This window comes from Schistocerca americana, chromosome 2 (assembly GCF_021461395.2).
Source record: "Schistocerca americana isolate TAMUIC-IGC-003095 chromosome 2, iqSchAmer2.1, whole genome shotgun sequence".
NCBI classification, from domain to species: domain Eukaryota; kingdom Metazoa; phylum Arthropoda; class Insecta; order Orthoptera; family Acrididae; genus Schistocerca; species Schistocerca americana.
The window spans coordinates 801437478-801559373 of record NC_060120.1 but is presented as its reverse complement, the minus strand read 5'-3'; the positions used below and the strand labels follow the sequence as shown (position 1 = coordinate 801559373).

Below are 121896 nucleotides of genomic sequence, written 5' to 3'. Positions count from 1 at the left end.
TGAGGTTTTGTCCGAATTTTCATAGCCAAACAAAGAGAGTTAAATAGGCAAACGTGGTATCAAAGTGACCAGCGTGAGATCTAGTTGTGCATTAAAATATTTAACCGCCTGAAAGTCATCAGGGTAAAAAATTCGGTGGAATGGTAAGGTTAGGAATGAAGAGATTCTCCACGGAATCGGCGAGGAAATGAATACATGGAAAACACTGACAAGATTATGGAACAGAATGGTAGGTCATCCGTTAACACATCAGGGAATGACTTCCACGGTACTATAACTAGAGAGATTTGTAGGGGGTAAAAACTGCAGAGGAGGACAGAGACAGGAATACATCCAGTAAATAACTGCGGACGTAAGCTGTAAATGCAACTTTGGAACGAGAAGTTGGCAAAGGAGAGAAATTCTCGGCAGGCCACATCAAACCTGTCAGAAGACTGGTGCCAAAAAAAAATCATCAGTGTAATATGTTCGACTACCTTTTGAACGCAGCGGCGCAGAGATCTTAGCTACAGGTCGAGAAAATGTAGCAAGGATAATTTTATTGATGCCAAGTGGTCTCGTCAATACACATTGCCTGACAGTAACGGCCGGCCGGGGTGGCCGAGCAGTTCTAGGAGCTACAGTCTGGAACTGCGCGACCGCTACTGTCGCAGGTTCGAATTCTGCCTTGGGCATGGATGTATGTGATGTCCTTAGGTTAGTTAGGTTTAAGTAGTTCTAAGTTCTAGGGGACTGATGACCTCAGATGTTAAGTCCCGTAGTGCTCAGAGCCATGTGAACCATTTGACAGTAACGAAGACTGTTGTCGTTAGCACAGTAAGTCAACAACCTCGGAAAAATATAATGTTAGAGCTTAAGAAAGTACCCTGGACGTTTGTTGGAGGCCATTAGAAGTAGCACAAATGGTTTAGGATGGGGGAAGCTATTTGCCGTTGATTTGAGAAAGAATGGATTCCTGTGCTTACGTTAGACACCAAAATGCTTGATCAAGATGGTCAGATTGAGATTCGAACCATGTTTCTTTATGACATTGTTTCACTGACAGGGACTGCTGCACACGCTGAGCTAAGTTTCTTGGAATCCTCGTCATCATCATCATTTAAGACTGATTATGCCTTTCAACGTTCAAGATAGATAAATTCAGCGGTGGGGAAAATGTATGATAAAGGATAACAAAGGCTATCAACACAAAAAAAAAAAAAATCAGTTGCTCAATAGAAACTTCTTTTCAGATGTACGACGAAAAAGGCTTACTTCTTTAGTTCTTCATTTGTGAACATGAGCTGTAGACAGTGGTAAGGGACAGTCGAAAGGAAACAGATTTACTGCATACAAAACATTGTACGTGATGTGTTTTGTTCTTATTAGCTGACAGTTCCACGCAAAACCGAGAAATGGCAGCTCTGTCTCTAATTTCAGATACTCGCTAATGATAATTTGGTCAGTATTTGTGCATGTAAACAATAGTAAGAGTGAAAAACATGGCTGCAAGTAGTAGTAATATGTGCTGTGTTCATGCCAGAGAAATGATTTTCAGGGACGATTTGTACATCCGAGGATGATGTGGGTAACTACGACTCAGATAAAGTTGCTGAACATATTTCTGAACGCAAATACGCTTCGAAAATTGTCGCAAATCACGTAAAAGTTAACAGTTGTGTTTAAGCAAGTAAACAATGTTCAACTTGCGACCCTAACCAATGTTTACGTGATGGCAGCAAAATTAAGGGATAAAATTAAGGGACACCCTTAGTTTCGTTTATTACTTTGAGGTTGTTATAGTCAATTATTTCAAAACTTTGTAATTCAAATATTACTATCATAAACTGAATAAATGTGGACCTCTAAAATCTGTATTTTTGAATGGTATCACAGTACACTTCGTTAATTCACCCAGCAAGTAAACAATGGTAAGTTAGTGGTAACGCATGTTAAGTGCACTCAGTTTGGAACGATACAATGGTAAACACACACTGTCCCATTTTTAAGAATAACACTTTACCGCAGAACTTAAGGTTTAATAAAATATTCGCTACTCTAGAGTTATTTGAAACAATGTTTTAGCTGATAAAAATCACAATGAATGTAACTAAAATATCTTATTTGTGAGATTTTACTGAAACTTTAGACTGCAGTTTCTCAAAACAACCAATTTGCCCCTTATCTTTGTCCACAGCCGAGGCCTTCAGTTTATGTTTACACTTATGTAACTATGATAATAAATCGATTGCTTGAAAAAAAATTAAACAAAATGAGCGGCTGCGACAGTTTGTCAGAAATTCCAAGAAATCTTTGGGAATGTCTGCCAAGTTCATTGTTTAAATGTCTTCGTAATTTGTATCAATCAGAGAAAATATGATAATATAAAGAGAAACAAATAGCGAAAAACAATGAGGAGAGGATATCTGTAGTTTTAGAGGAATGGAATGAGGAAATCACGTAGTTTACTAAATGAATATTTCAATGTTTCGTGTCTCTCGTTATTTAGTTGTCAGCACTTTTATCAGGATGGTAAACGATTGAATAAAAGTTTGTAAGAACTTCATTCATTTTTCTGTGTATCTCGAAAGTGAATGTCAAGTATCTTTAAAATTTTGTACCTACTAATCACAAAACAAATGTTTAGACGACAAACTAAACTGAAGCCATTAAAATGGAAGGACAAGTAGAAGAAATTACCTGCTGTCTTTCCTTGCGTAATCCAGAGACAAGCACCGATATACACTGTCTTATCAGAAGTGTCCAAACACTCACATGTAATGCGCAACTGACCGCTAGATGATGTGAGAGGCGAACTGGTCAGCATAAAAAAAGGTGAGGATGTTGCTTTGCCTGTAAAGAAGCAATAATAGCAGCGTAGGACGGTCAGAAGAGAAAAGTGACTTCGAACGTGGACTAGCCATCGAATATCACATAAGTAATAAATCCGTCAGGACATTCCAGATGTCCAAGATGTTTGTTAGTGTTGCGGTTGTTAAGTGGGAACGCGAAGCAGCACCCACAGTTAAACCAAGACCAGACAGATCTCATGTACTGACGTACAGGAAACGTAGAGCACTGCGGAGGGAGGTTGTAAAAAACTGCATGAGGTTAGCGGAAGGAATCATTCCTCAGTTGCAAAGTGCTACCAGCAGTCCGGCTAGAGCAATGGCTGCCCTAAAGGAGGCAAAATATGAGGTAGACTGGTCGAACAGTTCACCAGAAGCCACACATTTAAGGATGCTTGAGGTGGCGTAAAGAGCGATCCCAATGGGCAGTGGATGGCGGAAAACGAATAATTTGGTCGAATTCCTTCGTTCCTTGTGGTGATCCGAAGGAAGGATTCCGATGTGGCGAGTACCTGGAGGACGTTCCTTGCCACCACTTGTAGTGCCATTAGTGAAGGGGATAGGAAGTTGTGTTAAGGTATGAGTGTGTTGTGGTTAGGGTGTGATCCCCAATTTGCGCTTAAGGAAACGCTAAATGCAGCACGATACGGACACATAATCAGCATCCATGAGGGAAAGGTTTGTGAGCAATACCATTGCTGAAATGAAGTGGTCTGCCCAAAGTTTAGATCTGAACCCAATGAAACACATTTGGTGAGTGTCGACTTGGGTCCATACCCTAGCGCCCAACATCACTACCTTCTCTGGTTTAGGATTTTGAGGAATAATGAGTTGCCTTTACTGCGCAAAAATTCAAACACCTCACTGAAAATGTTCTCAGCAGACGTCAAGCCGTCATAAGGCGGAAGGATGGACACACCCTACTTTAATATCCACTGATAGGAATATCGGACCTTTTACCAGGTAATTAATGTATCTTAAGCTTTCCGCATGTGTAATGGCTTAAAGTACTATATCTTATGCTGTTTTTAACGCTTTAAGGGGAAAATTCTTGAGGGAGCAGCAGTAAAGTGGCAGTTTTAATTACAAAGTATGACTTCGGAGAAACCAGCTCGTCCCCATTCCCTCATAATACTGACAAGGAAGGATGTAAAATGGAACTTTACTATCACCTCATGTAGATCATAGAGAAATCGTGGTACCGCATTTCAATTCTCTGATCTATATCAGCAATGAAAGGTTTCGTATAATGCGATCTGTAGAACCCACAATAAGAAGAATCCACTGACAGTACTATTTTCGAATTCGGGAGGACGACGGTTCAATCCCGAGTCCGGCCATCCTGATTTCGGTTTTCCGTGATTTCCCTAAATCGCTCCAGGCAAATGCTGGGATGGTTCCTCTGAAAGGGCACGGCCGACTTCCTTCCCCGTCCTTCCCTAATCCGATGAGACCGATTACCTCGCTGTTTGGTCTCTTCCCCCAAACAATCCAATCCAATCCAGTACTATTTTAGTATTTTGTATTGGCTCTTTCCAAATCTCAGTCAGTGCCAACATAATGTACTGTTTCAAACAATAAGACATCAAAGAACGCATTCCAGTGAACTACGTTTTATGTAGTAGACTTAAGAAATACCAGGGAAGCAGCCTCATTTGTTGCCTCTGTCGGGTATTATATTAGGTCTGACACGATCCTTTTCTTAACTGCCTTCAGCCGATCCTTTGAGAAATAATTTCCATCCATCATTGTCGGAATAAAAATCATTCTACACTATGTGATCAAAAGTATCCGGACACCCCAAAAACATACGTTTTCCTATTAGGTATATTGTGCTGCCACCTACTGCCAGGTACTCCATATCAGCGACCTCAACAGTCATACATCGTGAGAGAGCAGAAACGGGCGGTCCGCGGAACTCACGGACTTCAAACGTGGTTAGGTGATTGGGTGTCAGTTGTCATACGTCTGTAGGCGAGATTTCCAGACTGCTAAACATCCCTAGGTCCACTGTTTCCGGTGTGATAGTGAAGTGGAAACCTGAAGGGACATGCAAAGCAAAATAGCGTACAGGCCGACCTCGTCTGTTGGCTGACAGAGACCGCTGACAGTTGAAGAGGGTCGTAATCACACAGGAATTCCAAACTCCATCAGGATTCACTGCAACAGCACTGATGGACGACTTTGAGTAAGGCGAATTGTTAATTCCGCTGCTCAGATGAATAGAAAACAGTACGAAAGTCCTCAATCTTATTTTAAAAACCACATGGTGTCGTGTCAATGCTTTTCGAAGAATGATGCATTTCCATTTGAGGAATTGGAAGCATACAGCGGACTGTCGGCAAACGGCTGGCTTATTTAATTTGCTTTTTTTGCATATTGTGGGCTTCTTTATCACGGTATCTACAGCCTTGGAGAACTTCAAACCTATCTCTTCTTTCCTGAGTGCCGGCCGTGGTGGCCAAGCGGTTAAAGGCGCTACAGTCTGGAACCGCGCGGCCGCTACGGTCGCAGGTTCGAATCCTGCCTCGGGCATGGATGTGTGTGATGTCCTTAGGTTAGTTAGGTTTAAGTAGTTCTAAGTTCTAGGGGACTGATGACCTTAGAAGTTAAGTCCCATAGTGCTCAGAGCCATTTGAACCTTTCCTGAGTGCCTCAGTATCCAAATTATTTCCATATCCATTCTTCTAACTGGTTTGATGCGGCCCGGCTTGAATTTGCTTCCTATGGAAAGCTTTTCATCTCAGAGTAGCTCTTTGACGCTATCTCAATGATGATGATGAAAAGGTTTAGTGGGCGCACGACAGCAAGATCTTTAACACCCACTCGAAAATGTAATGAGACGAGTAGGGAAGAAGACCTCAAAATTACTAAATGGCGAGCTGCTCGACCCACTATCCTGAATTATTTGTGAATATATGCAGTGTTTACACTCTACAGTTTCCACTAGTAGCACGGAAGCTGTTCTCTGACAATGCATGTCCCACCATTCTGTCCCGTCTTCTTTTTGGCGTTTCCATATGTTCCTTTATACGCTGATTCAGCGGAGAAAACCCTCATCTCCTATCAGTCCACTTAATTTTCAGAGTTTTTCTGTAGTACTGGATCCCAACCTCTTCGACCCTCTCTTTTTTTATTTTCTCACAATCCATTATCGACTGTCATACAACATTGCGCTCCAAACGTATATTTTTGGAAATAGCTTCCTCAGATTAAGGCCTATGTTAGATGCTAGTAGAATTTTTTGACGAAGAATGCCTTCTTCATCAGTGTTAGTCTGCTTTTTACGCTCCTCTTGCTTTGGCACTTGTTACTTTGCTTCTGAGATTGCAGAACCTCTTCACTTCGTCCCTAATTTTTGATGTTCAGTTTATCGCTGATATCATTTTTCTATTCCTAATTACTTTCGTTTCCTTACGGCTTGATCACAATCCATATTCTTCACTAATTAGGATGTGAAGACCATTCAGTACGACAACTAACTCTGAGTTAAAATATATGAGGATCACTCCAAAAGAAAAGCACACTACTATTGTCAAAATGCTGTTTTCATTGTGCATGTGTGAAAGTTTTACAGTGTGTAGATAAATCCTTCCCGCTTGTTTTCAAACTTAGTTCAACCTGTTCCCGTGACTGGCGCCGTCACAGAATGTCTTCAAGATGGCTGCTACTCTTGACGTTCGTCAGAAGCAATTTGCTGTCATAGAATTCCTGTGCTGTGAAAACGAGACAGTGGAAAACATCCACAAGAGGTTGAAAAAGGTGTATGGAGATGCTACTGTCGATCGCAGTACAGTTAGTCGGTGGGCAAGCAGGTTACGTGATGAAAGCGGAAACGGCAATATTGAGGCAGGCCTCGTACTGCTCACACTCCAGACAATGTGCAGAGAGTTAACGAATTGGTGACTGCTGACAGACGCATCACAGCGAACGAATTGTCACGCTACGTCGGGATAGGGGAAGAAAGTGTTTGCAGAATACTGAAAATTTTGGCGTTAAAAAAGGTTTGTGCCAGGTGGGTTCCCAGGATGTTGACAGTGGCTCACAAAGAAACAAGAAAAACGGTATGCAGCGAACTTTTGGAACAGTATGAGAATGGTGGAGATGAATTTCTTGGAAGAATTGTGACAGATTATGAAACGTGGCTCCATCATTTTTCACCAGAGACGAAGAGGCAATCAATGGAATGGCATCATGCAAATTCACCGAAGAAAAAAATTCAAAACCGCACATTCTGCTGTAAAAGTTATGGCTACGGTGTTTTTCGATTCCGAAGGACTCTTGCTTGTGGACATCATGCCAAGTGGAACCACCATGAATTCTGATGCATATGTGACGCCAATGAATAAACTTCAAGCTCGACTGAGTCGTGTTCGACCATATCGGCAAAAGGAGGATGTTTTGCTGTAGCACGACAATGCACGGCCACATGTCAGTCAAAAAATCATGAAAGCGATCACAGAACTCGGATGGACAACACTGAAACACCCGCCTTACAGTCCTGACCTGGCTCTATGTGACTATCATCTCTTTGGAAAACTGAAAGACTCTCTTCGTGGAACAATGTTTGAAGATGATGACTCCCTTGTGCACGCTGCCAAACAGTTGCTCCAACAGATTAGTCCAGAATTTTACTGTGCGGGTATAGAGGTGCTGGTTCCAAGATGGCGTAAGGCAGTTCAGAGGGATGGAAATTATGTGGAGAAATGAAAATATTGCTCCTAAAGGACGTGTCTACACACTGTAAAACTTTCAAACATGTAGGATAAAAGATGTATTTAAAAAAATATTGTGCATTTCTTTTGGTGTGACCCTCATACTATTGTTGTGAGTTACTTAAAGCTGAATTTTTCTAGTGAGTTGTATCACTTGTTGGAAATTGTTTGTTGTGATTCTACTGTGAATAAATTGTGTTTTCTGATAAGAAAGGTGTACAAACCTTCAACCCCCAGTCACTTATCCTCTTCCTATATTGTTGGTAACCCTGTCGTACCAGTAGTGACGAAGACAAATATGTTCATGTCATATAAAATTTAAGCCTTTTCACTATTTAGTATTCTGTAATTAAGAAGCATGAAACCACATACACAAGTCATGCGTGTTTTGTCTGTGACCTGAGTCGTTCTACTACTTTTCGACAGAAATCTTGTAAATGACCTAACGGTGTAACTTTCTTTGCGTCCAGTTTTATCTACTATTTGCTGTTACTACACTGATCATTAGTTTTGTATTCCAATTAATAGATAATTTCACTAGCAACCAACACTACTGGATAAATTTCGTTCACGTAGTGAATACCGAGTTTTTAGTACTTTCAGGTTATCTTTTTCCCTTCATAATGTCGTATTGTGGTAAGTATACAGTTATCAATTTGCCGACTTTATATTTGAATCTTGCATGTAATCATTATACATGTTATAGGATAGCCTGTCATATTTAATTTTTTGTTTAGGGATGCGTCTAGTAACTATGTTCTTTTTGAGCATGCATAGTGGATCAGCGTCCATTCTTATGTTTTAATGCAATGAGTGGACAAAGCATACTGATTACGGAGAAACGAAGATATTCGGTAGTTGCGAAAAATTATGACAAATGACCATAAAAATTGTAGTTAAACTTTCTTCCGCTAAATTAATTGTACACTTACACTGTAGCACCTCAGTACAAAACAAATATAGCACTTTCTGTTGTAATCCTACGATTAAGAAACGTCTTTCTGCCGAAACATTACTCTAAAATGAATACAAAAAAGAATTTAATCTAGGATGACCTTTCTGCAATACTTATACTGCATTACCAACACAGACTGTTTCAATGAGAAGGAACTACACTGAATAGCAAAATGTCTTCATTCACATTACCTCAAGTATTTGCAAAATACCGGCGCATATCGCGCCGCATATATTGGTTCGGAGAACATGTTCTTAAGAAATGAAAACATATGGATCTATTTGAATATTTATTACAAATATTAATCTAAAAGTAATTCATACACAGTTTGTTTCATTTTCTTTGTCCTTGTTTTTGTTTCTTCTGTTCTTCCATTAAGGCAACCACAGAATCACTATATATTTTCTTCAATTCTGCATACCTAGGGAATGAATTTTCAACACGGCGAAGCCATCGTGAAATGTTTCCATACTTAGACAGATCAAGTTTAAGATGTGGAATATACTGAAAAAGATGCGAATATTTGTTATTATTATAAAATTATGCTAAAGTATAAAAATTTATTATCACTTAGTTCTTTTTCGATTTCAAAATTGACAAATATTGCTATACCAACACACATAACGAATACACTAGTCATTAAAAATTCGAGCGAGTAATTTAATTTGGACTAGCATGGTTTAGAGTAGCTACTATGGACTTTAATGTTATTAGTGATCAAAACTAAATGACAGCTGTCAGATCAGATTCAAAGAATTGGCGATAGAAAAGCAAAAAAATATTCAGTTAGTTGGACGTCCCATCTACGTTTTTCCCAACATTATACTGGAGTGAACAGTATAGGATAACATTTCACTACCTCCAATGCTGCCATGGTCGCAGCTGTGGCGTAGTCTGCAAGCGAGATGTGGTCCAGTGCGAGCCATTCTTTGCCCTCTAGCATCCTGTTTAGTATTTCTAGTCCAAGGATCAACCTGTCCATATCGTGCTTAGGTACAAATCCGGCAAAAAAGTCTCCAGCCTGTAGGCAACATACGAAACATTATAATCAGTACGTTAGGTGCAATGAGTATGTGGCGGGTTGCAATTATTATTAAACATAGCAAAAGCTAGAATGTTCATAAACTGAACTTGGTGAAGCAAAATACACTCCTGGAAATGGAAAAAAGAACACATTGACACCGGTGTGTCAGACCCACCATACTTGCTCCGGACACTGCGAGAGGGCTGTACAAGCAATGATCACACGCACGGCACAGCGGACACACCAGGAACCGCGGTGTTGGCCGTCGGATGGCGCTAGCTGCGCAGCATTTGTGCACCGCCGCCGTCAGTGTCAGCCAGTTTGCCGTGGCATACGGAGCTCCATCGCAGTCTTTAACACTGGTAGCATGCCGCGACAGCGTGGACGTGAACCGTATGTGCAGTTGACGGACTTTGAGCGAGGGCGTATAGTGGGCATGCGGGAGGCCGGGTGGACGTACCGCCGAATTGCTCAACACGTGGGGCGTGAGGTCTCCACAGTACATCGATGTTGTCGCCAGTGATCGGCGGAAGGTGCACGTGCCCGTCGACCTGGGACCGGACCGCAGCGACGCACGGATGCATGCCAAGACCGTAGGATCCTACGCAGTGCCGTAGGGGACCGCACCGCCACTTCCCAGCAAATTAGGGACACTGTTGCTCCTGGGGTATCGGCGAGGACCATTCGCAACCGTCTCCATGAAGCTGGGCTACGGTCCCGCACACCGTTAGGCCGTCTTCCGCTCACGCCCCAACATCGTGCAGCCCACCTCCAGTGGTGTCGTGACAGGCGTGAATGGAGGGACGAATGGAGACGTGTCGTCTTCAGCGATGAGAGTCGCTTCCGCCTTGGTACCAATGATGGTCGTATGCGTGTTTGGCGCCGTGCAGGTGAGCGCCACAATCAGGACTGCATACGACCGAGGCACACAGGGCCAACACCCGGCATCATGGTGTGGGGAGCGATCTCCTACACTGACCGTACACCACTGGTGATCGTCGAGGGGACACTGAATAGTGCACGGTACATCCAAACCGTCATCGAACCCATCGTTCTACCATTCCTAGACCGGCAAGGGAACTTGCTGTTCCAACAGAACAATGCACGTCCGCATGTATCCCGTGCCACCCAACGTGCTCTAGAAGGCGTAAGTCAACTACCCTGGCCAGCAAGATCTCCGGATCTGTCCCCCATTGAGCATGTTTGGGACTGGATGAAGCGTCGTCTCACGCGGTCTGCACGTCCAGCACGAACGCTGGTCCAACTGAGGCGCCAGGTGGAAATGGCATGGCAAGCCGTTCCACAGGACTACATCCAGCATCTCTACGATCGTCTCCATGGGAGAATAGCAGCCTGCATTGCTGCGAAAGGTGGATATACACTGTACTAGTGCCGACATTGTGCATGCTCTGTTGCCTGTGTCTATGTGCCTGTGGTTCTGTCAGTGTGATCATGTGATGTATCTGACCCCAGTAATGTGTCAATAAAGTGTCCCCCTCCTGGGACAATGAATTCACGGTGTTCGTATTTCAATTTCCAGGAGTGTATATAAATTATAGCTGATATCTTAAATGGGTGCACGATACACCCTATATTGCAGCGTTTCGAAAACTGTCCCACCGAATCCTAGTTTCTGTGGAGATAAATCAAGCGTTCCGTGGAATTAGGTGCCTTTTTACATAACATTCCAGAAGGTAAAAATGATAAAAATTAACGTCTCTGGGAAATTGTTCAAATTGCTCTGAGCACTACGGGACTTAACATCTGAGGTCATCAGTCCCCTAGACCTTAGAACTACTTAAACCTAACTAACCTAAGGACATCACACACATCCATGTCCGAGGCAGGATTCGAACTTGCAGCCGTAGCGGTCGCGTGGTTCCAGACTGTAGTGCCTAGAACCGCTCGGCCACTCCGGCCGGCTTGTCAGGTTGCAGTAATATACTGACTGAGCTTTTTCAAACCACTGGTTTGTCTTGTTCACAGTTCTGTTTTTAAGGCTAGACTATGATCAGTCTTCCATCGCAATGGCAACGGCATTGGCATATAAATCTAGTTTAAATTACGTCAACTGTATATTGTTTTGGTAAAAGAAGCCAAATTTTAATTGACAACAAGAGAAATGAAAGTGTTATGCAGAATTCACCACTGATGACGTTACTCGGAAAGAAAGAAAAAGTTCAAAAATTCGGACGAAAACCAATTACCACGTCTTTTGCAATTTTGGTGGTGTACAGTAACCTAGTGTGTTTTAATGAAGTGAAACCAGAACGGAAACTCAGCAGAGGATCTTCTCTCTAACCGTCAAAGATTTAAGAAAAAAAAATCATATGAAACAGTCACTGCAAATAACATACCGTCCCACTTCTGCTATCCTCATTCACAGTGTAAGACTTCATTTATCAGAGACCGGACAGCATAACTTTGTACACTTCAAAAAAAGATAGGAAGGCCATTGTCTACATAACATTTCGAAAACCCTCTATCCCCACCACTGCTTTTGTCCTTTTAAGAAAATTGTATAAAAATGATTGAGTTTTACTGTCCGCTGTTAATAATATTATCAAAATAAGCTACCTACCACTGTATTTCTTGTCTTCAAATAGTTTTCGATATTTTTTTCACAAGATGGGAAGGTGGATTAAAAAAAGACACTCTAAAGCGCTCTTCTGCCAAACGTGTCTCCTTCTGTTTCGGACTCAATTACTAGTTATTTTGCTAAAGATAATTGTGGTAGTAATAAGACTGATACCAATAAAATCACCTCAAAAGAATAGGTGTTAGTGATCCTACAAGTAACCAATCCGGAGCAGTTACTAAAAAATTTAGAAACTACGATGGAAGCTTTTTTTGCCTTTGATTCACGAACAATAATGATATATGCAGCACAGTTATCGTAAGTAGCTCTACAGCTCGAGATTATATGGATTGCCATCTAGAGTCTGCTAATGGAGAACCTAGAGACAAAAAAATTAATGCTGCAGTCGAAGGCATGACGAACTTCAGAAATTAGAAACTTACCTGATTCAAACCACAAAAACAGCTAATAAAAAATCAGATAAGGCTACTGAGACAGCTATCAAATAATTGAACTTTGTGAAGCCTGCTCCACTGCGGAAAATCTTATTGAACCTTAAGCTACGGAGATGTTAAAATGTATGTTCGGTGGAAACAGCGAAAGTAATAGTGAAGATCCCACTATCAAACAACTCGGTAGCTCAGTGCATCAGAGATTTATGAACGAATATAAAGAAAGAAATTAAATTCGTCTCGAGTCATGCAAATTCTCTTTTTACAGGTGGATGGATTATACGATACAGCTGTAACAACTGTAGCAGTATTAATTGTACAGTTAGGTGTCAGCATGAAAACACATTAGTAGGACTTCTCTCTTAGTCCAACAGGTACCACTGGAGTTGTAATATTTTGTCATATAAATTCTTTCCCTGAAAGGAATAAAATACCATGTGACACCTCCTTTGGTGTCTATACCGATAGGGAAAAATCATCATTAATAGGAATGTAAAGCTTATTAAAAATATCGATAAATACTGTTCCAGAAACCATTACATGATCCACAAGTAGGCACCTCCTGAAAAAAATTATTCCCCAGTTGTAAGAATGCTCCGGATGAAGTCATCAGTCTTCTGCAGCTGAGATGCAACAACATTTGTAATGACCAAGAAATAGATCGGTGCGTTGCCTGCCTGCCTTTGTCGCTGACAGACCCAAAAGTGGCTGACAGCTAAAACACATCGCACTGCCTTGCCAGCATACAGTCAGACTCCATGCAGCGATGTGAATTTGTTTCTGTGGAAGACGAGCAATCCTGTATGACCAACTACATGGGTAACTTTCCCCATAAGGATTACATACCAATGTCTACTGCTCGTCTGAGCAAGTTTGACGCCACACAGGCAGCAGCTGTCTTCAGCCAGTGCATAATAGGTTTTGCATCTCCCATCACACTCGAAGTAGTAGTCACGCACTGAGGAAATTGTCTTTTTCGAATAAAGACGTCAGGATCACATATTACATTTTAATTCTTTACACTGTTTCGGCTGCTGATCAAAACTTAGAAATCGTAACACAAAGTCTTTCGAGCATGCTAAACGAGCTAGGCGGCATTATACACAAAAATCCGCAATGATCGCGGCCTCATTTAGAGAATTTATTTCCTGCGTAAATGACTGAGGAAATTTACCTGAGCGAGTTGTGATATGGGGTGTGTGCACACTAGCAAATTGACATTTTCAACAAGAGCACTCGCTATTTCATTATCATTTCTTTTACTTTTCTACCTCTTTTTCTTTCCAATGGAAATAGGTTGAATTGGCACATTAACAATTATTTAATAAACAAAGAATGATCAAAAAACAATCCATGAATAAATATTTTATCATAAAGGCAAACCAAAGGAATTAAAAAAATCATTACCAGAAGACATTTTGTAAGACAGAACACATTGCAGATCTAAGTTGAAAACGTGAAAATAAGAACTTTCCGAACTCAGCACAAAGAGACTCACTGAAACGCCATTGTTAACTAAAGAAGCCGTTATTAACTAAAATATACATCATTTGTACAAAAAAAAAATGGCTCTGAGCACTATGGGACTCAACTGCTGAGGTCATTAGTCCCCTAGAACTTAGAACTAGTTAAACCTAACTAACCTAAGGACATCACAAACATCCATGCCCGAGGCAGGATTCGAACCTGCGACCGTAGCGGTCTTGCGGTTCCAGACTGCAGCGCCTTTAACCGCACGGCCACTTCGGCCGGCTGTATTTGTACAGTTGCAGGCTTTTCAATAGGAACAGTACAAAGATTAATGCAAAGTTACTGAAAGGAAACTAAAGAAAACTGCCTGACGTACAGTTCAGAGATCAATGACAATTACAATTTCAAGTTTGGAACATTCTTTAGTATAACGAGAAAAAGGAATGTTTTATGCTTACCCAAACAACTTCAAATGATTTGTACAGTTCAGTATCAAAATACAGCCTCTGGTCAACAAGCACGCGTTTCGACGCGTCCTTTGGGTACAAAGAGTCGTTTTTCCCGTACTTCGATATGAGGTAGGATGCGATGGCTCGACTGAAAAAAAAAGTAAATTATCAGAGATGCCTTATGAAACTGTATAAAATAATAAATATGAACTATTAGGTAATGAAAAACATTACATGCCAAATCATTGTAGCAGGTGGGTAACCGTCTCTACCCTGGTAGAGTGTGATGCTTGCTGTGATATTGCTGTGTCATCTGAATGAAAAAAAGCGCTTCCGGTCGTATATTCAAATAAGCATTCTTTTTCATTTAGTACCGTATGAAGTTTGTACTTCTGGTACAAGTTCACCTTAAGCAGGAGGCAGAAGAATATTTCTGCACAATACTCATGTCTTGTATAGCAGTCATATTTTATTTCTTTTTATTTTCTAATCGTAAATCTGTAACAACAATATTTTTACTACACGAAATCTCTACGGTACCGCCACCTACGCTTCCTCAAATATCGTAATACCCCTGCGCAGTCGACCACCAAATATGACTAAAGAGGAACCTGTCAGTATACATAGATGTGAGGAGTATTGTGGTATCACTTGGGAGGCCATACTGCTGTTGCTTTTCCGTGGTTTCCTTAAAATGTTCCAGGCAAATGGTTGCTCATTAGGCCAAGGCCGACTACCTGTCACATTCTTCTCGTCGTAGACCTTTAAGTCTGTAACTGTCTCTATATGTGTATTAATTTCTTATTGTTGTTGTGGCCTTCAGTCCAGAGACTGGTTTCATGCAGCTCTCCATGCTACTCTGTCCTCTTCGTCTGTGAACAACTACCGCAACCTAGATCCTCCTGAATCTGCTTAGCGTATTCATCTCTTGAACTCCTACGATTTTTACTCTGTACGCTTCTGTCCAGTACTGAATTGGTGATCCCTTAATGCCTCACAACGAGTTCTAATAACTGATCCCTTCATCTAGTCAAGTTGTGCCACAAATTATTCTTCTCCCCAATTCTGTTCAGTACCTCCTCGTTAGTTACGTGATCTACCCATATAATCTTCAGCATTCGTCTGTAGCACCCCATTTCAAAAGCTTCAATTTATTTCTTGTCTAAACTATTTATTGACCATGTTTCACTTCCGTACATGGCTACACTTCAAACAAATACTTTCAGGAAAGATTCTTACACTTAAATCTATGTTCAATGTTAACAAATGTCTCTTCTCCAGAAACGCTTTTCTTGCTATTGGCAGTCTACATTTAATATCCTCTCTACTCCGACAATCATCAGTTATGCTATTTTGTATAAAACTGACATGGTGAGACCGTGGCTGTGCACAATTAATGTAGGTTGATTCTTACAAAGAAGAAGACAGCAACCAGCCACTATTAATACTGCTATTTACTTAGTAAATAGCGCCGTAACCGGTTTTCGAACTGACAAGTTCATCATCAGACGGCTGTTCACACGATTTGCAAGATACACTTTATACTCTGGCGCCGTTGTATTTGTAAAACTGCAATCTTTGTGTCAACTTCACATGTGGCAGATACCTTTTGGCGCGTGTGTGCGTGGTGCTTTGCACAATATGGTGATGTGCTAATCATAAGTGCTGCATATATTTTGGAATGTTTGAAAAATACAATCCTGCAAATTCGCAACAAAATCGAGCGGAATTTTCGATGGCACCAACATGCCAAAAATATTTCCCCTCAGTCGTTGTTGTTGTGGTCTTCAGTCCTGAGACTGGTTTGATGCAGCTCTCCATGCTACTCTATCCTGTGCAAGCTTCTTCATCTCCCAGTACTTACTGCAACCTACATCCTTCTGAATCTGCTTAGTGTATTCATCTCTTGGTCTCCCTCTACGATTTTTACCCTCCACGCTGCCCTCCAATGCTAAATTTGTGATCCCTTGATGCCTCAGAACATGCCCTACCAACCGGTCCCTTCTTCTTGTCAAGTTGTGCCACAAACTTCTCTTCTCCCCAATTCTATTCAATACCTCCACATTAGTTATGTGAACTACCTATCTAATTTTCAGTATTCTTCTGTAGCACCACATTTCGAAAGCTTCTATTCTCTTCTTGTCTAAACTATTTATCGTCCATGTTTCACTTCCATACATGGCTACACTCCGTGCAAATGCTTTCAGAAACGACTTCCTGACACTTAAATCTATACTCGATGTTAACAAATTTCTCTTCTTCAGAAACGCTTTCCATGCCATTGCTAGTATACATTTTATATCCTCTCTACTTCGACCATCATCAGTTATTTTGCTCCCCAAATAGCAAAACTCCTTTACTACTTGAAGTGTCTCATTTCCTAATCTAATTTCCGCAGCATCACCCGACTTCATTCGACTACATTCCATGATCCTCGTTTTGCTTTTGTTGATGTTCATCTTATATCCTCCTTTCAAGTCACTGTCCATTACGTCCAACTGCTCTTCCAAGTCCTTTGCTCTCTCTGACAGAATTACAATGTCACGGCGAACCTCAAAGTTTTTACTTCTTCTCCATGGATTTTAATACCTACTCCGAATTTTTCTTTCGTTTCCTTTACTGCTTGCTCAATATACAGATTAAATAACATCGGGGAGAGGCTACAATCCTGTCTCACTCCCTTCCCAACCACTCCTTCCCTTTCATGTCCCTCGACTCTTATAACTGCTATCTGGTTTCTGTACAAATTGTAAATAGCCTTTCGCTCCCTGTATTTTACCCCAGCCACCTTCAGAATTTGAAACAGAGTATTCCAGTCAACATTGTCAAAAGCTTTCTCTAAGTCTACAAATGCTAGAAACGTAGGTTTGCCTTTCCTTAACTTTCTTCTAAGGTAAGGTGTAAAGGCAATATTGCCTCACGTGTTCCAATATTTCTACGGAATCCAAACTGAACTTCCCCGAGGTCGGCTTCTATCAGTTTTTCCATTCGTGCGTAAAGAATTCGCGTTAGTATTTTGCAGCTGTGACTTATTAAACTGATAGTTCGGTAATTTTCACATCTGTCAACACCTGCTTTCTTGAGGGTATTTCGACTGTCTCATACATCTTGCTCACCAGATGGTAGAGTTTTGTCATGACTGGCTCTCCCAAGGCTGTCAGTAGTTCTAATCGAATGTTGGCTACTCCCGGAGCTTTGTTGCGACTCAGGTCTTTCAATGCTCTGTCAAACTCTTCACGCAGTATTGTATCTCCCATTTCATCTTCATCTACATCCTCTTCCATTTCCATAATATGTCCTCAAGTACATCGCCCTTGTATAGACACTCTATATACTCCTTCCACCTTTCTGCTTTCCTTTCTTTGCTTAGAACTGGGTTTCCATTCGAGCTCTTGATATTCATAGAAGTGGTTCTCTCTTCTCCAAAGGTCTCTTTAATTTTCCTGTAGGCAATATCTATCTTACCCCTAGTGAGATCAGCCTCTACATCTTTACATTTGTCCTCTAGCCATCCCTGCTTAGCCATTTTGCACTTCCTGTCGATCTCATTTTTGAGACGTTTGTATTCCTTTTTGCCTGCTTCATTTACTGTATTTTTATATTTTCTCCTTTCATCAATTAAATTCAATATTTCTTCTGTTACCCAAGGATTTCTACCAGCCCTCGTCTTTTTACCTACTCGATCCTCTGCTGCCTTCACTACCTCATCCCTCAGAGCTACCCATTCTTCTTCTATTGTATTTCTTTCCTCCATTCCTGTCAATTGTTCCCTTATGCTCTCCCTGAAACTCTCTACAACCTCTGGTTTAGTCAGTTTACTCAGGTCCCATCTTCTCAAATTCCCACCTTTTTGCAGTTTCTTCAGTTTTAATCTACAGTTCATAACGAATAGATTGTGGTCAGAGTCCACATCTGCCCTGGAAATGTCTTACAATTTAAAATCTCTTTCCCAAATCTCTGTCTTACCATTGTATAATCTATATGGCACCTTTTAGTATCTCCATGGTTCTTCCATGTATACAACCTTCTTCCATGATTCTTGAACCAAGTGTTAGCTGTGATTAACTTATGCTCTGTGCAAAATTCTACCAGACGTCTTCCTCTTTGATTTCTTACCCCCAGTCCATATTCACCTACTACGTTTCCTTCTCTCCCTTTTCCTACTCTAGAATTCCAGTCACCCATGACTATTAAATGTTCGTCTCCCTTCACTATCTGAATAATTTCTTTTATTTCATCATACATTTCATCAATTTCTTCATCATCTGCAAAGCTAGTTGGCATATAAACTTGTACTACTATAGTAGGCGTGGGCTTCGTGCCTATCTTGGCCACAATAAGGCGTTCACTATGCTGTTTGTAGTAGTTTACCCGCACTCCTATTTTTTTATTCATTATTAAACCGACTCCTGCATTAACCCTTTTTATTTTATATTTATAACCCTGTATTCATCTGACCAAAACTCTTGTTCCTCCTGCCACCGAACTTCACTAATTCCCACTATATCTAACTTTAACCTATCCATTTCCCTTTTTAAATTTTCTAATCTACCTGCCCGATTAAGGGATCTGACATTCCACGCTCCGATCCGTAGGACGCCAGTTTTCTTTCTCCTGATAACGCCTCAGTGGAAGAATAAAAATCGGAAACTGACGATTATGTAAAGCGTATCTTGCAGATCTTGTGAACAGCCGTCTGATGATGGACTTATCAGTTCGAAACCGGTTACTGTGCTATTTACTGAAATAAATAGCAGTGTTAATAGTGGCTCGTTGCTGTCTTCTCTGTAAGAATCAGCCTACAATAATCATCAGTTATTTCGCTCCCCAAATAGCGAAACTCATTTTCTACTTAAAGTATCCTATTTCCTAATCTAAAAGTTTCTTGTTATTGCTCTTATATTGTAACAGTAAGACATGTCCTGTGTTCTTGCAAAAGAGATCTAGGAATAAATGAAACTACTACTACTACTACTACTACTACTACTACAATATTAGGTCAGGAGACCTCAGTGACTTTTAAGTAATTGCTGGATTTTAACTACGTAAAAAATCATTCAGTGACTCTTCAAACCTTTGAAAGCTGTCCGAGTGCTGTACCTGTGAAGCGGAAACGCGAAAAACCGCAACTAAACCAAGACCAGGCAGACCCCCTGTACTGATGGACAGCAACCGTTAAGCGGTTTTGAAAATTCATACACAATCAGCGAAGGACTCATTCGTGAGTTTAAAAGTCGTACCAGTACTACAATGACTGTGGTTAGACAGTTAAGAACATTTCTGTAGCCAGTGCTACGCGACGCTCGAGTTAGTGTAAAAAGTGAGGTCACTGAACGATGAGTGATTAGAAACGAGTGACCTGTAGTGATGCGTTTCGTTATAACCGGCGATAATCCGACGGAAAGGTTTGTCTTTGGCAAATGCCTGGAGAACGCTACCTCTCATCAAGTGTAAGTCAGTGCCAACAGTGAAGTACGTAAAAGGTGGTATGCATGCGGGTGTTCTTAGTGGTTAGGGTGGGGAACTCTTATTGCGCTAAATGCCGAATAATATGAAAGCAGTTTACAACATTGTGCATTGCGCACATTAGATGAACAGTTCGGAGACAATGATCGTTTGCGTCAACATGACAACGCTCTCTGTCTTACAGAAGTATCTGTGAGGCAATTGTTTGTGGTCCATAACATTCACGAATTGGACTGGCCCTCAAACTTTCGGCCTGAACGCAAACGAACAACTTTGAGTAGAGTGAGAATGTCAACTTCGCTACAGACCCCCTGTGTCCTACGTCACTACTTTCTCTGTTCTGGCGTAACCACATGCGCCGGAACGTAGAGGAAGAACGCGAGACCAGAGAAGGCGGTGAGGTAACGTCAGCCAATAGCCAGCTGACAAGGACAGCGCCTCGCCAGGAGCGACCTCTGCAAGAAGCCTCGCACGGACGTTAGTGGAGAATATTCGCTTAGTATTAAAACGGCTTAGCAGAGAGTGCTACGATATGAGATTGCAGTGATCCGTATCCATTTGTTGTTTGAACATTATGTATAGCCAGGACTCGGATTTATGTAGCCCATCGTTTCCGACACCTTTGATCATTAAAGTTAAGTATTATCAATCTGCTTTATAAATATAAAACTACTAATGTCATTTGCTTGAAGCCCTCACCTGCTTGTCTCTCCCATTCTTTCCCACCCCCATCCGCTGCCGCGCCTGTACGCCTGAATCCCACCTGCTCCCCATCTTACCACACTCCATGCCCTTGCCCCAGGTGGCTTCCGCCAACTTCCCCTCCCGGATGATGCCCTCGTCCCCTCCATCTACCCCTGCTACCAGATTTAATCCACCCCTTCTTCCTCCTGTGTTTTTCCTCCAGACCACCCTCTTTCCCTTCTCTCCGTCCTCACTTACTCCCTCCTCCCTCCCTCTCCTCCCCCCTCCCTGGGCTTCCACACCCCCATACCCTCTCCCTTCCATCTTCTCTACACCTGGCATCCTTCCCCCCCTCCCCTCTACCCTCCCATATTTACCTGTGGCAGCACCCCCTTTTTTTCGTGCAACAGTGTGTTTATAGTGCGCCGAAGATCGCCATCACTGTGTTAGTGTTTCTCTTCGTCTTAGTACAACGGTGTTTCTTCGTCAGTGCTCCTACGTTCATGTGTTCAACCGTCAGTCTACGTTTGTGCACTGAGCTGACTTCCCTGTGCAACCAGTGCCTTCCGTGAACGACTTCATTTATTTTTCATTTGTCTGTCTCCTGTTTTTATCCTACATGTACATCTGTTTTTATGTCTTCATGTTCCTTGTATGTTTTTTTCTGTGCCCGAAGAGCGGCGTGGATAGGTAGATACTGGCCTACCTTTTTGAAAAGGTTTCAAAAAACAATAAAAAATTGCTTGAATTGGCCTGCCGCTGCGGCCGAGTGGTTTTAGGCACTTAGTCCGGAACCGCGCTGCTGTTATGGTCGCAGGTTCGAATCCTGCCTCGGCCATGGATGTGTTCAAAAATGGCTCTGAGCACTATGGGACTTAACATCTATGGTCATCAGTCCCCTAAAACTTAGAACTACTTAATCCTAACTAACCTAAGGACATCACACAACACCCAGTCATCACGAGGCAGAGAAAATCCCTGACCCCGCTGGGAATCGAACCGGGGAACCCGGGCGCGGGAAGCGAGAACGCTACCGCACGACCACGAGCTGCGCACTCATGGAAGTGTGTGATGTCCTTAGGTTAGTTAGGTTTAAGTAGTTCTAAGTTCTAGGGGACTGATGACCTCAGACGTTGAGTCCCATAGTGGTCAGAGCCATTTTTGAACCGAGAACGCAGCTTCCCTTATTCACCCTTTACGAGACGATTGGGGAAGACCCAACATCAGCTTTCGGCTGTGCAGGAAGAATGGGGTACCATTCCTCCATAGACATTAAAACGCGTCACTGGAAGTCTCCAGCGGTCATAAAGGGCAAAGTGTGGACAGAACCCATATTAATGTCCATAAGTGTCCGGCTATTGGTTTTCACGTGGCGAATGCAGTTGAGTTTAATATAAACCTGCATTCACAGCAAAGATTCAGTTAAGTGCGTGATGTCTTTCAGCCATTGGCTATCATGAAACGCACAACTTTAAATATTGCCTCTTAAGTTTGAACCATTTAGAGTACCCACGAAAGTATTTCTTTTACGATTCGAAGAGACAGCTGCAAGAATTACATAGTGCCTTTTATCCGAGTGGATTCTTAACTTCCAAGCCGAGCGAGGTGGCGCAGTGGTTAGATACTGGACTCGCATTCGGGAGGACGACGATTCAATCCCGCGTCCGGCCATCCTGATTTAGGTCTTCCGTGATTTCCCTAAATCGCTCCAGGCAAATGCCGGGATGGTTCCTTTCAAAGGGGACGGCCGATTTCCTTTCCCATCCTTCCCTACTCCGATGAGACCGATGACCTCGCTTCTGGCCGGCCGCGGTGGTCTCGCGGTTCTAGGCGCGCAGTCCGGAACCGTGCGACTGCTGCGGTCGCAGGTTCGAATCCTGCCTCGGGCATGGATGTGTGTGATGTCTTTAGGTTAGTTAGGTTTAAGTAGTTCTAAGTTCTAGGGGACTGATGACCACAGCAGTTGAGTCCCATAGTGCTCAGAGCCATTTGAACCTCGCTTCTGGTCTCCTTCCCCAAAAACAACCAACCAACCGTCTTAACTTCCAAACAGTGCAAATCAAGGATACGATGACACAATTAAACATGTTGAATTTTGGTGGGGTAGAGTCGTTTATCATGATAATCTAACAGTTCGTTGACATGTACAAGCAATGACACACTTATACAACGTCAAAATCATGTTTTTAGGATGCTTGAAGACAGGTGGAAGTTCCGCTGCAGCACAGGTAACGAGTTAATATTGCAAGCAGAGCGCACAGACAGCTCAAACGGGCTAGTGGGCGGACGGGTTCGCGGTCTGATAGAACGTTCCTGTCTGTTGCACTCAGCCTGCCAGCCCGGGGGACGGGACGTCTAGTTAGAGGCGCTGCTGGCGGGTCAGCACTGTGTAAGCACGGCCTTGGCTGTTACGCCCGCACCGTGCTTAACCCTAACCAGGATCACTGCCTTGCCTTGGCAATCTAACGATGGCAATAAGCAGACCACTGTGGGTCCACATATCCTTTTGCCTAACTTCGGCTTCGAGAAGTTTATGCTCCGCGTGGAATCATACTACTTTACTACCAGTTCAATCCAAGTACGCCGGGCAAGCGTTACGGACGCAGTGCAGAGTTGTCTGCATCGCATTTCACTGGCCATCGCAACCAAATTATAGCACTGTTTCAATCGATAACAAAAGAGCGTTCGCTGGAAGATATCAGCAGGTTTTTCTACGTGCGGTAAAGACTACTTTTTTACGCGTATTACGGTATATGTACTGCATTTTTTATTTTCTTGGTTGTATGATGAGACTCACAACTGATTGTAGTAGCACCTTCTTTTAGTTGTTTAGTTTGGCTATGGGCAGCAGAGACCATACAGCCAACAGTAGTTACAAAAGTGGCAGCTGACCGTGACACCGTCCCTCCTTTCAATTGTCGTGCGAACGTCGAAATGACAGATATTGAGAAAATCGATGGCGAAATTGAAAAGCAGCTACAATCGCTTAGTAGTGGAAAGGCGTCAGGTCCATATGAGATACCTATAAGACTCTGTAAAGATTATGCGAAAGAACTTGCACCCCTTCTAGCAGTAATTTATTGTAGATCGCTTGAGCAACGAAAGGTACTTAACGAATGGAAAAAAGAGAGGTCACTCCCGTTTTTAACAAAGGCCGTAAGACAGATCCACACAACTCGCTCTGTTCCTCCATGAAACCCACAGCGCAGTGGACAACGGCGCTCAGGTTGATGCCGTGTTCCTTGATTTTAGTAAGGCATTTGACAACGTCTTACATTGCTGTTTAATGAAAAAAATCCGAGTTTACGGAGTATCGTAGCAGACTTGCGATTGGATTCAAGACTTTCTTGCAGATATAACTCAGTACGTCGCTCTTAACGAGACAAAATCGACAGATGTGAAGGTAATATCCAGAGTACCACAGGCAAGTGTGATAGGATCGCTGCTGTTTACAACATATATAAATGATCTAGTAGAAAGTGCCGGATGCTCTTTAACACTATTCGCACATGATGCAGTTGTCTATACGAAAGTAGCAACGCCAGAACATTTTAAGAATTCGCAGAACGACCTGCAGAGAATTGATGATTGGTGCAGGCTCTGGCAGTTGACCCTGAACGTACATAAATGTAACATATTGAGTGTACATAGTAAAAGAAATCCACTACTGTACAGCTACACCATTGATGACAAACAGCTGGAGACAGTGTCTGCCGCAAAATATCTAAGCGTAACTATCCAGAGCGCCCTTAAATGGAATGACCACATAAAACAGATAATGGGAAAAGCAAACACCAGACTCAGATTCATCGGGAGAATCCTAAGGAAATGTAACTCATCCACGAAAGAAGTGGCTTGTAAGGCTCTTGTTCGCCCGATTCTTGAGTACTGTTCGTCTATCTGAGGCCCCTATCAGGTAGGACTGATAGAGGAGATAGAGAAGGTCCAACGAAGAGCGGCGGGATTGTTTGGCTGGCGGGAGAACGTCACGGAGATGCTAAACAAACTCCACTGGCAAACGTTACAAGAGAGACGTTGTGCATCACGGAGAGATTTACTATTTAAATTTCGGGAGAACACATTGATCACGAGGAGAGAATTCGAGAAATTAGAGCCAGTACAGCATACCGACAATCATTCTTCCCACACACTATTCGCGAGTGGAACGGGGTTGGAGCGATGAGATAGTGTTACAGAAACTACCTTTCGCTACACACCGTTAGGTGGCTTGTGCAGTATGCTGTAGATGTAGATATTTACATAGTTGCAATTTCTACAGCAGAACAATGTAAAGAGTTCGATGCACAAACACAAATTCTTAATGTGAAATAGAAGCACTTAATAACAAACACCAGACAGCCAGTAGTAGTTACAACAGTGCCAAGTTAAACTCATAGGTGTACCTTACAGATACGGCGTACACATCCATTTTGCTACTGATACTGCTATATCAACTTATTACTGAAAGAGTTAATTAGTTTTTAAAGTACTCTGTACTTACCTCTCTGCAAGGTACAACCCGTTGTCATCCACTGTTGGAACCGTACGCTGCGGATTTTTCTGAAATAATAAATAATAATGGCCTTATGCATCTGGACCAACATGCTGTACAGAAGTTTCGTATCTGACTCTACGAAAAGATTTAAATATCGAAGAAGACACCAAAACTGCAACAAACATTACATACAGTGTTAAAATTATACAGACAGTAGAGAATCTTAAACTGGGTGTTCAGAGATAAAGAATCAGCAAGTGGACATTAATATTTCAGGTGGTACTACGTTTTCGGAAAAAAATGGTTCAAATGGCTCTGAGCACTATGGGACTCAACTGCTGTGGTCATCAGTCCCCTAGAACTTAGAACTACTTAAACCTAACTAACCTAAGGACACCACACACATCCATGCCCGAGGCAGGATTCGAACCTGCGACCGTAGCAGTCTCACGGTGTTTTCGAAAAGTACTGTGAGTCAATTACTTGTCTGTAAACTGTCTGCGTTGCATTACACACAAATTCCAGTTCCATGGACGCTGGTGGCACTAACTTGAGAAACAACGTCCAAGGTGAAGTTTACAACTGTTCATAGTTCATGATTGGTTGTCGAAAATGGCGCATTACTTGTTACAACAACTTGCAAGCATGCATTCAGTGAATGGTGCAGTAGTACGTTGTTGTTGTCTTTAGTCGACAGACTGGTTTTATGCAGCTCTTCATTCTACTCTATCTTGTGCTAGCCTCTCCATTTAAGAATAACTACTATCTCCTTACTGTATTCATCTCTTGGTCACCTTCTACTGCTTTTAACCCCCAAACTTCCTTCCAGTACCAAATTGGTAATCCCTTTATCTCTCATAATGTGTCCTGTCTACCGATCCCTTGTATTGGCCAAGCTGTGCCACAAATTTCTTGTCTCCCCAGTTCTAGTCAGTATCTCCTCATCTGCTACGTGATTTACCCACCTAATCTTCAGCGTTCTTCTGTAGCACCACATTTCGAAAGCTTCTATTCTCTTCTTGTCTAAACTGTTTATCGCCCATGTTTCACTTCCATACATGGCTATACTCGAGGCAAAAATACGTACAGAAAGGACTTCCTCCCACTTAAATCTATATTCGATGTAAACAATTTCTCTTCTTCAGAAATGATTGTCTGACATTACCAGCCTACATTTTACATCTCCTCTGCTTCTTCCATCATCAGTTATTTTGCTGCCCAAATAGCAAAACTTATTTACTACTTGAAGTGTCTCCTGATATAATTTCCTTACCATCACTTGATTTATTCTACTACATGCCATTATCCTTGTTTTGCTTTTGTTGGCGAACATTTTATATCCTCCTTTCAAGACACTGTCCATTCCGTTCAGCTGCTCTTCCAAGTCTTTTCCTGTGTCTGATAGAATTACGATATCACTGGGAAACCTTGAAGTTTTTATTTCTTCTCCTGAACTTTACTGCTTGTTCAATATACACATTGAACAGCTTCAGGGATAGGCTACGACACTGTCTCACTCACTTCTCAACCACTGCTTCCCTTTCATGCCCCTAGAGTCTTGTAAATGCAGTCTGGTTTCTGTACAAGTTGTAAATAGCCTTTCACTCCCGGTATTTTTCTCCTGCTACCTTCATAAATGCAAAGAGAGTATTCCAGCTTTCTCTAAGTCTTCAGATGTTACAAACATAGATTTGTCCTCCTTAAACCATCTTCTAAGATAAGTGGGGGGGGGGGGGTCACTACGCCTCGCGTGTTCCTACATTTTTCCGGAATCCAAACTGATCTTTCCCGAGGTCGCCTTCTACCAGTTTTTCTATTCTTCCATAAAGAATTCGTGTTCTTATTTTGCAGCCATGATTTATTAAATGACAGTTCGATAATTTTTATACCTGTCAGCAGTTGCTTTCTCAGGAATTAGAATTGTTACATTCTTCTTCAAGTCTGAGGGTATTTCGCCAGTCTCATACATCTTGCTCACCAGATGTGCCATGTCTGGCTCTCCCAAGGCTATCAGTAATTCTGACGAAATATCGTCCGCTCCTGGGATCTTGTTTCGACTTAGATCTTTCAGAGCTAACTCAAATTCTTCTTGTATTATAGTATCTCCCATCTCATCTTCATTTATATCAAATTCCCTTTCTATAGCATTGCTTTCAAGAACGTTTCCCTTGTACAGACCGTCTGTAAACTACTTCCACCTTTCAGCTTTCGCTTCTCTGATTAGGACTGGTTTTCCGTCTGAGATTTTGATGTTCATACAGCTATTTTTCCCCCCAAGGCCACATTAATATTCCTGTGGGCTGTGCCCATCTTTCCCTATTGAAATATGTTCTTGAGTCCATACATTTGTCCTCCAGACACTCGTGTTTAGCCATTTTGCACTTACTGTCAGTTTCATTTTTTAAATATTTATATTCCACTTCGCCAGCTTAATTTTTAAATTTTCTCTTTTCATCAATTAAATTCAGTATCTCTTGTGTTATCCAAGGATTTCTACTAGGGCTTGTTTTTTTCCCTATTTAGTCCTCTGCTGCCTTCACTATTTGATCTCTTAAAGACAATCATTCATCTTCTAATGGTACTCCTTTCCCCTGTTCTAGTCAAATGTTGCCTAATGTTCCCTCTGAAACTCAACAATTCTGGTTGTTTCAACTTAGCCAGATCCAACGTCCTAAATTTTCTACCTTTTTCCGATTTCTTCAGTTTAAATTTTCAAAAATGGTTCAAATGGCTCTGAGCACTAGGGGACTCAACTGCTGAGGTCATTAGTCCCCTAGAACTTAGAACTAGTTAAACCTAACTAACCTAAGGACATCACAAACATCCATGCCCGAGGCAGGATTCGAACCTGCGACCGTAGCGGTTTTAAATTTTCAGTTCATAGCCAATAAATTGCTGTCAGTGTCCACATCTGCCACTGGAAGTGTCCTACAATTTAAAATCTGTTTCCTAAATCTCTGTCGTAACATTATAGAATCGATCTGAAAACTTCTGGTGTCTCCAGGTTTCTTTTACGATTCTTAAACCAAATGTTAGCGATACTAATTAAATTGTGCTCTGTGCAAAATTCTATCAGGTGGCTTCCTCTTTCTTTCCGCTCCCTCGTTCGATATTCACCTACTATTTTTCCATCTCTTCCTTTTCCTACTATCGAATTCCAGTCCACCAGCACAATTAAATTTTCGTCTCCTTTAAACATCTGAATAATTTCTGTTATCTCATGATACATTTCTTGAATATCTTCATCATCTGCGGAGTTGGTTGGTATGTAAACTTGTTCTTCTGTGGTATGCGTGCGCTTAGTGTCTACCTTGGCTACGACAATGCGTTCACTACGCTGTCCATAGTAACTTTCCCGCATTCCAGTTTTCTGATTCGTCGTTAAACCCACACCATTATCGCGGTCTGATTTTGTATTTATAAACCTGTATTCACCTGACCATATGTTCCTGCCACCGAACTTCACTTTACCCACTACAACTAACTTCAACCTATCCTTTCGCGGTTTTAAATTTTCTAACCTACTTGCCCGATTAAGGGATCTACCTTTCCTCACTCCGATCCGTAGAATGTCAGTTTTGTTTCTCCTGGCGACGACGTTCTCCTGAGTAGTCCCCGCCTGGAGATCCGATTGGGGGATATCTCACCTCTGGAATATTTTAACAAAGAGGATACTATCGTCATATAACCGTACAGTAGAGTTGCATGCCCTTGGGAAAAATTACGGCAGTAGTTTCCCCTTGCTTTCAGCCGTTCTTAAGTCCCATCACAGCAAGGCCATTTTAGTTGATGTGACATGGCCAGATCAGTCAGTCACCCAGACTGCCGCCCCTTCATCTATTGAAAAGTCTGTTGCCCCCCCCCCCTCCCCCTCAGGAACCATAAAGTTGTCTGACCTCTCAACAGATACCTCTCCGATGTGGTTGCAGCTACTGTATGACTATCTGCATCACTGAGGCACGAAAGCCACCCCACCGACGACTAAGTCCATGGTTCGTGGGGGAGGGGGGAAGGAAGCAGTACGTAGTGGCTGGGAAACAAACTGGGTGTATAAAGGAAAGTTTCACAGGAAATATCGTAACTGGAAGAAATTTCTCTCCACACATAGCAACGTGGCACGAACTGGATCGTTGACGTCATAAGTGTTCGCAAAATACAATTTATGGAGTTACTTTCGGATCGTATGGAAGAGGGGTCATGAATAAGTGTGCGTCGGATATTTCAGTATGCTTAATACTAATGACTAATTGCAATTTACTAAGATCACGTTCAACAGTTTCTATCAGCTTCAGTTATCGCTATGAAATGTAAAATTAATATTCATTTCTGAACATTACTTCATTTAATTAAAGTACTCAGTGTAAGATACCTTATCATCAACGTAAGTATGACCCTAAATTACCCTGTGCTACACATTCATACATTGAAATTAGCTAATTCACTTACATATACGAAATTTTCATCAGTTTCACAACCATTAAATGTTTCATTACTTTCACTTACTGCGAATATAAGTCCTATTTTGTGGTATGTTTCATTTCATTACTAGCTCTGAAGAGTTGGTGTGTGCTGCAGTGTGACTTTATAGGACTATAGGATTATTTACGTGCAAGGAAAGAGTAGTCACGCAGTATCGTTCGTAAAACACAGCAACACTTCATATAGAATACTGTTACTGATTGCTGTCCCGTATTCTATTGTTTTTCGTCTTTTGTGTCACTACACACAGTTGTATAATGAACAGGTAGTATCTCAGACGCTGTCAATGGAACAATTAAGTGTTGCTGAAGTTGGTACGCATACGTTACCTTTGTCATCTCAGGAGCAGCCATCTCTTTGGTTATGTCTTTTATTGGAATTTTCTTGAGTTCCACTCCAAGTATGTCAGCTATGACTCGCACCAGGAAACATGGTGGACTGGGATCGAAATTATACAGAATTATGGGCGCCATTGTAGTTACCTGCAAGTAAATAAATGAACATATAAATTCGGCTTGTAAAGAATACCCAATGGTTCTACGAAAGAACCTTACAACACAGCTAATTTCCGAAGTCAGACGGATTTGAAAATGGCAGATATAGAAATGACGGGGCGTACGTTCGAAGAAGAATCAAGCAACGTACTACGCTTCCAACAGACATCTCGCATGATGGGAAAATAAACGAAATTCCCATTCATAAGGCATGTCGACAGCTATTCTTTCCATTCTCCATTCACCAATGGAACAGTGAATCAGGGAAGTGACAGCGTTCCCAGAAGGTCTGCCACACGTCATAAAGTGGCTTGCTAACTGTAGATGTGGAAGTGGAACTATGAGGACGGTTTTTCCCTCTGGTTCTGTGACTCATAGGTCAGTTTTACAAAACCAAAAGAAAAGCCTATGGTAGTTCAAAGATCTGAGGGCTGTCCTGTTTGGCCAATTGACTGAGCGAAGAGAAATTACACAAGTGATTCAGTCCGAATTTCCACAGTCAAACGCAGAGTGGGAAATGAACAAACAGGCTATGAAATAAATCAGCGTGAGGTCTAGCTTTGAAAAAATTATAACTTGAAGATAATCAGTGTAATAAAGAAAAACTTTGTGTACTGACGGTAAATTATGAGATGGCTTTTTGTCCGAAATGGCAGAGCCAGTCGAAGAGTGAGAAAAGAACAAAATGGGTATAGACTGATCAGCGTGGGATCTAATTGTTCTAAAAAGATTTAACTGCTTGAAAGCAATCAGGATACTAAAAAAATTTAATTTTTGATTTGAGGGAAAACTGAAATAGCTTAGGAACAGCTGCTGCTAGCTACGTAAATGGCGTGTTAAAAAAGTTGATTTCTTCAAGGCGTAGCTACTTTGCGTTCAGAAAGTTGCAGTGATGTGATACTTGATTTTTAAAATGGTCTACTTTGAAATCAGGCACTAAGTTTAGAACATTTCGAGAACAGCAACAGACAAATGAGTTGTCAAGAAGATCATTTTCACAGCTTATCTATTTTGCGTGAAAAGGTTGTATTGGTGTGGTATATAATGCTTTCTGAACAAAATCGGAAAATAAAATAATTAAAAAATGGTTAAATGTTTTGAGCAATGGCTCGTTTAAAAGTAGGGCATTAAATAGTTTACAGACTGATCTGACGCACTTCGAATGACGCTCGAAATCACATACAGCAAATGAGGTACCGACTCAAAATTTGAAGTTCAATGCTTAACTTACGATGTTACAATGTTTAAGGATAATCGTCTAATGAATTATGTAGAGCGTGCAGGCTGCTGTTACGCGCCCTTGACACATTTCTATCACTCATGTACGGAAGTTAGAAAAGATCTTACAATTTTTCTATTTCAAAAATTTTTATGTGGGTAATCCTTCAAATACCAAAAAAGAGAATACGTATGACATAAGAAATAATGTCTCCCTTTGCAATTGCAATAAAGATTATTGTTCTTGCCCACTCACTTTTCCCGATAAAAAGGTGGGTATAAGAAATATAATAACATTGTAACCTTAAATCAGAGACCAGTTCCAACTGAACTGTGGATTCTACATAGTGATCTTTTTCCATGACTGATGTATAATAATTCAAGCTGCTACGGCTCTATTTTTAGGAACCTAAATATTTAAATACTTTATTTTCTGTAGCAATCCCAACCACATTCTTGCTTCAATTCTTGAAATGAAAATAACAGGTTATAGGATATTTTTGCTAGAGGATATTGTTCAGAATATTCAACGCCGCTTTGTGGCGACGACATATTTCTTTGATTTGTAGCAATAGATATAAAGTTAACCACTGAACTTTAAATCCTCTTTCGGCATCTCACTTGCTGTGAAAGTAAACCTTTAATTTTAGTACTCTTAAGGGGAGGGCTGTGTTGTTTTCAGTCTTGAAAGAGAGAACGGTTCTTGTGTACATAGTTCGGTACAGGAACGTCACTGCGAAGGCCTGGCGTGCTCTGCCACTTACGGAAAGAAGTGTTGTATGACTACTAGCCAAGCAATGTGAGTCTCAAGTACCCCGGTTCACTTCTGCAATGTAGCCGTTGAAAAGTGAATGCGGGAATTAGATTTAAGTGAGATGTCGATATATCTCCACTTCATTCTTTATTCCAGAAGTAAAATTTCTGTGGGATGTACACTATGTGATCAAAAGTATCCGGACAGCTGGCTAAAAGCGACTTACAAGTTCGTGGCACCCTCTATCAGTAATGCTGGAATTCAGTATGGTGTTGGCCCACGCTTAACCATGACGACAAATTCCACTCTCGCAGGCATACGTTAAATCAGGTGCTGGAAGGTTTCTTGGAGAATGGCAGCCCATTCTTCACGGAGAGCTGCATTGAGGAGAGGTATCGATGTCGGTCGGTGAGGCCTGGCACGAAGTCGGCGTTCCAAAACATCCCAAAGGTGTTCTATAGGATTCAGGTCATGACTCTGTGCAGGCCAGTCCATTACAGGGATGTTATGGTCGTGTAATCACTCCGCCATAGGCCGTTCATTATTAACAGGTGCTCTATCGTGTTGAAAGATGCAATCACCATCCCAGAAATGCTCTTCAACAGTGGGAAGCAAGAAGGGGCTTAAAACGTCAATTAAGGCCTGTGCTTTGATAGTCCCACGCAAAACAACAAGGAGTGAAAGCCCCCTCCATGAAATACACGACTACACCATAACACCATCGCCTCCGAATTTTACTGTTGGCACTGCAAACACTGTCAGACAACGTTCACCGGACATTCGCCATACCCACACTCTGCCATCGGATCGCCACATTTTGTATCGTGATCCGTCACTCCACACAACGTTTCTCCACTGCTCAATAGTCCAACGTTTACGCTCCTTACACCAAGCGAGCCGTCGTTTGGCACTTACCGGCGTGATGTGTCGCTTATGAGCAGCCGCTCGACCATGAAATCCCAAGATTTCTCACCTCCTGTCTGTCATAGTACTTGCAGTGGATCTTGCTGCATTTTGGAATTCCCGTGTGATGGTCTGGATAGATGTCCGCCTATTACACATTACGACCCTCTTCAACCGTCTACATCTACATCTACATTTATACTCCGCAAGCCACCCAACGGTGTGTGGCGGAGGACACTTTACGTGCCACTGTCATTACCTCCCTTTCCTGTTCCAGTCGCGTATGGTTCGCGGGAAGAACGACTGTCTCAAAGCCTCCGTGCGCGCTCTAATCTCTCTAATTTTACATTTGTGATCTCCTCGGGAGGTATAAGTAGGGCGAAGCAATATATTCGATACCTCATCCAGAAACGCACCCTCTCGAAATCTGGCGAGCAAGCTACACCGCGATGCAGAGCGCCTCTCTTGCAGAGTCTGCCACTTGAGTTTATTAAACATCTCCGTAACGCTATCACGGTTACCAAATAACCCTGTGACGAAACGCGCCGCTCTTCCTTGGATCTTCTCTATCTCCTCCGTCAACCTGATCTGGTACGGATCCCACACTGATGAGCAATACTCAAGTATAGGTCGAACGAGTGTTTTGTAAGCCACCTCCTTTGTTGATGGACTACATTTTCTAAGGACTCTCCCAATGAATCTCAACCTGGTACCCGCCTTACCAACAATTAATTTTATATGATCGTTCCACTTCAAATCGTTCCGCACGCATACTCCCAGATATTTTACAGAAGTAACTGCTACCAGTGTTTGTTCCGCTATCATATAATCATACAATAAAGGATCCTTCTTTCTATGTATTCGCAATACATTACATTTGTCTATGTTAAGGGTCAGTTGCCACTCCCTGCACCAAGTGCCTATCCGCTGCAGATCTTCCTGCATTTCGCTACAATTTTCTAATGCTGCAACTTCTCTGTATACTACAGCATCATCCGCGAAAAGCCGCATGGAACTTTCTACACTATCTACTAGGTCATTTATATATATTGTGAAAAGCAATGGTCCCATAACACTTCCCTGTGGCACGCCAGAGGTTACTTTAACGTCTGTAGACGCCTCTCCATTGATAACAACATGCTGTGTTCTGTTTGCTAAAAACTCTTCAATCCAGCCACACAGCTGATCTGATGTTCCGTAGGCTCTTACTTTGTTTATCAGGCGACAGTGCGGAACTGAATCGAACGCCTTCCGGAAGTCAAGAAAAATAGCATCTACCTGGGAGCCTGTGTCTAACATTTTCTGGGTCTCGTGAACAAATAAAGCGAGTTGGGGCTCACACGATCGCTGTTTCCGGAATCCATGTTGATTCCTACATAGTACATTCTGGGTTTTCAAAAACGACATGATACTCGAGCAAAAAACATGTTCTAAAATTCTACAACAGATCGACGTCAGAGATATAGGTCTATAGTTTTGCGCATCTGCTCGACGACCCTTCTTGAAGACTGGGACTACCTGTGCTCTTTTCCAATCATTTGGAAACTTCCGTTCCTCTAGAGACTTGCGGTACACGGCTGTTAGAAGGGGGGCAAGTTCTTTCGCGTACTCTGTAGAATCGAATTGGTATCCCGTAAGGTCCAGTGGACTTTCCTCTGTTGAGTGATTCCAGTTGCTTTTCTATTCCTTGGACACTTATTTCGATGTCAGCCATTTTTTCGTTTGTGCGAGGATTTAGAGAAGGAACTGCAGTGCGGTCTTCCTCTGTGAAACAGCTTTGGAAAAAGGTGTTTAGTATTTCAGCTTTACGCGTGTCATCCTCTGTTTCAATTCCATCATCATCCCGGAGTTTCTGGATATGCTGTTTCGAGCCACTTACTGATTTAACGTAAGACCAGAACTTCCTAGGATTTTCTGTCAAGTCGGTACATAGAATTTTACTTTCGAATTCACCGAACGCTTCACGCATAGCCCTCCTTACGCTAACTTTGACATCGTTTAGCTTTTGTTTATCTGAGAGGTTTTGGCTGCATTTACACTTGGAGTGAAGCTCTCTTTGCTTTCGCAGTAGTTTCCTAACTTTGCTGTTGTACCACGGTGGGCTTTTCCCGTCCCTCACTGTTTTACTCGGCACGTACCTGTCTAAAACGCATTTTACGATTGCCTTGAACTTTTTCCATAGACACTCAACATTGTCAGTGTCGGAACAGAAATTTTCGTTTTGATATGTTAGGTAGTCAGAAATCTGCCTTCTATTACTCTTGCTAAACAGATAAACCTTCCTCCCTTTTTTTATGTTCCTACTAACCTCTATATTCAGGGATGCTGCAACGGCCTTATGATCACTGATTCCCTGTTCTGTACATACAGAGTCGAAAAGTTCGGGTCTGTTTGTTATCAGTAGGTCCGAGATGTTATCTGCAGGAGTCGGTTCTCTGTTTAATTGCTCGAGGTAATTTTCGGATAGTGCACTCAGTATAATGTCACTCGATGCTCTGTCCCTACCACCCGTCCTAAACATCTGAGTGTCCCAGTCTATATCTGGTAAATTGAAATCTCCACTTAAGACTATAACATGCTGAGAAAATTTATGTGAAATGTATTCCAAATTTTCTCTCAGTTGTTCTGCCACTAATGCTGCTGAGTCGGGAGGTCGGTAAAAGAAGCCAATTATTAACCTAGCTCGGTTGTTGAGTGTAACCTCCACCCATAATAATTCACAGGAACTATCCACTTCTATTTCACTACAGGATAAACTACTACTGACAGCGACGAACACTCCACCACCGGTTGCATGCAATCTATCCTTTCTAAACACCGTCTGTACCTTTGTAAAAATTTCGGCAGAATTTATCTCTGGCTTCAATCAGCTTTCTGGACCTATAACGATTTCGGCTTCGGTGCTTTCTATCAGCGCTTGAAGTTCCGGTACTTTACCAACGCAGCTTCGACAGTTTACAATTCCAATACCGATTGCTGCTAGGTCCCCGCATGTCCTGACTTTGCCCTGCATCCGTTGAGGCTGTTGCCCTTTCTGTACTTGCCCAAGGCCATCTAACCTAAAAAACCGCCCAGCCCACGCCACACAACCCCTGCTACCCGTGTAGCCGCTTGTTGCGTGTAGTGGACTCCTGACCTATCCAGCGGAACCCGAAACCCCACCACCCTATGGCGCAAGTCGAGGAATCTGCGGCCCACACGGTCGCAGAACCGTCTCAGCCTCTGATTCAGACCCTCCACTCGGCTCTGTACCAAAGGTCCGCAGTCAGTCCTGTCGACGATGCTGCAGATGGTGAGCTCTGCTTTCATCCCGCTAGCGAGACTGGCAGTCTTCACCAAAGCAGATAGCCGCCGGAAGCCAGAGAGGATTTCCTCGGATCCATAGCGACACACATCATTGGTGCCGACATGAGCGACCACCTGCAGGTGGGTGCACCCTGTACCCTTCATGGCATCCGGAAGGACCCTTTCCACATCTGGAATGACTCCCCCCGGTATGCACACGGAGTGCACATTGGTTTTCTTCCCCTCTCTTGCTGCCATATCCCTAAGGGGCCCCATTACGCGCCTGACGTTGGAGCTCCCAACTACCAGTAAGCCCACCCTCTGCGACCGCCCGGATCTTGCAGACTGAGGGGCAACCTCTGGAACAGGACAAGCAGCCATGTCAGGCCGAAGATCAGTATCAGCCTGAGACAGAGCCGGAAACCGGTTCGTCAGACAAACTGGAGAGGCCTTCCGTTCAGCCCTCCGGAATGTCTTTCGCCCCCTGCCACACCTTGAGACGACCTCCCACTCTACCACAGGTCAGGGATCAGCCTCAATGCGGGCAGTATCCCGGGCAACCACAGTCGTAGTCCGATCGGGGGATGCGTGGGACGAGCTGGCCGTCCCCGACAAACCCCCATCCGGAACCCCACAGTGATGCCCATTGGCAACAGCCTCAAGCTGTGTGACCGAAGCCAACACTGCCTGAAGCTGGGAGCGAAGGGATGCCAACTCAGCCTGCATCCGAACACAGCAGTTGCAGTCCCTATCCATGCTAAAAACTGTTGTGCAAAGAACGTCTGAACTAATCTACAGAGAGCGCAAACAAATCGACACAAAATTTAAACGGTTATTAAAATACAAGATTGCCTAGTAAATGCAGTAATGCTGCTACTTGCGCACTGCTGACACACTGCTCGGCGGCGGAAGGAGACTACGCCATTTTACACTATTCAGGTACTAAAAACGCGATGCTACAACTCTCAAATATTATAATACGCCCGAAATTTATGAATTAAACAATGCAAGTACCAAAAACACGCAAAAAATTAAGAATTAAACTATGTAACAAATCAGTGAGCTAGGAGTATACGACTTGCTGCTGCAGCTGCTTATCCAACGACGGCAGGGAGCACACAAATGATGACCATTTGAGCGGCTGAAACTAGTAAACAACCGTCGGCGGTCTCTGTCAGTCAAGAGACAAGGTCGGCCCGTACGCTTTTGTGCTGTACGTGTCCCTTCACGTTTCCGCTTCACTGTCTAAGCGGAACCAGTGGACCTATGGATATTTAGGAGTGTGCAAATCTCGCGTACAGACGTATGACAAGTGAGACCCAATCACCTGACCACGTGAGTTCCGCGGAGTGCCCCATTCTGCCCTCTCACAATGTCTAATGACTACTGAGGTCGCTGATATGGAGTACCTGGAAGTAGGTGGCAGCACAATGCACCTAATATGAAAAACGTATGTTTTTCGGAGTGTCCGGATACTTTTGATCACATAATGTAGTAGTAGAGAAGATATCTGCGTTTTCTGTTTAGCTGTCCATGTATCCCGCAGATCGATTAAAAAAACAGTGACTCGTTTTCCATTCTTTAACTTCCATGAAGAATTATAAAAGTTTTTGTCATGTCTCCATGAACTCATAAGTGCCAGAAGTTCCATTTTCTGGCTATAGTGAATCACGTTAGCAGCGACCTCTACTATATTGAACAAGTGCTCTGTGAGTATCGGAACGACTCCGTGTCGGATGACATTAACACCTACGGCTCATTTCACTTCATTCTTGCCCTCGAGATCGTTGTAATATAATACACTAATCCAATGTTAAGAACAACTCAATTCGACGTGAGTTAATCTCTTTTTATGCTGCCTGAACGGTAGGTGAACCTACTGATGATGGAAAGTCACTTTTCTTCGGTATTCAGTGGAGTCGTCGCTATGAAGTAGCAATTGAAATGCATGATACGATCAATTCTGTATTACTAGCTGACATACTCGACATGGAGAGAATGTTCGGTAAACTTGAATGCTGTAGATCGTAACGTAGAAACAGTGCTCACTAGTTTCAGCTGCTTGGAGGGTCATGTTCAGATCAGGATACAAGCATGGGCTGTCTACAGCAAGAAAATAAGTAAGACACTTGGTCATTTCAGTGTTAACATTTTTCTGAGGAAGTGAATACTAAAATGACAGGTGTCTTACATGTTATCTTGATGTAGATACTCCATGTTTGTATTCTAACTTGATGACCATTTGAGCGGTTGCAACTAGTAAACACTGTTTTCTACATTGCGACCTTGGTAATTAAAGGTTGTGATAAATCAGCAGCATCAATGTCTGTACTTGATCTCAAAGAGATAGTGTCACAACCAGAAAAAGCCATTCCCTTTCCTGCTTATTTTGGTGTTATCGCAACTTGGAAATAGCCTGATGACATTACATCACTGAACTAACGTTCCATGCAAAAACGGGTAGAACAAAAGGCACTTTTTGAAGCAACGCAGCTCCATTAATAATGAGTGTAAGGCAACGAATAGAACAACAGTGAAATGAAATATGAAGCTTCGTTCTCTCTCTCGAATTTACGCACACATTTCATAACAGTTCTGGCTAAATATCCTGTTGCATTAGTGTGCGAATTTCAAAATCATCGGCAGCAGCCATTTTACATTTGTCGCTGGGTAAAAGCCTTCGTCACGCTTCTCCACGAAGAGACCTGGAGACATTCGGCCTTTCCCGTCTATTGTACTCTTATATGTTTTTTATGTCCTCTAATCACATTTCTTATGTCATCGTCTTAATCATTTCTTATTTCTGCAATTCTGGAAAGGAATTTCCATTTACGGTCCTTTCACCCAACTATATGCGGCTCCAGACACCGTTTCATTTCCTTTAGAACCACGTTCACATTTTCCTCTCTGATCTGGTAGCTGTTTCGTATGTTTGTTCTCCCGTCTCACTAAGTAGTTTCCAAAACACATCTCAAAATTACTACCTAATATTTGCAAACTCCAACACTTCGGGCTATTTCTACTCGTCCTTTCATTCGTTTTCCTGTCAACCCGGTCGATTTCAGCTGCAATAGGGACAAGAACTCATGAACAGGTTCATTGACTTTAATGTTCGTTTGTACTATTTTCTTTTCTGTGTGTTGATGGAAGATTACAGCTGTATTTTCGTAATTTAACTTCAGCCCTGTTTTCGTCAGTTAGCTTTTGACGTTGATTTGAACTAGAGGATATGACATAAGGAAAACGAAGATTTGTGGAATGTGTGTCATAGACGTGCGTTCCTGGTCTTTATTTCTAGTTTAAGTATTTCTAGTTTAAGTATCTCAAAATTTTCTCCAGAGTTCGACAAAATAGTTTTCATGATGTGGAATTTCTTTGACATTCACCTTCAGTTTCCAACTCCCTGATGTAATATTATAGAGCTGCTTTGTTTTCCAGCGATAAAGTTCAAGCCACTGTCGTGTTCACGACTGAAGAACGGAAACAAATGAGCTAAGAGCATTCCTCTGTTAAGAGTCACTGGGCAGCTGCTACAGTGTCACAGGTTTATCGTCAATTATGTAAGAGAACGAAGTTTATAGATTTCTTTCCGCTGCCGCGGTGGGTGAACTGTAACATCAGCGATATGTGATGGGTTTAGTCTATGCTCCACCTAGCTAACTGGAAGATTTTGTATATATATAGTTAGGAATTTGGGTACAAGCACTCCAAGATCTTCAGTTCTAGTCCACAAAATAACAGAACGTTATTCTTCAGAGATGAGATACCTGTAATGCATACCACCACAGAACAACTTTATTTCTAAAATGAAGACGTTTTCTTCAGGTGATACCGAAACTTCGTTTCCCCTCAAATGGAAGCACAAGTTGTTAGGCTGCTTCGTTGATGCACGCGTCATTTTGTAGCCCATGATTGTCTTTCACCGTAATCAAATTTTGTTAGCGAGATAGACCAATTTCAGAGGCTTGGTACACACCTCTGATTATAGAAGAGGTGAAGATGGTGATACTATTTGCGTTATATATTTGTCGCACGAGTGATATTTTGCTTACGAAATACACGAGTGAAATTTGACTCGAGAACTATTTAAGGTTTGTGTTACTCTCATCGGGTTCTTGGATATGTTATGCCTGTCCTTTAGTACATTTCATGGCAGTTTGTGGAACATATTACAGTAAAATGGTAGAATCTCTCAAAAGCTTAAGACGGTGTGACTATGTCAAGAGCTTGTGCATTACGGAGTTCTGTACTGTGGAAAAGAATCAAAGGAACATTTTTTTGAAGCCTTATTCGTTTTACCCTATTGTAACGCAGAAGTTTTAAATTTGACTCCAAAGTACCTACAGCCTTCCTCTGTAATGGTGGAAACGCGTGGCATCCTGCCAGGTCACCAGAGACATGGCGATTCTTCAAACAGCAAGGTGTCGATAGATGCAAAAAAGACCATAGTTCAGAAGTTTCGAGAACATACCTTCACCGAAGAGTCAAGCAGTATATTGCTCCCTCCTACGTATATCTCGCGAAGAGACCATGAGGATAAAATCAGAGAGATTAGAACCCACACAGAAGCATACCGACAATCCTCCTTTCCACGAACAATACGAGACTGTAATAGAAGGGAGAACCGATAGAGGTACTCAGTGTACCCTCCGCCACACACCGTCAGGTGGCTTGCGGAGTATGGATGTAGATGTAGATGTGGAATGCGGTTTACAACAGAACGACATACTTGGCAACCTTTTAGCTGCTGACACTCCCCAGACGATTCGACCCCTCTAAGGAAGTCGTTGACTGCAATCACATTGATGAGATCTGACCCATTTGGGGTGCAGAGCGACTGCTGTTTTTTCTCTATTATGGGGGATGGAACGACTAGGGTCTGTTTAAAACCGTTCGACGAATTGGTGGTCGGGGGAGGGGCGAAGTGGACACCGAAACATACATGAATAAAATTGCAAACGTTCGCTCTAAGACCCCAGGTTGGTACCACCCTCGTTGCCACTTGCGTGCATTTGTTGAGCCCTATAAAAATAAACATCTAGATATACTACTCTTGACCGTTTCCCAGGCGCCTGTGGGCAGACAAACCCTCCAACATTCCTCAGATTCTGCATGCCTGCAAGTAGTGCTAGAGCAATAGAATAGCGCCACTCGGAAGGAGGATTTCAAAAGAGTTGCCTGCTCTTAGGAATCTAAGAATCGGTCGAGAGTTGTCTTTGCACACAGATATTTTTATATTGCTCAACATACGGTAGGGTGGAAACCCAATCATTGCCAGAAATGTTCCCCGTTCCGAAAGCCAAACACAAGAAATAAAAATGTGAAAATTATGTCTTAATGCTTAAAAGGTAGCTATGTAAACAAAACCATATTACAACTAAATCTCTTTATTACATATTCCATAGGAAATAACTGGAAGTGGACATAAATACTCCGCGAGCGCCAAAAAGTTAGAAACAAGTTTAAAAAATGTGAGCAATCTAAATACCTCTATGAAAAATCTGTGTGCAACAACAACACAAGAGGCTTGCAATTGAGTTAACGACTTTCAGCATGAGACGTCATCAATAAATAACCTACTCTCCAAGACTAGTCTAGAATTCGAATGAAGAACAGCTGCCAGTATGAGCAGTGTCGAAGTAGATATCGTCAATGCAGCGAAGCATATTAAATCATTTCTAGTCCAGATTATACATTAATTACGTTACTTTCAAACCATGCTGATTTACTAACTCCATACTTAGCAGCCATATACAACTGCTGACTTGAAGAAAGATGTGTACCAGAAGAACGAAAGTTGTACAGGTTACATCAGTATCCAAGAAAGCAAATAGGAGTAATTCGCTGAGTTATAGACCCACACCACTGTCGACAATTTTCAGTAGGGTTTTGAAACATTCACTGCATTCGAACATTATGAATTACTTGGAAAAAAAACAATGTGTTGACACTTAGTGAACAAGGATTCTGAAAATACTGTTGCTGAGAAACAGAACACACGAAGTAATGCGTGCTATCGATAGGGGATACCAAGCTCATTCCATAGTTTTAGTTGCCAGAAGGCTTATGACAACGTTCCTTACAAGAGGCTTCAAATTTTGAGCCTGTGGAGTATCGTCTCCGTGATACGACTGGATTCGTAATGTACCTGTCAGACGGATCACAGTTTGTAGTAACTGTCGGACAGTCGTCGAGTAAAATAGAAGTGATATCTGGCGTCCCCGCAGCAAATGTTTTAGAACCGCAGCCGTTCCTGATCTACACAAACGACTTTGGAGATAATCTGAACAGCCCGTTTAGATTGTTTCAGTTGATCTGCAGAAAATCAAAACCAACAGAAAAATGATTTAGACAAGATATCTGTGTGATGTGAAAAATGGCAAATTGACTCTAAATAATGGAAAGTGTGAGGTCATCCACGTGAATATGAAAAGGAATACGTTAAATTTCCGTTACACGATAAACCACACAAATCTAAAGGCTATTAATTCAACTGAATACTTAGGGATTAGGGATTAGAAATATGGACAGCTTAAATTGGAACTATCACATAGAAAACTCTGAGGAGAAGGTGAAAAGTTGACTGCCCTTTATTTGTAGAACACTGCGAACATTGCTGCATTACACTTGTCAGCCTTCATCTCTAGTATTACTCCTTTTGCCGTGACCATCGTAATAAAGTAAGGGAAATCATAGCTGACATGGGAAGACTTTAAGTGTTCGTTTTCACGCGCTATTCGACAGTGGAACAGTAGAGAAATAGTTTGAAGGTGGATCGATGGAACCTTGTATTTAAATTTGAATTGCAGAGCAATCATGCAGCTCTAGACGTAGAGAAATTACCTTTCTGAATCTTAGGTCCCTCTGGATATGGAAACTCCTTTCAACAACTGTTGAATGCAATACACACGCCTGAAATAAACCTGTTCCGAAGTATTTATGACGACGTGTAGTCCCTAGTGTCCACGGTTAGTTGAGTAGATCTAAAAGAGGGCGTTGTTTCCCGTAGAAATTTACGCTAGTCGATAATTCTCTTAACCTTTCGGTAACAGACACCGTTGACCCATTGGTAGTTACTTCGCAATATTCCGGCAACAGGGAGGCGGAGCATTAGCACTGAAGCGATTCCGACTGCGGTATCATGTACAGCAAATGAATCAATAAATAAATAAAATTTAAAAGGAATGATGTTTCGACGGAAAGGTTGCTCTAGTCAGCATAAAAGGAATTTCCATTAGCAAATTATTAATTTTGTCTTCGTGAAAAGTAGAAGGTAAGATTAATAAGCGCTGAACGAAACTGATAGCTGGACAGACTTACCTCCTCGGGGTACAGCGTAACACAGCGACCGCAACTGTTTTGACTTGCGGACACGAAAGCGTGTATTTATAAGACAGCCGAGTCTCCTTATCTGGTGCTAAGGTCAAACTTGTGGTGTAGCTGCAGCATCATTCAGCATGCTGCCTCATGCCCCTGTGCGTTATTAAGCTCTCACTTGATTGATCAGCAGGCTCTCCCAGTACAGGAAATGGCCAATGCCTATGAACACTTCAGTTTATCGTTGTTTGCGATTTGCAGTTTATTCGTTTTAAAAATAAGGCTCTCTTCGAATAGTAATTTTGCTGGTAGGTACCGCTGGATTGCTTTGAAGTTACAAAATATGTTCTTAGTAAAATAAACAAAATTAATTATTTTTGTAATCTTCTTTGTTAACGCAAAAGGCTCTTATACGCAAATTTTTTCCTTAATATCGATTTCCAAACAATGAAAATTGTAGAAAAATAAGCGACTATTCTTTCAGCCCCAAGGACCCTGCGCTACTCAGATCGTAACAACTGCAAAACATCATGGGTTCAATCTCACATGCGTTTTGTTATTGCCCTACAGTCGCTCAGGGCACATATATGCTACTCTTAATAGCTCTTGTACTGTACATTTTATTGAATGACATCGAGAAAAGATGTAAAATGGGAATAAAAAATTCACACACTATGACGTAAGCCAGTATTAATTTTAGCAGAAATAAACAAACACTAACTTAACTTCTCTAAATAGTTAAATAATTTATATTTTCTTGGTTAATGTCTTATTCACTATGTCCATTCTCGGAAGATGACAGTCTAAATGCAACTGATGTTGCAATAGACACTTCTGTTGTAAGACGATAAACAAATTTTTGTTGTGGTTCATAAGAGCATCGTGAAAAATTTAGTTTTTTCATGCCGTCTTCTTAATTGTACAGATCACGTATTCGATATTTATTCTATAAGGGAAAGGTGCGTTCGAAATTTTTAGAGGTTTAATCACATATCGGTAACCGTTGTGGATGTGCCACTTGCTTGTGTTCCAATTAGTGAATCTGTTACGTACATTGTAGAGAGTAGATACCAAAGTACTTCGTATTAAGTTTCCTCCCGTTTCATTTTCGGTTGAAGCGCGGGAAGATTGCCTCTGTGCACGACATAATCTTGTAGAGAGCCATACGTCGTGGGCTGTAATATAATCTTAGATTCCTCAGTCAATAGTGGTTTTCGATACTCTGAAAGTGTCCTTTCTCGTTATAAGTAACGCTTATATTTCTCTGCCAGTTCAGGTTTTTCATCATTTCAGTGACGCTCTCTCTCGGCTAAAACAAAATTGAGGCCATTTGCGTTGCCCTCGTTTGTATATTTTCAATATACCCTGTTACCCCTGTACGAAATGGGTCCCATATACTACAGCATTATTATTAGATGGTTTGCACGAAAGTGTTGTAAGCAGTTCACATTGCATATTCGTTGCATTTTCCCAGTACCCTATCAATGAACTGAAGTCTGCCCCCTTCCTTACCTACGACTGAGTTGATGTGATCATTGCTTTTCGTATCCCCACAAACTGCTACACTCAAGAAGTTTTCATGGGTTGACCGACACCAGCGATGAGTCATTGAGGAGGAGGAGGAGATTAGTGTTTAACGTCCCGTCGACAACGAGGTCATTAGAGACGGAGCGCAAGCTCGGGTGAGGGAAGGATGGGGAAGGAAATCGGCCGAGCCCTTTCAGAGGAACCATCCCGGCATTTGCCTGAAGCGATTTAGAGAAATCACCGAAAACCTAAATCAGGATGGCCGGACGCGGGATTGAACCGTCGACCTCCCGAATGCGAGTCCAGTGTGCTAACCACTGCGCCACCTCGCTCGGTATATGAGTCATTGATATCGCCGTCATAGTATAGTAAATTTTTACGTTTCGGCAAGTGCTCAATGTTAAAATTTCTGTATCCTTAGAGCAAATCGGATCATTTCCAAACTTCGTCAAGAACTGATTGAGTATCTGTGCAGCTTTTTTCAGACAGTACTCCATTACAGATAACTGTATCACACGCAAAAACAGTCTGCGGCTATTATTACTTTTGTTTGCCAGGTCATTACGATACAACGTGAAAAGCAGCTATCACGACTGAAGTTACATCTACATTTGCCGAAGACCATCCATCCATCCAACCATCTAACCATCCAAGACATCATTCCGTGTGCACCCTGCCAAGATATCGACAATCCAGGCAACAATTTTGTTTGATACCCATGATATAACCGTATTTTCGCTTATAAGCGTTGGTTTGGTATTGATTCAAATAAAGTGCTTATCGAAATACCATGATTAGTGGCTTTCGAGGTGTCACGTTCGAAAAGGGAGAGGTGGGTTTCACGTGACACACATTTTCGTAATCATGCTGATTGACATGGAGGAGTTCATTTATGACGAGATAAATTAGGTTTGAGATCAGAATATGTTACAAGATTCTACAACAGATGGATATCAATAATAAGGGCCGAAGATCACGTTATATTTGCATGTTTCTGAGAATAATACTTCCCCTTCATGTTGTTGAGTAAATATGTCAGTTGTTTCCTTTATTATTGCTTGGACTCAGAATTTCGTGCTAAGGGGTATTTCACTTCCGATTTTGTCTGTGTTTAAGCTTCATTAATCTGTCTCTTATGCCACTGTGACGTTTCACTATGCGCCGATAATGACGAAGGAAGCCCAAGATAGCTGCTAATTGAATTACACTAGCATTGAACACGTTGTCAGTTCAAAGTATCTGCCACAAAAATTAGAATATTAACAAATACACTGACAATTCAGGGATATGCCTCACACGTTGTGTAATGAATTGTTTCTTTTCTTTCTGAATACTGACTGACTCTTTGCTCTTCCAGGCTGCTCATTTAAGGAGTGACCAAGATAGTAGCGAAAGGAGCTATTTTCAACTGACATAAGACAGAACCAATAAATATTTGTCTCCCAAATGGCGGGTCGTGGGTCGAGTTTGGATAGGTCAGTCGGAAGAGCACACTCTCGAAAAAGGCAAAGGCTGCGTCTGTGGGCCCCTGCGTAAGACTCAGTTTTAATCTGATCGAATGTTTCAGTGCTTTTGTGTGTTTATTATCTTCTGTTATATTTCAGATTTTTCCAGGTCATTCTCCTCAACATTTCCCTTCTATACATTGCCGCGTTTTGCATTCCACTTTCAGGAAGTTTAGCCTTATTTCAGTAATAATATGATACCAGTTGTTCAGCATTTGTAAGATCACATAACGAATAAGGGTTAACCTGCAATAGGTGCGTCAGTTCTAAATGGCAGGTTACCGTACGAGAAGAATAGAACTCAACTATCAGCGAGGAAAGGAATATGTGGATAAAGAACAAGTTGTAAAACAATATGTTACCGACGAAAGCGCAACTAAAGCAGATCTCTAAACTCGGTTTTCCGAGATTTCTCCCCCAAAGTAGTTGCAGTTAATATTCGAGAAATCTATTCAAGAGCAGCCGCCAACGTGACTAATTCAGAAGTACGTTCTGTCAGCGTCGCGAAGCAGCGTTAAGCCAACAACAGCAAGGCTTCTGGTCCAGGTTCCTTTCAAAGTATGGTGAAACTCTTCCACTTTTAGGAGTTACATACGAGTGCTCCCTCGTCGAAAGATCCATACGTAAAGGTAACGACAATACACAAAGAAATAGAGTAACCTGCTGGGTTATATAATCACATTAGAGAAACTGATTTGTACTGGGATCCCAGAACACACACTGTGCTCCAAAATTACAAAACACCTCGGCAAATACGATCTATTGACATATAACCAGCACGTATTCAGAAAATATCGATCTTGTGAAAATGGTTCTTTATTGACAAAGTGATGAGAGCTATCGACAGCGGATCGTAAGTTGATTCCATATTTTAGATATCCAGAAGGCTTTCGAACCGTTCCTCACAAGCTGCTTATAACCAAATTGCGTTCCAATAGAGTAGGGTCTGAATTGTGGGACTAGATTCATGAATTTGTCTCTGAAAGTAGTAATTGAAATAAAGTAACCTAGTGAATCTGAAGAATATGAGTAGTTCCCCAAGGTAGTGCTCTAGGCTTTCTAACTTTCTAAAGCTGTATAAACGATTTACGAGACTACCTGACATTTTTGCAGATGATACCGTCGCTTACAGTCCAGTAAATTCATCAAAAGATCAAAACGAGTTGCAAAATTATACAACGACGTCTGCATAAATCGCAAAGTGGCAGCTGACCTTAAACGATAAAAAGTCTGAGATTCTCCACATAGCCAATAAAAAAAATATCAGTTGGATGACAAACTTCACACAATTTTGAAGGTTATAGATTCAACTAGACACATTTTTATTACAATTACGAACAACTTAAACTGGAACCACCACATATAAACTGTGTGGGGAAGATAAACTAAAGACTGAGTTTTGTTGACAGAACCCTTAGACACAACAAATTGTCTAATGAGACTGTCTACAACACCTTTTTCCATCCTCTTCTGGAATACTGCTGCGCAGCATTGGATACTTCCCATAAACACGAAAGCGCCAAAGAAACTGGTATAGGCATGCGTATTCAAATACAGAGGCATACAAACAGGCAGGATACGGCGCTGCGGACGGCAACGCCTTTATAAGACAACAAGTGTCTGGTGCAGTTATTAGATCGATTATTGCTGCTACAATGGCAGGTTATTAATATTTATGTGAGTTTGAAGGTGATGTAGTCAGCGGGCGAGCAGCGATCAAGTGGGGATTTTCCCGTACGACCATTTAACAAGTGTACAGTAACTATCAGTAATCCGGTAAAACATCAAATCTCCATCACCGCTGCGGCCGAGAAAAGATCCTGCAAGAACGTGGCCAACGACGACTGAAGATAATCGTCCAACGTGGCAGAAGTGCAACCCTTCCACAAACTGTTGCAGATTTCAATGCTGGGCCTTCAGCAAATGTCAGCGTGCGAACTATTCAACGAAACATCATCGATATAGACTTTCGGAGCCGAAGCCCACTAGTGTACCCTTGATGACTGAACGACATAGAACTTTACATCTCGCCTGGGGTCGTCAAGACCGATATTGGAGTCTTGATGACTGGAAATACGTTGCCTCGTTGGACGAGTCTTGTCTCAAAATGCATCGAGTGGATGGGCGAGTACGTGTATGGAGACAACCTCATGAATGTTTGAGGCGTGTGCACTGGGAGTGATATGGGACATCTAATAAGCCTAGATGCGACTGACAGGTGATATGTACGTAAGCATCACCTCCGTCCATGCATGTTCATTGTACATTCCGACTGACTTCGACATTTCCAGCAGGACAATGCAACACCCCAAACGTCCGGAACATTATTGAGCATATCTGGGATGCCTTGCAATGTCCTGTTCAGATGATGATGATTGGTTTGTGTGGCGCTCAACTGCGCGGTTACCAGCACCCGTACAAATTCCCAACCTTTGCTCAGTCCAATCTCGCCACTTTCATGAATGATGAGGAAATAATGAGGACAACACAAACACCCAGTTCTGTTTAGGAGATATCTCCACCCCGTCGTATTCTTACGGGTTTATGGACAGTCCTGCAGGATTCACAGAGTCAGTTCCTTCCAGCACTACTTCAGACATTTGTCGAGTCCATGCCACGTCGTGTTGCAGCACTTCTGCGTGGTCACGGAGGCCCTACACGATATCATGCACGTGTACCAGTTTCTTTGGCTCTTCAACGTAGAACCGACGGAGGACATCGAAAAAGTTCAAAGACGCCCCCGTTTTGTATTATCGCGAAATGGGAAAGAGAGGATACGATAAGTCATCCGGGGTGGGAATCATTAAAGGAAACGAAATTCCTATCACACACTTTTTCTTCCGAATGTCAAAATATTTTTTAAACAAACTTTTTACCTACGTAGGGATAAGTACCATTGCAACAAAATAAGAGTAATTAGAACTTGTATCGATAGATTGAAGTGCTATTTTTCCCGCATGCTATTCGAGAGTGGAACATTTGAGAAATAGTCTGGCAGAAAGTTCTTACAAACAATTTCAAAAACTTAAGCGTGAATTACAAGATGAAAACTAAACTACGTAGTAATTTGCTGAAGATTCATGCTACGAATGGACCCATTAACCTGAATGAATGGGGTCAAGTCATGGCGTAAGCTGCCCATATGGTCGGACACCAGAAGGCAACTCAAATTTTTAGTAAGAAACATTATATCAACGTTATTATGCAATTGGTATTGAATTTGTCTCTTGACCCAGCATTCATCTGCTTGATCATTGGATTACAAAACTAGTGTGATTAAAAAGAACTATTCAGAAAAGTATTGTGCTTGTTAGTCATATGAGAAACACATATTTACTCCTGCGAACCCTTGAGTGTAGTTTTGCTTTCCAGAGTGATGTTTTACGACGACCATTCTACTGAACATGGCATTAAATCATAATTTTGAAAAGAACACTTATATAATTGGTCTCTTGTGGCGAAAGGAGTGGGAAACATAAGACATCAATTACATCAACGTTTATTTCTTTAAATTATGACGTAATGTCATGCCCAGTAGAGCAGTCATCACAAAATATAGCAGACTCTGGAAAGCAAAAATACACCGGTAGAGCCAGAAGAGGGGCCCTTTAACCAAGGCCCAAACGCTAGTTTCAACAATGATAGTTTTTTACAGCAAGACGTGTTACTATACCCAGAAATTTATATGTTGATTTTCTCTGGCCATAGAAACCTATACACCTGAAATTAAGATTATTAATAGCTGAAGGGCATAAAGCTGATGTGATTCGGGATGTTTATTACTTAAAGGCCGAAAAACGAAAAATAGATTTGAGTATTGGAAGTGTGGAGTTATGGATCGGTAGCCTAAAAGTTGTTTTATGGATTGAAGAAAATCGAGAGAGGGAAAAAGCGTCGTTATGTTTGCAGTTTATGGAGGAAAAATTTTAAGTTTTATCTGATAATGTTTGTTTACTGGTTTAGGACGAAATAGTTTAACAAAGACGATAAGAAAACAAAGTCAGTAATATGGTAGAAGGAGAACGTTAGCACTAAGTGATTGGAAGAATGTGGATGTACGTCATGACACATCATGGACCTATAGGAAACAGTAAATCGGACCCTGGATGGTCTAACGAATCCTCACCCCTTCATTTAACCAAGTGTCTGGAAGTGGAGAATGTAAAACAATTAGAAACTGAGAACTGTGTTTACAGTGATCCAGATGGAGTTTAGAAATTTCAGGATATATGTTGTGTTTTGACCAGCAAATTACTAGTTGCGATGAAGAAATACGAAGGCTAAATAGTAATCCCGTGGTCACAGTCTGCCGCCGGCAGTGCTGCGAGGCGGTCACGCGCCAGAGCGCTGCGGGCGAGGCGCGCACGGTGTGTTTGTGTTTACTTCGGCCGCTGTAAGTGCCGTTTTCCTTCTAGACCACCATGGCGCACAACTATCGGAAGAAGACATTACGTTTCAACTTTTGTTCCGACTTCGCCCGACCCAAGGCCCTGGAGGTAGAACGATTATACGCGATGAAGTTAAAATACCACTAACGGATCTAATTGGTATCCACTTGTCCATAGTTAGCAGTACCGTCTACGTCAAAATGATCAACGATGCGGCGTGCGACAAGGTGCTTCAAGAGGCAAAACGTGGACTGCGCTTCTGTCATTCCGACGGCAACGTCGGACCCGTTACCGTCGATCACGCAGGTCTCGGCACACGGATGATAAGGATCTTCGAACTGCCGTTCGAACTACCTGCAGACGTCGTCATCGAGGCGCTCCGTCCCTATGGCAACGTTCTGGAACATGTTGCCGAACGATGGGTCCAATTTCAGACCTATCCAGTTTTAAACGGTGTTGGACAGGTCCGCATCGAGTTGCAGAAACACGTGCCTTCCTATTTACGTATCGGAGACTGCCGAGCCATTATAATGTAAGACGGCCAACCTCGGACCTGTTCCGGTTGCGGGAAAGAAGGTCACCTACGGTCTGAATGCATTCAACGACGTGTCGCGCAGCTCCCGTTGTCGGAAGCGTCCGTCACACCCACGATGACCGCCCTACCGGTCACTTACGCAGCGGCTCTTGCCACGTCTACAGCTTCGTCCAGTCCGTCGCCCGGTCCTTCCGATCGGCACGTCCCACCGTCCCAGTCACCAACGGACGGTGCAGACGTCCCACCTGACAACCTTGCCGCCGAACACGCTGCCGCACCGGACGCTGAGGAGACCAATACATCTTCACAACACCTGTTTGACAATTTCATTGTACCCACCGATGCCTTCGAACCAGGTCGACGCTCCTCCTTGCCGTCGTCCGACACTGAGGAACACGTGCGCAAACAACGCTCGCCACGTAGGCGCAAACGCCGTCGCCGTTCACCCACGGGCTCTCAGAGCGTTGCCACCCGCGACGACGAAGACGACACCCAAGCAGCCGACATTTCCACGCAGAGGTCGGCGGACAACTTTCACGATGAACAAGACGTTTCGCAGGACGGGACCACCATGGAGGTCGCCACGCACAATGAAACGATCGGTGCGCCGGTTGAGACGCCTGTCTCCCCGCCGACAACTCCAGATCTCTCTCACCACGACGCAATTCCCATGGACATTGGACAGACCCACGGCACAGGAGCATGAGCTGACGACATTGAGGAAGGTAGGCCCCTCCTCCGGATGAGTTACCTCCGCCGGACGAGGCTGCCTGTTAACATCAAAAGCGAGGCATTGCAGCTGATGGGACGGAACTTCCTGTCGGTGCCCTCCTCTTACTTCCCTTGGTGATGGTAGATGCGCGTCCACCACCACTGAAACAAACTTACCGGTTTGCCACACTGAACATCAACATGATCGGCACTGCACCCAAGCTGCAACTCCTATGTGACATGCTTCGGGCCTCCGACGTCGACGTCGCCCTTCTTCAGGAAGTACGCGTTGCCACACTACCACCAGTCTACGGCTACGACTCATACACGTCCACATGTGATCAATCAGGGCGTGGAGTGGCTTTCTACATACGCGAAGGAATCCCACTCACGGACACGACAATCCTTCCCTGTGGAAGAGGCATGGCTGTTACCATCTTCGACACGCGCGTCATCAATATCTACGCTCCATCTGGCTCCACGAACCGTCGGCAGCGGTCCACTTTCTTCGGACATGACGTGGCGCCCCTGTTTTCTGGACGCTATGATCGCCTTATCATGGGAGGCGATTTCAACTGTGTCCTCCATCCGCAGGACCAAGTACCTGGTTATTCGCCATGCCCGGCGCTGCTCACCTTAATCGAAGATTTTCATCTAGTGGACGTTTGGGAGAAAATTCATGGCAATACCCCCGGTTTTACCCATTACACAGCACATTCTGCGAGCAGACTGGACCGGTTTTATGTCTCTGCTCACCTCGGCAATGAAGTCGCCCAAGCTGAACGATGGCCCCTTGCATTTTCGGACCATTGCGCAGTCATTTGCTCCCTGGCTCTGCCACCTCAGTCAGTGTGGCGCAGCAGAGGTTACTGGAAGCTTAATACCTCCCTCCTTAATGATCCACACTGCCGACAATGTATTGCCACTACATGGGCGTCTTGCGAAAGACGCCTTCCGCAGTACACATCCACGTTCCATTGGTGGCTCAAATGTGCCAAACCTGCGATCAGAAAGGCCTTCATACAATGTGGCAAGGAAGCAGCAGCATGGCATCGAGACACCACAAATTTTCACTACGCCGTCCTCCGTGAGCTCGATGCGCTCCCTCCATCACCTGACACCCACAGGGAACGACAACGTACTAAAGCTCGTCTCCTCTCTCTTCAACGTGCACGACTGCATGGTGTCGTGGTGCGTTCCCGACGACAAGACCTCCTCCACGACGAAACCCCATCCACAATCCATGCCGCATCCGACCATAGTCGTCGACGTCGGCTTTTCGTCCCCAACATCACGACCTCCGATGGTGTTCACCACACAACACAGGCGGCGGTCGTGTCCGCCTTTGCTGAACATTATCGCCAATTTTATGATGATGAACCGATGGCGACGCCCATTCCTGATGATCTCCGTCCTTCCCCTGATCGGACCCTCACCGTAGCGGAGTCAACGTCCATGATGTCTGCAATCACCGCAGAAGAGGTGGTAGATGCGATCAACAAAGGGGCCAAGAACAAATCACCCGGACCAGATGGTCTCCCAGTGGAGTTTTACCGGGCGTTCACCACGTTAATGCTTCCTCGCTGGACGGAAATGATTCACGAACTCTTTACTCCGTCCTTCCCAATTCCACCTGAATTCGTCACTGGCATTCTTCTACCTGTGCCTAAACCGAAGGGAGGGTCTCATGTCTCTGCATATCGCCCCCTTACGCTACTGAATGCAGACTATAAAATCTATGCACGCCTCTTAGCAGCGCGCATACGCACCGTCTTACCTACGGTCCTTTCACCTGAACAGACTGCACGTGGTTGTGGGGCCACCTTACAAACAGCCCTAGGAGAATGCCGTGACCTCATTACACTGGCGTCGGTTTGTCGCCTTCGTGCAGCACTGGTATCCGTCGATTTCACGAGTGCCTTTGATCGCGTTCGACACCCATTCCTCCTCATGGTGGCGACACGTATGGGGTTCCCATTGCTTTTTGTCGATGCCATTCGCCGGTTGCTCCTTCCCGCGGTCTCGATGGTACAAGTCAATGGGAGGCTTGTGGGGCCGATTCCTATACGCCGCTCTGTGCGTCAAGGATGCCCTATGTCTACTTTACTACATGCCATTGCACTTGAGCCCCTCATCACTGGACTTACCTCTAGACTGCAGGGCCTCACTTTGAGTGACCACACCTTTCACTGTAGGGCTTATGCGGACGATCTCCTCCTTCTCACCTGCTCCTCCACGGAACTCAGTGACGCCATCCAATGGATCCACCAGTATGGACGTCTTTCTGGTAGCATTCTTAATGTCCATAAATCGACTATGATGCACATTGGGCGCGGCCTCCCGGCTATGGTGCCGACCCCACTCCCAGTTAGTGCCACCCTTCGTTACTTGGGTATCGAATTTACGAGCTCCACACACCGCACAGTGGCCCTGGCTTACCGGCGGCTTTTGCAGTCGATTCGGCACCATGTCCGCGGTCAAGTGCACCGCAACTTAAACCAACTCCAACGTGTGTCCTATGTCAACATCTATGTCGCCCCTAAACTGGTACACGTCGCCCAGATCCTCCCAATGCCGTTACTCCTTGGCCGCCGCATCCAATCAGCCTTTGGATATTTCGTGTCAGCAGGGGCACTTTTCAAAGTCCGCTACAACACTAACACTGCCTCCTGCAAAAGGTGGCCTCGGACTCATCAACGTGCGGGCACGCTCTTCTGCACTCTTTGTCCACACTCTGTTGCGGCACTGGCAGGGGCCGGTCCCGTCTTTAACACGCAGTCTCTTAGATATCCTCCGGCCAGCTTCTCTCGATCCACCGATCAATGTGGCACCTATTTCTCCATTATTGTACTACGTCGCCAATTGTTTCATAGAACTCAGCTACGTTCGGGCCGATCTTCCAGTCACCCGTCCTCCCCGTACAAAAGATTATTATCGTTTGTTTATGCTGTCCAACCCTTGCGACCCCATGGTGCTACAGCATCCTGACATTAACTGGCGCACGGTTTGGGGGTGTGTGCATGCACCCTTTTTACCGTCGTCTGTGTCTGCACTCTGGTATGTTTTAGTCTATGGAAAATTCCCGACTAATAGTCGACTTTATCGCATAGGACTGGCCACCTCCCCACTCTGCCCTGACTGTCAGCTCGAAGACACCGACGAGCACCGTCTTACGTGCCCCCTGAAACAAAACGTATGGCTCCTCATCCAACGAATCGTGGGCTTTTACCTCCGTGCCCCGCCAACGACGGTAACCCCGGATTTCCTGTTGTTGCCCCAGACATTTCACTACTCTCTTGCTAAGCACCATACCCTAATCTGGTTTCGAGGACAGGCTTTAGAATATCTCTTTCGGAGTGGTCCGCATACAGTCCTTGACTTCTGGTACAAAGTTGTGGCCCCGCATAGCACCCTCACCCGAAAACCATCTTACCGACAAACTTTTGCCGGTTATCTCCGCAGCGTCTTCCTTGACCCCCCTCAAAGTTGGGGTGTACCATGCCTACCTGTCACATGATGCAACACCCTTATCCACGTTCTCATGCATCGACCAAAAACACACACATTTTTTTTTTTAAACAAAAGGAAGTGGACAGAATATGTTATATTTTGTTGTATTTAATGTTTTTCTTTTTTAATATTATTTTTTTTTGTTTAACTAACAGTCATTTGTATATTTTTAAATGGTACCTTGAACTCTTGCATAGTGAATATATATGTACTTTTAGTTTGTTCAATACAAATTTTTAAACAAAAACAAAAACGAACAAAAAAAAAACAAAAAAAAAAAAAAAAAGGAAAAACAGGATATGTTCTAATTTGTTGTATTTCATGTTATTCTAATAATTTGTTTACCTAACACTCATTTGTATATGTTTAACTGGTACCTTGAAGAACTGTTGCTTTGTGTATATATATATATGTACTCTCCGTTTGTTCAATAATAAAGAATAAAAAAAAAAAAAAAAAAAAAGGGGGGTAGCGTCTTTGATTCATAATCAAAACGTCTTCGGTCCCGGGTTCGATACCCGCCACTACCTAAATTTTGATAAATAATCAGCATTGGCGGCCGAAGACTTCCGCCATAAGAAGTCAGCCTCATTCTGCTAACGGCCTTGTCAAAGATGGCGTAGGAGCGGACAGAGGTTCAGGGCACTCTCTTGTCCTAGGGGTGGGAAATTGCCCCTAAGGGCGGAAGAATCAGCAATGATCAACGACATGAGGATGCAGAAGGCAATGGAAACCACTGCATTAAAGACACGTAACGTGTATCCACAGGACATGTGGCCTGTAATTGAAGAAGTGTCATGATGATCTCTCCATTGGCAAAAGATTCCGGAATAGTTCCTCATTCGGATCTGCGGGAAGGGACTGCCAAGGGGGAGATTACCATGAGAAAAAGATTGAATAATCTACGAAAGGATAACGTTCTACGAGTCGGGGCGTGGAATGTCAGAAGCTTGAACGTGGTAGGGAAACTAGACAATCTGAAAAGGGAAATGCAAAGGCTTAATCTAGATATAGTAGGGGTCAGTGAACTGGAAGGAAGACAAGGATTTCTGGTCAGATGAGTATCGGGTAATATCAACAGCAGCAGAAAATGGTGTAGGATTCGTTATGAATAGGAAGGTAGGGCAGAGGGTGTGTTACTGTGAACAGTTCAGTGACCGGGTTGTTCTAATCAGAATCGACAGCAGACCAACACCGACAACGATAGTTCAGGTATAAATGCCGACGTCGCAAGCTGAAGAACAGATAGAGAAAGTGTATGAGGATATTGAAAGGGTAATGCAGTATGTAAAAGGGGACGAAAATCTAATAGTAATGGGCGACTGGAATGCAGTTGTAGGGGAATGAGTAGAAGAAAAGGTTACAGAGGAATATGGGCTTGGGACTAGGAATGAAAGAGGAGAAAGACTAATTGAGTTCTGTAACACGTTTCAGCTAGTAATAGCTAATACCCAGTTCAAGAATCACAAGAAGAGGAGGTATACTTGGAAAAGGCCGGGAGATACGGGAAGATTTCAATTAGATTACATCATGGTCAGACAGAGATTCCGAAATCAGATACTGGATTGTAAGGCGTAGGAGCAGATATAGACTCAGATCACAATATAGTAGTGATGAAGAGTAGGCTGAAGTTCAAGACATTAGTCAGGAAGAATGGATACGCAAAGAAGTGGGATACGGAAGTACTAAGGAATGACGAGATACGTTTGAAGTTCTCTAACGCTATAGATACAGCAATAAGGAATAGCGCAGTAGGCAGTACAGTTGAAGAGGAATGGACATCTCTAAAAAGGGACATCACAGAAGTTGGGAAGAAAAACATAGGTACAAAGAAGGTAGCTGCGAAGAAACCATGGGTAACAAAAGAAATACTTCAGTTGATTGATGAAAGGAGGAAGTACAAACATGTTTCGGGAAAATCGGGAATACAGAAATACAAGTCGCTGAGGAATGAAATAAATAGCCGGCCGAAGTGGCCGTGCGGTTAAAGGCGCTGCAGTCTGGAACCGCAAGACCGCTACGGTCGCAGGTTCGAATCCTGCCTCGGGCATGGATGTTTGTGATGTCCTTAGGTTAGTTAGGTTTAACTAGTTCTAAGTTCTAGGGGACTAATGACCTCAGCAGTTGAGTCCCATAGTCCTCAGAGCCATTTGAACCATTTTTTTGAAATAAATAGGAAGTGTAGAGAAGCTAAGAGGAAATGGCTGCAGGAAAAATGTGAAGACATCGAAAAAGATATGATTGTCGGAAGGACAGACTCAGCATACAGGAAAGTCAAAACAACCTTTGGTGACATTAAAAGCAACGGTGGTAACATTAAGAGTGCAACAGGAATTCCACTGTTAAATGCAGAGGAGAGAGCAGATAGGTGGAAAGAATACATTGAAAGCCTCTATGAGGGTGAAGATTTGTCTGATGTGATAGATGAAGAAACAGGAATCGATTTAGAAGAGATAGGGGATCCAGTATTAGAATCGGAATTTAAAAGAGCTTTGGAGGACTTACGGTCAAATAAGGCAGAAGGGATAGATAACATTCCATCAGAATTTCTAAAATCATTGGGGGAAGTGGCAACAAAACGACTATTCAAGTTGGTGTGTAGAATATACGAGTCTGGCGACATACCATCAGACTTTCGGAAAAGCATCATCCACACAATTCCGAAGACGGCAAGAGCTGACAAGTGCGAGAATTATCGCACAATCAGCTTAACAGCTCATGCATCGAAGCTGCTTACAAGAATAATATACAGACGAATGGAAGAGAAAGTTGAGAATGCCCTAGGTGACGATCAGTTTGGCTTTAGGAAAAGCCAAGTGACGAGAGAGGCAATTCTGACGTTACGGCTAATAATGGAAGCAAGGCTAAAGAAAAATCAAGACACTTTCGTAGGATTTGTCGACCTGGAAAAAGCGTTCGACAATATAAAATGGTGCAAGCTGTTCGAGATTCTGAAAAAGGTAGGGGTAAGGGAGAGACGGGTCATATATAATATGTACAACAACCAAGAGGGAATAATAAGAGTGGACAATCAAGAACGAAGTGCTCGTATTAAGAAGGATGTAAGACAAGGCTGTAGCCTTTCGCCCCTACTCTTCAATCTGTACATCGAGGAAGCAATGATGGAAATAAAAGAAAGGTTCAGGAGTGGAATTAAAATGCAATGTGAAAGGATATCAATGATACGATTCGCTGATGACATTGCTATCCTGAGTGAAAGTGAAGAAGAATTAAATGATCTGCTGAACGGAATGAACAGTCTAACGAGTACACAGTATGGTTTGAGAGTAAATCGGAGAAAGACGAAGGTAATGAGAAGTAGTATAAATGATAACGAGAAACTTAACATCAGGATTGATGGTCACGAAGTCAATGAAGTTAAGGAATTCTGCTACCTAGGCAGTAAAATAACCAATGACGGACGGAGCAAGGAGGACATCAAAAGCAGACTCGCTATGGCAAAAAAGGCATTTCTGGCCAAGCGAAGTCTACTAATATCAAATACCGGCCTTAATTTGAGGAAAACATTTCTGAGGATGTACGTCTGGAGTACAGCATTGTATGGTAGTGAAACATGGACTGTGGGAAAACCGGAACAGAAGAGAATCGAAGCATTTGAGATGTGGTGCTACAGACGAATGTTGAAAATTAGGTGGACTGATAAGGTAAGGAATGAGGAGGTTCTACGCAGAATCGGAGAGGAAAGGAATAAGTGGAAAACACTGATAAGGATGATAGGACATCTGCTAAGACATGAGGGAATGACTTCCATGGTACTAGAGGGAGCTGTAGAGGGCAAAAACTGTAGAGGAAGACAGAGATTGGAATACATCAAGCAAATAATTGAGGACGTAGGTTGCAAGTGCTACTCTGAGATGAAGAGGTTAGCACAGGAAAGGAATTCGCGGCGGGCCGCATCAAACCAGTCAGTAGACTGATGACAAAAAAAAAAAAAAAAGGTGAAATCTGAGGAATTATATGAAATGAAGAGTCCGAGTCCATGGACAGGGAAACGCAGATCGCTAAAAGGACTATGGAGTTGTGGAAAAAGGGAATATTCATAACCGGTAATTTGGTTAAACAGTATTACAAGATGACCCCACGGAATGACAGTCCTACTGTGGATAGTATGAGTGTACGGCCAGTAAAAGGACTATCACGTGAGAAACAATATTTTGATTTTTATATACCTAGGGAGAACCCAGCAGGAAATAGTGTTTCATTGTGTGATATATATGGATGTAAATAAAGCGCTTGTCCTGTCGTTATAATGACCGTGAAGAATTTTTACGTCAAAGTTTCGTTAGACATGCAAAGTATGGAAAAAATGTACTAGTCGTTATACGAAACCACTTTCTAACTTTCTGAACGATTGGTAAGATAATTGGGGATAATATGCGTCGTCTGTATTGCCACCAATGCAGCGACGTGGGACTGATGCTTGTTGCTATTCAGAAAGTGTTAAATAACAGTTCACATCGGCCGACATGTTTGTGTCTGGTTAGAGTTCATTCGTAAGGAAACGAATGGCATTATTAGAGGGACAGTAAGGTTTCAGCCTTCACAGTCACTGAGGAAGCGTGACACTTGACATGGTAATTAGATATACAGAGAAGAAGCCGTAAAGGCTGAAGAGTTTCTCTGTGGATCGAAAAGCCTTGGTGCGAACCTACTACCTATCCAATAAACTGAGGAATAAATGGAAGAAGTTGTTTGTTCAGAGGTCATTTAAAGTGCGACACATTCCCCATTCAAATATTATGGAAACTGAAACACTACGAACCAGGAAAAATGCGACGTCTCTGATATACGATTTCGGGCGTAATTGAAATGACTGTCTTGTCGCTAATAACTGGACATATTAAAGAAACCTGTGACCACGAGATATAGACGCAGTTTTCCGAGAACTGTGGGCTGTGATCTTAACACATTCTTTTAAGAACATTAATTTTATTTTGTCCTGTGTGGGGAATGTTACTACATTTGCCTTGATTCTGAGATCTATTCATTTTATTCTGTAGGGCTGATTGTTACTTTAAGAATTTCCATTCTAGATGTTGCTTATATTCGGTATTTGAATTTTTATCGTTATTGAGTGTCATGATACAAATACACAGCGTGTTCGGGCATTCCCGTTGCAAACTTACTCAAATATAATATAATTAATGGAAATTTAACTTTGTAAAGTGTACACATAGGTTGTTCGGAAATTCCCTTTACAAATTTCTAGTACTTGTAGCGGGGAGTGAGTGTAAAATATTCTGAACAGGCACCCACATCCGGAAACCTACCGTTTCCGTTCTACGACGGGTTCAGTTCAGATTTGTGACGCGTCTACGTGTGGTGAGGAAAAGAAAAGTCTCACAGTTGCTTGTGCTGGTACGCAATAGGGTAGTAGACTGGTTCTTGTGGGATCGTATCTAACGTTTAATTTACGAGACTCCTGTACAGACAGGGGGAGGTCTGGCGTCACGAGTTCTCGCCGCTGCACTTGTAACTGAAGACACACCAGAACATGCTTCGTAGGTACAGGAATAACGTCTGTACCAACGTTGGTGGTCGCCAAATCGAGTCGCTGTTGTAATGCATGAGTCCTAGTGGAGGTGGTTTGCCATTGCCTTCCTCCGACCGTAATGGGGATGAATGATGATGATGATTAAGACGACACAACACCCAATCATCTCGAGGCAGGAAAAAAATCCTTGACCCCGCCGGGAATCGAACTCGGCAACCCATGCGGGGGAAGTGAGAACGCTACCCCAAGACCACGAGCTGCGGACTTTGGAATAATGTAAAACGATAATGTTTAAGTGTTAATATAAACAAATGTGCTTAAGTGATTAATGGACGATTCGTTATCTTTCCTTCCGGATTCTTACCTAATAACTGTACTGCTTCAAGCCTAATTCAATTTCTCAAGCAGTAATGGGCGAGCTAAACATCTGAACTGAAATCATCGTTGAATGAAAACAGTGCGTTACCGAACATAGGTTCCCAATCAAAATATGTACTCACTCCCCCTTAAAACTACTAGAAATTTGAAAAGGTAATTTCCGAACACCTTGTATAAATACTCTACAAAGCTAAATTTTCATTTGTTAATTTCTTTTTGCTTATTATATTACATACACAAAAGGCACAGAACTAAACTAAAATGTAGAGCCAAACAGAGGATAGTTGATTTCTCGTCCCAAAAAATATTCAAATGTGTGAATTACTAAGGGACCAAACTGCTGATGTCATCGGTCCCTAGATACTTACACACCGCTTAAATTAACTTATGCTAATAACACCACACACACACACACACACACACACACACACACACACACACACACACACACACACACGTGCGCCCGAGGGCGGACTCGAACCTCCGGCGGGAGGGGCCGCACAATCCGTCACATGACGCCTCAAACCCCGCAGCCACTATGCGCGGCAATTCCTCGTCATGAGCTGGCTACATCACAGTGTGATTCACTTCGAAGTGGAAAAGAAGATATATAATTAAGAACTGAGTAAAATTAGTTTACCAATGCAGACCAAAACTGAAAGCAGGAGAAGGGAGACCCGATAGAAGTACTCAAGGTACCCTCCACCACACACCATTAGGTGGCTTGCGGAGTATGGATATAGATGTAGATGTCTCAAACGGTATGTGAATGGCGATTTCGTTGTCAATTTTTGTTCGCTACATCGTATACTACGTCTTATACAGAAGTGCGGAGAGTCACATTCAATGCAGCGTTCTTGAGCGTACAAACCTCATTACTGGCATAACGAGAAACCATTTATAAAACTTCCGACATATTAAAGAAAACCGAGAAGGCAGTGCGCAAGTGGAAAAATGGCTGAGCGCTATGGGACTCAACTTCTAAGGTCATTAGTCCCCTAGAACTTAGAACTAGTTAAACCTATCTAACCTAAGGACATTACATCTATGCCCGAGGCAGGATTCGAACCTGCGACCGTAGCGGCCTCGCGGTTCCAGACTGCAGCGCCTAGAACCGCACGGCCACAACGGCCAGCGCGCAAGTGGATTTGACGACTATACGATGAGAAAGCGTATATGGAGGCAGGTCACAAGGAGCGTCGAGATAACTCTGTGGCATATCGCGGAAGGAACGCGTGTTTACAGACGTAAATGTTTACTCTAACTGGTGTGTGTGTGTGTGTGTGTGTGTGTGTGTGTGTGTGTGTGTGTGTGTGAGCTTAAAGCTAAGATTTGTGCTACACCGTCTGAATCATGCAACGAAATCATATTTTAAAATGATGCACGTAAGCACTCCACACAGCACATCGTATGAAAACACACACACACACACACACACACACACACACACACACACACACACGCCATGTACACTTTCACAATCATCCTTTAGTAAACACACGAAAATCCTGACAGCTCTCTCTCCCGACTAATTTTTACTTCAAATAGTGTTGGATATGCATGGTGTAAGGCTATCGCTGTTCTAAAACAAGTATTTCCGAAACAGCTAAGGAATGTTTTAAGCTAGAGTAAAAATAATACGAAAGCAACTTGAAAATATCTTTACAGCATCACTTTGGAGGAAGTCGAATTTGACAACTAGAACAAAACTCATTACCCTATTTAGGAGGAAATGAAACTGAAAATACTGAATTACAGCTACATCTACATCTACATATATACTCCGCAAGCCACCCAACGGTGTGTGGCGGAGGGCACTTTACGTGCCACGGTCATTACCTCCCTTTTCTGTTCCAGTCGCGTATGGTTCGCGGGAAGAACGACTGTCTCAAAGCCTCCGTACGCGCTCGAATCTCTAATTTTACATTCGTGATCTCCTCGGGAGGTATAAGTAGGGGGAAGCAATATATTCGATACCTCATCCAGAAACGCACCCTCTCGAAACCTGGCGAGCAAGGTACACCGCGATGCAAAGCGCCCCTCTTGCAGAGTCTGCCACTTGAGTTTGCTAAACATCTCCGTAACGCTATGACGGTTACCAAATAACCCTGTGACGAAACGCGTCGCTCTTCTTTGGATCTTCTCTATCTGCTCCGTCAACCCGATCTGGTACGGATCCCACACTGATGAGCAATACTCAAGTATAGGTCGAACGAGTGTTTTGTAAGCCACCTCCTTTGTTGATGGACTACATTTTCTAAGGACTCTCCCAATGAATCTCAACCTAGTACCCGCCTTACCAACAATTAATTTTATATGATCGTTCCACTTCAAATCGTTCCGCACGCATACTCCCAGATATTTTACAGAAGTAACTGCTACCAGTGTTTGTTCCGCTATCATATAATCATACAATAAAGGATCCTTCTTTCTATGTATTCGCAATACATTACATTTGTCTATGTTAAGGGTCAGTTGCCACTCCCTGCACCAAGTGCCTATCCGCTGCAGATCTTCCTGCATTTCGCTACAATTTTCTAATGCTGCAACTTCTCTGTATACTACAGCATCATCCGCGAAAAGCCGCATGGAACTTCCGACACTATCTACTAGGTTATTTATATGTATTGTGAAAAGCAATGGTCCCATAACACTCCCCTGTGGCACGCCAGAGGTTGCTTTAACGTGTGTAGATGTCTCCCCATTGATAACAACATGCTGTGTTCTGTTTGCTGAAAACTCTTCAATCCAGCCACACAGCTGGTCTGATATCCCGTAGGCTCTTACTTTGTTTATCAGGCGACAGTGCGGAACTGTATCGAACGCCTTCCGGAATTCGAGGAAAATAGCATCTACCTGGGAGCCTGTACCTAATATTTTCTGGGTCTCATCAACAAATAAAGCGAGTTGGGTCTCACACGATCGCTGTTTCCGAAATCCATGTTGATTCCTACAGAGTAGATTCTGGGTTTCCAAAAACGACATGATACGCGAGCAAAAAACATGTTCTAAAATTCGACAACAGATCGACTTCAGAGATATAGGTCTATAGTTTTGCGCATCTGCTTGACGACCCTTCTTGAAGACTGGGACTACCTGTGCTCTTATCCACTCATTTGGAACCTTCCGTTCCTCTAGAGACTTGCGGTACACGGCTGTTAGAAGGGGGGCAAGTTCTTTCGCGTACTCTGTAGAATCGAATTGGTATCCCGTAAGGTCCAGTGGACTTTCCTCTGTTGAGTGATTCCAGTTGCTTTTCTATTCCTTGGACACTTATTTCGATGTCAGCCATTTTTTCGTTTGTGCGAGGATTTAGGGAAGGAACTGCAGTGCGGTCTTCCTCTGTGAAACAGCTTTCGAAAAAGGTGTTTAGTATTTCAGCTTTACGCATGTCATCCTCTGTTTCAATGCCATCATCATCCCGGAATTTATGGATATGCTGTTTCGACCCACTTTCTGATTTAACGTAAGACCAGAACTTCCTAGGATTTTCTGTCAAGTCGGTACATAGAATTTTACTTTCGAATTCACTGAACGCTTCACGCATAGCCCTCCTTACGCTAACTTTGACATCGTTTAGCTTCTGTTTGTCTGAGAGGTTTTGGCTGCGTTTACACTTGGAGTGAAGCTATCTTTGCTTTCGCAGTTGTTTCCTAACTTTGTTGTTGAACCACGGTGGGTTTTTCCCGTCCCTCACAGTTTTACTCGGCACGTACCTGTCTAAAACGCATTTTACGATTGCCTTGAACTTTTGCCATAAACACTCAACACTGTCAGTGTCGCAACAGAAATTTTTGTTTTGATCTGTTAGGTAGTCTGAAATCTGCCTTCTATTACTCTTGCTAAACAGATAAACCTTCCTCCCTTTTTTTATATTCCTATTAACTTCCATATTCAGAGATGCTGCAACGGCTTTGTGATCATTGATTCCCTGTTCTGCACTTACAGAGTCGAAAAGTTCTGGTCTGTTTGTTATGAGTGGGTCCAAGATATTATCTCCACGAGTCGGTTCTCTGTTTAATTGCTCGAGGTAATTTTCGGATAGTGCACTCAGTATAATGTCACTCGATGCTCTGTCCCTACCACCCGTCCTAAACATTTGAGTGTCCCAGTCTATATCTGGTAAATTGAGATCTCCACCTAAGTCTATAACAAGCTGAGAAAATTTATGTGAAATGTATTCCAAATTTTCTCTCAGTTGTCCTCCCACTAATGCTGCTGAGTCGGGAGCTATATCCGCCCCTCTCCACAACGTGTAAAAATTTATTGTATTTATTACAACTGCAAACATTAAGTACAGGATTTTAATCAAACGTGACAGACAGACTGGTCTTAGGAACGAATGCAGCACAGTGTCCATACGCAAGTCGTAAAGTAATCTATAGTACAGGCAATGGCTATGAATGAACGCTCTTCCTGGGAACGTGGATTTCAAAAACCTGCCGTCTCAGTTTCAACACAATCAGTACCGACAGCATATGAAAAATAAGGGTTTTATTCAAAATACTTCTCTACACATCGTCGATTCGGCTCCTGCTACGTTTTATACAGATAGCGAAAAATTCGTAATTAAAGGGGAGGCCATACAAGGGAATTCCATTACAACAAAGTTACTCTGAGAAGCACTAGATATATATTCGGCTCGCCTCCAATTGGGAAGAAGAATAAGGAATATCTGTGACTCGAACATACCAAAACCACCTTCCTTTTGTTCATGGAACTGTAAAGTTAGCATACCGTGCAGAAAGGACTAATCACCCAGAACAACTGAACAACTGTTCTATTATCCATAACTTCCTCTTAGTCATAACGACGTTTTGGACGTCTTGCCTATCCGCATATTTCCAGCCGTTGCACTAGATAAACTGGTAAGTATAGTCACCGGTTATTCTCTCACTGCTATGTTCATTTTATCCGACAATTTATATAAGAAAATACATAGGTAACTTATTCTAAATTAAAGTTAACCTCCTCTGAGAAAATTTCTTAGGAACCCCACCTGGTACTTCTTATATTCCATAAACTGTATAAAATTTTACATATACAAGCGATTAATACACTTACAACATATAGTCTACAAACTCAGATATATATATATTCTCCATAATGCATAAAATAAAACCGGGTAATTCTCCGTTGCTAAGATAGATATGTCTTCAAATTATTCTTGAGGTATATTTAAGTATGTGTCATCGGATTCATTATTGCCCTCATTCTCAGCTAAGAGGAGTTACGTGTTGAAGTGCATTTGCGAATATCTGTAGAATTTACTGCTACCAATATACTTGTGCTCCTTATGCCGCAATCTCATAACAAAGCTCATATATTTGTCTCCATTTTCATTTAATTTTATCAAGATTACAGAATACCAGTGAGTTAATTAGCTTTGCTAGCTTGAAAGATAAAAAAAAATAATCCAGCGGTGTTCTATCCCTATAAACATTGTCAAGTACACCACTTACTGCAGAAACCCGCTCACTACATACTTACAATTCTCTGCCGAGGTAGTACCCCCTTATTCGTTGCTGCTGTTGTTGAAGATGGTAGCATCTTCTGGGGCCACGGCTAATTATAGGGGCGGGCAATCGTAATTAATACAGTCTCTTCCGCCCGTCCACTGTCCTTCCTCCTGCTACTAGTCATCTGGCCGACGCGCATACATGGTGCCGCCGAAATGGTACCCTCTCCACTGCGAGAGCGTTAACACCACGCATACGCACACCACAAGCGCTGGAGCCCGTCCGTCTCTCTCTCTCTCTCTCTCTCTCTCTCTCTCTCTCCGCGTAACAACCCCCCTACCCAAAGATTTTACAACGCTCAAGCACTGCTATTATCGTTGCTAGTCGATGCAAATAACAATTCCTTTGGCTTTTTCCCAGAGCTTAGAAGTTTCACAGTAAAACACAGATAAATACAATAAATCGTCAATAGACTTCTACCTAAATGTACACATACAGTGAAGCAATTTCCTTACTTATTAAAAGAAATCATTTAAAATACAAATATTTTCATACAATTAAAAAAAAAAATATATATATATCGGTAGCAGGTGCCATGCATCCTGCATTTTCGGTGTTACACGTTCTCGAAGACTACGAGTCCATGATAGATGGAAAACACCAGTCACTACAAAATTCGCATGCTGCTTCTATACCGCGCGTGTATTTTTGCTGTATTATTCCATTTCGTGTTACATTTTACTGCAGCAAACCTTTAAAAAAGCTCATAATACATGCATGCCTATGACATTTAGCTCCATCAGTCTTCTATGAGTCTGCCCGTGACAAGTGTCGTCATGACCATTGTTTTGCACTGTGAGGTTCTGTGGTCCGCAGCAAATTTCCGAGCTGGGACGGCGTTCTAACGGAATAACTTTCCCGATGAGCAGTTGTCTCAATGCGCAGAAAATCCATATGCCCATCCCCCGCCCTTGCAGATTCGCTGAGTCCACTTTCGCTCTCATGACATGCACAAAAGAAACAAAATTTCCCCCGTAATATGCGGCTCAAAACAAACGCTTTCTTAGTAAAATAACAGGAGTGCCTGTTCAAGGTCACGACTATCCTTCGTCGTTAGAGAGACAAAGGGAATAATACATCAGTTTCCCCCAAAGTGATTTGTCACCCCTCGACCATCATGCATGAAAATGATGGATTGCAGCCCGCATCTCGTGGTCGTGCGGTAGCGTTCTCGCTTCCCACGCCCGGGTCCCCGGGTTCGATTCCCGGCGGGGTCAGGGATTTTCTCTGCCTCGTGATGGCTGGGTGTTGTGTGAAGACCTTAGGTTAGTTAGGTTTAAGTAGTTCTAAGTTCTAGGGGACTGATGACCTAAGATGTTAAGTCCCATAGTGCTCAGAGCCATTTGAACCATTTTTTTGATGGATAGCTCTAGATAGCTCTCCAATCTGCTTTAGCAGGAACTGTTCTCTGGAAAGGAAAATCGGCCCGTCATCCTTTCGTGCATTAGGACACACCAAATGTTAAGTTTCAGGTTATTACGGATGTGTTCAAGTATGTTGTGTGGATTTTCGGTCTTAAATCCTAGTGTTATGGCGATTCACATGTCCTGAAATATGAAACGTTGTGCCATCTGAAACCAGACAATATCAGGTAGCCATAGTCGGCATCTATGGAAGAATGGAACACTCGAGTGAATAGCAGAGAAGGCGTTTGTTTGGCTGCAATATTTGGACCATTTACACTTTGTACGCAAAAATGGTGTAACCGCGTATGAAGGACTTCATGATCATATAATTTGCTGGCTGCTGGTAAATCTTTCGTGATGTGAGCTTGTGGTCCAAGAAACTCTTCTGTTCCTGAGGTTTCGTCCAGAAGAGTTTCTTGGTCAACAACTTCACATCCCGAAAGATTTACCAGCAGCTATGTCATCCGATGGTGAAAGCCTTCATTCTACATAATTTTCTGTCTTGCAGTTAGCGGGATGCTCTGCTAATTGACTTCTGGTGACTGTGCTGAAATGCAGTTTGCACTCTGTCAACACGTTCTTGAGACACAGAGGGAGGACGTCCACTTTGGAGAAGTCCTTTGACAATATCTGTATCTTCAAGGTTTTTGGACCACCTCATTATGCTTGTTTTTACAGATGGTGCCCTCCCGTACTGCCATAAATAATTCCACCGTACAGGTGCACAGATTTGGACGCTGCATACCAGATGAAACTTTACCCCCTTCTCCTGGTTTCTGACCATTTTGAAGCACTCCAAATCATATCTGCAACACAGAACGAAGGAAAAAAGTCTTCAGAGCTGCTAAACGATTCTCTATCTAATAGTTTCTAAGGTAGAGTTTTTGAAACGATAATGAGATTTCATGGACACCCTCTGTAAAAGTTTGTTGTACATGTAGTAACTCCTCTCAAATTCATGTCATACTACACCCTCGTTTATCACGGTGAGTACACCAGGTGCAGCATTTGGCAACTTCTCTGGTGCACTGAAGCATTTTCTAATTGTGCTGATCAGCGTTACATGTTTCGAATTTTCGCGTATTTGGACACTAATTTTGAATCAATTCAAATTAAAAACTGAAAAATATTACCCGTTCGCTGAAATCCAAACCACAAAACTTAAGTCTGAAATAACATTACTCTTCAATATGCCGAAGCAAGTACCACCATATAGACCGAAATGATAAAGTATTAGAAAGTATTTTCTGAAAGTATTTAAGACCATACTCTAAAATATGGAGGCGAATCGTGGATGACAAACAGTGTAGACTAGACGAGAGTAGAATCTTTTAAATCTAGTGTGACGTAAGTTATCAAAATATTGTGTGGGTAAATGGGACAATTAATAGTTACTGCATGGAACTTCCGCTTTCGTTACTGAGATGTCAACGCGAATCACTGTCATGTGGGGGCCCGGGTTCAATTCCTGGCCGGGTTGGAGAGTTTATTCGTACGGGGACTGGTTGTTGCTTTGTCTGCATCATGATTTTATCAAGATCGACGCTGCAGGCTGCCGAAGAGGCATAAAAAAATGACTTGGATCTGGCAGCTGAACCAATCCAGATGAAGTCTCCCGGCCAATGATGCCATAAGATCATTTTATTTCATTTTACTGAATAGAATCAGGGAGAACGAAAAGAAATTGATTAAAACAAAAGATCTGGTGGTACGATATATCCTCGGATGTCAAGGAATTGTTAATTTAATAATGATGAAAGTGTGGGATATAAAGACTATTCTACTTACGCAGAGATGCAGCGACTTACAAGAGACAGACTAGCTTGCAGATGTGCTGCAAACTATTATTCGGACTGAGGAATACGGCAGCAGTTATAAAATGCCAGCGGCGTGTCAATGCCACTGCGGAAGACGTTTAAATAGTATTCTGTGTATCTGTACGAATAAAATATGGCGAGCACTCAAATCTATGACTTGTGACTATTTTAATAATAACTATCGTGAAACTCATTCGTAGTCGTAATATTATAATTCGGGCGGGGGGCAAAAGGAAACAAGAGAATCCTTGATTGTTCCAGCGGAAACTTTATATTGGATGATCAGAAGGAGAGCTTCAGGCGTTTTATTACTCAGAGAACAAAAGCCTAGCAAGTTGGAGAGTCTCTTATAACTGAAAGAAAGTGCCCAACTACTTTAATTAAACCTCGTTTGATCTCTGTCTTCTGAGCCTCAGATCTCAGTGTACCACCTCTACAAACTGCAATATGGACCTAATAAGGCATTAGGATGGCGATGGGGAAAGTGAAACGTAAATTTATAACTGTTCACATTGCCGTTCCCCTTAATTCACCAAGCTAAATAGTGCTATACTTGAGTCGAAAGGCTTCTGTTTTGAGAAGACATCTGCTACTGAATAATGGACTAAAGTTTTCCGTGTATTATGGCCTTCAGCTGCGTGCATCTCTGTTCCTTCTCCATGTTTTCCGGTATCATCTACACAATTGACGTTATTTAGTCTTCTTCCTCTTCATTTTCCTCATAAAATCCAGCAAAGAAATTCACACGGCTCTCGTCAATTTGTCAGGCTACATTCATTTCAGGCCTAGTTTCAAATTATTTCTATTTATTGTTCGGGGGGCAGTTCTATACTGGCAGCAACCTGAAGTTTACTCTATTTTACATCACTTCGTATCCCTTTTTCGTTTTCGCAGTTAAAGGTTCTCCAAACTTCCTCTTGGATTGCTAAAATAGCTTTTTGTAATGTGTAATACCTTTGTCTGACGTTTTTCAGTATTAAGCTTTACGCTATTCTGATGAAGTCTACTGTAACTTGTAGTATTATTGTGTATAATATCCTGTATATTATCGTAGCTTGAGTAAACACTTTATTTTGTCAGACTGTTACTACAGACTTTAAACTAGGACAAAATCTTTCTCAAGATTGTGGTAATTCATAGCCGTTTCTCCGTTCCATTATTTTGTTCTTGTTGCACAAACTATCTACTGTCCTATATTAAGTTCTGAAGCCGACCCGGTCCTCTCATTCAAACGTATATTTTTCTTTGTTGTTTATATTTTCAGTTGTTTTGTACATTAAGGTCTACAGAATTTTTTGTTTCACCTGACTCGCGCCGAAAAATTGCATCGTTGTTCCAGTTTTCGGAAACTCCCTTCATCCCCAGACCATCCTTGCAAGTTGCTATTATTTTATCTTTTCCAGTTTTCTTGAGACACTGTAATAATTTCTCGGTGCCTCCGCTTTCTTCGAACCACGGATGGCTTTATACGGCAGTATAAAGCAGGGTCGCTGGACGAGGATGTGATCAGACTAAATTTATATTGTGGCACGCTGGTAGACCGAGAATCTATCACACAAACGGCAAAGCTCAATATCTGTGTACATGACTTATTAAAATTTATGGAAAACTATAGATTAATGCTAGAAATTCTGCTAGGTGGCAGCATGATACACATTAATTCCTAATACAAGTTTGTAGACGTAATTACTTTCTTGTTATTGTGTTCAAATCCAAACTTCCATGTTATGGACTGTTCTCCTGTTTGCTATTTCACAAATAAACTATATCAAGAATCACTTTAGATATCTTCCTCTCTATGTAGCTCCAGCTGATTGGCGTTGAGGAGTGTCCTCATTTGTCAAGTATAGCGCCCGCCAACCTACGACGGAAATGACACTGAATTACAATCCTGGGAAAGGTACATCATTCATCACACTTCGTGCCAGCATAAATTCTTAAACTATGTCTTTCACAAGCAAACATTATTGGTTGCTATCGCAGTGCCTACAGGAACATAGTGGCTAAACAATGCGTGAGGCTTGAAATTAAAGTTCATGGAAACACTTAAAAAGAAGCCAATTTATTAATGGTTTCTGAACTAGACATTTTTTAATTTATCATTCGATAAAATCACAATGATTTTCAGCTGAATGCATGTCATGAAATAGTATTCTTCAAACATAGTGCATTAAACTCAGCTGCTTAGGATGTCAGCAAGCGCAGCGTCGAAATTTCTCACTTATCAGGACGTTTAGGCGCAACTCAGATTTAGAAATACCAGAAGATGAATGCGAGACCAAGATTCCAAGAGTAATGCTAAAAAGCCACTTATAAGGTTTTTTAAATTGTACCCGTAATGCAAAAAGGGGAAAGATTGAACTTGCCTGAGCAAGGCAGGATTGAATAACTAGTATGTTCTAGTGGGACTAGCGGTTTTTCTTCTTAGTCTTCGCTCTTGGCACCACATCTATGGTGCGTTGCCAGTGGTGGGGCGTGAAGATGGGATGAGAACTGATCAGGGCTAGGTCTTTCATGAAAACTATGTTGTGCAGGTTTGCGGCTGCCCAACGGAAGTCGTATGGTTTGGGAGCATCGGGAGGGGTAAAGGGGTACCGAAAGTTGAGGTAAGGATACGTACCACCTCGCAGTGACTCCGCTAACATGTTCATCACCATCATCGCAGCTTGCGGGTTGTCTGGCAGCCGCAGGTGGTCGCGTTTGGCAGCCTCTTCTTCACACCATAGCAACGATAGCAGCGACTTGTGCTGCTTCTTCGTCCTCTTCTTCCGCTTGCTGCGCCGCCTCCTCCGTCTCCTCGACCACCTCTCCGGCAAGCTGTATTTACGCGTCGACCAGGGAGGCGGGCCGGCCGGGGTGGCCGAGAGGGTCTGGGGGCTATAGTCTGGAACCGCGCGACCGCTACGGTCGCAGGTTCGAATCCTACCTCGGGCATGGATGTGTGTGATGTCCTTAGGTTAGTTAGGTTTACGTAGTTATAAGTTCTAGGTGACTGATGACCTCAGAAGTTAAGTCCCATAGTGCTCAGAGCCATTTGAACCATTTTAGCCAGTGAGGCTGTTGTCTGGGTTTCCGAATCTACCCCCTTCCTGATTGTTTTTTTTATTTATTTATTGTTCCGTGGGACCAAATTAAGGAGATATCTCCATGGTCATGGAACGAGTCAATACATGAAATTATAACACGATAGTAGAAACAGATACAATGAAATATAAGAAACATATTCAGGCGACAAGTCGTAAGTTTAACTAAAGCAAATCAACAATGTAACACTGGAATTTGCTTAATTTTTCAGCTCTTCCAGAAGCTCCTCGACAGAATAGGAGTAGTGAGCCATGAGGAAACTCTTCAGTTTAGACTTAAAAGTGTTTGGGCTACTGCTACGATTGAGTTTTTGTGGTAGCTTATTGAAAATGGATGCAGCAGAATACTGCACTCCTTTCTGTACAAGAGACAAGGAAGTGCATTCCACATGCAGATTTGATTTCTGCCTAGTATTAACTGAGTGAAAGCCGCTACTCTCGGGAATAAGCTAATATTGCTAACAACAAACGACATTAAAGAAAATATATACTGTGAGGGCAATGTCAGATTTCCCAGACTATTGAATAGGGGTCGACAAGAGGTTCCCGAACTTACACCACATATAGCTCGAACAGCGCGTTTTTGAGCCAAAAATACCATTTTTGAATCAGAAGAATTACCCCAAAAAATAATACCATACTAAATAAGCGTATGAAAATATGGGAAGTAGACTACTTTTCGTGTTGAACTGTCGCTTGTTTCAGATACTGTTCTAATGGTAAATAAAGCAGCATTTAGTTTCTGAACAAGATGCTGAACATGGGCTTTCCACAACAGCTTACTATCTGTCCGAACGCCTAGGAACTTGAACTGTTCCGTCTCGCTTATAATATGCCCATTCTGTCTGATCAAAGTATCGGTTCTTATTGAATTGTGAGTCAGAAACGGTAAAAACTGAGTCTTACTGTGATTTAGCATCAAATTATTTTCCACAAGCCACGAACTTATTTCATGAACTACATTATTTGATACGGTTTCAATATTGCACACAAGATCCTTCAATACCAAGCTGGTGTCATCAGCAAACAGAAATATTTTTTAATCACCTGAAATACTAGAAGGCATATCATTTATATAAATAAGAAACAACAGTGGCCCCAGCACCGACCCTTGAGGAGCGACCCAATTAACAGTGTCCCATTGGAACTGGACATTACTACCACTCTCAATATTGCGGAGAATTACCTTCTGCTTTCTGTTCTTCAAGTAAGAGGCGAACGAATTGTAAGCTACTCCCCTTACTCCATAATGGTCCAACTTCTGCAGTAATATTTTGTGGTCAACACAGCCAAAAGCCTTCGTTAAATCAAAGAAAACACCTAACGTTCGCAACCTTTTATTCAATCCGTCCCAAACCTCACAGAGAAAAGAGAATATCGCATTTTCAGTTGTTAAACCATTTCTAAAACCAAACAGTACATCTGACAGGAAATTATGTGAATTTAAATGCTCCAGTAACCTTGCATATACAAACTTCTCGATAACTTTAGCAAACACCGATGGCATAGAAATAGGTCTAAAATTGTCAGCATTATCCCTGCCTCCATTTTCACAAAGTGACTTCACTACCAAGTACATTAATCGGTCAGGAAACCGACCACTCCTAAAGGAAAAGTTACAGATATGGCTAAGTACTGGGCTAACATACATAGAACAATACTTCAGTATTCTGCTAGATACCCCGTCACATCCATGAGAGTTCTTGGCATTTAGTGATGTAATTATTAACTCAATCTCCCTCTTGTCAGTATCATGGAGGAGCATTTCAGGTAACAGTCTGAACACTTTTTTCTAAGAGCGCTATATGATTCCGTGTTGGGACTAGGTTTCTATTTAGTTCACCTGCTATATTCAGAAAGTGATTATTAAAAATTGTACATATATGCGATTTATCAGTAACACTGACATTCCCACTACGCACTGATTCTATATCCTCGACCTGTCTCTGCAGACCAGCCACTTCCTTTACGACTGACCATATGGTTTTAATTTTATCCTGAGACTTAGCTATTCTATCTGCATACCACATGCTTTTTGCCTTCCTAATAACATTTTTAAGCACCTTACAATACTGTTTGTAATGGGCTGCTGCATTTAAAGTTTGACTGTTTCTAACGTTTTGATATAATTGCCACTTTGTCCTGCAAGATATTCTTGGTGGTTGGCACCTCCTCTTTGCGGGTCGCAAGGGTCAAGGCTTCCGTCAGTTGCCACACCTGACGGCGAGCCTCTTCCAGTTCCACTCTCAGGGCCATCCACTCCTCCGCCATGGCGTATTTAAGCGCTGTGACGGCATCGTCAGTGGCTTTCCGTAAGGTTTCATGGGAACTATCGCAGTCGGCGTCTTCGCGGCGGCGCGGTCTGCTTCTTGGATAAGGGGTCGAGGCGGCCCCCTTGACTTGTTGGGCCACCTCTTCAAGTTTAGGGCCCTCGGTCTTCTTGTTCTGCTTCTGCTTGCTCCAATTCTTGATATAGCTGCAGCGACGATGAGTTGCAGCATGTGCGCCACCACAGTTGACACACTTCGGAGTAGCATCTCGCGGCTTACTGCAGTCGCGTGTATTGTGTGCCTTTGCACACTTCATGCACTCGACCTTGATGCCAAAGGACTTTGCTACATGGACAGGTTGTTGGCACTTGTAGCACTGCTGCGTCGTCTTCTTCTTCTTCTTCTTCTCGTTCTTCTTTCCACTTCCTACTTTATCGGCCAGTGCTGCAATAGGACGGCGAGATGGCGGGATCTTGACTTGCCCTTGGATTCGCCTCCCTAGCCTCGTCCAGCCATGTCTGCGACGTACACCAGTGACAACAGAGACAGCGACAACAGAGACAGCGACAACGACGAAGTGAGCGGCAGCGAGTCGAGCAGCAGAGTCTGCTCTCTCTCACCTCCCTCCTTGGGGAAGTGTATGGAGGAGTTTGTAGCCTGTTGGCCTTTACTCCGCACTATACGTGTGTGTGTGTGTGTGTGTGTGTGTGTGTGTGTGTGTGCGTGTGTGTGTGGGTTTTATCTTAGGTAGGCGAGATGTTGGGTATCTTATGGATTAAGGATTGGTATGAGGACATAGAGATTTTGGGATTTTTCTCTTCGACTTAGGCGTCGAAGATCATCAAAGGGTGTTTATACTTATCGCGGGACGTGTCATACCGACCTAGGGAGTGGTTGAGGTTATTTCCAGATCTGGAAGAGGTCTCATAGAAAGCCTTGCTAGATCCTGGAATCTTTCTTTGAGGAGCGTGATTTCAGCAGTGGCGTGCAAATCGCCTGTTGGAAACCCATAGGGTAGATGCGTTACTGGACGTACGAGACTGGTAGTCATTCACCCCTATCGAAGAGGAGACAGGGTTGGTCAAGTTGAGGATTGGGTATACGATGAACATCCTGGCGCAGACTTTCTTATGGACCTCGCCTATGTGGGGCTTCCACGTTAGTCTTGAGTCCAAGATTACGCTGAGATACTTGGTGGATCTGTGCCAGGGGGGTCAGGATCCATGTGGGTGTAGGTGAAGGGGGAGGGTGTTGAGGGGGTCCGCTTCTCCCGAGCTTCCAGGTGATAAGCACAGCCTGTCTTTTCAGCTTGATGGCGGTGTGCCACGGACGGGCCCGGGTTTCTGTGTCATCTAAAACCCTTTGTAGCCTACGAATGACCAGGTCCTTATTCGCATTGCGAGTATAAAGGGCTGTGTCGTCAGTATACTGTGCGGTGTGCCCCAAGGAGGCTGTGGGGTTGTCCGTATTGTACAGACTATAAAAGACGGGCCCCAGGACCGATCCCTGTTGCACCTCAGCGCGAATACGCCTTTTGGTGGAGGTGGCTGTTTCTACCTTGACAGAGAAAGTTCTGTTCGTGAGATAGCTTTGGATTAACCTGAATATACTCCAACTGCGTGCATAACTTGTATAAAAGCCCTTTGTGCCACACTGAGTCGAAAGCTTTGGCTACACCACGTAGCACTAAGTAGCCTCTGTGGCTGAAGCCCTTTGTGGCTGGTTTCACCAGTCTCATGATCTGTTGGGGGGGGCAGTGCTTCTGTCGGAATCCGAATTGGATATCCGGCAGAATTCGCTCGTTGGTGATCTCGTATTCTCGTATGGGTATTAGCAGGAAGCTCTCAGAGATCTTGAGAGCTGACAAGAGGCTTACGGGCCTGTAATGCTGCGGGAATAAAGGGTCTGTCCCTGGTTTGTGTATCGCGACCACTTGTGCGTGTTTACAGTATTCTGGGAACTCGCAGGTACGAGTACTCACGTTGGAGACGTTCTCAAGGTATTCGATAGCCGAGGGCGGTGGGTTTTTAAGTAGCTGGTTGGTGACACTTATTTCCTGGCGTCTTTTTTGTAGGGAGAGACCAAATTACTTCTGCCACGTCTTCGGGGGCCAAAAGTGGAAGACAGCCAGTTGACGACGGACTACCTCTTCATGTTCATCATCCTGGGATTCTGCCACTTCAAATTGCTTCTCGAAGGAGTCAGCGAGGGCGTTGGCCTTTTCAGCATAGGTGAAAAGTGTTCTGCCAGTCCTTGCCTTTCTACCGTATGCAGGCAACATGACGTTAATAATTGGGAGACTGCTAAAACAACACAAAATTGACACGGTCTTCCGACCACCGTCCAAGATACAGGGGACGGTGAAAGACGGATTTGGCCCCAAAAAGCGGGCATTTACAATATTTAATGTGATTGCGGCAAATCCTACATCGGTCAAACAATCCGAACAGTCGAAGACCGCTGCAAAAAACACCAGCGCTACACACGCCTAGGCCAGCCCAACAAATCGGCACTGGCAGAACACTGCATGGAAACTGGACAACGCGAAATACGAAGAGACCAAGATTCTGGCCCCTGCCAGCTTCTACTGGGACAGCAGAGGCAATTCAAATTCGGGTAACGGACAGTCTTATAAACCGACACCAGGTTTTCAGCTCAGCAAGGCATGGAAACGATTACTTAAGTCCATCAAGACGTCACGCCTCAAGCGGACACAAGATTTTTCCACGACGGCCTCCGGGGCACTTTACCACCTGGCGTGACGGCAGGGACGGCGCGGACCTCTGTCGACGCCCGCAAACGAATTGTCGGCGGCCGCAATCGAAGCGTCGGGACTAGCAATGGGACCGTTGGCGCAGGGAAACGAAGCCAGACTGACATAAGTAACACCGACAATGAGCAGACTCCGCGCGCTTGACTCGCTGCAGGTCACATCGCCGCTGCTTGCAGCTTCTCTCACTCGCTGCGCCAACCTGTGTGGACGCGGGAAGGGAAGACGAGGAGAACAAGGCGCCGCGATCGTTAGCCTCCTGGATCTAGCATTCGGTCTGAACGGCAAGCAGAAGAGGAAGAAGCCTGGGCAGTGCTTCCGCTGTCAGAAGCTGGGGCACTTTGCCACCGGCTGCACTGGCGCACTCGCGTGTTTATACTGTGCAAAGCCGCACCTCACACGCGAGTGTACGGAGCTGAGGGACGTCACCGCCGCATGTGCCAACTGCGTCGGCGCACACGCCGCCAACTGCCGCGGCTGCAGTTATCTCGAGAGCTGTGGCCGCAGGAAGGGCATGCACGCACGCCGACGCCGAGTCACCGCTCAATACAAGGTAACAATGGATCAAAATGCGGCAGATACTACGCCCGCGTGTCACACCATCAGCATCTCTGCCGGTGTTGGCAGAGATGCTGCTGCACCCCCAACAGAACTCGCAAGATCGAAGACGCTGTCGCCAACGCAGTCGCCGCTCTCAAACCCGCCACGGCGGAAGACAGGGCTGCACTCCGGGCTGAGCCAGATGAGGTGCGCCTCCAGCTCGTTCAACTCAGAGGTGCGGGACGGACACTCACTGGGTCCCTGCGGCAACGTGGGGTGCTGACCCTAACGTTCCTAAACCACCTCTACCCCACAAAACTTACGACTTCGGTTGGGCCATTGCAAACCTGACCGCCGTCATTCCCAAGAGGGATCTGGATCTCATAAACAGCTTCTCTATCTTTACCCAATGTGACTGGCAACGTATTATCGATGCTACGCCAAGAGTCAAGTAGAAGAAGAAGAAACATTCCTCTTCCTCGCACCGCTAGTTCCCTAACACCTACAGTTTTTATTCTGTCTAGCTCATACAAGTTTCAGTCAATCCTTTTAATCTCAGAAAAATACCTTCTTTTTAGCCTTGTAGAGTAAATGTCAACTGACAAAAACTCTATTATTGTAGGCTACCTCAGGTGAGGTTGTAAATACCAAAGAGCAGAGAGAGAGAGAGAGAGAGAGAGAGCGCAGACACCGCACTGACTCGCTAAGTGGCAGTCAAGCGTGGAGCGTCGGTTCCGCTTACTCGCGCACATACAGCCATAGGCCCCCGCTTGTACGGGAGTAAAACCAGGAGTTTCTACCGGCTTTGTTTTTTAATAAAACATTGACGGGCACTAGCAATGAAGTCTCACAGCGTACAATAACGGCGCTTGGGAATTTTTGCGTGGCGTCGCCTGACAGCAGAATTATCATGTCGTCTTGTCGAAGCGGAATGTGAAGCTTGGGCCTTGGGTGAGCCTTGAGGTCACAGCGGTCTCACTCCGACGAAGATACGAGGCGCGTTCTCTTGTAGCCGCGGGCAGCACCGCCCGCCTTTTCGAGCAGTTCGGCTGCCGCAGAGCCAGACTCTGCTCCCCAAAAACGTGGGGCAAATGTGGGCCAGGACCTGAAAGCCGGCAGCGGAACCAAAGAGAAGGTTCCCGACGCCGCCGTCCAGATTTCCACGTCTACCATCGTTATACTAGAGCCTACAAAGAAACCGGGAAACCCTACAGTGCCAACGATGGTTGCGTGTGGCACCCCCCGTGGCAGCAGCCCCCCCCCCCCCCCTTTCAGCTACGTACGTGGTAACGTTCACACACAATGCAACTAAACAGAAAACACAAACAAATAACTTCATTTTCAGTATTTGTGATCACGTCCCTCCCTCTCCTGAGCCCGCTCCTGTTTGCCAACCCCCAAAATCGACTCGCCCAACACATCCTTGATCTAAATGATGACAAGCAAAAGTCCCATCAACTGACCAAAATCCCTCCCCCAAACCCACAACTGCAACCCAACCCCCCCCCCCCCCCCCCCCCCCCATACGATTCCAATTCCTTAAATCCCTCCGACTCAAGCTCACGTCCACGAAGCAGCGGCGTGCAAAGACGGATCGTACGGATAGACACAAGAAGAGCAGGAATCCCACCCCTCCCCAACCCAAATCGGACCTTATACCCCTGAGGAGCCCGCAGTTCCTGAGCCACCGGCAGCACCTGTTGTTGTCCTGGAAGAGAACCAGATAACCGGTGGCTTGGAAGGGAACCACGAAACCAGGGAGGTTTTGGAAGGCTTTGTGCTGGTGAGAAAAACCTTCCGCCAGCGGAGACTTCAACCTACAAGAAGGGTGGACCCCATCCCGAACAGATTTCAGGCGGTGGCCGATGCGCCAGAGGAACCACATGAAACAACATCACAAAGTCTGGCGTGAGGTCTGTCGCTTGACGGTGTGCTTGGTGTGGCCCTGTCCACTGCCGGCGCGCCAAAAGGCGTGGAAGCTCGCACTAGGGCGTATCGCTTCTAGTCGGGCGTGCCACGACAGTTCAAAAATGGCTCTTAGCACTATGGGACTTAACATCTATGGTAATCAGTCCCCTACAACTTAGAACTACTTAAACCTAAATAACCTAAGGACATCACAACACCCAGTCATCACGGCCACGACTGTCCTCACAAGGGGAAGTGATGCGTTTCATATTGCCTCTCCTTCCCAAGTGGTTCTTTCCGCCTTCCAGTGTTGTCAGACGTCAAGCTCAGCATTTCTAGGGTTCGCCCGAACGCTGCCTTACAACAGAAGGGATAGCTGCGACCCAACATGATGTGAAAGTAAAGGATGTGTGGCACAGGGGGAGCTGTGTCTTAGGGATCGAAGATCTGTCCCTCTCTCTTTTCGCACGGCACAGACAAGCAGGTGCTCTGCATTCTGGCGACCCCATTTGTCGGAATGGGGTCATGGCGCGAGTCGGCAAGGACGCTTCGACGCGCCCCTGGGTAACTGGGGCGTTTTCTGCCAAATCCAGAAGGTGGTGACGTCGCCTGGGCCAGATTAGGTGGGTCCAGACCGCTAAACGACTGGGTGACCACCTGAGTAGGAGTGGGTCCTTGGCCGAGAGGTGGAAGCTCGGGCTATTAAGTGGCTGAAACGAGTGATTCGAGTGCGCCTAAACGAGCATGTGTGGTGTCTGCTCCCTCTCCACAGGACGAGATGGGACAGGCAGAGGAAGAAACAGTAACACAGGGACAAGCGATAATTACACTGCTCTTGGAGAAAAATATTAAAAATGGCAAAATAAATCAAGTGGCTTTGTCTGTAATCAAAAACGAGTTATCTGCATGGGCTATAGCCAATGCAAAACTTGATGGCCGCATCATACAGTTGGAAAAAGAAAACGACAGATTAAGGAGGCAACCCACTAAGACATGGGTGCGTGTAGCTGCACAACGTCCAACCAAGCCACAAATGACAAAAGACACTATTGAAAGAGTCACTAAACGGCCAGACATAGCAGTCTTCCTTAGGACCCTGTCTGGCCAAGACACCAGTGTTCAGAAAATTCAAGAACTATTAACAATCACAACTGATCCCGTCAAAGACAAAATTAAAATTAAAAGGGTTAAACCTAGTAGGAACTTGGTGATTGTAGACTTTGTCACCGAGGAGGATAAAGAAAAATTATTAAACAATCAAAAGTTGAATTCGGTGGTCAAATGCGAACCACCTAGGGAAAGGAACCCCTTAGTCATTTTGCGCGATGTATCGACAGTAAAGACAAATGACGAATTATACGAGACAATAAGGGCACAAAATTTCGGAGAAATTGATGACGAGGAGTTTAAGAATTCTTTCAAACTGAGATTTAAAACGGAGCCTCGGGACCGTGATGTCGTACACCACGACCGCACAAATATGGAAAAGAATCAGGACAATGGGCAGATTATATGTAGGCTTCCATGTGGTAAACACGACGGATTATATCTTGGTACCTCATTGGCACAGCTGTGGTGACCTGGACCACATTCTGAGGCACTGCACCAGGGGGTCTACATGCTCCAAGTGTGGTGAGAGTGGTGACAGTGAAAAGAATGTAGAGCAGCAGGAGTTTGCATTCCATGCAAAAGTCACAGCAAGAAATCCTGTGGTGCCTCTGGACGGAATTGCCCCACCTACCGGATGCTTGAACAAAGGTTAATCTCAAGAACTGATTATGGCTCAGCAGGGCACACTGTACAGAATGGCTCAGCAAAAATCCCCGACCAAAAGGAGGAGGGATGCCATGAGGGCAGTGGAACCGCGCGACCGCTACGGTCGCAGGTTCGAATCCTGCCTCGGGCATGGATGTGTGTGTGACGTCCTTAAGTTAGTTAGGTTTAAGTAGTTCTAAGTTCTAGGGGCTGATGACCTCAGAAGTTCAGTCCCATAGAGCTCAGAGCCATTTCAACCATTTTTGAGACATGAGGGCAAACAGATTTAAAGAATTTATAAGGTCACTTCGGGCGCCGCTAAAGTTGAAACAGTAGAGAAAGGAACTCAAACAGACTTCCCTATGATGGACATAGGTACTCAAACAGATCTCCCTGTGAAGATCACAGCTGCCTCCTCCCAATACCGGGAGATGAGGCCGATTAAAGACCAGCAGCGGCAAGAGCATCCTGCGGCGGCGGCTCCGCCTCTGGCAGTTACCAAAGATGAACCAAGCAAAGCAAAGCGTCAGCCATTCCAAGAATGCATAGTCACCAGCTCCAGTGCACAAGCAACCACATCAGACACCCCCGTAATCAGGCTACTGCCTGTAGACCCGGTTAGGGTGTATTCCAACATAGAGTAGCCTATACTAGGCGATTGGCAAGATCGGAGCAACCGACTATCCTGACCACTGCCTTAAGACATGTTGTCCGGGTGGGACATGAGAACGACAGAAAGGTCACCTTCTCGGTAATGCAGGCTGTAGACAGAACACAGCTAAAGTCAGTGAAACTTCCCACCAACTTCAGAGCCCTGTGGGGCTTACATAGAAAGTTTTTGAGAGACGTGGTGAGAAAGTTGACCTCAATGACATCTACACTCAGTCAGTTCTAGCAAATGGTCGTATCGCCTTTGATTGGAGCAAGATCTGGCCTGACGACAGAATACATACATACTTCCCGTAATGACTGAAATAACTATTGGCCAACAGAACGCACACAACAGCAGACGTGATGCAGGAGCTTCGAAGGGAGGTGGAGGAGAGGAGGCTTGATGTGCTCTACGTACAGGAACCGTACTCTCAAGTCGGGAAACTATCTTTCACAGCCACTACATGGCAGATTGTCAGTAGTGGGGATGCCCCTATGGCGGCAATGGTAATCCCAAACAAAGCCCTACGGGTAATGACACTTAGGCAACACTCCAACAGTCACTGCAACGTCATGGAGATACAATCTCCTGTGGGGGTTATAACTCTCGTTGACATGTATTTCCAGTATGGAGTCAACATTGAACACCACCTACATCACTTAACAAGAGTAGCCACGGCGTTGCGGAGGCGAAAAATGGTTGTTAACAGCTGACATAAATGCAAAATCACCCCTATGGTACAGTGGCACAAGAGGTGAAAATGGTGGTTAAGTGGAGGAGATGATCATGGCTGTACAACTTACAGTGGCTAATAAACCTGGTAATCCTTCCACCTAGGCGGCGGGAGGGGGGCAAGGTACCAACATCGATGTGACATTAGTCACGCCGAATGCTGTGAACATGCTACAAAACTTGAAAGTTGAAGAGAATGCCACCACAATACCTTTACCTTAGGAGACAGAGTGCCACTGGGCTATGGTGTGGGCACTGCAATTGAACTACAAAAGAGGAGATTGGGAGCGACTAGTGAGAGAATGCGACATTCCTCCATTGCCAGAAGGTGACGTGCAACAGGACCTTGACGTGGACAAGAGGGCTGAGGAATTGGTGACCGCAGTAACCAGAGTGGTGAAGGCAGCCATACCAACCAGGAGGGGGGCCATGGCGGCCTCCCCGTCACCATGGTCAGCTGAACTAGAGGAATTGTGTCAGTCTGTCAGAAGGCTGAGGAGGCACTACCAGCGCAATGTCATCTGGTGGGAAAGCAAAGGTGGCTATTGCAATACCAGGAGGCGAAAGAAAAATTTCAAAACGAACTTCGAGCATTCGGGATACAAAGTTGGGAAAGCATTGTGTTAAATCCATTAGCATTGTACCCATGGGGTGTACCCTATAAGCTAGTTAGGGAAAAGATGCGCTCCCAACGATGGTATCAACGATCAGCCATAGGGATGGGATGCGGAATCATGGCAGGAGACTGCCGAGGTCCTTCTCCGGTCCCTGTTGCCTGGTGACGATTTGGATGGCGACACTGAAGATCAGCACCAACTAAGGAATGGAGATCTTGACATATTTGTAAACGACAGGGCAGTCTACCCCTTTTCTGAAGAGGAGCTCGCTGCCCACCTTAAATCTCTAAAGAGAGGTAAAGTCCCTGGCCCAAACGTCATTGTGGCGGAGGTGGTGCAGTTCTTAGTACCCCAGCTGGTAGCTCCACTTACCCACCTATTTAATGAATGAATTAGACAAGAAAAATTCCCTAAAATCTGGAAAGTAGCTTATGAAGTAATTATTACAAAAGGCCCTGATAAAGACCCAGCTGAAGCTAAGTCTTATAGACCTACTTGCCTATTACACATTTTTGGAAATTACTTGAGAAATTGCTAACTGACAGACTCACTGCACATCGAGTGCTGTGCGGGATGAGCTTCAGGCAGTTCGGCTTCGGGCGGGGCGATCGGCAACTGATGTAATCGGGCTGACAGCTGAGGTCTGCTCTACCCCACACAAGTACGTTGTTGGCATCATGATCGACATCAGTGGCGCCTTTGACAAGCTGTAGTGGCCTTCGCTCTTCTCCTGCTTGCGGGAGAAAGAGTGTCCAGGGTTAGCTATATGGTTGCCTGAGGAGCTATTGTGAGGGTCGGGAGGTCTGGCTATCGTCCCCTAGCGGTAAAGATGGAAAAACCTTAACAAAGGGATGTCCCCAGGGTTCCGTTTTAGGTCCCCTAATCTGGGACACCCACATGGAGCCACTTCTGGACAACTTGCAACAGAGTGAGAAGGTGTTAGAGCTGATAGCCTATACCGATAACCTCCTCCTGTTGGTTGGTGGCTGGAGCCGTGAAGACATTGAGCTGGAAATAGAGATGGCCGTGGTAAAATTGCTACTGTGGTGCCGAAATACTAAAATGACTATTTCACCAACTAAATCAACTTACCTTTTGCTGAAACGACAGATAGTAAGAAATCCTACAGTGAGAAATGGGGGCTCACCAGTTCTTAGGCGATGTGAGACACGCTACTTGGGAGTTATCATCGATGAAAAGTGGCACTTCTGAAAGCACATTGAATCCGTAACCCAAAGAGCATTACAAGTACTCAATAACCTAATCTCTATAGGACACAAAAGATTTCACCATCCTCCCCCACCTGATAAAATTGTACCATAAGAGTATACTAAATCCAGTAGTGGATTTTGGCTCGGGAATCTGAGCACACAGGCTCACACGGGTGGTGTCCGCCATCACAGTAAGAAAAGTACAGAGGATCATGCTGTTAAGACCTGTGGGGGGTATAGGACATCTCCAGGGGGTGCCCTATTAGTGATAATGGGGCTCTGTCCTCTGGACATCAAAATTAGGGGGCAAGGAGCATGGTACTGGGCCAAGAAAGGGAATGATATGAAAATACAAAACGTTCTTGGAGTTCGGGCTAGGGACAAGGGTGAGGTAAGGAAAAGGGGCGAAGATCTATGGCACGAATTATGGGAAATGGATGAATCTGGCAGAAGAACCTTCAGACCTTCTAAATGTAAATGAAAGGTTAGGCATGAGGTATTTCTAGCCAACCCGGGGCTTAATTCATATTCTCCCCGGTCGTGGGCCCTATCCGACAAATCTATGCCGGTTTGGGAAAAGGGCTACGCCTGAGTATGACTGTGGCGCATCGGAGAGTACTCTCGACCATGCGGTTTACGAGTGCTCCCATTTCGATGATGTAGCAGCTACATTACGACAACTACCAAACAACGATACATACGACTTGCTGAGACACGTTAAGACTTTCGAAACCTTGAATAATCTGGCTAACGAGGTATCACGTAAAGTTCTGACAGCATTCCTGAGGGACATTCGTGACTAAAAATAACAAACTACTGAACGTGTCCTAGTACCCTAATCCTGTACCGCCTGTGCGTTGACAGGTCGACTCTTAAGTTACAATCCGCCACGTGCAGGGCTAGAGGGGGTGGGGTACATGAACTTCACGATAATGACAGCACCGGACTTGACGTAGTTTAGTTAGTAGTTATTAGGATTTAGAAGTAGATACAAAAATAGAAACCTGCAGCGATTAGTAATTTTGGGCTGCCTAGTGTCAGGGGCACGCTCATCGGGATTAGCTAGATGAGCAGGGCATTGCAGTAGGTTTATATCCACACTGACACACCTGTAACGTTGCAGGCAGTTAGGATTACTTACAAGTAGGTAGTAATATGTATAGCGCAACATAAATCGGAAGTTTGCCCATTAACCTCTATTGTCTATACTGTCTGTAATTTACAAGTTAAATGTAATTAGCTGCAAATAGCAAAATTGTATCACTTAGGACCCACTAATCATTAAGGTGGTGGGTTATATTTTTATAATTATAATGTATTGCTTAAATAAAGATTTAAAAAACACACACATCACAAAATCGCACACCACCTCACCTCCTACCGATCGTCGGGGAGTTTCCTCGTAACTAGGAGGAACTCCACGACATGATCAAAACACAAATCAAGGGGGACAACTTCAAAGCAAAACTAGCAGGTGAGTTCAAAAGCTGTATCATACTACACATCATAGAAGACTAGAACACTATAAAAATGGACCTCACTGACAAAAAGATACCACACTTCACGTTGCCCAACACCAAGACAAGAAAGAAAGAAAAACATCGTTATTAGCGACGAATCTCCAAAAGGCAGTCAAACCAGACCTCACTGCTCTTGCATAATTATATATATTACGTACGTTAGTAAAATAATAATTAAATGGTGTGTGATGAGCACTTTAAAACGGGTGAGATGTGCTTTTGATCTGGATTTAAATTATTTTTTGAAGTTGATTTTTATGCTTTTCACAACTAATTGGTCAATAATAATTAATCATGAGCAAATTTTTTGTTCATGTTAGTTACTGTAATCTTGAATCACATTGCATTTAAGTTAAGAACTGAAATAAAATTTTTGTATTTTGCCTCGGCTAATATCGTTAACAAGCATGAAATCTTTGATTATCATTTGTAATTGCCCAGTCATGCGAGAGAATTGGTCTTACCACTTTTAACAATTAATTGTAGTTCGAGCCGTGGCTCGGAATCTCGGCCAATAATTGAAAATGAAAATCATAAAAACTATGTCTTCGTCCACTGCATCGGACGGCTGTGGAAAAAATATTTATATTATAAGCGGGCGATTTCTTTGCTTCCGCGAATTTCATGAATTAACATTGCCACGTAATGGCGTCTCTTGCTGAAGCGGCGGATGCAATTGTTGGGTTGAAAATTCCTCAGAATATTGACATTTGAAGGAAACGGATATGACACAGGGCTCACCTTCTACACATAAAAGTGAACAATAACGTTGAACTATTATATCGTCAAATTACACTACCGGAAATTAAAATTGCTGCACCGAGAAGAAATGCAGATGATAAACGGGTATTCATAGGACAAATATATTATACTAGAACTGACATGTGATTACATTTTCTCGCAATTTGGGTGCATAGATCTTGAGAAATCAGTACCCAGACCAACCACCTCTGGCCGTAATAACGGGCTCGGTTCGCCTGGGCATTGACTCAAACAGAGCTTGGGTGGCGTGTACAGGTACAGCTGCATATGCAGCTTCGACACGATACCACAGTTCATCAAGAGTGGTGACTGGTGTATTGTGACGAGCCAGTTACTGGCCACCATTGACCACACGTTTTCAGTTAAGAGATATGGAGAATGTGCTGGCCGTGGCAGCAGTCTAACATTTTCTGTATCCAGAAAGAACCGTACAGGACCTGCAACATGCAGTGGTGCATTATCCTGCTGAAATGTAGGGTTTCACAGGGATCGAATGAAGGGTAGAGGCACGGGTCGTGACACACCTGAAATTTAACGTCCACTGTTCAAAGTGACGTCAACGCGAACAAGAGATGACAGAAACGTGTAACCAATGGCACCCCATACCATCACGCCGGGTGATACGCCAGTATGGCGATGACGAATACACGCTTCCAATGTGCGTTCACCGCGATGTCGCCAAACACAGATGCGACCGTCATGATGCTGTAAACGCAACCTGGATTCACCCGAAAAAAAAATAACGTTTTGCCATTCGTGCACCCAGGTTCGTCGCTCAATACACCATCGCAGGCGCTCCTATCTGTGATGCAGCGTCAAGGGTAACCGCAGCCATGGTCTCCGAGCTGATAGTCCATGCTGCTGCAAACGTCGTCTAACGTAAACGTCGTCGAATGTTCGTGCAGATGGTTGTCGACTTGCAAACGTCCCTATCCGTTGACTCAGGGATCGAGACGTGGCTGCACGATCCGTTACAGCCATGCGGATAATGTACCTGTCATCTCGACTGACGGTGATACGAGGCCGTTGGGATCCAGCACGGCGTTCCGTATTACCCTCCTGAACTCACCGATTACATATTCTGCTAACAGTGATTTGATCTCGACCAACGCGAGCAGCAATGTTGCGATACGATAAACCGCAATCACGATAGGCTACAATCTGACCTTTATCAAAGTCGGAAACTTGATGCTACGCGTTTCTCCTCCTTACACGAGGCATCACAACAACGTTTCACCAGGCAACGCCGGTCAACTGCTGTTTGTGTTGGAAAATTTCCTCATGTCAGCACGTTGTAGGTGTCGCCACCGGCGCCAACCTTGATTGAATGCTCTGAAAAGCTAATCATTTGCATATCACAGTATCTTCTTCCTGTCGGTTAAATTTCGCGTCTATAGCACGTCATCTTCGTGGTGTAGCAATTTTAATGGCCAGTAGTGTAATACTATAAATGCGCTTACATTCAGCAGCAGTGAAGCAATATGTCCGACTTCTAACACGGCAGACGAGAGAGAGAGAACTGATAAAGAGAAAACAATTGAACACAGTTCTTCTTTACATTAATTTTCATTGTTGGTGGGGTGCGTAATTATTACTCTTTGCACTCGAAAGTTTATGTCAACATTTTATATAATAACAGTAACACAAATGATACCAATTATCTGCCGCCTGAGCGGCCAGTATCGCACTCAGTATAATATTTAGGATCGAGATAAAAGCCCTCGTCCATACTAATTGTTTTAAATAATTGCGTTCGAGTTTTTTCCAATACTTTCACTGGGGACGGCACACTGGCCAAGGATTTGCTGTAAAAACCGTTCAGGAGATGGGGAATAAATGGGACAGAGTAAGTGGCCATTTTTCCAAGTCATTCTGGCAGACATACCCCAGAACTGGTTGTTCTGGCAGTCCCTGTCACCACGAAGCCGCTCCGCCGCAAGAACCAGGTGGTGCAATGCTTCAGGTGTCAGGGACTGGATTACATATCCACCCAGTGCCAGACGCCAGTGTGCTGCAGAAAATGCGCCGAACCGCCTGACACCAGGACTTGTACAATGAAACACATGGACCCACAGATAGGGTGCGCGCTGTGTGGGTTTAACCACACGGCTGGGTACCAAGGCTGTGAGGTCCACATCAAACACACACAGAAGGTAAAGGTTGAGAAGGCCACCCTCACACACGAAAACAAGACACAACCACCCCATCAAACCACACAGAGAGAGAAAACAGGACAACACACACAGACAAAACTTGGGTGAAACTAAGTCCCGACACACCAAGGGCAATATACACAGTAGTAGTTTCTCCACCAAAAAGCCCAGTCACCATAACAGCAGACACACGCACAAGAAGATCACTGGGAAAAGTACGACGACGACCAGGTCCACCAAGACAGAGGAAGTTCTAGTGAACCACACGCTCTGTCCACCCCTCGGCTCAGTTGTTATGCAATATCGTCCAGACCATGAACCTCGACATGAAAATGAACGAACGAATTGAGGGAGGCCCAGAGGCCGAACACTCAGATCCGGTCATCCTTCAGGCAGCAGTCCAGTAGTTCTCTGCGTCTTCCTCAGTAGTTTCGAAACCTCATCTTGGACAGACGACGAATTATCCAAGGCCTGACAACGTGAGTCTTTAACGCAGACGGCATTGGTCGAGTTCAGAGAACTGAAAGAGGTCCACCGTCAGATGTGGCAACTGACGGAAGCCTTGACCCTTGCGACTCGCAAAGAAGACGTGCCGACCCCCACTAGGAAAGAGGTAGATGCGGGAACCCACACGAGCACCTCTATGGCCTACGCGGAAACGAAGGTTGCTGGAGAGGTGGTCGAGGAAACGGAGGAGGCGGCACAGCAGGTGGAAGAAGAGGAGGCAGAAACAGTACAAGTCGCTGATATCGTTGCTATGGTTGAAGAAGAAGCTGCCAAACGCGACCACCTGCTGCTGTCAGACAACCCGCAAGCTGCGAAGATGGTGACGGAGATGTTAGCGGAGTCACTACGAGGTGGCACGTATCCGTATCTGAACCTTCCATACCCCTTTACCCCTCCCGCTGCTCCCAAGCCCTCTCTTGCCCACCAACCATACGACGTCGGTTGGGCAGCCTTAAACCTGCGTAACATCGTTCCCAAGAAAGACCTCCTGATCAGTTCTCATCCCATCGTCACGCCCCACGGAATTGCCAACGCATGTTATATGTGGTGCCAAGAGCGGGGACTAAGAAGAAAAACCGCTAGTCCCACTAGCACAACCTGTTATTCAATCCTGCCTTGCTCAGGCAAGTTCAGTCTTTTCTCTAGTCCCAGTGAAAGTCCTCATCCCATCACTTTTGGAGTGAATGTCAAATGACGAAGACTCCACATTTTAGGCAACCTCTGTGAGGCTGTCAGTCATAGAGAGCAAGAAGGAGAGCAGACAATTCCATCAGAACTACATGATGATGGTGGAAAGGTTATTCACTGAAATATCATGGGACTTCAACAATCGCATCCCGTTGACCAACCGTGAGCCCAGGAAATAACAGACCAATTTCTGTTCTCGATTTTCATTTCCATCTGACGCTTTACTAAGCACTTTGCACTCTAAAGCTGAGGTAAAAGTGGTTACAGGTTTCATAAAAGCAATCAAAATGCAATCCTATTGTTCCTTAATTTAAAATTCTTTCCTTTCCTTTGAGACTGTAGAGGCAGTTGCTTTAATTTGATCAGTTTTCGTGAGCTGTATAACGTTACAGCGAGACCTACTGATTTCATTCTAATGTGACTTATGAAACCTAGTTTTACGACAAGTGGCTATAAAGGCTGAACATTAATATGACAAACAAACTGCAGGGACGGATTAGTGATGGAAGAAAAAGGTCCTATCAACACGTATCCGGAAATTGAAGGTGTGCGTGCAACGACATCAAATCGTCCAGGAACACATTACAAAACTGCATCGCATCCATATCATAAAAGATGTTCTAAGTGGCCTCCATGGGATTGCAGGTGATAGAGACAGTAGCGATTGTCACGCAGTAAACATATAATTATACTTTGGCTTACACCATGTTAACGGGAAACTTGCCAGGAGCTTGTACCACGTTTCGTCTCAATATCCTGTAGAACCTGGTCCTCCAAATCTGGTGCATGCAATTCGCCGCCCCTCTGCACGTTCGTCTGTCTGAAACAATCCATGATCACACAAACGCCCCAAAAAGGGCTTTCGTCTGCCAGGGTACTTGCTTTGGTGTTGCCATGCTGCCTCTCGGCCGTTTCCATCAGCTCACCATACACAAACACCATCTCGGCTTATTCCCGACACCAATACCGAAGCACTCTGCTACTGACAGAATGCTACGTGGAACACACAAGGAACACACTCTACGTGGTCAGAGGAACTGTCATTTGGCAGTGCCACCTACCGTGGCAACGTTGTATTTCCGGACATGTCCCTTTCCTGTCAGGAATCCATCGCTGAAATTTGTGGGCTTTATTAATGTTCACCCCGTGTGAGTAATGCCTCGTAGTTAAAGCAGCCGCAAAAGGCAAGGGAGCGTGTCGCTCTTTGTGTATTTTCTGCACTTCATACGCACAGTTTCCGAAAGCTAGGAGTTTCAGTTACGGTATACAACTTTAGCGGAGTCTAAAGAAGCAGTACTCACAGTAAATCTACGTTTTTCTCGCACTTTTACGTTCTCATGCTCAACGAGGTCGGCCATGATATAGTTTCTTATTTCATTTCGAAACGATAGCATTCACTTTAAGCGTGCTGCAGTTTTTTTCTGTAATTACAGTGAGTCCAAACGTGAAAATCTGCGCCAAAGTATAGCATGTCCATACACCTGGGAACAAAATATTCTATTTTAATTTAAAAAGTCAGAAACCCTTGTCAGTGCTGTATTTATCATTTTACTGGACATCCATTACACAGGAGAACAACAACTAGGTTGTCTAAGTTTCGCGTTTGACCTTTGAATCCAGAAGACAACCACAGATGTGGTCTATCGCATCAACCTTTTAAGCTGCAGTATACCCTCTCCTTGTTTCAAATGTCTTACAAAACTTGCATTAAAAAAAATACATTTTTCACAAAGAATAGATTTATTCGCACAAAGGCTATATACAGTTTCTGAAAATTAATTTGTGTTCATACAAATAGTTAAATATCTTTACCAAACGTTAAAGATACAAATTAAGGTAAACATTTTCGCTTATAGCTTCTTCTGGAGCATTTAATCTATAAATATCTCGCTTAATGCTGGAACAATAGTCAGCCATCACTTGTACATTATACTTACCCATAGTGTCTCCGTGATCTTTCAGCCTTGGTGGAATCTTTAATAGTGCTCATCACTGACTGCACGAACATCTGGGAAAACAGCAAGATGTTCAGTTTGTAACCAAGAATTTTGAAGCTCTCGGATAGTTTCTGCACAATTTCTGTGTATTTTTGTGCTCGTCTATTTCCCAGAAAGTCTTGGACAATATATTTCAATGACAGCCAAGTATTCTGTTCAAGTCCTGTCTATGAAGTGACATACTTGAAACAGTCTCTTTCAGTTGAAAATGCTTTAACAAATTTCTTCATGAGGTCCAATTTTATACGCAGAGGTGGAAATATAACGTTCTTTTTGTCGGCAAGTAGTTGACGTAGAACTTTGGCATCACCAGGTTTCAGATCAGATCAGGTCTTGGCGGCCAGTTGACAGCACCCAATGCTTCTCACAAGCTGTGCTGTCTCACGAGAGATACTTGGCATACCGGGTGTTGCTGGAGAAGGACGCAGCAGCCCATTTTAAAGTCAACATAGATGACTCACTGTTGCATGAGATCGTAACAAATCAAGGACATCTTTATCTCTTAGTATTCTCTACACAAAGAAATCAAGGACATCTTTATCTCTTAGTATTCTTTACACAAAGAAACTGAATGACTCATTGATACTGTACCAAATAAATCAACAAATAAATTTCCATTGTGGAGGAGGACATATTTAAAAAACTTAACATCCTCGGAGAAAGCAACAATCTCTTATCAAAAACTCACAATAGAGGAGAACTATCGCATATAAAAAGCAATAATCAGGGGAAAGAGAGTCCTGAATGAAAATACAACACTGAGCAACAAAACATTGTTTGGAACACACAATGAACTATACAAAGGTGACTCCCTACAAAAAACATAACAGGAAAAAACATATTCAGTCTTGGTTCTCTCTCTCTCTCTCTCTCTCTCTCTCTCTCTCTCTCTCTCTCTCTCACACACACACACACACACACACACACACACACACACACTTAAAATCAGGGATCAGGGCCATAACAAACAAGATAAACGATGAACAAGTGAACAACGATAATAACATGAAACCTCTCACTGAGTGTATTGTCAGAAGTGTCTGCTCGGATCACATTTTGTGTAACTGCATGTGAGGTGAAGTAGTGAGCGGAAATTTATGAAAAACTGAGTGAAAGCAGTGCACTAAATAGTAGCCGATGGAGACACCAACCAAGGACACGAAACAGGATGGAAAATTTAAGTACAGAAACGTACATAACCTCTACCCTCGAAACAGCTCTATACAAATATGCAATAATTTTCTTCATGGCTAGTTTGCAGATGACACGCTGTCCAAAAAAAACAACGAAAACGAGCACTAAAATCGATGTATAATAATACTGTTCAATTAGCGATGTAATTTTGAGATGGGTGTCCAAACAAAACGAAGCAAATTTCATATATTGTATTTCTTAGGCCTACAGCAGTTAAATTATTACAAATGTGATATTGTACTTTACAGAAATAAAAATTTAACCCACATGAGATGACCCATTGGTGTCCAAACATGTCTGGGGAAATAAAAATTAAATAATTGTGTTTGCGTAAGGCTGATTTCCAAAATAACCCAGTTTTTAAATCGCAAACACGGAAGACTGAAAAGAGGAGCTTCAAACCTTAGTAAAATGAGTGTCTCCGTTTTGACTATCGATGACAACCATCATTGAGTTCCATTATAGGATGAAATTTCCGAATCTTCAATTAAACCATGTGCATTATGACAATATACAAATTCATCAATACTTCCAACGCAAGCACTTACTATCCGAATTACTAGTTTCCGAGATAAGGAACAGATTCATTTCACATACATTCATTAAATCAGAGCGACACACCACGTTTCACTACAGTATTTCAAGTGTAACTGGACTGGCACAGACAATATGAACCTGTCGCTGGTCAGTTACAGCGTCGTCTTTTCGCCACTTAGATGAAGTTTATGTTAACCAATACGAGAGTAATACCGCTTGCTGTGCTCCATGCTTGATCCAACGGAGACTGGTCACATTTTCGTATATGTTGAGAAGAAACTTGACATAGTAGGAAAAAACTAGCTACACTTTTGAAATCAGCAAGTCTTTGCAACTCTAAAACAGCTCAAAAATTTGACTCGACATAAACTGTGTTCCAAATTGTTCCCCAGTGTAGTCAATAAGTGAGATCAAATTAAGAAGCATTATGAGAAACCAGTTAAGAGCTAAAAACGTTTTGAAATATAAACTATTGACAAGTAACACAAATATCCCTTTCCAAGACACGGAAAACTGTCAAAACATTAAAGGAACTCAGTTCATTTAAAAATACGAATGGTAGAAGACGTTCCATTTCAACGTACAAGATGGTCCACGACTGACGAAGTATCGCTTATGCGTCTACACGTTATATAACTTCTTTTAGAAATATACAGACTTTTACTCGTCATAAAACTCTTTAACTGAAGAATTAAAAGTATCCTCCAAATAATTTGAATATACTGGCTGTAACCGGTATATGCGCAGATATTTCTGTTGGTGACATGACTGTGTACAGAACAACGCTACATCAGTATTTATGTCAGTTGCAGATTGATAACTACAGAAATTACAATTCGTATGTTTAGAGTGGTTAGTACTTCCAGTAACTGAAGTGAAATGGAAAGAAGACAAGAATTTATGGTCAGGCGAACACAGGGTAATAACAACGGCAGCAGAAAATGGTATAACGGGAGTATGATGCGTTATCAAGAGGAAGCTGGGGCAGAGAGTGTTATTTGTTCTCATCAGAACTGACAAGAAACCAGCTCAGACGACAATAGTTCGGGTATATATGCCGATTCCATAAGGAGAAGACCAAGAGATAAAGTATATGGGGATACTGAACGGGTAATTCTCTATGTGAAGGGAGATGAAAATGCGGTTTTAGGGAAAGGACTAGAAGGAAGGGTTACAGGAGAATAGGGGGCTGAATGACAGAGAAGAGACACTAATTGAGGTCTGCAATAATTATCAGCTACTGATAGCGAATACTTCGTTAAAGAATCACGAGAGGAGGACGTGCACTTGGAAAAGGCCACGAGATGCAGGAAGATTTAAATTACATTACATCATGCTAAGGCACAGATTCTGAAATCAGATGTTGGATTCTAAGGCGAACATAGAAGTAGATGTAGCCAGATTACAATTTAGTAGGATGAAGTTTAGCTGGTCGGGGTGGCCGAGTGGTTCTAGGCGCTACGGTATGGAACCGCGCGACCGCTACGGTCGCAGGTTCGAATCCTGCCTCGGGCATTGATGTGTGTGATGTCCTTAGGTTAGTTAGGTTTAAGTAGTTCTAGGTTCCAGGGGGCTGATGACTTCAGAAGTTAAGTCCCATAGTGCTCAGAGCCATTTAAACCATTTGATGAAATTTAATGAGACCGGGCAGGAAAAGTCAATGGTCGGTGAAATGGGATACGGAAGTACTAAGGATTGAAGAAATAACGCTTTAACTTCTGAGGCTGTAGTTACTGCGACAATGAATAGCTCAGAAGGCAGTTCAATTGAAGAGGAATGGACATCTCTAAAACGGCCAATCACAGAAGTTCGAAAGAAGCCGTAGGTACAAGAAAGGTAACGGTAAAGAAACAATGGCTAACAGAAGAAATAGTTCGGTTGATCGACGAAAGAAGGAAGTACAGAAAATGTACAGGGCAATTCAGGAATACGGAAATGCAAGTCAGTTAGGAATGAAATAAACAGGAAGTGCTGGGAAGCTAAGGTGAAATGGCTGCACAAAAAATGTACAAACCGAAAAAGAAGTGATTATCGGATCGACTCACCATGTGAAGAGCCAAAGCAACCTTAAGTGAAATTAAAAGCAAGTGTAGTAACACTAAGGCAGCAACAGAAATTCCACTCTTAAATGAAGCAGAGAGAGAGGAAAGGTAAAACTCATTCTATTGAATACCTCCATGAAGGGAAGGACTTGTCTAGTGAAGTCGTCGAAGAACAAACAGGGGTCGACAAGGAACAGATATGGAATCCAGGATCAGAATCAAATTTTAAAAGAGCTTTGGACGACGTAAGATCAAATAATGCAGAAGGGGTAGATAATATTCCGTCGGAATTTCTAAAACCATTGGTGAAAGTGACAGCAAAATTATTCACGTTGTGGTGTAGAATACCAGACTTTCGTAAAAATGTCACCCACGCAATTCTGAATATAGAAAGAGATTACAAGTGTGAGAATAACCTCATAATCAGCTTAACAGTTCATGTATTCAAGTTGCAGACAACAGCATACAGCAGAATGGAAATGAAAATTGAGGATCTGTTAAGTGACGATCAGTTTGGATTTAGGAAAGGTAAAGGCACCAGAGAGGCAGTTCTGACGTTTCGGCTGATAATGGAAGGAGGACTTTAATACAATGGTACAAAATGTTCGAAATTCTGAAAAAGTTAGGGGCAAGCTACAGGGCTTGATGGGTGATATCCAATCCGAACAAGAACGAAGACAGATTAATAAGACTCTAAGACCAAGAACAAAGTTCTCGGATTAAAAAGGATGTAACGCAGGCTTGTAGTCTTTCAACCCTGCTGTTCGATCTTTATATCGAAGAAGCAATAACGGAAATAAAAGATTCAAGGTGGATTTGAAATTCAAGCTAAATCAGTATTAGATTCACTGATAATACTACTATCCTCACACAAAGTGAATGAGAATTACACGATGTAATGAAAGGAATGATCAGTCTAATGAATACACGCTATGTACTGAGGATAAATCGAAGAAAGGTGAAAGTAATCAGAAGAAGCAGAAATGAGAATAGTGATAAATATAACTTCAGGATTGACAGTCACTAAGTAGAAGTTAAGAAATTTTTCTACCTAGACAGCAAAATTACCAATGATGGACGGAGCATGGAGGACATAAAAAGTAGCCGGCCGAAGTGGCCGTGCGGCTACAGACGCTGCAGTCTGGAACCGCGCGACCGCAACGGTTGCAGGTTCGAATCCTGCCTCGGGCATGGATGTTTGTGATGTCCTTAGGTTCGTTCGGTTTAACTCGCTCTAAGTTCTAGGGGACTAATGGCCTCAGCAGTTGAGTCCCATAGTGCTCAGAGCCATTTGAACCATTTGAACATAAAAAGTAGATCAACACTGGCAAAAATACCATTCCTAACCAAGGGAAGTCTTCTGTTATCAAACGTTAGGAATAATTTGAGGAACAAGTTTCTGAGAATGTATTTTTGGAGCATAGCATTGTATGGTAGAGAAACACGGGAAAATCGGAACATAAGAGACCCTAAGCATTTGAGATATGGTGGTACAGAAGAATGTTGAATTTAAGTGGACTAATACGGTAAGGAATGACAATGTTCTACGCAGAATCTGCCAGGAAAGGAAAGTATGGGAAACACTGACAAGAAAGAGTCGTAGAATGATAGTATATTTGTTAAGACATCAGGGAATACCTTCCGTGGTGCTAGAGGCAGCTGTAGATGGTAAAAACTGAAAAGTAATACGGAAATTGGAATACATCCAGCAAATAAGGACCCAGATTACGATAGCCGCACCAAACAAGTGAGAAGACCGATGACTCAAAAAAAGAAAAAAGCCTCCATTAAGATTAAAGATTTAATTCTTATTTTCCAATGGGCAGTAGGTCAGGACGTGTGGACGCAAAATTGTTGGTGGCCGTTACGACCAAGCGTAGAACAACAGGTAGTAAAATGTATGACGTGTTTATGGGAAGACTGTTCGAGGCATAGAAAATTGACTTTCACAACTAGCTGTATTTTATTATTGCCCGCTCATTTTAACAGACTATCTAACTAACGGAATTAACTGATTCCGAGACTTAACTTGCAGTAGAAGTAAACAGTGCTGCAGATCGCTGTTTATAAAATGGTTCAAATGGCTCTGAGCACTATGGGACTTAACTTGTGAGGTGATCAGGCCCCTAGATCTTACAACTACTTAAACCTAACTAACCTAAGGACATCACACACAGCCATGCCCGAGGCAGGATTCGAACCTGCGACCGCAGTGGTCGCGCGGTTACAGACTGTAGCACCTAGAACCGCTCGGCCACTGCGGCCGTCATCGCTGTTTATACGTGCGTCGTTCTTAAGACGAAATCTCTCAACTTAACAATGGAAAGGAGCCGCCTGATCACACAAAACATGCTTTCTGTTAGCCGGACACGATAAGACATATCGATAAAAATTTTATAGTACTTTTATCTGAGTTTCCTTGGAGCAAAGGAAGCTGTAGACTACCTTATCGTTTCACAAGTCGTGATTTATAAAGTTTATGTGTTCAATTGGTAGAAAACAATGCTGGCACAGAGTACGGCGGAATTTCATTGCTTAAACACTTTCACTGCTAGAGCTGCAGCAATGTACTTGGCGTTGCTATTATAGCTTTCAACTAGTTACGGTTAATATCGATAGACTCGTTTCCCAAAGAACCAGTCTCTCGTTTTCTCAGCTCTTTAACCGGTAACAGGGTGACGAGTTAGCGGGCAGACAAATCTGATCAAGCGAAAGAGTAAATGTGAGAATTATCTAATAACGGCAGTAATTAATTGAAACGTCAGTAAATTGAGAGGGTGGTTTACACTGCTTCTCTATTCCTCTCCGTACGATTTCATATTCGTTGAAGTGTGCGAGACTAGTATGCAGATGCAAGAGAGCAAACATCGCGTAAGTGTCACAGCATCTCTGGAGCTCCTAAAGGAAATCCATCCGAAGAACCACGCGTCACGTACGCCGATGTTTGAGTTGCGTAAGACATTTACATAGAGTGTAATCGGCTGCACAGCGTTATAAGCTGTCAAACTTGGAGAGGTACGACCTCGCCAACTATGATATTTTTCATAATTATGATTAGCTCTCACAAAACATCTAGGTGCGTAGTGCAGAATCCTCAACGTTCGTGTCAGTAGCTTCAGATGGCGCAAATTATTCGGGCTGTAGCAGTGGTTACTGAAATTAATTCCATTTGTATAAATATAGGTAAGGCTCAGTGAGCTACAGTGGTCGGTAAATGACAAATGTTACTCAAACATTTAGTGACATTTATTATTCCATATACAGGGTGAGTCACTAACTATTGCCACCAATAATAACTCTGCAAGAATGATAGGAGCAGAAAAGTTTGTGGTACAAAAGTTGCACGGGACAACAGGGGCCTTAATGTGACGTTGGTTTTTTGTTGCTAGATGGGGTTGCTTCAGAGATATGAAGGTCATCTTTGTTTTTTTTTAAATGTGATGCTATAGTTTGGTACTTATTTTCTGATAGCGGCTCTCGAGAGGAATCCAATGATGTGTAACAGTAAGGTCTTTGACGATCAACGAAGGTCACAAAGGTGTCATGAACGTCCATTTTACAGAAGGTTTTAGAGGTGGTCGCCATTGGTATATATACAGTTCTGTATTCTTCTTGTCATGAACTGAGTGCTATTCCTTATCACATCGGCACACTCTCGCATATCTTCAGATGTAGTGGGAACGTCTTTATAAACAATGTCTTTTACAAATCCCACAACAAAAAAATCCAGGAGCGTCGAGTCTGGTGAACGTGCCTGCCACGACACAACTCCTCCGCGTCCAATACAACGATTTATAAACTGTCTCTGCAACTCATTTCTAGCCATCAGCAAAAAATGTGCCGGACACCAATCGTGTTGATACCACATCCTTGTTCCTAAAGCTATTTCATCCAATATCAAACCTAATGTTTCTTGCAGGAATGTGACGTACTTCCTACCATTAAGATTTCCTTCGATTAAATAGGGCCTTTAATTCTGTCCTCCAGAATCCCACACCATACATTCATTGAGCACAGTTCTTGGTGTGCAACCTGCCGCAGCCAACATAAATTTTCAGAAATGTGTCATCCCTCTGAATCTGAAGTTGAGCCCACCGGTAGAATTCATTGTGACGCGTACAAACCGTAACAGTTAATTCTTAGTGGAGACTGATATGGTAAAGATGATATTTACGGCGATGCAGAACAGTAACACCACCACTCTGGCTCATGCCAGATTCCATTGCGATTTGACGCGAATTAACATAAGGATCACGAACCACAGTGGCAAGTGTACTAATTTCCGTTTCCTCGTCAGTAACTTTCCTTTGCCGGATATGTTTCCGATGCGTTAAAGATCCAATTGTTCTAAATTTATCATACACATATTTAAATATACGACGTGCAGGGTGTGTACGTTAAGGATATGTTTCAGCTCATAAGTCTAGCTCTCACTGAATTTCGTTGACATTCTCCGTAAATGAGAAGCACATCGACTTGTTCTTCGAAAGAATATATCATTCATGTTCGTTTGATTCGACGATACTAGTCTTGCTGTTCCTAATAGTGCGTACTGCGAAACCATCGAACGATGTTTACATGTCAATGGCCGTATTCAATACTATTTGTACGATATACGAGAGGGATTTTTTTTAAAGTTGACGCGACCCCACCTAGCGACAAAAACCTAAATCATATTATGGCCCCGATTGTGCCATGCAACATTTGTCCCACAAACGTTTCAGCTACTATCACACTTTCGAAGTTACTCTAGGCGGCAACAGCTACTGGCTCACCCTGTATATCATTACATCTTCATTGATTTCGTTCCCACAGGCTCCTCTCGTTCATTTCGGCGAGCACAATTCATTTAATTTGATTTAAGCTCTACGACACGCGGGCAGAAATTTCTTGTTTCCGAAAATACTGTTAATGCGTAAGCCGAAGAGAGCTGTAACTGGGTGAATTAATATGATTTATTTGGTTGAGATATGTTAAAGCACCGAAGTTTTATAAAGAAAGTAATCAAAAACGCTTTCTACCGTATTGCTAGAATCCCATTTGTCATCAAAGATTATGATTCGTTCGCTGACTCCCAAAACAAATTCAAATAACTTTCCTGCGAACATACCTTTAGTAGGACGTTACAAAAAACATAACAGTCTCAATTAACCGAGAAAAAACATTAAAAAATTACGTCGAGATAAACTCTTGTCTGTAGGCGTTTTCTTCCAGTCTGAGTGCACAAGCCCTGTAGTCTTATTTGAGGAAATCGTATTTAGTCCGTAGGTTGTGTATTTTCGGAAATAAAATTCTTTATTCCGTTTCATTTCCACTGTCGGCCGATTTTCACCATGTGGTTATTACCATGAGTGCCCACATGCACTAGCATATGTGTATCACTCTCACAGGCAGCAAATAGTTCACATGTTTGTACATAAAGCTTTGGCTCTATCACATCAGTAAAGTAAAATTCTGAATGGCACGAAATGATAACATGATGTGGTGAGTCCAGCTGATGTCACAGTTGGCAAGAGAATATCAATAGAAAGATTCGCAAAAATGGCTCTGAGCACTATGGGACTTAACTTCTGAGGTCATCAGTCCCCTAGAACTTAGAGAACTACTTAAACCTAACTAACCTAAGGACATCACACACATCCATGCCCGAGGCAGGATTCGAACCTGCGACCATAGCGGCCACGCGGTTCCAAACTGAAGCGCTTAGAACCGCACGGCCACACCGGCCGGCAAAGATTCGCACTGCTTGACGTTATTGTGTGGGTTTTTGCTTAGTGATGCGTCCGTTTACATGTTTTTACATACTTCCCTATCGCGGCGTGGTCATGGCTATTCGCAACGAGGATAGCAGACAGAAACTTCTTTATGACCAAAGGTATTAATTACGGAAATATTACACACACATCAGCGATCGTTGTATACACGAAAATGTACATTCCATCTACATCGAAAAACAAGTTTATAGCAGTTCATTCGTTACATGTTTCGGCTCATGCGGCCTTCCATGTAGAATTTGAACTCAAACATACGTACTCAAATGGAAATGAGTGGCCATGTACAAAGTCAGTGAGAAATTCAGTTCTTATTGATACTGTGCGCTGCCAGTCATTTTTTGTGATCTAGAGGGAAAGTACATTTTCTAGAGTCGATAGTGAAAGTAAAATAGTTAAACGTATTTTAGGACCAATAATGAATATCTGATGCAAAAATAAACCAGACTTTAATACTAAATTGTTTAGTAGCGTCATTCGCGGTAAATGTACTTAGAACAGAAGACTATTAATTAATAAAGTAAAGTGAAGTATGCAGGTAAGGTGGCTGTATTGCAACATTCGACGGACTATACAACATTCTACAATACCATGTAAAGTCGTCACATTCCACATTTATTTGTATTTTTAAGCTTCAGCTACAGTAAAATTTGATTTCCAGATACTACAGGAATTTTCAATCATGGAGAACTTCATTACACGTAACTGAACAGACTGACATAAGTAACAAAAAAGTCAAATTTACTGCACAGTAGTTCAGTCTCTCCTTTATCTGCACAGTTTCGATTAAATAGGGGAAACGAAACTGAGCATGAGGGGAGCATGAGGGGGAGTATAAGGAGAAAAAAAATAACCCCTAGAGACGGAGAGATGGAGACAGTGTAGGGGGCGCGGATGGATGTTGGTGTATTTGCTCTTTACATACAGGATGAAGAAAAATTCGCACACTGACTTCGCAGCGTGGTTCCTCACATACTAGCAATACAAAAGTGTGTCACAAAATATCGTCCTGCGCATATTTCAGGCAGTAAATAGACCTTAAAGACTGGCAACCTGGCAACACAGTAATCAGCATATAGCAGTAGTCCTGTGCAGTTAGTGCTGTGGATAGCGTTTTGTATTAGCATGCAGGAGGTCGAGGATTTGATTCTGGATCGTGGCATATTTGTTTTATTTGTTAAATATATATGTGTTAGGACATCTGGCGTCTTAATTGTCATACTGCGATTACAGTGGGTCCTCTACAAAACATTTGGAGTTACATTCTACGAACCCAGAAGTACAATCGTTTTCATTCATCAACTTTTAAAGAAATCTCTTGCATTTAGTGGACGCAAATTGTTTCGCACCACTGCATCTACTAGATTCCAAACCTATTTTGTGTGCAACGTCCCCTATAGGTACCACTGGTAAATACCAACTATTGTTCTTTCCACGTTTAGGTCCATTACTTTTCGTTAGGTTCTTACGTCTCACCTAGGGACAGCAATGTGCTTTGCAAATAATTGCGATGGGACCATTGCGGAAGGGTACACAGGAAACAGGAGTCTAGTAAATGCAGTGACGCGAAACAATTCGCCTCAATGACGTGTAAAAGGCTTCTTTAAAAGTTGACCTATAAAAATGATTGTATTTCCATTTTTGTGTTCGTAATATGTAACTGCAAATGTTTTTTAAAAGACTCACTGTAACCGCTGTCTGACGATTAAGACGAATAAAAAGCAATAAGCCTCGACCCTGAATCGAACCCTAGAACTCCCGCATGCTAATCCAAAACGCTATCCACTGCACCAACTGCGCAGCGCTGATAAAATGTGCTAACAGACATAGTTACTGTAGTCGTGGTTACTGTGTTGCCAGGATGGCAGTCTAACTTCCATTTACTGCCCGAAATATGCGCAGGACGAAATTTTGTGAAAGACGTTTTTGTGTTTGCTAGTATGAGAGGCATCACGCTGCGAAGTCCGTGAGCGTGAATTTTTCTTCACCCTGTAGATAATTGCCTAGTAATACGGTCACAGCAGGGCAGAGGACGCCAAACTGAGCAAAATTTTCCAAATAATCGTTGGTGGAAAAAGAATCGTTGGTTGAAAGTGACAGACCATTCAGGAACGAGCACTCAGAGGTTTATGTAAGTGTACATGTTTGGGTGAATCTAGCAGTACAGCTTCTTCTGGCTAAGTTTTGTAATGTTCATATTCTTAACAAATTAATGGCATTACCTTAGTTTTAGAGTAGGTGATTTAATATTGAGGTTTTCTAAGTCAACATAAATTCGCATAACATAACGAGCCATTGACAGGAATTAAAATCGACTGATCAACTGAAACCATTATTGTCAGGTAATTTAGTTAGCAACTTAGCTCTCGCAACACGGGTATTCGTTAGGCTAAGATGGTTTAAATCCACACATTTCCGTACTCTCGTCAGTAATTGAGTGTCGTTTTATAGTCACATGTTGACATTGCTACTTATCCGACCAGCGATTATTTAGAAACTTTTCCTCAGTTTGACATCCTACAACCCGCTCTGAACACAGTTTGTTTCTCTCCTCCCTGATATACCTAGAGGCCGAGAGAGAGAGAGAGAGAGAGAGAGAGAGATGGAGAGGGGGGAGGGAGAGGGGGGGAGGGAAGGTTGTAGAATGTGAAAGACTGGAAGAATAATGCGCAGTGGAGGGGAAGAAGAGTTGGAAGACGAAAGGAAGTAAAACTTCGATTTAATGTCTTGCAGACGATGTGGCCACTAGAGATTTAGAAAGAGGAGGAGAGGCAAAGAGTGGATGGAGAGAAAGGGTTGGTATATAAACTTAGAGACAGGGTGATATAGAGAGAACAAGTCGTATGAAAGGGAGAACGTATTTTGAAAGTAAAGGACTATGTCCACAAATTTCTACGAATCTGTGTTGTCACTGTACATAAAACTGTTTCTTACGCTGACAACAGTCCTTAGGCTTAGTAATTTCAGATTCATGGCTCTAGAACCAACTTTAGAGCTATACACAGGTTTACAGTGGGGCCTGCAATTCACTCTGCTACGGCTCTACACAGAGCGCTCGCAGAATTTACGGGCTACCACAGCGGTCACAGTTCTGCTGAAACAATCGCCTTTGGCAAACGGCGAGATAAAGCCCGTCTGGCGGGCGGCGAGCGCGACGAGTCGGCAACTATGTCGAGCGGCGGACAGAGTGTGATCGACGCGCCCCCAGGCCCGCCACGCTATTGTCCTTAATGAATCACTCCGGCCGGCCGGCCGGCCTGCGGCACTCCATTGGCGAAATGACCCGCAGGCCGTCCGCTCGCCTTATATCTCACTGGAACAGAGCGTGCACCCACTTCTTCCGTTCTGCCCTTAGCGTTGCAGAACAATGCGATTTACCAGATACGTGCCGAGTGCCTTCGGCAAACCCCATTAGCTCTTCCGGATCGTATCGTAACAGGGGACACGTAAGAGCAATTTGCACATTCGTTTGAGTTTCCGTTAGTACAAGGAAACACCCTAGTATAGACTGGACTGAGTCTTCAAAGGAGAAACTCACTTCAAAGTAAATAATAAAAAGAGTAAAGGAATGAGAAGTGCGAAAAATGAAAACAACACTTGAGCGCTGAAGTAAGAAAACAAAGCCTTTCCGGAATTTCACAAGAAATACCGCACGGAATGACTGAAGTAAAGAAGTTGGGAGAGACAGATTGACACAGGTTAAGGAATACTACAGGGATGAGAACATGAAACTGACCCAGAAAATATTTCACGCACCTTGGCGTAGGCAACCCAGTTTACATCATCTGTCCGGGTTGTGAAGTTGTAAGTTAGGTTGCCTGTCTTAAGTTGCTTTAAATACTGCCTGGGCCAGTGTCATTTAACCAGCTCTATCCTACTTCAGAAATTCACTGACATCAAAAATGAAATTATGATGAAGAAAACGCTTGCACAATTATATGCTTTGAGCACATCAGCGAATTTCAGTGAATGCTAAAATAATGCATGTGAAGAGGAAGACACTGCAGGAATACGAATTTTTGTCGTACAGGAAAACTGATGGAACAAACAAACTAGAAAATATAGAGTCGTTAATATCTCTATAAACGCATACATCCAGCAAACTTTCTTATGGAGTGCGATGCAATACTTCTGGTAACTCACTATTTCTTCCCTTCCATGATGCATTCACAGAGAAGGGGAAAGATGACTGTCAATAGTCCTCCGTATGAGCTCTACCTATTTTTGATATTCTAGTCGCAATTTTTTTGTGAGACGCGTGTCAGAATAAACATGTTGCCCGAATATTCCTACAACGTTTGCTCTCTGAATTTCAGCAGTAAACCTCTCCATGATGAACAATGCCTCTACTGACTATGGTAACGTTCTCTCGCTTACCGAACAATCCGTCTACGGAACGTCACCGTTCTTCGTGGGACCTTCTCTATCTCTTCTATGAATTCAAATTCCCAAGGGCCCCTGAATGACAAGCAATACTCAAGAATCGGTCAGACAAGTGCTCTATAGGCCCTTCTGTGGTGGACGAACTACATTTCCTTAAGATTCGTCAAGTGACCCTCATCCTGACACTAGCTTTACCTTCCTTTAGTATTATGCCGTATTCCATTTACGTTGCACCGGAGAGTTAATCCTAGGTACTTTTAGGGCTTCGTACCTCAACAGCTAAAAAGGGATATTTGTAGGACCACTTTGTAGTCCGTCTGTCTCTCTGTATGTTAAGACCAGTTTTTCTCAAACAAGGTTAGAGATATCGAGTTTGAAATACACTATGTGATCAGAAGTACACCTGGCTGAAAATGACTTCGTTCGTGTCGCCCTCCATCGGTACTGCTGGAATTCAGTATTGTGTTGGCTCACCCTTAGCCTTGATGACGGCTTCTTTCCTCGCAGGCATAAGTTAAATTAGGTGATGGAAGATTTCTTGGGGAATGGCAGCCCATTCTTCACGGAATGCTGCACTGAGGGCAGGTTATCGATGACGGTCGGTGAGGCCTGGCACGAAGTCGGCGTTCCAAAACATCCCAAAGGTGTGCTATAGGATTCAGGTCAGGACTCTGTGCAGGTCAGTCCATTACAGGGATGTTATTGTCGTGTAACCACTCCGCCACAGGCTGTGCACTATTAACAGGTGTTGAAAGATGCAATCATGATCCCCGAATTGCTCTTCAACAGTGGGAAGCAAAATGTTAGTTAAAACATCAATGCAGGCCTGTGCTGTGATAGTGCCACGGAAAACAAGGGGTGAAAGCCCCATCCATGAAAAACACGACCAGACCGTAACACCACCGCCTCCGAGTTTACTGTTGGCACTACACACGCTCGCAGATGGCGTTCACCGGCATTCGCTGTCCGACAGCCGGCCATCTGATCGGCAAATTGTGTACTGTGAGTCATCACTCCACACAATGTTTTTCCACTGTTCAATCGTCCAACGTTTACGCTCCTTACACCAAGCGAGTCGTCGTTTGACAGTTACAAGCGTGATGTACTGCTTATGAGCAGCATTTCGAACATGAAATCCAACTTTTCTGATCTCCCGCCTAATTATAGTACTTGCAGTGCATCCTGATGCAGTTTGGAATTCTTTTGTGAAGGTGTCATGTCTGCCTTTTACACATTATAGCCCTCTTCAACTGTCGGCGGTCTGTCAGTCAACAGACGAGTTCGGCCTGTATGCTTTTGGTCTGTACGTGTCCCTTCATGTTCCCACTCCACTATCACATCGGAAACAGGGACCTAATGATGTCGCGTACAGACGTGTGACAAGTGATACCCAGTCACCTGAACACGCTCGAAGTCCGTGAGTTCCGCGGAGCGCCCCATTCTGCCCTCTCATGATGTCTAACGACTACTCAGGTCGCTGATATGGACTACCTGACAGAAGGTGGCAGCACAATGCACCTAATATCAAAAACGTATGTTTTTGGGGGTGTCCCGATACTTCTGATCACATAGTGTATGAGCCAATTACGAGTACTAACGTCTACGGTTCCTTGATCCTGTAGAAAATTTAAGCTAACTTTAAGCTTGTAACTTAATGCAATCAAAAGATACGGCCGTATGGTAATAACCTTTTCTCGCAGGAATGGCTAGAAATATCAAGTTGAAATTTATGCCTAATACTAGGGTCTACGATCGTTTGGTGGTGTAAGAAATTTTTCTACGTCAACGTAATCAAAAGATACAGCAAATCATCTCACATATTTTGACACTCGTAAACTCACCAACACAGATTTACTACTATATACATAGTTAAGATGTACAGAACCCTCAGAGCGCAAATCCTATTGGCACGTATGCGTTATTTTTTCGGCTGCTATTACGCCTAGTTGAAAGTGCAAATGTGGAGATTCCACAATTATGAAAGAAATGGGTGAGACCGTTTCAGTTATTTCCCACAGTGAAGTGGTTACGTTACTTCGGGACCGCTTATTACACTTCTGCAGTTTACTAGCGATTATTAAGCTTTCAGACACGTCGCAGTATTCATATGCATGGCGAAATGAAAACTCATGGTTTGCTCGGTTTTCTTTAAGTGGAAGCTGATTATAGTGAATACTATCATTGCAGGCCGCAGTACTGCAGATGCAGAGCTGTGATCAGTTCTTGAGTTTTGACACAGTTTTTGCTTTGTTAAAAGCGCCTTATCGAGAACGTAATAATCCGGTAATTCCTTTAATATTTATTTACATATACGACGACGTGTTGAAAAGTATGCCTCTGAACTTTTTGTTCTGTTCCCCGTGCATGTCATGCATCCTTGGTTAACTTTCTCGCTTCGCTGACGCAAGTTGCACCACTTTGTTGCTACAGGACTCCGCACTGCACCGCGTAACATGGGGGTGTGTAAGGTAACTATGTCGGTGTGTGAGGAACTGCATTCTGTAATCGAGTTTCTAACCGCAGTAAACGTATGTCCAATTGAAACCTATAGAATAATGAAAGCTGTGTACGCTGATGACTGTATAGACATCCGTCATATGCGATGCTGGGTTGTTCGTGTTCGTAGTGGAGGGAACGTCGGTGCTGATCTCAACGTGTGCGTCAGAGCTAGGAGAGAACGACGGCGTGCAGCACCCGACGAGACTCGTCGGAATCGGGTTGACGAACTTACCAGACAAAGTCGTCGGATAACAGACACAGATCTCAGGTAAATGTGGCATATCACGAGAGCGTGTTTAAACCATACAACTGGCCTCTCGTCGGGAGAAATGTTTTCATCGCTAGAACGACAACCTTTGTGGTGTCACCGCCAGACACCACACTTGCTAGGTGGTAGCCTTTAAATCGGCCGCGGTCCGTTAGTATACGTCGGACCCGCGTGTCGTCACTATCAGTGATTGCAGACCGAGCGCCGCCACACGGCAGGTCTAGTCTAGAGACTCCCTAGCACTCGCCCCAGTTGTACAGCCGACTTCGCTAGCGATGATTCACTGTCTGCATACGCTCTCATTCGCAGACACGACAGTTTAGCATTGCCTTCAGCTACGTCATTTGCTACGACCTAGCAAGGCGCCATATTCAGTTACTATAATTACTTCAAAAATGTATTCTGAACAGATAATATTGTGAATCATGTACCGTCAAGAGCGACGTTCATCATTAATGGATTAAAGTTAAGTATCATACTAATTACGTCCGCTTTATGAACTCTCATTCCTTGTCATGTTCCAGACCTCACGTCGGTATAGTTCTTCCCTCCTCACGCTAGCCTACTTGAGCTAAAACGCGTGCATTTCGGCCTCCACTCTTAACACTGTGTTGGCTCTTCTGCTGACACGAAAACCTTCAGACATATACGCACGTATTCATGCCATTTATTGTTTGTCGTCTTCTATTACCGCACTGCCGCCTCGTTTTCTTATTCCATTTACTGGCGTCACTAGCTTCCTGCCACCATCTCTGGAGCGACCGATAGTATTTCCGGGTCGTTGTGTCTGGCAGTCAATTGGAGACGGTCCAGCAGTTCAGTCGGGACGCAGCAGCAGTGAAATCGGGGTCAGGGCGCCGGTGAGGCGCCGACAGCCAGTGGTCGCCGACCGCTGGCGACATACATGAACTGTCAGACAGAGGGAGACTGGAGCGGGTCGACCGCTGGTTGGTCGTCTCATCGGACGGCGTATACTTTGTCCTTTCACCGTTTCTGGGCCTGGGAGTTGGTCGGTTGGCGTGGAGCACCGAGGATACCTCCGCGGCACGTAGTTTGGCCGAGGCCGCTGTCGGCGTCCACTCGCGGTCGGAGTGTGTGGTGCTGTTCTCATTGCTATGAGGTCCGTGGCTCACCGATCCTGGACACGAAAGTTGAGTTTTGACTTAATCTTCCAGTAGTCACGACTGTTCACATTGTGTCGTTTTGATTTCGTTGTCGGCTGTTAGGACATTCCCGCGAGCAACAACGTGTGTTTTCGAGTTGGCAAATTTTACCCACCCTCCGGTTGAGTTTAACTGAACTTGGTTATTTTGAATTGAAGTGCATCAACGGAATCTTCTCCCTTGTGACGTTCCGGTTAGCTGCCCTGGCCATTGACGTAAATTCAGGCTGTATATTTTCATCATCGTGTTGTCGCTGTCCGGCACGGTGTGTAGCGGAAGTTATCTTCTCGGTGGGTCCGTTACTGTCTGTCGGTTGCGTTGTCGTCGGATCGAGAATGGTCGGGCCGACTGCCTGTCTCGCCTCGGAAACTTCTGAGCGCCCTTGGGTATACTGCCTTTTCTTATTTGTTCTTGTTAGTATTTGTATGGCTTCTAGCCGATTTTAAAATTAAGGTTGTTCTACCTTTAAGGCGTAAGATTGTTTGGGCCTTCAGCCTAATTGAAAGAACTGATTTAAGGTAAGGCATTCTGCCTTTAAAATTTCTGATTTTGGGTTGAGTTTTAAGTTATTGGCTTTCAGCCGATTTTAAATTAAAATGGTCTTGCCCTTAAGGCATGAGATTGTACGGCGTATTTAACCGGCTATTATGTTCCAAAAATTAATGTTGTGTCTGGTCAAATAAAGTTGGATGTTCGAGTGTAAATGACAGCCGCTTATTTTGGTCCCTTCGCACAATTTGAACTACCTGTCCTATCCTGCGGGTTTAGCAGAGCGTACGAATATGTAGATATGAAAAATAAAGATGTAGATTGTTAACGAAGTTTGTTTTATTTACAAAGCTTTAAGAATTTTCACATTAAAAAAATCGTGTGTATTACTTTTCAGGACGTCCTCCTATATAATTTTTTTCTGAATTATTTCCGTCCAAATAAAGTCATTTCTTTGTTAATTTTTCGTCATACAATGTCATGTTGCATGTCCCCCATATTGCTCAAACTTGTTTATTACAACCACAGCCCGTGAATATTTTCAATATCACCACGTATTGATTTTCACTCTCAAAACATTAGTAATAAATATTTTCTCTCTGTATAATAAGAGGCCCGTTCAGTAAGTAACTAAACACACTATTGCTGAAAGCATGTTGGTATTATTCGGCATAGCAACACACCATATTTTTCCCCACTCTTTTGACTAAAAAATCCTGTCTTTCAGCATAACTTCCGTTCAACTGACGGCCTTACGCCACTTTACTCGGAGGATCTGTATGGCCGCATGTATAGCGTCCCCAGTGCCATATTACGAAAAGACTTAAAAACAATATAAAGAAGAGACATTCATAAATTGAATAATATATTTTTCTTCATGTAGCCGTAAAACAATTTCTCTGTCGACAAATGCAAAGAAATGTAACAAAGTGATCTAAAGAGACGACAAGATACGCTCGTTTGTTAATTTTTTAGTCGTCTTCACTTCTTCTCTTGTCTTTATTGTGTATCGACGGACATCTTTCGAGTGCTGGCAAATGTAAGCATATTTGTATGAGTTAAGCATATAATATAATGATTTAATATTATTGTGCGCTTTTAATTTGTAAGAGGTGATCCCGATTTCATGTCCGCCTTCCTTGAATTAACCTGCATTCAAGTAATTTACAGCTCAACAATCGCAGCGGCCGATGCAGCCAGCGACGCCATTACGTGGCGATGTTAACTTATGAAAAATTAGCGGAAGCGGGAAACTCGCCCGCTATTAACATATCGATTTTTCTCCACAGCCGCCCGACGTTGCAGAAATTACTTAGCTTTAAGATTCTTATTTTCAGTACCATAGCCGAGACCCAGAGCCAGGACTCCGACTACAATGCAATGGTTAACGGAGGTAAGAAAAAATACTCTCGCGCGTGTGTGGGCCGCAATTGTAATTAATAACTAAAGATATTTTGCTTTAAAGTGAATTGACTAGCCGAGGAAATTAATATGAAAAGTTTATTACATTGTTCAGCTTGTATGCTCATGTTTTAAGATGCAGCGGGTCTAACATTCATTAACGTAACAAATAATTTGAGATTAATATTGTTAAAAAGGAGAACTTCAGGAAAGCATTTAATCGTAAAATCAAAATTAAGTGGAATATCATTTTTATTAAGGCCCACCACCTAAGTCGGCAACAATCAAATAACAATAATAATATATTAAATTACGACGGCCCACGGACGCGAGACATGGTAACACTCTACTGATCGACGTCGGAGAAAACGTCTTGTTGCTTCAATAATCTGCCCATCATCAACGTACTGCTTCCCACAGAGTGCATCCCCATCAGGCCAAACGCATAAATGTCGGAATGTACGAGATCCGGGGTGTGGGGTCGATGAGGGAGGACAGTCCAATGAAGTTTTCTGAGCGCCTCTCGGGTGCGCGGACTCGTGAGAGAGGCTTGCCGTTTGTCATAGAGAGGGAGAAGTTGCATTTTTGTGGCGCCGAACACACTAAAGTCGTTCCATCAATTTCCTTAGGGTATCACAATACACTGAAAACCAGGTTGTTGCACCATGAGAGAGGAAATCAAACTGAACAGCTTCTTTGAAATCCTGGTAAGCAGTCGCCATGATTTTACCTGCTAAACGTACGGCTTCGAACTACTTCTTGCATTTTTGTTTCGGTTAGAACTATGAACCAATGTTTCATCGCCTGTGACGATGTTCGACAAAAAAGTGTCACGGTCAGCCTCGTAACACAAAAGTGATTTCGCGACTATCCTTCTCCGTGCTCTTTATGTTCTTCTAATAGGCGAGGAGGGAGCCAACGGACAGACACCTTTAAGTACCCCAGCAAGTGAAGCACTACCAAGAGACGTCCAGCTGAGCAGTGAGGTGGTTGATTCGTGATCCGTCGATCACCTACAGTGGGAGTGTCCGCACGTTTCAATACTGCAGGAGTCACGGATGTAGGCGGGCGACCGGATCACGGGTGATCGGACTGATCCGCGCGACCTTGTTACGATAATGACAGGCACCACGCTCAATGAATCACCGTGCTTTTGTTCACTGCTGGGTCTCTGTAGACATTCTTCAAGCGCCTATGAATATCCACAATGCTCTAGTTTTCTGCCAAAGAAACTCAATGACAGCTGTCTTCTTGGATCGCACTACTTTAAAGATGCCGTTTTGAAAGTTACTTCTGGGAATAGTTCACTTCTTTTTACGGCACACAGAGCTTACATAGTGATTTATCGCCAGAGAGTATGCGCGAAGTAATGGATCTCTTCCCCTATTTTCGCACGAAACGCCACATTTATTTACGTTCTGTCAGACTCCAGCCTCTGTATGAATCATCGTACCTCCACAGATTATCTTGCATTCCTGATAAGTCTTAAGGCGCTACCGTCTTCCTATGGACAAAAGCATCATCTGTTGACAGCCACATGGGGGCTTCCGACGTTATTTACGAGTTTCCATGTGCATATTTCAAACAATAACGGCTTTTGGGGTGCTCCTGAAGTTACCTTCCGTTTAGTTCCGTGAATAACGGCACGTTGAATTTTATCTCCAAAGAAGTCCTGATATGAATGACAAGTCTGGTTCTACTGAGCACACAAATCCAGGTCATAATATTACATATTACACAAATGTGAGTAACGAAATACATTGTCGTAACCAAAAATGTGATAGTTAATTACGATGGCCCAGCGGAAATGGCTAAGGATAGAATCATGAAATTCAACTGACTTACTCAACCCTTATTTAATCAAAGCAAATAACTGATAACGCTCCTAACTTCGTAAAACTCTCCTCCGTTTCTGGTTCAAAAATGGCTCTGAGCACTATGGGACTCAACTTCTGAGGTCATCAGTCCCCTAGAACTTAGAACTACTTAAACGTAACTAACCTAAGGACATCACATGCATCCATGCCCGAGGCAGTATTCGAACCTGCGACCGTAGCTGTCGAGCGGTTCCAGAATGTAGCGCCTAGAACCGCTCGGCCACCCCGGCCGGCCTCTGTTTCTGAGTTCATTATCTGGCACCTGACCACTCGCTTTGTTTTTGTTTTATTTTGTTTTAGGGCGCAAAACCAACTAAGGCCATACGCGCCCACGTCAGAACTGTAGAACACGAAGACGAAAAATGAGTTAAAAGCGACTACACGTTAAGCCTAATAGAAGGAAAGAAAAGACAACTATAAACAGTGACTTTCGCTTAGAGAAACTTCCATAAAAGACACCATAGAAACAATGGAGGTCCAGAAATAAAAGTTAAATATCCTTCGCCATACTGTTACGACGGATAAAAAGTAAAACGCGGTCGACAGCCCGCGCGTCGTTCGCTAAAACGGGCGATAACTCGGAAGTAAAACATAAATTAGAAAGTAACTCGTTAAAACAAGGGCGTTCCGCCAGGAAATGGTGAATCGTCAAAGGTTGGGGGACAATAACCACAAAGTGGTGAGCATCATTTGAATGACGACGACTAAACAAACAGTGCCCAAAACGTAATCTAACTAAAACTATCTCCTCGCTGCGACAGGACCGAGAGGAGGTCGGCCAAGCTGTCCCGAAGGTTGTTCTCATGAAGGGAAGACAAGTGGTGATGCCAAAGTGACACCATCTGCTGACAGATGGCAAAAGAGACCATCGGAGGAAATGGGAGAAATAGCGGCCAGAGGTAGGAGGACCAGACCAGGCGTGATGTGTCGTAACACCCATCTGGAACGAGAGGATAACGTGACCACCGACTTGAGTTTTTGCCGGTAGTGAGTCATTCGTTGAAACAGTACACTGAAAAAAAGTTATGATGTGTAGTAACTCCTAGTAAATGATAACGCAGTGTACAAGCTCCATCCTAACACATGTAGCACACGCCAGAACAGAGATATTGTGTGACGTAACAATCCTTACAGTCGCCCGTCCGGTTGACCGTGCTGTCTAGCGCACGGCTTTCCGGGCGGGAAGGAGCGCCGGTCCCCGGCACGAATCCGCCCGGTTTTCCATCTGCCTCGGCGAATGCGGACTGGTTCCCCTTATTCCGCCTCAGTTACACTATGTCGGCGATTGCTGCGCAAACAAGTTCTCCACGTACGCGTACACCACCATTACTCTACCACGCAAACATAGGGGGTTACACTCGTCTGGTTTGAGACGTTCCCTGAGTGGGCCACCGGAGGCCGAACCACACAATAACCCTGGGTGTGGGGCGGCGGAGGGGTGAAGTGGACTGCAGTAGTCGTCGTGGGGTTGTGGACCACTGCGGCTGCGGCGGGGACGGAGCCTCTCCGTCGTTTGTAGGTCCACGGTTAACATACAATACAATGCAATCCTTACAGTCGAAATAAAGTATGTCAAGACGGAATTTGATATGAAAGCTACCTACTGAAATTCCCCATGCTTAGGAACAAAATAAACGGAACAGTACGCAAATGATACCTCCACGAATATCACATAATTATGGGCAATATTGAAACACACATCCTCAAATGTTCGGCTCCATGGAATCACACAATAGCCACACATTCGGATTAAAACTTACTTCCAACACAGAAGAAACATTCAGCAGGTACGCACGAGGAATCTCATTACACAATCTCCTCCCGAAATTCAGATGCTACACACAGACGTAGATGATGAACATGTCCCATGTTCCCACAATTTATTAAATAAAATTTGACTGGCTTGAAAGTCAATTTATTCAGTCAATTTTACACTTCTCCCCGTGATAAGGCATAAAACCTAATGAGACAAAGGATTCAGAGTGCTCGCTAATGACCATATCTCACTAGAGATGTCTCATTATTTCGTTGTATTTCCCATTATTCCTCTAATTATATTTGACATTATTTCAAATTAAGCCATAATGTTACAGTTACATAATAATTTGAAACATTATCTCATTAATTCCGTTTCAGTTAGAACACATTTTTAAGACAATATAGACAACTACACGAATCTGTGATAGCAGCACTTACGAGAAAGCATATTCAGCACACATACTCGAATCTTGAGCTCCTCGATGAAAGGATAGTAAGTATCTAGAGTAAACTTGGATGCGAAACTACCATGGACCCCTCATATAAGTAATAGTAAGACCTATGATAATGTATGGTGTAATGAAGAGAAAGTGCCAGCTGAGGAATTTGGCAAGGCGCAGAACTGGTCCGCTCAGACGTAACAGGCGAATAAGCAACACACCCATTGCTGGGATGGAGACAATGCTAAGACGTCCCCGTTACACCTTTGGACTACAATGCAGCAAGGCATTGAGGTTAAATACTGTAAATAACTGGATGCCTTCAATATATCCAGAAACGCACACCATTTTAGTGAGTATGGTAAATACAGGAATGGTCTTAAATTCCGGCTAACCACACAATAACTTTCAGCGGCCTCAGTAAGCCTTTCGGTGCAGATATGAAGAAGGGACATGTAACAGAATGAACCACGATATCATGAAAGGTGGCAAGCTCTTCTGCACATCTTTTACAGTTATTTGTCTTTAATAACGCTACTAGGTGACCGCTGAATTAGTTCACCGGGATTCATAGGAGCACAGTGATTGAATGAGCTGATTTCATTCACCTCTTCTTATTCTTCTGTAATTTAACGTGGTACTGGTTGTGTCAGCGAGAACTGTAGTGAATATGGGAAATCCGACTTGTTGTAAGGCCCAGCAAAACGAGCCATGAGGACGCATGGCCCACCGCCTTCAACAGAACTATAGGGAGGAGTGATACAGATATAGCTGCCTAAAAATGAGGGGTGAAAATCGCTTTCTTGAATAGTGAGTGTGCAGTTCATAGCATTGTCTGCGAGACGGCTCAGATGAAAGCTTACGTTCCAGAAAACGGAACTCTGTCAATGGTAGGAGCTAGGAGCATTTCAAATAAATACATGAGCAGATAAACACCATCTGGCTTTGCTAAAATCTTGAAAAAAATTATCAGCTCTGATATACTTGAGGTTCAGAAATTGCAGCAGATTCGAAATAGTCCACACTGCACATATTTCATAGAAGATTATGCTACGTGTTTCTCAAAGCTCTGGCTTATTAATATATGTTAAAGATTGTAGCTCAAATTTGTGATAGTTTCACTGTCTCATATTCATCAGTGCATCCTCTGATCTCTGGGATTCTCAGGTTCTTCTTGCAGGCAAACGGTTGCTGTTCAAATGTTCAAACGTGTGTGAATTTCTGAGGGACCAAACTGCTGAGGTAATAGGTCCCTAGAGTTACACACTACTTACACTGACTTACGCTACTTCCACACACACACACACACACACACACACACACACACACACACACACACCTGCCCGAGGGAGCACTCCAACCTCCGGCAGGAGGGGCCGCGCAATTCATGACATGGCGCCTCTAACTACGCAGCCACTTCGCGCGGCTCAACTGTTACTGTGATAGCCATATAGTCAGGTTACAATACATTTCATAGCGCCAGATAGATCTCGCCAGATAGATCTTCTAAACAACTCCACCTCATTCAGTCACTCTGTCCACCCACAGTTTTAGTTTTGCTATCCTCATCGGAAAGTATGTCATTGTAACAGTGATATTTACATAATTGTTTTCAGTTCTTTAATTTCCCAAATGTCTTGAAATTGAGTATAGTGTCATATCCATTCCCTTTCAGAAATAAGTATTGCATCAGTAGCCTACCATCAGATTCACCGCTAGGGTTAAATAAATTATAGAGGCAATAAAGATTAAATTCAGGAGTGAGTCTCATCGGTGCACCTGATTTATGACTAACTCAGAATGAGTTTGTCACTTACACACCTGAGGTTTTGCAGCTGTTCAGGGGACAGTCTGGTTTACTGATGGATGGATCACAATGAAGGCGCTGGGGCTGGAGTGTACAGGATAGTGACCTAACTAGAGGAAGCAGTCTCTAACGGAAACTGTCCACAGTATTCCAGACGGTTATATCCGCTATCGGAGAGTGCACGGCAGAGAATGGTAATAACTGCTGAAAGGATCGTAGCATCTACATTTGTTCAGACAGCCAAGCAGCTCTGAATGCTCTAACAGCCCCTGAAAATGAATCAAACATCGTTGCAAAATACTATAGAATATTGGACTGTGATCCAAAAAAATAAACATGGGGAACTAATGATGCTGTAGTCATATTTGAAGAGAAGTTTTGTAATCCTGGACATGAACAGGAGACAGATTAAACTCATGTGATTTACAAGTGGCCATGGGAACTTTCAGAAACACCTACTCACGTTGGGTAAAGAGGAAGAAATCCCTAAGTACGGATTATGTGCTGAGGCACGGGAGAGTGCAGCACACCCAGTTTTCCAGTGCTAAGCGTTGGAGGGAAAAGGACACGTAACAACTCGGACATTTAAGTTCTGAAGCTTTCGTATCTAGTAAGGAACAAACAAAGGTTCTCATACTACTCATAAAGGTCTTCCTACTCTAATGAAATCAAATCAGTACGATTTCAGGTTAGTGATTGCTGATTACATGGTATATTCGTAAGTGGAATTAAGATGTAACTTCAGTTGGCACACAAATACTCTCAAGACCACGCAGCTATTCGCAAACCACGTTGGCACTTTTGGAGGCGGTAGTGGTAGATTGGTAATAGGTTAAAGTTACTAGGTTTTGTAACGTCTATCAGCAAAGGACATATTTTGTAGTAAAGAGAGAACATTGTGCATCATATTCTGTTATTGTATGGAATTATGTATTTTTTTATTATTATTTATTTTAGATAATATCTGTGTCGGCGAGTACTGAAACCGCACAGACGATAAATATCATACAAAGATAAGAATATACCACTAGTATAAGTAATACAGAACGAACATTAATTTCTCTGTCTTCTTTTTGGAGTTGTACGAGTAAGATAGCCTGTGACGCTGTAGTATATGCTAACGTAGTCTTTTTTTGTTAAGGTCGATAGATGTCCGCCATTACGTACTCATTGTAAAAGGTGTGTATTAGTTTACATATTTGAATGTTTTGAATAGAGTTATTTAATGAAGCCTTGCATTATTATTTGTAGTAGCTTGCTTGGAATATTATCCCATCCTTTTGAGATATTTTCAGTTATTTAAATATTATCCGTGGTGCAGAGCTGCGCTACGAACGAACGTGCCGCTGCCGCGGCGCATTCAAACTGCATAAAAGGAAATCGATCATACCGCAAAGAAGCGGGAAGGTAATAGTGAAATAAGATCATCTCTTTCAGCTTCCGGACTTGCAGAGCAGAGCAGCAGATTTTATGATGTGTTTTGCAGGTTGACGCGGGCTGCTGATAATATATTACTAACAGTACAAAAAAGATAATTTACCTTCGTAACATAATAGGAATTTTGCTGTGCGTAGTTCTTGTCTGGCAAACCTTATAGTGAAAACGTATTTTTCTCCGACAATAGTCTCATGTTCTTGTGCTAGTCGTGGTAATTATTGGTGTTTTAGTCTTAACAAAAATCCACTGCAAAATGATTTTGATGATGAAAAATCTTTGCGAACTGTGACAAATATTTCATAACAAAATAATTTTTCGTTTTCAATAACTATAAAGTAGGGAACATATGTTGACTTTTATAGTGAGTTACAGTAACGAAAAATGTTCCTTTAATAGAAAGCCAGTTACAGAACAATAAGAACCCAATATATTCTGTTTTGTTGAAAATTAATGATTAAAAAGAAATTCAGGGCACAGCATTAATAAAAGGTATTTCGCGGCTCTTTTCGTATATGCGTTGTTACACAAATAATAATAATAAAACAAAGCAAAATAAGAGAAAAGAGTTTTTACGAAAAGTGAAACGGACGCAAAAGTTTCCACAGTGTTTTGTTGTAAGAAACGATGCTAGACACGTCTCTGGGCCCAGTGAATCCCGTGCAAACAAAGACTACATTAGGATACATCCATAACGTAAATGGTGTCCTGTCGGCAAGTGGGATTCATTAACTAGATTGATTTTCAACGTGTCCAAGTACGGGAACACGCAGAAAACTGGTAGTCTGCTTGATGACAAGTCGCACTGTCCAGAGCCCACTGGTGCACGCAGAGAATGCTGGCTAACCTGCCAATAAGTGCAGCACTATAAGCACCAGCAGTGTATCGCACGACAGCTGCTCTGCGTTCTGCCTCAGTTTTGCAGTTAGTATTCATTGTAAAGATAAGTGGTGAATGACGTCTACCTGGTGGTGGAGGCATACTTCCAGCTTATAGTACGGTGTTCAGCTCCCCATCCTGGGAACGGCTGCAGCAAGATGATGAGTAGGAATGACGCAGTCAGGAGACTGACGGATTGTGGCTCTGGCGGCTTTCGGAAAGGACGCTTGTGCCTGCTGGCGTGTTGCCGCCGTCTTAGGGTGGCACACGCCAAAGACCTCACCGTGGACGGCGGCATCAGTGCTCTTGCCCATACTGGACAGTCGAGCAGCAACAGTCTGCCTGCACAAGGCTATAACAGCTCAGCAGCCATATGGCACAGAAATGAACTGCGGACACCCTCCTATCAGTAG

At 43.3% G+C, this 121896-nt stretch overlaps 1 protein-coding gene across 1 annotated transcript; it reads right to left on the bottom strand.

The window, feature by feature from the left end:
* Positions 1–8774: 8774 nt before the first annotated feature.
* LOC124595868 (glutathione S-transferase 1-1-like) lies at positions 8775–43658 on the bottom strand. Its single transcript, XM_047134774.1, has 6 exons — positions 43570–43658; positions 29925–30077; positions 25123–25181; positions 14481–14619; positions 9358–9519; positions 8775–9002 (listed from the first exon to the last, which is right to left on the bottom strand). Exons 2-6 carry the CDS (start codon positions 30066–30068, stop codon positions 8832–8834), a joined length of 675 nt encoding a protein of 224 aa, XP_046990730.1. The 5' UTR covers positions 30069–30077; positions 43570–43658; the 3' UTR covers positions 8775–8831.
* Positions 43659–121896: the final 78238 nt, after the last annotated feature.

Coding starts and splice junctions, on each gene's coding strand:
- LOC124595868 (XM_047134774.1), bottom strand. CDS start 30,068: ATGGCGCCCATAATTCTGTATAATTTCGATCCCAGTCCACCATGTTTC. Junction 25,182..29,924: donor CTGCTCCTGAGATGACAAAG/GTAACGTATGCG, acceptor TTATTATTTCAG/AAAAATCCGCAGCGTACGGT. Junction 9,003..9,357: donor CGACCATGGCAGCATTGGAG/GTAGTGAAATGT, acceptor CATCTTTTTCAG/TATATTCCACATCTTAAACT.